This window comes from Schistosoma haematobium, chromosome 1, assembly GCF_000699445.3.
Source record: "Schistosoma haematobium chromosome 1, whole genome shotgun sequence".
NCBI lineage: Eukaryota > Metazoa > Platyhelminthes > Trematoda > Strigeidida > Schistosomatidae > Schistosoma > Schistosoma haematobium.
Window position 1 is genome coordinate 38378005 of NC_067196.1, and position 144179 is coordinate 38522183.

Sequence of the window (144179 nt, forward strand, 5' to 3'; positions counted from 1 at the left end):
CAGACGTAGCGTCAAGTGCAAGGATACTCCACATTCTCTTCAATAAGATTTGGGATGAGGAAGAAGTACCAACAGACTGGAAAGGACTTCTGGTCGAAATACCGAAGAAAAGCGATCTCAGCAACTGTGATAACTACAGGGGCATCACTCTTCTCTCAATACCGGGAAAAGTCTTCAACAGGGTATTGTTAAACAGGATGAAGGACTCTGTAGACGTCCAACTTCGAGACCAACAGGCTGGATTCCGTAAGGATAGATCGTGTACAGACCAAATCGCAACTCTATGGATCATTGTGTAACAATCAATTGAATGGAATTCATCACTCTACATCAACTTCATTGACTACGAAAAAGCATTTGATATCGTGGATAGGACAACACTATGGAAGCTTCTTCGACGCTACGGCGTGCCTGAGAAGATAGTCAATATCATACGGAATTCCTATGATGGATTAAACTGCAAAATCGTGCATGGAGGACAATTGACAGACTCGTTCGAGGTAAAGACCAGTGTCAGGCAAAGTTGCTTACTCTCACCCTTTCTCGTTCTCCTGGTGATCGACTGGATCATAAAGACGTCAATATCTGAAGGGAAACGCGGGATACAGTGGACATTTAGGATGCAGCTGGACGATCTAGACTTCGCAGATGATCTGGCTCTTCTATCGCACACACAACAACAAATGCAGGAGAAGACGACCAGTGTAGCAGCAGCCTCAGAAGCATTAGGTCTCAATATACACATAGGGAAAAGCAAGATTCTCCGATACAACACAGCATGCATCAATCCAATCACAATTGACGGATAAGATTTGGAAGACGTAAAATCCTTCACATATCTGGACAGCATCAATGATGAACATGATGGATCTGATGCAGATGTGAAGGCGCGGATCGGTAAAGCAAGAGCAGTATATTTACAACTGAAGGACATCTGCAACTAAAAAAAAATGGCAACCAACACCAAGGTCAGAATTCTCAATACAAATGTCAAAACAGTTCTACTGTATGTAGCGCAAACTTGGAGAACTACGAAAGCCATCATCTAGAAGATATAGGTGTTCATTAACAGTTGTCTACGCAAAATACTTCAGATTCGTTGGCTGGACATTAGTAGCAACAACGTACTGTGGGAGAGAACAAACCAGATCGCAGTGGAGGAAGAAATCAGGAAGAAGCACTGGAAGTGGATAGGATACACTTTGAGGAAAGCACTCAACTGAATCACAAGACAAGCCCTCAATTGGTATCCTTGATGTTAAAGGAGGAGAGGAAGACCAGAGAACACATTACACCGGGAAATGGAGATAGACATGAGAAGAGTGGACCAAAATTGGATGGAATTAGAAAAAAAGGCCCAAGACAGAGTGGGTTGGAGAGGGCTGGTTGGCGGTCTATGCTCCATTGGGAGTAACAGGCGTAAGTAAGTAAGTAATAAAACTAAAGGGAATTCAGCGAAGAAAATTTTCAAAGAAAGATGAATAGTGGCTAGCAGTGGAATACAAGACGTGCGTTTCGTCCTATTTGAGACTCGTCAGCTGGATATACATGCATCTCCGAGTTGATGTTCACTCTATAATTCCACTGCTAGCCAATATCCCTCTTTGCTTATAAATCTTATGACTTCAGGCAATATCGAGGCAATCCTCACAGGATGCACATATGCCGACATGAGACTGATCAATTGTAGTCTTAGATAACAATGGGAAGATACAAGTAAATAACACCAAGTGACGAAAATTTTCTTTTCGACGAAATCATTTACTTAAGCTATAGAATCGTAGGTATAGCTATATGGAAAATGTATGTCTATAGACGGATAGAAAAGGTTACATTGTGTTGAGGCTAATGTCCTCAATATCTGACTCCAATAAATAATATCCCGTAACTGAGTATTTTAGGTAGGCTTAATCTCCTAGTAGAATTGCGAATTTACTCGAGATTATTGAGAAGCCTGAACACCAGTTATAGAGATAGTTTATTGTTAATGATTAATAAAAATCCACAAACGTACGGTGAGCAAGCACACGATGAAACAGAGTGAGTGAGAGAGTCTGTTTAAAATCCGTATATATTTTTGAGAGTTAATTGGGTGTGGATAAATTATCGATTATCTGCACATTGAAACCAATAGGAGGATAGCTTAAGAGTTAGTATACAGACATGCATTCGATCATACACACCGAAATTAACATCGTGAATTAAGAGTCTGAGTTACAATGAATAGACAGATGATACAGTGGCCAAATGGGCTTGCCACAATTGTAAATATATTATTATAAAATGAGTTTTTTCTTCACATCTGTTAACTGGACAACTATCTGACCCACAAATCATTTTCTTCCTTACCCCTTGATTAGTACGTAACCTCATTTGATATTTAATTTATAGTCAAGTTATAATGCAACCTTTTCTATCCGTCTATAATCATATATTTTCCATATAACTATATACATGAATATACAGCTTAAGCAAATGATTTCGTCAAGGTACTTTTCTTCACTAAATTCTCTTTTATGTATTTATTAAATAAAACTAACTTTCAAATATTTAACCAAATAAATTCAAATAATCTTGAATAATTGCGATATTCAGCGAGTTAGTTTTCTATGGAATGGGATCGATAACCCCATGCCCAACCATCCTCCTTGGGACCGGTGGTAGCCCCGGAGGGGTTCCAGGGGGAGTTTTAAATGATTTGAATAATTTTTTCTGATTAGCGTTAAATAGATAAATAAATAAGAACAAAATTAGATATAAATTTATTTTTGTTACCATCTTAATCATGTACTCGTACATTATTAATCAAAATAGGAAAAATTAATATTTATTACTGATTAATAGGAATCAAATCAATAAAATTCTAATCATCATATTTCATTTAACCTAATCATATTTACTCTAATTCATTATAAAATAATAATCTATAATTTGACTAGAAAATAATTAAATTATGAATCTAAAAAATGTACATTTAGTAGTCTACATGTACATTAAATTATAGATATTACTTGTATGTTTTTAAGTAATGGATTTTTATTCAATCTGACCAATCTGACCAGTTATTAGCACACATAGAGTTGTAATAATAGTAAGAATTTTACTAATAAAAGCGATTATTTGGCACTAACGAATATATTCACTAATACTAATGATTATACATATTAATTATAGAAATCATGAGTCAACTGAAGCTAGACCACCATGGAAAACCTGGAAGCATTGGACGGCCGTTTCGTCCTAGTATGGGACTCGTGGGGTGCGGGATCGTGGATGAGCACTGCTGAGGAGTCCCATACTAGGACGAAACGGCCGTCCAGTGCTTCCAGGTTTTCCATGGTGGTCTAGTTTCAATTGACTCATGATTTCAGTCTGTGAAATTTCTAAAATCTCGACAAACCCCTTCTGATATTAATAATAATTTATGTATGTAAATACAAATTGTGAAAGTATAACAGAAGAATATACACCACTATTGGAAGATGACTGACAAAAAATAAAGACAATCATATATGAGTTGAACAGATATATTCTGATAGAAGATTTATAAAAGACGTTTTGTCATTTGATACAAGATGGTAGTTGGAGGTAGTCAACAGGAAACTCTGAACCTAGGTTTCATGGAACTTGGCACTTATCAGCAAGTTGTACCTGTAATCTTGAGGGAACTGATACTCCTTGACGAATTCGATTCCTTATCATCCAGCTTCACAGTCAGAGACATTATCACTGAGCTACCCGAGTCGCGATTGACTTCCTGTAGGAATGAAATGTGTTTACAATCGATTGATTACTAGGTGGTGATCAATTTCATGTATGTCAGGTCCTTTTGAGTGCAGTTCGAATCATATCGATGCATGCAAAATGTATCATCAAAGATAATGTTATTTTAAAAGGTAGTATTATCAGCCTAATACAAATTGTGATAATCATGAATCCTGTAAAAAAGAGTTATTAAGTGTAATGAAAATTGTAATTTACGTAAAATACTCAAGTACTTTAGGAAATTTAGAATGTTGTGAAATGATGTAAATTTTACAATAGATGTAACATATTTCCTGTGGAAGTGGTGTGTTTATATTAAATGACATCTAGCTCACGATGAAAACATTAATTTTAATTCATTTCCAAATATATTTCAATAATAGATGTCTGACATTCATAAAACTAAGACGTTTTAACACATCAAACTTGTGGCATACTACTCGTTTTACTTCTTTCATTGTCATTTGAAAGAATTCGTGCTCACTTTCTGTCTGTTTTAAATAGTCTCCTGATGCGTTTGGTTAACTTCTTTCCTTTAAATTCCACTAAGTGTCTGAATCAAGGTTTTCTATAATATTTGTGCTTGAATTTCGCTTTGAAGTTATGAGATGGTGGCGAAATGGAAACATGTGAAGATTTTGAATAGAGGCAATTCCAAGAACACCAGAGAATTTTTAGAAGCTTGACACTCACGTCAATCAGCAATAAACAAGCACATTGAAATCGATACAATTTATCAACCAACCAGGAAAGTTATGCACACACATAGGAACAGAAATCAAACCTCTGGGAGATAAAATCAAAACAATGATAGGTTTAAGGTCAACAATAACCAATCAAAATCGAGGTCTACAGAACAAGTTGTGAACATGTGGAGAAATTCGAACACTTCACTTCTAACTGAAGTCTGTGTCGAGGACGTCGTTCAGAATAACAATGAAAGGTACACGACCAAACTATCCATCTCAGAAAACAAAACTCCATCAAAAGTTTTGACGTTATCTACTTCAGCGTGATAGGAACGTTCAGAATCGTTGAATTGTGAAACGTAATAGAGAACTTTTTAAGTCAACTCAAAGGCTAACTTTTTCGGTGTAATTTAAGGCTCGTTATTTCTGCTAAAAATGGTGTAATGTACACGCTAACAAATTAAAATATCGAATACCCTTAGGTTGCTTTAGCAGACATAATATACGATTCAATAGACTATTTTTTAGTAAACTTAAATTCCAGACAATCTTATATGAATAATATCATTTAGAAAATCCGAAAGACTTTTATGACCGAAGTTAAGGGCTCAGTCAGAATAAAATTTCAATCCAGAGATATAAAGTTTTTCTCAATCAGTTTATTGTTTAGATGATTCGGAGTGTAACTCGTTCAACTCCGTACCCATCAGTTAGATGTAGGTACACCCTAATATTGATGTACACAGTGTCTCATTAAATCCTAAGTATAAGCAGTCGATAAGTAGATACCCTAAATAATAATTTACAATATAAACCAGATTATAAGTTTAATTAACACTTGACAATGAATTATGTACATAACCTTTCATTACTTCATAAGTAAGAAGAATTAACATTAGGCACATATTCTACAAATTAAACTTTACTCCGAAATTGTTACAATTACAAAGAAGTGGTGTTACACTGAATGATCAACTTCTCTTATCAATAATTTCAACTTTAGAGTCTGAACTTCAGCTACTGATCAAAATAAATTACTTCGATCTTTGAATCATTCTGACAGTTTACACTTTTATTTCACTACAAATTACCAATATAAATAAGCATCACATGAAATCTATCAGAGACATCCATTGATCTCATGTAATACAACATTCATAGAACTTAAGCGTTTGGTCTGCATTATTAACTTCACAAATCATAATCAATTTGATTAAATCTTTCAGCATATTCAAAAATTCCAAACTAGTATACATTTAAAAAGTCTTTGATTATAAAACGATTAAAATTTACTATTTCAGTTTTAGAAACTGTTAATCTGATTTACATATGGTTGTTATGTCAACGATTATCAAAATTTTGCAAAATAGTTTTTCTTATTTCAAAAAACCGAGCCTTTTGCCTAGGGATGAACATGAAGAGAATATTCTGGATAGTGTAAAAGAAAGATGATATACAAATAATAAGGTAACTTTATTAAGTTATCTGTTCTCATAAAAATATAACTTGTTTGAAGCAAGGAAACGTCCGTTTTCTAATCATGGAAATATCACAGGTACACTGTAAATCTAATTGATACAGTTAATCTAGCATCTTAAAAGATAGACAATCATAGTAAATATTGTCATGAAGATAACTGACTGAAGACTATAGAATTTAAATCCATATTCGTAATTAGTCTACCTTCGTGTTGATAGTAACTCTGACCAAGCTTTGAGTGTTGAAAATCTTGAGGAAGTATTTAAATTGAGGAGCATATATATATTTGATACTGGGATCCTAAAATTCCTTATGCAACTGAAAATTTTGTTACTGAAGTTTAGAGACTTAGCAACAGCTTGATACTCGTAACGTAATATCAAGAGGAGCCATGGAATTTTCCTAAAATGTTTTTAAACTTTGAAGGTATTTAAAAGAGTTTCACCTGTAAATAACGACTACATTCTTTGAGAAGACTTCATATTCAGTAGTTTTCCTGTGATGTAATAATCCAATCTCAATAAATGTCGGATCCCACCTATGTAAATGCTCTATACTATTTCATTTACAGATCCGATATTCATGGGGATTTCTGTTTGATGAAGCATAAATCCTCGACAAACCTCCCTTACATTTTAATGACAAGCGACAACAAGTAGTAGAAAATGTCCAGGGAGCCCCACTAAACACGTGCAGAGATACAGTTATGAAATTGGCTTTGATATGTTTCCCGATGGTATAAAGAAAATATTTGAAAATATTGTTTCTTAAAACGAATAAAAGAGTTTGATACAAATATCTATCAATATATATAATATTCTTATATAACAGCAGACAACCAGAAAAGTATATGCTTGTGTTATTTATTATCAGAAAATTCTTGATATGTCAAATATTTCAAAAGAGAAAGAATGTGAAAGGTTGGTAAAAAAATATCTAGAAAAAAATCTGAACTGATTATTTTATCTCTAAGATTTATAACTACTCACCAAAATTGTAGTAGTATATTAACATAATTGTTCAGTGATCACAGAAACATATTTTCATCTCTATATTTGTAATTAAAACAAGAAAAAATCAAAACGCCCACAACTGAAAGAATGGTACAAGGTATAACAGGGAGAGACAGGTAATCCATCATTTTGCGAGTACAAAACCGTAATGAGGAAAAATATTAAGATAACAATTAATTAACGGTCCACCGATAATTGCCTTGATGTTGTATGAGATGAGTTCTCAACTATTCTAGATGTATCTTCACCTGTTCGACTCGTCGTTGATGGCCTTTGCAAACACGTTGACGAATAAGTCGGTGGAGGTGTGGATAAAGGACTAGCAAGTGCTTGGGAACTGCGATTATGAGCAACTAAATCGGGTTGACTGTGGATAGTAAGACGTAAAGCTGATTGACCATTTGAATTAACTGAATAAAAAGAAAGTGGAGTTGGCGGAGGTGGAGCTTCATCATTCGCTGGTGGCCCAGTATTTAAACATTCTTCGTAGTTTGGTAATTTGGGCAAAGCAGATGGTGGGATGAAGTCAAACATTGGCATAGCTATGGAGATAAAGGAGAAAGTAAAAAGCGATTGGATTTTATTTCTCAATTAATAATGATGAACTGATCAAATTTGATATATATATATTACTTAACTATATACGCCTGTTACTCCTAATGGGGCATAGGCCGCCGACCAGCCCTCTCCAACCCACTCTGTCTTGGGCCTTCCTTTCCAGTTCTATCCAATTTTTGTTCATTATTTTCATGTCTGTCTCCATTTCCCGGTGTAATGTGTTCTCTGGTCTTCCTCTTTTCCCTTGGCCTTGAGGATACCAACTGAGGGCTTGTCTTGTGATTCAGTTGGGTGTTTTCCTCAATGTGTGTCCTATCCACTTCTAGTGCTTCTTCCTGATTTCTTCCTCCACTGCGATCTGGTTTGTTCTCTCCCACAGTAGGTTGTTGCTAATAGTGTCTGGCAAACGGATCCGAAGTATTTTGTGTAGACAACTGTTAATAAACACTTGTATCTTCTAGATGATGGCTTTCGCAGTTGTACAAGTTTCCGTTCTATACAGTAGAAGTTTTGACATTTGTATTGAAAATTCTGACTTTGTTGTTGTTTGGCAATTGTCTTCATTTACATATGTTCTCCAATTGTAAATATGTTGCTCTTGCTTTTCCGATCTGCGCCTTCACATCTGCATCAGATCTACTGTGTTCATCAATCATGCTGGCCAGATATTTACAAATTTTCTCCATCAATTTTTATTGGATTGGTGCATGCTGGATTGTATCGGAGAATGTTGCTTTTCCCTTTGTGCATGTTGAAACCTACTGCTTCTGAGGCTGCAGCTACACTGGTCGTCTCCTCCTGCATTTGTTGTTGTTTGTGCGATAGAAGATCCAGATAATCAGTGAAGTCTAGATTGTTCAGCTGCATCCTCTCTGTCCACTGTATACCATACTCCCCGCCCCCATATTTTGACTTCTCCGCCTGGAGCCCCTCTCTGGCTACTACCAGTCCCAAGCCCTGATAAAGGGGGAGGGTTGGGCATGGGGTTATCGACTCTACCCCTTAGAACACTAACTCACTAAAAATACGCTAACCAGAAATATACATATAATTCACTGGTATCTCGTTTCATTATTGAAATGTTTCACTTTATACAGTTACAGTGAATGGACAATTTCTTTTACAGAAGTGTTACATAAATAAATATCTAGGTAACACATGATAACCACTAGAACGCATTTCCATAATGAATAATATCTACTTAAATACCAAGAAAAAAGATTATTGATCAGAAAATTCAGTTTTATATATACTATATTAACATATAATACATAAACATATCCTATACAAACCTATGTAGCGCCTAATGACAACGATTTTAATGTTTGAATAGTATAGCTTGTAAATTCTTTTCGATAAACAAAAAAATATTATGTAACACAATAGTGAATATTTAACTCTTAGCTATTGATATTCATTCATTCATAAAAATGAAATGTTCACCGATTGTGTTTTAACTATATAACTACAGTGTATTAAACAAATAAAAAAAGATAATGAATTTGCCGTAAATTCAACGATTCTTGTAAATCATTATTTTGGATGTATCATGATAGAATCTGATGAAGATCATTTGCACAGTTATGTGAATTTTTAAACTGTTAGAAAAAATAATGGCTATCAAAACATGAGATAGTTGTCTGCGAAGTTACACTCGAAACAAATAAACAAAATTCTGTCGCTTTTTAATGGTATGCTTCATGTAACCTAACTAAAACATCCTTATATACAATCAAAGTCTGCATAATCATTTTTGATTGTGAGTAATCACAGTTCAAGTATAAAAAGTTATTCAATTTACCCAGAAAACTAGTGATACAAAAAGTGATCTATTCTATAATATTTCATTTCAAGAATAATGCAAGTTATTTTTTGATAACATTTGGAATTCAAAGGGTTATTCTTCTGTTTTAATTATCATATTTCATTTCACTCATGTGAATTAACTGTATTTAATCTTCAGTCTTATGCTATCAAATTCTAGCTCCCCTTTATCAGATTGTTTTTATCTTACGCCTATGTTATTATCAAATTTTATCAATTATTTTCATTATGAAACATAAGTGCATAATATATGTGTTTACTTAGTTGTCTTGTCATTTCTCATCCCGTGTTTCTCTTATAAATCCTTTCACACATGCTGCTCCTCATACTTATCCAGCATACAAGATACCTACAAGCTAGATGAAAATCTGTAAAAGATTGAATGTTACAAATTATATGCTAAAATGAAATCCACTGTGATTAACTCTGTTGACTACTCATAAGTAGACAGATTATTTCAACATCATCTGTTAAGAATTATAAGAATAGGGCAACCTCATTTAAACTTAAAAATCGTTTCAAATATTAATATTTCCCAAAATATATGGGACGTAAATGGTCTCTTTCGTACAAGAGATTATTGTTTAATACTATACAATGAAATACAGGATACATGTTCTATAATATTTGAGGCTTGTCAGATAGATTGACTTGGATGAAACAATTGTGAGTGCTCAAATTCATGAATAGTTGCCCCAATTATTCAGTAAAAGACTACTGTTTGCTAATCTAAAGGTTGTGTTCTTCTCTATTAAAGAAAAAGCATAGTTTACCAAAGAATACGGAAAACAACACCTACTGTATGCTAGGGAACAAGAAACTCACGGTACTCTCCAGGCATTCTGGCTGCACGAAATGCATCATCTGACTGTCTGTGAATATTCTCATTTGAACTAAAAAGCCAACAACGACAGCAAGAACAATATCGATCACACTTATGCCATGGAAGACACAAAAGTAATAGGAATAAAACAAGTAATATAGCCAACACACCTAAGGTAGCTCCAGTTGCCCTGAAAAACATGTAAAAAGAAGAAAAATGTAGTAGAAAATGTGTATAAGTTATTTTGCACCGATATTCTTCCCTTAAATATTTCTATCTTCTTTAAAGTATATCAACACCAATTTATAGCTGTACGTTTATTGGCATGAATCTGTAACTAAAAAGTTGTATATTAGGTACGGAATACTCGTGAGTAGTTTGTTGCACATCCACTTCATTATATAGTGAATATATAATAAATTAAACCTTTAATCTCTAAATGAGTAGTAAAAGGTCCTCGTCAGTTCATAACTGTTAGAATAACTGGCTTGATATATATTAGTGCCATTTGTTTCAAGTTAGTTTATTGGAGACAATTGATAAAAGTTTTAGGTACAAGGTTTCATGCCATTCAAGGACTACTAATAAGATATGTGTTCAGTGTTAAAGACGATACTAATTACTAAGCAGTCGAAACCATATCACATAGTACATACTCTGAAGTTTTACTAAAGAATTATTAAATGAATAATCGATTACCTAAAATTTCGTATCGCAACAATTATGTGTTTTATTAAATTAACAAGGAATAGAGAAGAGAACAGAACATCAAATATTTGATTATATTCTTGTTGAAAACAGTAAAACAAAAATGATCACATATGAAGCATGAACTGAAGTACTAGGAAGAATGTGAAAATGTAACGTTGAAAGATAACTAACACTTTAACCAAACATTTACATTATTAGTGAAAATTCACATCCAATAAATCATCTATAAACCTACAATTTCGAATTATTTCACACATACACTAATATTAGACATTGACAGTTTTGTAATTACATTTTTAAATGATTAATTGAAACAATCATTAACTCTGCGAGTAATATAAACAAATTTAAATGAAAGTAATTTTGGAAATTAGCTTGAATATTCACAGTATTTAGAATATCATTTTGATATCAAGATCATTGATAAAATAGATTCCATGTTCATTTCAGTTTATGTTTAAAAAAATCGAGAAGATTTGAGTATTTTCTTCCCCAGTTTATGTAACATACAGATAATATCAATATCGTCTAAAATTGAGCTTCAATTGACTCATGATCTCAACTATAAAAATTACTATAATATCCATAAAACCCTTTCTGATACTAATCAACATATGCTCACTAGTGACTGGCTTCAAGAGGTATTTCATGCAGTTCTAGTGTGAAATAGTGACCAGTGGAGTTCAACCAGGTCTGTTGTGAGATAGCAACTCATTAATGACAATGGTGGACGGTGGCGCAACTTCGTGGACTGGTTGAGGTTAGATATTAACACCGCTGAAGCCGACTCAGTGGTTTGGTGGTTAGGTGATTGTGCGCGAGACTGATAGGTCCTGGTTTCGGATCTCGCGGTGGGCGGGATCGTGGATACGCACTAATGAGGAGTTTCATATTAGGACGAAACGGCTTTCAGGTTTTCCACGGTGGTCTAGCTTCAACTGACTCATGATCTCAACTAATAAAGTTGAAATGTTAAAAGGATATACAGTTATCCTATGTAAAATGATTCTTTTTAGTGTTATAGTGTTTGTAAAGTAGAAAAATTTCATTTCCCAACTGAGGTTACTGTTTCCCATCTACTATATTCTTATAATTCAATTCTAAACTAGTATTTTGATGATAAACACTTAATGTCAGTTTATTGTAAAATAAATCTTAAAATATATAAATATTATCAGTATAGGGTTGTGGAGAATGTTGAGTTTAGATTCATATTATGAATGAATCAATGTTAGACCAACACTGAAAACTTGGAAGCACTGGACGATTGTTTTATCTCAGTATGGGACTCCACAGCAGTGCGCATATAAATATTAATAAATAAAAAAACCAGTTCAACAGAAATGTTTGTTTAATAATAAACGATTAAGTAAGTTCGCTTAATATTTATAAATATGATGAGATTAGTAGTAATAGCTAATTTCGTTCAAAATTTCTTTGAATCCTACTAATGTCAGTACCAGTTTAAAGAAGGAAGAAAAACAAATGTACAAATTTTAACTTGGTAAAAACAGAATACTAACAGCTGTTGAGAAGTAAACGAAATAGAAGGAAAAAAAGTGAAGAGAAATATTTCACGAGAACATGAAATAACGAGTTTAAGTAGCTTATATTGTTGTGAATATTATTATCAGCCTAATTTTAATAATGAAAACATAGAGAATTAGTTTAGTAACACTTATTCCTATGCAAATATCCAGAAACATTAGCCAATTGTTTATTAAGTGTAATAATGATAGTTGGACATAAACTGTTTATTTCCGTAATTCTGACCATCACACATGCAAACATGTGCATGCACCGCATAACTGAAATAAATTAAACATTCAAAACGCAATTGAGACTTTTTTTAAGTGATCTAACCAAGCGTGTATTTAATATGTAAAGACGTTGGTAAGACATAAATACTTTTTAGAATATTTTTTTAAAGAAAGTATTGTTCTAGTTTTTCAATGATGTCTTTCGCTGAGTAGGCGCGACAGTTATGAAAGTTACTATCACTTATGAATTAAATTAGAATTTGAATACTTAAATTTCGTATGAACGGATTAGCGTCTCTGTTACTCTGCCTGTCTCACTTTTCTCCTGGCTTAACTAAAACTATCACCCAATACTTACATTTGACAATAATGAATTTATATAGATCTAAAATTCAACAAAAAGGCTTTAATTACTTACACATATTACGCCTCGAGGCGGAGCACAGGCCGCTCACAAGCATTCTTCGTCCAACTCTGTCCTGGACGATACTTTCCAGTTCTTTCCAGTTACAATTCATCGTTTCGATGTCTGTTTCCAATTCTCGTAGCACCGTGTTCTTTGGCATTCCTCCTTTCTGTTCGGGATCCCAAGTTAGCACCCACTCCGTGATGCGGTTTAATGATTTTTGTAATGCATGTCCTATCCATCTTCAACGTCTTCTCTTAGTTTCCTGGTTTGCTCTCTCCCACAATAGGCTGTTGCTGATGGTATCCGGTCAACGGACATTGAGTATCTTACGTAGAAAATTGTTTCTAAATACTTGTCATATCTTGATGAATGTTGTAGTAGTCCATCAAGTTTCAGCTTCGTTGATCTCAAAGTTGGGCGTCTACTGCGTCTTTCATCCGGTTCAGCAACACTCTATTGAAAACGTTTCCTGGTACCGATAGTAGTGTGATGCCTCTGTAGTTCTCACACTTGCTCAGATCTCCTTTCTTTGGTATCTTGATGAGGCAACCTCCTCTCCAGTTTGTCGGCACTTGTTCATCCTCTCAAATTCTCCAAAATAAAACGTAGATCACGTTTGCACTTCAATGTCTGACTTCAGTGCCTCGGCTGGTATATCGTTAAGTCACGCTGCTTTACCACCGTTGATTTATTTGATAACTGGCCATCCTGATTCCTTCGATCATTGGTGAAGTGACATTTATAGGAAGGTCTGTAGGTGCTGCTTCGATGTCCGGTGGTTCCAGTGTTACTGGTATTTTCAAGAGGTCCTCAAAATGTTCCGCACACATGTTCCTCCTTTCTTTAATCTCAGTGACTGGCTTTCTTTTTTTGTTATTGACCAGTCTCTCTGCTTTACTATATTTCCCCGCTAGTTTCCTGATTATATCACATAGTTGTCTCATATTTCCTTTTGTTTCAGCCTTTTCCGCTGTCGTTATTGGGTCTTCCATATATTTCAGTTTGTCAGATCTAATGCTCTTCTTCAATTACCTGTTTGCTTCTGTGTATTCAGCTTGTGCATTGACTTCCACTGTTCTTGTTCGTCTGTTGTTAACTGCTATCTTCCTGTTCTTCCTTTGTTGAATTCTGTTCAGAGTTTTCATACAAATCCAGTCCTTATAATGATGCTTCATACGTTCTAGAACCTCCTGACACGTCGAAGTTAGGGCCACTTTGATCCCTTTCCACCTGTCCTCCACAGCGGTTTCTTCTTCTTTGAGTAAATACTGTAAGGCTTGGAACGTGTTGCTGAGGGTTACCTTGAGTTCGTTGAGTTTGTCAGTATCTCGAAGGATGGTTGTATTGGAACTTTGTAATGCTATTTCCCCAGTTGTTCAATGATTTTTTTAGCCTCACTTTCATCTTGACAACCACCAGGTAGATGGTCATCTGAAGCTCTGGGAGAGCTACAGGCGGAGTTGCTTTGACTACTGAATACATATGTTATGAAACGTTTCTTATCAAGGTAGAACTTAAGATATATCAAAAAGAAATTTTTATCTGGAAGCATCTGCCTTGTTGACGAAATCTACTTCATTAAAGCAAATGTTACCGGTAATTATTAAAAGAAACGTGTCATTAAACAACAATGTTATATATACTTTTAAACCATGAGATTTCTAATTCAATCGGCTATTTCTTGATATAACTATTATTCAAACAAGTACAATATCTACCGATAATTCCATTTTATTCATCATTCTTACTTTACATAAACGAAATAAATTGCTAATTTTCACTATTAAGTATAAATAATATAAATGTCCTTTATTCACTAAAATGAAATTTTAGAATTATATTTTATGAAAAACCCTATAATACCGTAAAGTACAGCTCACGTGATTGACTGAATTGAAAATTAACAAACAATGTCTCCAGCTTATATGTTATTATTTAAATAGTCTTAAATACATCGCCGTATATGCAGCTTCAAATTCGTAACAATAAGTTATGTAGTATTTCTAAAATCTGTCTTGATTGTTATTTTAGAGCGTTTGACAAAGAAAACATATTGGAAGTTTATTTTCTTGATTTATTCCACTTTATTTAATGCATTTTAAAGTGCTCTTCAGAATAACAACAATAAATGTCCTGTTTCATTTAATTCAAATTGACGTCATGGTCGATGTTCGTAGTCTTTCGTTTATGAATACGGATGCAAAAATAATAATGAGTTCAACATTAATCATTTACTTCAGTTGGTATTTCTTGCGGGGGGAGGATATCAGATAAAGTGATGCAATAAAAATACTAAAAAGTACTTCTCCTTTTTTTCTTTCAATTGAGCTTTTTTATACTTAAAATGGTTTGCCTTCATTAATTGCAGATGGTATTTAGAAATATATTTCACTTTTTCTATACGTAGTTAATCTAAACCTACAGTCAGATTTCTTATCATATAGAATGTTACTTCCTGTTTAATAATTCTCATTCATAATGTTCATTGACAAAGATCTATCTGTATCTATTATGAGGCTATTTATCGGATCGAATTCATTTCGGCAGGACTATATTCGAAATCGCACTTTAGTAGTAATTATGACACTTGACTTTAAACTGTTGGTAAAAAGGTCCCGAACTTGCTTTAAAGACATTAGTTATTCAATCTTGGTAGTAATTCTTGTCATCCTACACAATATGTGACAATATATTGTATTTATGGACCTGTATTTGGTGAATAAATGGCATTAAATTATTTTAACTTTTATACCTCACAAATAAATTTTAGTCATATTAGATTGTTCTTTACTCATATTGACAAAGCATTGAAAGGTGTTAGAAAGAAAAACGATACTGTTAAGTTGCATTATTGCAATATTTGAAACTTTAAAGTATTACATATTATATTCTGATGAATTATATAGATGAAGAAAATACATTATTTACTAATTATTAAAGCTAAAAAATACTGAATACAGATACATGAAACTCTCAGACATTTGTCTGTATTTTTGTCTATTTATCATCAACTTGATCATATTTAATTCTTATTTACTTTTGTAATCACTGGCATTTTTATTTCAAAAATTATTTAACAATAAATTAAGAATTTTGATGGTTAAGATCATGAGTCAGTTGAAGCTAGACAACCATGGAGAATCTGGAAGCACTGAACGGCCGTTTCGTCCTATTGTGGGACTCCTCAGTATTGCGCGTCTACGACCTCGCCACTGCGAGATTCGAACTCAGGACCTACTAGTTTCGCGCGCGAGCACTTAACCACTAGACCACTGAGCCGGTATCCAACGGTGTTAATGTCTAACTTCAACTAATCCACGAAATGGAGAATTAAGAAATGATTTGTAAGACAAAACTCATATATGTATCATGAGTATACAATCTTTAAGAGTTTAAAATTTGAATAAGAAAGTTGTTCAATACTTTGAATATTCTCACTTATTTCCTAATTCATTTTAATTTATAATTAAGGTTACTTTCAATTATAAATATAGAATAGTGATAATGAAAATACTAACCATTAATAATAATTAAAATTAAATTATTGATTTATAAAATAAGTAACAGTTTTGTCCACAATCATAACAAGTAGGAATATTTTTTTTGTAAAATCATGAACGGCATAACAACATAATAAAATAAATAGGTTAATAAAGAAATCAGTAAATCTCTAAATCGTTTTGTTGTTATGATATAAAATTCAGACTAAAATATCAACAAAAATAAGTAGGAAACTTGTTCATTTGTTTTTATTAAAAAACATGTTTAATTCAGTTTTTGCAAGATTGAATTTAAGCCTATTTCCTAAAGTTCAATCGATATAAATTCTAGTAAATGACATTTCCTTTACATTTTTTTTAGTTTACTATTACAAATAATTTTTGTTATGAAGTTATCAGAAATCGCTAGAAATTCAAAAATATTAATGAATGTGTTTAAACTATATTTCTATCAGAGAGGGAGATTACTAAGATGACATTTCTTCACTACCATAACTGAAGTAAACCCTGATATGTTTCATTGATCATTCAACATACCGAAATATTCAGAACACAGTTTTGTTATCTAAGAAATCATGTAACTGGGATGGACGTTCTTTTGTTTTGTTCAGTTTTAAACAATATACCTAAAAGATAGTGAAAAAATAATCATTTCAAGGCATCTCTACCAAATCGTCTTTTTGAACATACATTATTGATTTCTGGCCTAACCTGTAGTAGTAACAATACATCTATTGCTAAGCAACGTAAATTCAAGAAATGCTGAGTCATTTCTGCTGTATATTATAGAAAATTATTAAAAGAGGATAAGTAAAGACTGTTAAGATATTTTAATTAACTATATATAAGATACATTATGAGAATTAGGAGTAATCCAAGCACTTTTTTAAAAACAATTATCCAAATATTATTATGACTCTAAGTAGGTGATCTTTGGGTGAACAAGGTACTTGAATTAATAAATAAATGGTTCAAAACTGAATACATTTGCTTACTTTCTAGTTCGATAAAAAAATATGAATGGGGAAATTTTTATGTTGGATGATGATAAAAATATGCCATAAATTAAACTAAGCACCAACTAACAAGCTTTCAAATGAAATTTATTTTTTTAATTTGAAATAGAAACCCGTTATTCGTGTAGTCAACTAACTAAAAATGTAGTGATATTGGATTGAGTTTAATTTGACTTTACATTTAAGATGTTGCATGTTGTGTTCTAAATTTGTGGCTTAAAAGATTTGCTACGGATGTTGGAAATTACAGGTCCTAGGTTTAATCTCATATGCATTTGTAAGTGCACGCTGAAGGGAATTCTTAGATGTATGACAAGACAACTGTTCAATGTATTACATGTTTGCATTTTTATGAATTGAGTAGAGTGAAAATTAACAAACAAAATAACTGAACAATCATAAAGAGTATATCTTAATTCTTTTACATTGATAAAAACAAATTGTTTAAAATAATCACAAAATCTTGAAAATCTTGGAAGTTGAAGACAAAACACTGAGTTGACAGTGAAATGTAATCAGAATTAGTGTATAAATACCGAAAAATGATCAATCAAATATCACTGTGTCATAATTATATTGACAGCATTAAAGTGATGAGAAAAAGACCTGATATTTTGAAGTGTCAACAACCTACGACATCGATTTTCTTCAGGTTTCTATGATATGTAATGACATTCTGCGAACGTCGTTTATCATTTATGGCTGCTGATTATAGCCATTTAACTTTATGAGACTATATATCTATAATCATATAGTTTATCATTAAAAAGTGTAAAGTCAAATATTACTCAGTTTAATTTATATAAATGTAACTGTTTATTGGTATTGATGTATAACAAATGCGCACTTAAAGTGTTAGTGTTCTTGCTTACCTAGTTAATAATTGAACTAAGAATATTGCATGATCAGAAATAAGTTTTACTCACTCACTTACTAATTTACTTATGCCTGTTACTCCCCCTCGAGGATAAAAAGCCGCACGCCAGCATTCTCCATACAACTCTGTCCTGGACATTCCTTTTCAGTTGCTATTCATCCCTTTCATATCTGCTTCCGATTTCCGACAGAGTGTGTTCTACGGCTTTTCACGTTTTTGTTTCCCTTCAGGATTCCAAGTAACTGCTTGACCCACGATTCAGTTTGATGATTTCCTCAATGTGTGTCCTATCCACTTCCGGCATCTTTTGCTAATTTCCTACTCAGATGGAAGCTGGTTTGTTCTTTCACACAACAGGTTGTTGCTGATGGTATCCAATCAACCGACATTCAGTATCTTACGTAAAAAACTGTTTATAAATACAGTTTTGATGATCACTGCAGTGGTTCTTGGAGTTTCAGCTCTGTACAATAGAACTGTTTCGACGTTCACATTGAAGATTCTGATTTTGATACTGGTTGACAGTTGTTTTGAGTTCTATATGTTCTTCAACTGTAGAAATGGTGTCCTTGCTATATTAATCTTCCTTGTTCATCGATGATGCTGATCAAGTACGTGAACGTTTCCATCTCTTCCACAGTTTCTCCATCAAGTGAGGTTGAGTTGGTATTCTTCGTGTTGTATTTGAGAATGTTGTTTTTCCCCTTGTGTACGTTGAGGCTTACTGATATAGAGGCTTCTGCTACACTGGTTGTCTTAACCTGCATTTGTTGGTAGGTATCATAAAGAAAATCCAGGTCATCTTCGAAGTCCAACTCATCTAGTTGCATCCAAACTGTCCATTGTATTGCGTGTTTCTCCTCAAAGATCGAGGTCTTTTTAATACAGTCAACCATCATAAGGAAGAGAAGGAGGGAGAGTAAAGAGCCTTGTCTGACTCCAGCCCTCACTTGGAATGCGTTTATCAGCTGTCCTCCATGTACCACTTCGCAGTGTAGTCTGTCGTATGAATTCCGTATGATAATGACTATCCTCTCAAGTACATTATAGTGTCAAACAAGATTCCACGATGTCATCCTATCTAAAGTGTCAAACGCGTTCTCATATTCAAGGAAGTTGATGTATAACGTCGAGTTTTATTGAAAGATTGTAACTGAATGGAACTCGTACATACATTTGTATAGTCTATGCATAAGCCATTTAATTTTAATAATCCATGAATTTCACTGGTTATTGTGAATATGATTCATTGGAATAATGACATTATCCTATTAAACAGACATTATTAATCAATGTCAAATTTTATATGTCTAATAGAATGATAGATACTAATTACTTTAATGCTTTACACATGTTTCTTTGATAGTTTTAAAATAGAGAAAATTCAGTTTACTATATACATAATGCATAAAATCTATTATTTCTATTAAATTACGTGTGGTGTATTAACATTATAATTTCAAACATTACTCTTTCATATGTCATATAATTGACTGAAATTAGACGTCAACTGGGAGTAGTTTCAGTTTTACTTTTTACATTAATTCAATACGGGTCATCTATGTCTATCGATCAAATTAACAAACATGTATTTATATATATTTATATGATCTTTCTGAATGAATTAACTTACCTGTATTCTTACATTTATTATTATTATTATTATTATTATTCATTTGATCAGTCTTTTGACCTTAATAATTCAGTATTTCTTTATAAGAATATATTAAGTTGATTTTCATTTAAAACGTATCTAATCAGGACATAGAGGTAAGGTTACATGAATTTTGAAGGAATATTACATGGAACAAATTAAAACATTGGTCAATTGAATGTTCTTTAATATAAATTGATAATTTCATCATTATAATGAATAATATTATTAGTAATAAGAGTAACATTATGAAAGAACACTGGAAAAAAATATTTCATTGTTGTTTTGATCAGTTTCTTAACCATAGTAGTAAATACTGATATTCAATTATGATAGCAATTCGTATTATCTGGGCGGCCTGCATGAATATCTGGGCTACCTGTTTCTGCCATCTTATTATTTCAACAAGTTATCTGGGTTTTTCCGTTTGTTTCAACTTATAATTATGTCCATTAATCGCATAACCTATTCAGGCGCTTTTATGAAAAGCCTACGACCTTTCGCTGCACAAGTTACAAAAAAGTACTATAAAAGACATCGTGGTGGTTGGCAATATGCGTTAAAGAGAATGAATATTAATCGTATGTCGATTCCCGAGCTGCTAAATTCTAACTGCCGATCACTAATCAACAAAGTGGACTATCTGCAGTTCCTACTAAGTCAAAATATGTATCGTAATTGTGGTGTCATCACAATTCAAGAATCTTGGTTAAATGATTTACAGGATGACTGCCTAGTATCACTACGTGATTTCAAAATTTATCATCAGGATCGATCAAACAATAAAAAGAGGTGTGGTGTCGGTGTAGCTACGTTTGTAAACATAAACTGTTGTCGATCTTTGTTTGTGTGTTTTAAGTTTTCAAATGACTTTATCGACTGTCTAACTCTAAGATGTCGTCCAAAACATCTGAATAAATACAAATATGTTTATGTTACCAATATCTACGTAACTCCAGATTGCATATCATCTGCACTATCTGTTTTCGCTGATGAATTCACTGAGTTCGCTGTTACTGCCTTCAGTGATTCACTTTCAAATGTATGTGGTGATTTCAATTCATGTGACTGTAGCTTTCTTACGTCACTAGGTCACCAAAACGTAGTAAATTTTCCTACTCGTTTGGATGCTCATTTAGACTTCGTTTTCATTAATGATGTGGGTATATATGCGACTCGTAAACGTGCCCCATTGTCTAGCTCGGATCACTGTATAATTCGTGTTCTACCTAAAGTATATGGAAAGCATCGGAAGAGTACACGCTTACATCAAACCAAGAAAGTCAAATATAGCAATTACTCAGAAGAAAGTATCCGAAATCTGAAAAACATGTTTCATACGACGAACTGGGAATTATTTACAGATGACTCACTGGAAAACACTACTGATGTAATCACTTGTTACCTTAAATTCTGTTCTGATATTTGTTGTCCCACTGAAATCATTTTTGTAAGTTGTGATCGACTTACTTCTTCACAACTAAAACGACTACGGAGGATGAAAGAAAGAATGTACAAGGAGAAAAACTCTAATGAAGTTCGTAAGCTAAATGGTCTGATAAACTTAGAGGTTAGACGTCTCAACTGTATGTTTACTCAAAAACTCTTAGCTTGCAAAAACTCTCCAAGTATGTGGAAACTCTTTAAAGAACTTACAGGTGACAGACAGTTTAGAAGCGATAACCAGCTGAATGTTTGTGACTTAAATAAGTCTTTTGTATGCCAGTCATCTGGTGTGATGCTCCCTCTATCCACGGGTTTAAATAATAGCTGTGTTCCTACTTTCACTGAGACTAATGTAAGATGTCCCCAGTAGCTTAATTCATCCCGATGTTTGGGACCTGATAGTATCCCAAACATCCTTTTTTAAAAGTGTCCTGACGTCCTATGTTATCCGTTCACAGCTATCTTTAACAGATCCTTCCCATCTCATACCGAAAATGTGGAGAAAGATGAAGATAATTCCTGTACCCAAGAAAGCATCTGGTGATAAGAATGTAAAATTTAGACCTGTTGCAATAACTTCACCCTTCCTCAAAACAATGGAAAAATTAATAATACCTCCACTTCAGCCTGGGATAAAAGAACATACTGACCCATACCAGTTTGCTTACAAACGCAAAAGAAGCACTTTAGATGCTGTTGCTGTTCTGCATCACAACGTAGTGTTCAACTTAGAAAAGGGTAAGAAGTATGTTCGATGTGCTTTTCTGGACTATACTTCAGCTTTTGATTCTATACCAAGACAACGTTTAATTAACAAGTTAATCAGCGTCAACACTGACAGCTGGATAACCAACTGGATATGTTCCCACCTCTCTTGAAGGGAACAGTACACTGTGTTTAGAGGAAAGTGTTCAGAATCTCTCCTGTTTCATGAAGGTGTACCACAAGGAGCTGTTCTTTCACCTCTTCTTTTCTCTTTTTTTCTGCACGATCTGCCATCTTCCACAGAAAACACTTTTTTGAAATATGCGGATGATCTCACTGTATGTATGCCTATCTCTTCCTCTTTACATCCCATAGAAATGAATGAGTTTTTGTCTCGTATTGATTGTTGGTCTGTTGGTCATGGTCTCATACTTAATCCGTCTAAATGTCAAGCTGTTGACTTTAGCATGAGACATGAACGGAATCTAAACACTATTTTGAGATCCCATAATGCTTGTACCATCGGAGACTCTTTGATAAACTCAGTGTCGAAGGTCAATAATCTTGGTGTCACCTTTTCCTCTGATCTGTCTTGGTCTTCCCACGTTTTATTGTTATCAAAGAAGGTTTTCCGTCTGACCTACTACATAAAGAGACTGCATGCTCTTGGGATTATTCGTCATTTACTCTTACAATTTATCAATTCTTGCATATTGCCTATTATTCTTTACTGTTCTGCATTATTCTTTCCCGGGCTTTTGAGAAAAGACTTCGCTGTATTGCGGAAAGTGCTGAAGGCAGTTGGCAAAATGTGTGGTGAATCTTTCGTCATAATTAATATGGTTGTGGATAGACATTTAAAATCATGCAAACTCCTGGCAGGTGTTATTTTATCGGATACTAGCCATCCCCTTCACTCTTATCTTTCTCCTTGTATATCTTCTGGTGGAACGAGACGTAATTACATTAAAATCCATGCACGCAAGGAAAAGTATAAAAGTTCTATAATACCTTACCTAGTAAATATACTCTGTGACGAACAGGTTGTTAGAGTTAACATAGTCAATAACCTGCATTCTTAACATGTCCTTAATTTTAAAAGTTGTACTGGTTTTTTTTCTTTCTTTTTAAAAAAACCTTTTTCATTTTTTTGTATTCGTTACTGTTTTTTTGTTGCGTAAGTAACTTGTTGAAATAACCTGTGCTGAGAAATCTATATTGTACCAAAACTATAATATTGAATAAAGCCATTAATAATAATAATAATAATAATAATAATAATAATAATAATAAGTATCCTCATAGGAAATAAGCGATGATGGAGCGATTTATTATACTTGCTAGATTCAAAATTATGAATATTTTGAATGTTAGACTGATAATTTAAATACCATAGCTTTGCTTCGAAGCATGAGATCTTTTTATCCAACTTCTAACAACGCTTTAAATCTCCAGTATTGAGGGGCTTAATAATGACTGTGTAAGTAATCATAAATCATAATTTGAACTTCAAATTCAATAACTTGCTAAGCATTCAGATGTTTACTACTAGTAAATACAATATTCGTCTTAAAAATAAAGAAAATTGGAAAGGAAATTATGGGTAATAATTCGATCAAAGCTGTTTCCCTTCCGATACTATAAGGTTATGATGTTTGGAAGTAACTTTTGCGAAATAACTGTACATTGAATAAACCATAGGACTAGTAACAGTCACCTTTTCTTGAAAAATTTCGGGATAGAATGATAAACACTTTCACTTTTAAAAACTAATTAGTGGTTTAAATTCACTTGGTATTGTTTGCTTGAATCTCCCAATTGATATTCAGGACTGCAATTGATCAATCTCTTATTGACATATGTGCATAATGTGCATATTGCCTCGATATTGCCTTAATTCGAAAGCATTATAAGCAAGGATGGACTCAGTAGCTAAGTGGATAACGTGATGGCGTTTGAGGCGAACGTACTGAGCTCGAGTCCCAGAGTGAACATCAACTCTGAGATGTAGGTACATTCAACTGACGAGTCCCAAATAAGACGAAACGTGCGTACTGGATTCCACTATTCATCTTTGCTTATAATTAGTGGTTTATTAAGTCGTGTAAACCAGATATTAATGAAATCCGATTCTAAATAATAAAGAACTGTTGACATGATATCAAATCTTCATATTAAGTTTTAACGCATTCAGTTGTTAAATCATTCTATCATCATGTCTTTAATTTTGCATTATTTTTTAAAAATTCATTATTTAAACTCACAACTAATCTAAATGGCATTAACATAGACTGATTATACCCTATCTTTATTAAAAATAGGTTTTCTGATGGATTAGGTATAAATTTTAAAATCGTTCTAATTACGTGGATAATAATCTTTTATTCTATTTTATAAGCACGTCACAACAAATTCACCACTTATATGAAATAAATGTAGAATTATAATTTAATCAAAACGGATAGATTAAGTTCTAATTATTGATGATTTTCAGATTTACGAAGGTTAGTCTTTAAAACGATATAATGGAATATCAGTATAAAACTGAAGATAGAAGGAAGAGTGTTAATAGTATATTCAACTGATCAGAGAGAGATTTCGCGGAGATTGCAGTAATTTAATAATTGAATTCATGAGTCAATTGAAGCTAGACAACTATGGAAAACCTGGAAGCACTGGACGGCCGTTTCGTCCTATTGTGGGGCTCCTCAGCAGTGCGCATTCACGATCCCACATCGCAATATTCGAACACAGGACCTATCAGTCTTGCACGCGAACGCTTAACCACTAGACCACTGAGCCGGCTGGCGTCCAACGGCGTTAATGTCTTACTTCAGACAAGGAATTAAACGACACATCTACCATTATCTTCAGTGAGTTCCTATCTCATAACAGACCCGGTTGAACTCTACTTGCCAATGTTTCTCACTAGAACTCCAGGAAATAACTTATGGATGAAATAAATCATTGATCTGCACTGCTGAGAACTTCGATCCTATGATGGAACGGCTGTCCAGTGCTTACAGATCTTCCATAGTGGTTTAGATTCAATTGACTCATGAATACAATTGTTAAATATTCAAGTGAATGAAGACGATTTTTTTCTGCATTTATCCTATATCAATTGTTTCAGCATTGTGATAAATTTCTAGAAAAACGCTAATAAAGTGAAAGGTAGAGAGTTTAAGGGATTAAAACTTTGTTGAGATAAATAATGAAATAGTTTATTTGAGTGCATTTAGTGTATTGGTATTTGTCATTTGTCTTATAATATATATCCATCTTAAATGATCTGATTGTTGCAAAAATAAATGAGCCATATATATTCTTACTACGTCGCTTTTCGTAACTCATTCAATTAAGTTTCAGATCAATGACCTAGTGACTATTTATTTAAATTTCGAAAATAATCTAATCTGTTATGATAAACTCAATTATCAATACTGTGTATTAATCTATCAATCACAATTAATTTAATCAATAACTATGGTAAGGTTTAGAGAAAAAGTTTTCATTAGTTGCTAACTCTTCACAAAAAACACTTGAATAGATAAAGAGTATAAAATTGGCATAAGATAAGTGAAGTACTGAATAGAACTACTTACAAAGTTTAATTTAAAGATATGTGATTGAAATTTATGATTTTTTTTTCATTAATAAATTCTACAGATTAGAACTGAACAGTACAGTTAGTTATTTGTTAGTTTACAACAATTTGAGTAAATTAATCAAATAGTCTGTTTGGAAATTTTTCTCCAGTAACCATTCGCAGTGCTTATTTCATATTAGGGAGAAGTAACTTTTTTGAATATTATTTATGACTTGTTTTAATTCCGGAGATTTCATGTCATCTAACTTATTCCCCAAAGTAATAAAACCAAATTATTGCATTCATCAACTAGATTTATTGTTCTATGTCATACATACATTTATAGGAATCGATATAGTACATTAAACTCCTATTTTTCAATATAGAGATACATATTTTATTCCTAAGCTTGTTTATTTAAAACAACATTGCTGCTGAATGATTTTTTTAATGAAAGCCATTCCCAGATGTTCTCGCAGAACACTCCCTGGAATTAATTTTTGATTTATTCATAACAAATATCGCACAATGTCGCTTAGTATGTTCTTAAGATTGCTTGCTTATTAATGAATTAAAAAGGTTACTATTATTATTACTATTACCAAATGATTCTAATACTTCAATATATCTGCAAGATTAGATCATGATTGTTTGAACTAATCCGCTATTATACAATACGTCTCATTAATTGAATAAAATATTTATATAATTATCCGTTATTATACAGATATATTATTAAATATATTATGTCAAGAAACTATTCTGAATATGGCGCCAAGTTTGAATACAGTCACACACATAAAGACAAACTTAGTAACAAGAAACTCTACTAATATAAACCATGTTAAATTAAACCTCACAATTAAAAGTTAAATAAATAACTCGTTTTGAAAGAAATAAAAACAATAATATAATCGTTGTCAAACTAATCCATACGTATGTTTCGGAAAAAGAAACCCATTTTCAAAAAGATACTAAGTTTAAGAGATGAAATAGCGATAACTAAAACATATTGATTACCAACGAGGTTTAATAATCACCATCACCAAATTATAAAAAAAAACAATATGAATTGTAATATCACGAAATATCATCAGTTGTTAAAACCTAAAAGAAATATATGAGTATGCGCATTGCTGAGGAGTCACAAAATGGGACGAACCGGCTGTCCAGTTTTTCCAGGTTTTCTGTGGTGGTCTAGCTTCAATTGGCTCATGATCTCAACCATTGAGATTACTATTAAATCCACAAAAACCCTTTTGATTATAGATATACAGTGTTGTGAAGATCTTGGACCACAAGAAACTAGTTGTTTATTAGTATTTGATTTATAATGTTTCTCCAATTGATATCGATTCATTATAATGCGTGATTTTGAATAATAACATTCAGGTTGTAAGAAATAATTTTAAACTAAATCTCATACGTATGCAAAAATGGATAGTGTCTAGCAGTTGAGTCCAGAACACGCGTTTCGTCCGCTGGATGTCCATGAATCTCAGAGTTAATGTTCATCCTGGGGCTCGAACTCAATGCCGTTCGCTTCAAACACCATCGCGTTATCTACTTGGCTAATGAATCCTGATAGCCATTTACTTGTGCGATGTGGTGAAGTTTAATTTCACTTGGTATTGTTGGTACTGGGTTCGAGTCCCAGACTGAACATCAACTCCGAGATGCAGGTACCTCCAGCTGACGAGTCCCAACTAAGACAAAACGTGCGTCCTGGATTCTATTGCTATCCAGCATACATCTTTGCATATAATGCTTCTGAATTAAGGTTATATCGAGGCATTACAGACATATGCCAATAAGTGACTGATCAATAGCAATCTTGAATATCGATGAGAAGATCCAAACAAACAAAACCAAGTGAATTTAAATTTCATACAGTTTACTTTTTATTCTCTAATAATTTCATTTGATCAAATTTGTTTATCAGAACTCACAAATTGAAATAAATAATTATTTTATTAATAACCTGTTCTTTCTATTTAACTGATTTAATAAACTGTGAATAAATAACTAAAACAAAAATGATAGAAGCAACACCCAAATCGATCAGCTGATCAACTAGTTTAATGATCATAACTTTATTACCTATTGCAATTATTATCAATATTACTATTATTTATATTCACATAATAGTAGTATCTATTATATCAGCACTAATTTTACCACAACAAAACAACATTGATCAACAAATATAGTTTGCATTAAAAATTTAGTTATAATAACACATTTCCATATAATTTCTAAACTCACGAGTATATAATGTAAGCAACTATTTATGAAATAAGATTTTTTTAATTTGATAATAAACTAGTCATCTGATTAGTTGTAATTCATACAAACATACATATGTAAGTAGTAAATAAACAAAATGTGTTCGTTTGATGAAAGTAAATAGATCAGTTATTGTTTGTTTGTTTTTTGAAAAAAAATATATTTTGTAAGCACAATAGATCTTATTGTAAGTAGAACACATTGTTACTGATCCGTTGTTTTAGTTATTCATATGAATGAACGTGTTAACTAATCATCATTTATTATATCTTTTTTTCTAATTTCCATAGAAAGATAAAAAGTGAAAAGACGTGAATAAACTAAGTATAGAAATATTATTCTATGTGATACTTGATAATCATTTTGATAATCACTTCGTAATAATAACTAGTCGTTTTTTAATAGTTGAGATCATGAATTCATTGAAGCTAGACAGTTATGGAAAACCTGGAACCACTGGAAGATCATTTTGTCCTATTTTTGGGATTTCTCATCATTACGCATCCACGACTTCGCCTCGCGGGATTTAAACTAATTATTGTTGAAAAATTAATCATACTCTTTAATAGACTGATGTTTAAAAAAGGAATATTTTATTCAATTTCTACTTTAAATTATTGTTTGAAATTCTAACTGAAAGTAAATTAAAAATACAATTTCCCATGTAAATGTCATCATTATGTCAAAAAAAAGATTAATGATCCTATAATATAAATTGATTGTTACGTTATATGGATCATGACTATTTCTAGTCACTTATATTTTGTTTGAATTTAAAGTATATATATATATATATATATATATCCTCATTACTAAGGCTTAATGTTTAATTTATAACCAGAATTATATAAAGGGTAAGATGGACCAACTTATTTTTATCTTATTGGTTAGTATTATGTAACTTACATCAGAATTTAATTATGTTTCAAATCGGAATTAGTACACTATCTTGAACATTCAGTGATTTAGAAATTAGTATAAAAATAAATTCATGAAAACTGGCTTGCTCTAAGTCTGTTCAGAGTGAAGTGAATAGAAAACGTTATGTATATACTGTCAAGCAACTTATCGTTCAATAGACTGACTCAACTCGAAAATTTGCTTAACTGTGGAAAATTATATATTTGAAGTGTATATAACTGTAAAAAAATCCTCATTGTGCTACTTGTAATAAATGTTATTAATATCTAACGACATAAAGTCATATGTGACAAATCATTAAATGATAAAGATATATCGATTGTCAGTTTCTCTTCCAATCGGTAATGATATTATATTATGTACGTTTTATTGTTTGGTCAACATACGTTTGATTTCCTCTATTTCTTTGTTATAATTCATGATACTACTCATGAAATTAGTTTCTGACTCTTTTTAAATTTATTGCTTACTTACGGCTGTTACTTCTTCTGAAAGAGCATAGGCCGCTCACCAGCATTCTCCATCCAACACTGTCCTTAGCAATCCTTTCTAGCTCTTCCAAGTTCTTATTCATCCTTTTCATATCTCATTCTATTTCCAGACAGAATGTGTTCTTTGGCCTTCCTCTTTTAAGCTTCCCTTCAGGATTCCAAGTTAGGGGTTGCCTCGTGTTGCAGTTTGATGATTTGCCGAATGTATGTCCTATCCATTTCCATCGTCTTTTCCTAATTTCCTCTCCAGCTGGAAGCTGGTTTATTCTCTCCCACAGTAAACTGTTGCTGATGGTATCCGGCCAATGGATGTTGAGTATCTTGCGTAGACAACTATTTATAAATACTTGTACCTTCTTGATGATGGTTGTAGAAGTTTTCCAAGTATCAGCTCAGTACAGTAGAACTGTCTTGATGTTCGTATTGAAGATTCTCACTTTGATATTAGTTTAAAGTCGTTCTGAGTTGCATATGTTCTTCAATTGCAGGAATGTGCCCCTTGATTTACCAATCCTCGCTTTTACGTCTACATCTGAACCTCCTTGTTCATCGATGATGCTTCTCAGGTACGTGAAGGATTCTAAATCTTCCAGAGTTTCGCCATCAAGTGTGATTGGGTTGGTATTCTCTATGTTTTAAATTTATTGACTAAGTATTTAACTAAATTTTCAATCTGAACTTAAGCATATTAATATTAAGTTTTAAATAGAATACGTCTGTTTATTTCAATAATAAAAATGAATAAGACATAGTCATATCCCTAGTAGATTCTTATAAGTTGAATCTATTTATAAAAATCTCTTAATAAAACCTGCTGTTTCCGACTATCCTCCAGTCAGAATATTTAACAGAATACTTTACATTTATAAAAGTCAAAATTAGTTCCTTATCCCATTTAACAATCAAAACATTTATTTTGTTAACCATAAATTGTTCTGGAAAACAATAATTAGTTATATCAAACATTTGATTTAGAACAGTCCTTTAAAACCGTCTACTGAACAATTAAAAGAAGTTTTTAAACAAATCTAGACTAAGATAATGAGCACTCATAGTAAATATATGCTTATTTCATAAGACGAATAAAAACTCTGTCAGCACGTATCCCAAAACGAAGTAGTCATACAATAATACATATTTCCAATGGACAAAGTTTAATCCACTATACTGTTTTAACATAACATTAAGTAAATCGTATTCATTTAAGGAAACCCACTGAGTTATTAAATAAAGATATTTTAGAGAAAAAAGTTTTCTTACAGAAGTTCTCATTTACTAGAATTATACAATTAAAACCAGTTATGTTTCTTACATAGGAGTCTATAATAAAAATAAAGTTATTGCATCATTAGATAGAATATCTATTTACAAAGAAATGCCATCATACAATTAAGAATGAAACAAACATAATCAGAAAGACTAAAACGTAATCTTTAAACCTAAATCAGTCGTTTATTAGAAACTAGCGCAAGACGGTTTAAAGGTAAAAAAAAACTGATATCGATGTAAACATCTTGCGTAGACATTCAGGAATCTTCTACTACGAATAATTTACTCAAGCAGGGTTTTCTAGACTATCCACCTTCGTTTTATTTAACAGAAAAAACTATACACCTATAAGAACATTTCTGAAATAAAAATTACTTTAGAATATCATATAACAAGCATTTGATAGCTTTATCATTTGATAAGATGACAAGCATTAAATACAGAACTTTCCATATAATACATACAATCCAATATGAAATTCAAAACACAGCTACTTGAAAATGTTTTATCAGTGACTTATTTCCAATTGTTCATTTAATGTCATACATTTCTCTGTTTTAGATTTATTTATTTAACTAAAACATTCTCTAATCACGTTTACGTATAAATTTTTACAATTTAACGTGTTCTTTATAACTTTAGTTACGGTAGTTCGCAGATTTTCTCTTCCTCATGCAATAAACATTAGTTTATGTAAAATGATGTCATCAGACGAAAGATAGTCGTACACATTTACAGATGGATTTAAATTAAAGTCAATCAGCGTTCACAGTTTTTGTATATATCTTCCTGAATATCAACAAATCAAGCAATTATAAAAGGAGAATTTTGCAGAAAACTGGCATAGTTTCTACTGAGATGCTTATGTTTTAATCAAGCACATGTTACTGAATAAAGTGAAGATTCATATTACTATCATTATAACGTTTTTTTTCTAATATTCTAGAATATAACGGCACATCAGGTTTCTGGATTGTAGTTCTTCTATAACATCAATATATCATTTTGCTTAATAAATGATACATCTCTAAAAGTAAGTAAAAATAAATAACAGTCTTCATTTAAGTCAATCAAAATATATTTTTGACTTTCTCATATTATACATTTGACTTAAAGTCTACGATAAAATATTTGCTGAACTATTGTACTGTTAGGCTTGTGTTTGCTTGTCATAATTAGGACTATATACATACAGTCAGAATGTCCGATGAAAATATATAAATATGCCAGTGATGTTTAACCAGGTCTGTTGTGAGATAGTAACTCACAGAAGACGACGGTGAATGTGTCGCTTAATGTCGTGGATTAGCTGAAGTTAGACATTAACATCACTGAATGCCGGCTCAGTGGTCTAGTGGTTAAGTGCTCGCGCGCGAAACCAGTAAGTCTTGGGTTCGAATCTCTCAGGGGGCGAGGTCATGGATGAGCACTGCTGAGAAGTCCCATACTTGGACGAAACAGCCGTTCAGTGCTTCCAGGTTTTCCATGGTTGTCTAGCTTCAACTGACTCATGATATTAACCATTGATATAAATATGCACCTACCAATCAAATATAGCGTGTAACAAACAAATTTAAACACGATAGCACATCATTTATATATAACAAAAAAACACAACTAATAATATCACTAGTAATATAAACAAACATTCTAGATATTAGATGAATACATACCAGTAAGTGAACATGAGAACTAATCATATGATACACAATTTCACCGTTTCTTTATAATGAGCTTCCTTGACAATATTTTAAAAATATCTTGAATGTTTCCAAATGTAATATATAGGTAATTCAATTAATGATGTGATCAATTATGTAATCAAAAAAAAAATCCATTTTATTTCATAATTGATTTCAAAAATGTGTACATTTAATGTTTATATACCATGTAATTATATGTACTTTATGAATAATCAGTAGTATATACAAGTAATACACAACATAAATAATAATTCATTCATAAATTCAATAATATTAGTAATATATGAAATGGATCAAATAAATTACGAAAATTTTCATAATTCTATTTATTCTAATGAGTCTTTTATATGTGATTTGTTTTGTTTAGAAAAACCAAAAAACAAACTATAACCAATCAGATTAAACTGTAAAGCTAATTGACAATCATCAGAACAAATAAATAAGTATAGTATGATACTATATAAATCATTTAAAAGTTGCTTATTATTATCTTATATAAAATAAGTATACTGATAATAAGTAGTATTATATCTGTATTTTACATTTATGTATATAATCAAATGATGATAAGTTTATAAATCTAATAAGATAATTGTTTTCATGATTTAATAAGTAGTATAAAAGTAGTGATTTTCTTATACACCAAATTATGAATTATGACAAGTAGATAGATATTTTTTGTTTATTTTCCATAGTAAATCTATTATAACTTCAAATGAAAAAGAATGTGTACAATTTATATTATAACAATTGTTATTTACGTGAAAATTTAATTCAAGTCATTTACCAAGAATGGGTTTATGTAATACACTTCTAGTGACATTGTTTGCATAATAGTGAATTCTTATTACATAACATGTAGAGCATAACAAGTTTTCTTTTCTTATAGATATATATCTACACAGTGATTATAAGATGATATTTATTTTCATTAGAAATAGTATACGACAGGGTTTGATTTTATAAAGTTTAATTTCATTGAATAATATACATTTATCTCAAAAGGGTTTTGTGGATATTATAGTTATTTCACTGGTTGAGATCATTAGTTAGTTGAGGCTAGACCACAATGGAAAACCTGGAGCACTGGACGGCCGTTTCGTCCTACTGCGAGACTGGTTGAAGTTAGACATTAACGCCGTTGGATGTCGATTCAGTGGTCTAGTGTTTAGGCGCTTGCGCGCGAGAGTGACATGTCCTGAGTTCGAATCTCGCTAGGCGAGGTCATGGATGCGCATTGCTGAAGAGTTCCACAATAAAACGAAACGGCCGTCCAATGTTTCCAGGTTTTCCATGGTTGTTTGGCTTCAATTGACTCATGATCTCAACCATTTTTAACGTATTTAACTCTTGCCTTTTTTAAAAAGGTAGACATAAAGGAAAAACGGTTCCATGATGGTTTTTGAAATTTTCATCATTTAGTTTTACTAAGATGTGTAAATCTTTTGTGAATCAATGTGACTATTTATTAAATTTATCATATGCAAATTCTTCAGTTAAAATAAACCAGGAGTGATCTTTTCATTGAAATATTTAATGTATTTAGAGCATAAGTAGTGAAGTGATTCAAGAGGAATTCTTGTATATAGTCATTATCGAATACAATAAAGTACATAAAACCCAGCCTCAAAAGATAATCAAACATAAACCATATATTTCTATAGAAATGAATGAAATATTTGTTTCAAGCTCGAAGAAAAAGTAACTGGAGACAAAATATGGATAATAAAATAGTTAGTATGTTCAAATCTTAACAGATCAATGAGAGTAAGTTTGGAAAATCTGAAAAGTCGGGGAAAATTTTGCAACCGCAACATTTCTATGGGCTTAGTCTTAAAACTATGGTGTTTAAAAAGAAATAGCTTTCTGTTCTAACAGGTATGGACTACCGGGTTAGAGTCCTCATGATTATCATAACCAATAATTGGAAACTTTGAATGACATGGCTCAAAATCGTTTGGAATGACACAGGTGCATTTACTCTCTATATTTACTTAGATTCTAAGTTCATAGATTATTCAGAATGTTTTATATATAAGTTATTCATATTTACTCTGTCTTCTCTCAGCTCTTAAGTTAATAAATTACTCATAATCCTCCTAACTAATGTATATTTTCTTGAGTCATATCTTACATACCTAATCATTTTTACAATTTCTAGTATTGTTACTAACTCTACGACTCTGAAGTTCTCCTTAACTGTTTCATCTTGCTGTGGTAATAGAGTATGGGAACTTCATCCGATGTATACACGTACCAGATCATACATTCCATTTGACTGAATTAGAGTATTAATATGTTTATTAATAACTTTCGGGTTAATGCTACTAAACCTTCTATTCAGTCAGATGCATAAAATACAATATACAGTTTAAAAGTCATTGTAAACTGGTAGTGATTTTCCTTTCATTTAGATAGTACTCGGCTATGTTTATGCAACCACGGCGCTTTAGGGTCTATTAAGTATTATTAAATACGAAATATGGAAAGTAATATAATATATGGTAACATTTAAGAGCAGTTGGCTGCTAGCTACAATTCACATAACTGGTAATCAACAATATCTGAAATGAAAAATTAAGAATATAAGATCAAAAATTTCTGAAGCTTCGATAACTTTAGTTACATAAAACACGAACTTAAGACTGTTCACTTTCAAAATCCGTTCAAAGGAACTGTTCACGATTTTTGCTTGCTTACATTTTTAACCAATATAAAAGACTGTATATTATCCTCTCCGAACATTTTAAATGAAATGTTATTCAATTAACTAAGAAAGCACAAAAATGATCATACAAATAAATACTGAAAAATCCATAGTCGTTTATAGCTTTAGGAAACAAATTGGATACGAGAAGTAACTTCTCAATGCAATAACAGAAAAATCATGTCTTTACCATTAGCTAGTTTTTAACCACAGTTTTAGAAAATGTAGATAGTTTGCATTTTTCTAAACGTAATGTTATTATTGCGTGTCTTAACCATCTCATTTACACAATTTGTTTCATTAGTTTATATAAAGAGATGTGATAGTCTAAGGGATCAATATGTTGATAGAATTATCTTGCTCAAATTTCATCATTCTAATCCACCCATCGTCTAAATGAAGCTTCCAAATTATTGATATAAAAAAGTCCATCATAAAATGTTTGGCTTTATTCTGCTATGAAGTATTGTTATTGAAAGAGTGGAAATCCACTTCTTTTTAAATATCACTACAATATATATCTAGACTTATAGTTATACATTGCCTCTATTACTCTAATGGTATTAAATAAAAAGGAATATTCCAAAGAACTATGTTTTGAACCTACATTAACTGGAATGATTTGGACACGAATCAAATATTCTTAAATATATATCCTTCATCAACTTACCATTTTAATATTAATTTAATTAAATACGCTTCACGATTATCAAACCAAGACATTTTATCAATAAACGAAGTCTTGGACTAGTCGTATGAAAGATTAAATCTTTCAGATTAAAGTCCTGTAAACAGATAAAATCAGTAATTTCAAGATTTAAATAAAATATTAGAAAGTTAATCGCAATAGCGCAGAAGAATTCGCTAATCGTCTTTCCTTATTTATTGAATATCATAGTGTTTCAATCGAAGTTTTTTTTTAATTTTTGAACAGAAACATATTACATCCACAAATTAACAGGGACACAATCACGTAACATCTCTAATAACTCGTAATAAAAGAAAAGTTAAGAAGACTGATGGTTTATTAGATTGTTTCCTAAAAATCATTATAGATGTGATGGAAATCTGTGAGTAGTCTTTAGTCAAACAGTACTGTAACAAGGGAGATAATTTAAATATATAAGAAAATGAACAGATAGTTATTTATGTCAACTATTGGGTTACAACCCATTGGTTTTCAGATATTATGGTTTACAAATAACCTATGCAAATTGATATAATTTATGTGTAACAGAATTATTGTACATTTTTGATAAATTATAACATTGGACGAAATAGATGACCATCACTGTAGGATTGAGTTTTGATCGTTCAGTTTATGATAATCTGAAACTAATACTATGGTTGTATTGAACGAATCTTCACATCATATATCTAACATTTTTTTATACAAATGTTAGATAGTTGAAGATAATCAGTATAAAGCGGTGGATTTAGATTTTGCGCTGATTAGCCTATGTTAAAAAATTGTAATTAGATGTTTTTGAGAAAATTAATATGAGAGAATGCTACCAAACGCCCTGGTACGACCGAGGGTGAGGAGGGTTCACTCTCCCTCTCGATATGCTCTCACATGACCACGCGTATACAGTCACTGCCAGGAAAGTCCTACTCACTGCCTTCTCGAGGCGGGGATGTTGTTTACGAAATTGAGAGAACGAAAAGAGAATGTTCAGTGCTTTAAACGGGTTAGTGGACACAGAGGATTCACTTAGGGGAGTTAGGAAACCCTGATTCCAAACCAATGATGCACATTGGCTCCAGTATCCTGAGGGTACAAGTGGCGTATGAACCAATTATTGGTCACCGGATACCATGAGACTGTATCTCCTGACGCTGCTTTTCTACCTTGTGGATCAGACTTTTAGATCAAAGGCTCTAGATGTGGCCTCTTGAGAAAACCACTTGCTTCGGTCTGGGTACTCGAGCAGTATCACAGCCTACACACAAATCAAATGACTTTTATGGCGCATATATATTCGGTGCCCTTTGGTACCGATATTTATGTGTTCAAATTAATAAATAAACATATGAAAATACCCAATCTGTTTTCAGTCTCGGTAGACCTACATAATAACAAAACAAATTTCGTAAAAAAATGAGAAGACAAATGGAAATCAAGAGACATATGGCCTTGTGCTTTAATGTTACATTTAAAAAAGATCTTCCTTTATAATAAGGGATATTTAAAACATTTTTAGAGAACAATTAAAACGTCAATTGAATACTGTCCAGCATTATATTCAAATATGTATATGGCATTATCATATTAAAAAAGTAGGTGATTTTTATACACAAAATTTTATTCTTACATTAAAGATAAAGAATACTGACGCAATATCATCGATACTTCAAATTAGACTAATTCCTACGAATATTACACTGAAGTAAGTGGATGTCCTTTTTATCTATACAAATTAACAGTAAAACGACACTATCTGTATTATTAATATGACTTCAGACAGATAACTACAGACACAAATTTGAATGCCAATGCATTTAAAAGTGTCGATCGAGGAAACTGAAAGAATGACTGATACTTGCTAAAAGCATAGCATCTGTGTAAATCTTCAGCAAGTAGATATATCAATACGGGTTCTATACGGAAAACGTTGAACAATCAGAGACCAAATGAACCAAAAATTCAAAAGTAATAAAAAAGAGAGCTGGCTGAATCCTCAAAAAAGCGCATTCACAGACTAAGTCAAAGGAGCTTGTGTAGTAGTTAACTAGATCAAATCTACGTGAAGTAAGTGATGATGTAGTTTAAGAAGCCGATTTCAAGAAAAACCACAGAGAACACAATCATGTATTTATATCATTAACATTCTGTTTAGTGAATATAGACGAAAGTAAGCATTACCGTCCAAATCAGTCAAATTTTATAAATTTATAGACGTCATAGACTAATTCAGCATTAATTAATAATAAGACTGTATAAGAATCTGTAAATTATGACTGTTTGAATGATACACTCAATCAAGCATTCTTAGAGTGGAACCTTACAAATATCTACATCAGCTCAAGTGAACGCATCAACCAATCACACCGAGAGGCCAGAGTAATGTAAGTAGTAACATTATTAACGATCAAATAAAGAGATATGATGCGAGAGTAAAATATGAATTGGTGAAGTAAAATGTTTTTTAAGATAAGTATGAAACTTAAGATCTAAGAGAATGGACGCGCGCCACGGTATAGGATTCTAATCCGTAGTATCTAAAGTTTTTAACTATTGGTTATGATAAGATAGTCTACTCTTCCTTAAATTATTGGGATTAATAAAATGATTTCGACATTTTGTTGTAAAAGCCAGTAGCTTTCTTCCAAGGTATTCCAACACCAGCTTTACAAGATAGTTGACTGTGATGATAGAAAAAAAGACTGATACTCGAAGTAATAATTTCCCGTAGAACTTCCTAGTTTTTGTGAATTCACTTAACAATTTTTCTTGTGAATGGCGTATTTTCAAATGGTGATTTCCATATTCACTTCAGAATAACTGGAATATATTTGGCAGCTGTAACTAAATAAATCAGTCATTGAAGCAAAATCTTATATTCAATGATTTTAGTAATTTTTTCAGTGTTAAATTTGTTTTTATTACGTTGACTGGTCACGTAAGTATTTGCGAAATACAATTCATTTTGTCAATTTGAATATAAATGTCAAATAATCTGACTGATTGTACTTCAATTATTAATAATTACTATACATTTAAGATGATTTCAAGGTGCAACCATTGTAAAGTACTATACAGATCATAATGTTATTCGATAAATGTCGAAGTGATCAAAATTCATGATGTGTAAAATTTAATCGGTTAATCAGTCATGCTGTTTCATAACTAAATGATTTTATCAAGCTTATTTTCTCATTTCAAGGAATAAACGGCTGATGAATTACACTTAAAAATACTAATTACTAGTTCTCATTACCAAAGTTAAACTTGATAGTTCCAAATAAATTTGGCATTGGGTAGATAGTTAATAATAAACAGATTTTCCTCTATATCCCAGTGAGTAGATAAATTGTATATCTGACATTTCGTAACCTAGTGTAAGCCACTTCTTCAGAGTAAATAAATAACCGACATTACATTAACACAAGATAATACAAAGGGAACAATGCAAAATGTTTCTTCTGAAGAAGTGGCTTTCGTTAAGTCACGAAACGTCAGAAATACATTTTTTCTACTCATTGGATTATGATTTTAAAAAATGTATTTATTATTGTTATTTACGGTTATTTAACTAAAATAGGTTAATTGGTTGAAGAAACAACTGATTCAAGCTCAGAGGTTTAGAGGTTAAGCATCTCCGCACGAGACAAATGGCCCCAGATTTGATTCCCGAGTGCGGGGATGTTGATATGGACTACTGGGGATCCCCACACTAGAAAAATCCGGGGGTTCAGTGTTTTCAGATTTTTACTAGTGTTCAAGAGAAGACCTGTTCATGATTCAAACTGTGTAAAGAATTCAGTTATCAGGATTTAAATTCAGTTAAATTTGTTTTCTTTTATGTCTAGCTTGAGTTTGTTGCAATTCTGTATTGTAATATCCTCATTCTTTAAAAACATAATCTTAAGTGAGTTGGCTAATTCTGTACCTTAAGAAATGTTATAATAAGATTTGTTTACAGACCTCTTGCTTATAATTAAAAAGAACTATTTTTTTATCACTCAAGCTTGTGAACAATTATGGAGTCACTAACTAGACATTTCATTACTTATTTAATTGTTGTAGACTTCCTACTTTAAAAAAAGTATTTCTGTATTGAAAATTGTACTGGGGATGGTGCAGAAGATTAGTAGCTCAGGTGGCTGATTTTGATGGAGTTTTGTTCTCTGGACTGGATGGTTTGGTCCTTCAGCTCAGAGAACAAAACTTCATCAAAAACAATTTTACTAAGATCTTTTATATCCACGTTTGTTTTGAATAAAATTTAACCACAACCTTATTTCATTTGTCTTTAATGATTTGCTAAATCAATGTTATTCGTTTTCTGTTTGTAACTTTTTTGACAAAATGTTAATACAACTAAAAATAAATTTCTTATTGAAATATCAAATTGTTTTTACACACATGACATAATAAGTAGTATAGTAAGTGACTGTACTGAATAAACGAAAGAATAGAGAAAAGAACTTTTAGTACATCAATTAGATTTGTATTATTTATAATAAGATTATTAAGATTTATCTAACATATTCATTCGATCTTGCTAAATAATAAACAATACAGAAAGTTGTAATTACTTAGACACGACCAGTTCGTGCAGAAAATGATAGAAAAAGAATTAAATGAATATTAAGTATTATAGTATATTTTAAGTGGAAACAAAACTGGAACTTAGACTGTGATCACAAAATGAGAACATTAATTTGCAATGATACTTATTATAGTAATTAAAACGTTGTAATTGATAATGATAGTTATGTGTTCAAAAATTATAATAACATGACAATCATTCCCAAATTGTAATGAGAAAACCTTATCACTATCGTGACACTCTAATATAACCCAAATTATCTTCTATAGGTCATAATAAATTCAAAGGAATAGCTTGAAGTCATTTCTTTGCCAAGCTGATATATATATATATATATATATATATATATATATATATATATATATATATATAATCCATCTTGGAAAATCGATCAGAATACAGAGGTTACTTATATTAAACTAATTAATGATATCAATAGTTGAAATTATGAGTCATTTGATCACCATGGAAAACCTGAAAGCACTGGACAGCCGTTCCATCTAAGTATGGGACTCCTCAGCAGTGTGTATCCACGGTTCCGCCCACCACGAGATTTGAACCCAAGACCTACTGGTTTCGCGCGCGAGCACTTAACCGTTAGACCACTGAGCCGGTGTCCAACGGTGTTAATGTCCAACTTCAACCAATCCACGAAATTGCTCCACCGTCCACCAATGTCTTCAGTGAGCTGATATCTGACAACAGATCTGGTTGAACTCCACTGGTCACTGTTTCTCACTAGAACTTCAGGAAATGCCTCTTGAAGTCAGTCACTAGTAAGCAGATGATTATTATCAGAAGGGGTTTTGTGGAGATTTTAGTAATTTCAACAGCTGAAATCATGAATTATTGAAGGATGGAACGGCTGTCCAGTGCTTCCACGTTTTCCATGATGGTCTAGCTTCAACTGACTCATGATTTCCATCAGTGAAATTTCTAAAATCTCCACAAAACCCCTTCTGATATTAATTAATGATAATTTACATATTTACTAATAATAGAAAAAAATTTTAAGTATCGTATTTAAAAAAAATACTATTAATTACTTCCAGATTAAACACAATACATCCTGATCACATGAAACTTAAGCGTGTATGTCATTTTAATTCAATAAACCTATTTAAATCATTTGAAATGAATGCTCTTTTACGTTAAGCATATATTGCTAAGAAATATTAGGATGTTTTTCTTACAAAAAGAAAATTAAAGGTTCCAATGTGAACTATATTGATTGGATGGTTATCACGTAATCTAGAAAGCCTATTCATTCAGAGGAGAACTATAAACATTTAAGTGAATTGTTTTATCGAAGTACAACATATTGTTAGATACTATCATATTCAAGTCAATACTAAAATATGCAATATGTATATATATTAGGGTCCTGTGAGATTAGTTAAAAGTTACCTAATCACTAAGCTCTTTTAATCATCTATCAGCTCAAATTTTGTCAAGTTACAATAAGAAAAAAAACAGTAATAATGGTAAATATACTTTACTATACTTTAATACCCACATAGGTTATTCTAACCTCTGGACAGATCAATCTGTTCATTCCTCTCAAACCATATTTTTACCCTGTCAACTATTCGTTTATTAATCATAACTGTTTTTTATATGAACGTATATATGCGAATTACTAGTCTTACTCATCACATTTCTGTAAATGATTTTTAGTCTGACTATAAATATCGATTCACGCTTGGCTAAATGGAGTTTGCTTGTATGCCTTCTCCACCGCACGTCATTTTGTTTTGTTTCTTTGATCGTCTTTCTGTATCAGTGATTATACAAAATATACGTATTTGAAATTCGTCCTTTTATTTCACTTATTTAATTCCGTTATTCACCAACGCGTATTAAGTCGGTAATAATATATGAGAATTGACAATATGTATATTTCAACGGCAATCATTCGATAACATTCAGAAATGATCTAAATGGAGTCCGATTTACGGCTATTAAATATTCAAATATGTATGAAATTGATTAACTTTGTAAAGTTAACCACATAATTAAGCTGAATTATTCTGTTTTATAATTGACCAGCAAAATGTTAATTTAATCACTTGGGTGATACAGTTCATATTCAGTAGATTGATATGCAATAAAATGTCTTGTGCATTTGTCTCAACTTTTTCTTAACACATGAATAGTTCCTTATCCAGAAATATTGAAAAATAATTACAAAAAGTATGCAATTTCAAAATTTATTTAAAGTTTCGTAGAATTCCAACTACCTTGACTAACAATTTAAATGGGCAACATAAACCAATCATGTTTTATTATAGGTGTATAATGTATGGAAACGGAAACCAAGACGTGTGTTTCACCCAATTACAATCGTAGTCAAAAATGGTGTTATCATTTGTAAAAGTATGATAGTTACACTAGTTCATCACTATAATATACCAATAAGCTTCAAATAATGAACTTCTAAATATAAACATTAAAGTATCTAGTCATTTAGTCAAGTGAATACATTTCCAATTTATTGATTGAATTCGATTAATACAAACAATCTAACTAAATAGCATTGTTTACTACTCAATGACAATGAATATGTACCTCAAACCTAATTAATACTATATAAAATCATTCGTTTAAGTCATATGTTTCCCAATAAGCACAAGAAGTAATTACAAATTATTGATATTTTTCTCATAATTTACCAGTTTATAGTATAGATTATTTATTAAGAATCAAAATACCTTTGTTATTAAATCAAGTAATTGTAGGGTAAATATTACTTATTATTGAATAAGTAACTTATGTAGTTCTAAAAAACCAAATGTTAAATCTCAATTACATTCATGTAGTCATTTTAAATGTTAGAAATCTATGACTTCTTCTGAATCTACTATCTCTTTGTTAATTACTTTCTTTATCAAATAAAAAATCTCATTTATTGTGGCTATTTAATCAGTTTGTCAATCGGTGAAGTATATGAAACGAGAAAAATTGATTTTTTCAATGCTATATGACTAGTTAAGTACGAAATATTCAGTATATGAGTTTGTCATACCCTTTTAATTATGAATATCACTGTCAATAATATGATCGTAATATTAAGACAGATAGTTTTAAATATCTTGAATGTAATGCTATTTTCCTGATCTAATAAGATGCCAGAATGACAATCTATTGCTCCTGGCTTTTTTATATTCTGATAAACTTAGGAAATTCATCCAAGCAGTAAGAGTAACGAAGAAAGAACAAGTGAAAATAATGATTAGATAAAACCATAAATAATTACGAAGGATAATGGATATATATCATGAAAACATTGAAGTATTATACTATATTTTAACAGTACAACACTTACGGAGCCCAATACAATTCTTCAATTTTAAATAATGTTTCCCTATTTGGTTCATCAGAATCCATTGATATGTTTGTTCAGAAATAATGATGTGTTGCAATGCAAACTTTCTTTCATGTCAGCTTAGCATATTAAAGATGACAGAAATAAGTAAAATGATTGGGTCATTTATATTATTACTGTTATTACTAATACTATGTATTTATGTGTGTATTCACATAGTCTTCCAAATCTATGTATGTGTGTGTGTCTACATGAACTAAATGTTTAAGTACAGATAACGTTATGTTACTATTTAATCACTTACCTACATAATGCTGATTAACTGAGCAGATCAAGTGACTCCATGGTACAAGTTCCGAAACAACTATTAAATTATTTCAGTTACATAAAATTGAGTTATAATCAGCACATTTTCACTGTAACTAACACGTGTTTCAGTGTACAATATACACACATCCATATTTTTGTATGATATTTACTATAGTTTACAAAACATTCAGTATTCTGAGTAGTAAAGGTATATGATCGTTAGATATGAAAACATGAAATATCTAAATTCAGTCAGTTAAGAAAATCTATTTGTGTATATAAGAACATAGAATGATACAAATGACTAGCACTGAGAAAAAAATGAATCATTATTATAATCTACACTGAATAATAGACTGTAAAACACTTATGAAAGTTTACTCTTATTCATGTGTTCTACTAATGAAGTGTGAAAAAAAAATCCGCATTTAACCTGTAACATCTAAAGTAGTAGGTATCATCCTAAATTTTAAAACCTAATTACGTGACATTAAAATTTTTATAAAGTTTACACTTTTTACAAATACACTTTCTAATGAACGTTTTCAATAAGAAATGAATAAGACATCTGTATGTTATGAGGGTAAATAATATTAATCCTCTCTCATACTTAACACTCTAGTATAATAATCTGATTGATGGTTCCTGTTAATTTCATGATTGCTTAATTCAATATATTTTAGTTACATAATCTAGAAAATAAAAACCATAGAAATTTTCATAAGTACAACCTATTAATAATTCTAAGAGCTAGATATTATCGATCATGCTCTTATGATGATAGAAACAGGTACTGATTCATTTATAAAATGAATATCATTATATTCAAATGAATAGGTTACCTTACAATTATTCCATAATCAATCATGTAATTACATTGAATTTCCCATCAAATTTATAATCAATAAATCACTATAAGTATAAATATTGTACATATTTATAACTCAATAGTAAAACCTATAATCTTCCCTTTTAAAACTTTATCACGATTCATGTCGTACCATTAAACCAGATCCACGAATTGCATATATTAATCTATGATAAATCCCATTACATCTGATCATTTCTATATGTTTGTTTACTAAAACGTCGTATTTCAAGAAATACATAAAGTTGATTTTTGTGCATAAACAAGTTGCATAAAAACTATCAATAATGAAATCATATGTTTTTTTGACAATTCCTTTCGATCAACCAGAATTAATTATATTCATTTTTAACCAAGGAACTTATTTTCTCCCTTAACTGGGACTCGATAAGTAGATAATTTGATGATCACTAATAACCACATCCAATTATTGACCATGTTAAAAAGGACTGATTTGTGAAGATTATCGGATATTTCTTTGTAATAATAGTAATTTCTTGTGTTTCAGTGTGCATCACATTTTCTCAGTTTAAATCACTAACACATTTAAGCAAGACTACTATTGAACACTTGAAGGCAATGGATGCCCATTTCATCCTAGTACTAAACTCCTCAGTAGTGCATGCACTCAGGAATCAAATCTAAGTCCTTTGGTCCCATGTGCGAATGTTTAGCCTCTAGGCCAGAAAGCCAGCATCAAACGATGCTAACGTCTAACTTTGAATAATCCATGATCTTACGCAACCCTTCATCTATTACTTTGGTGGATAACTGTCTCACACCCAATACATTTTCCTGAAAACTGATATTGTAAAGTTGAATACATTAAAGAAAAGAATTTTATCTAGATTTTAATGTCATATCGTTTATCTAGCCTGCTTATAATAACAAATCAACCAGTCATTTTAAAACAAAAGATAAAAACTTCAGGCACTCGATTAGTATATCGTTCCCTGATATCTAAGTTTAGAACTCATTGACTAATATTTGTTCGATTTTAGTAAATTTGTATCACTTTACAATGGTTCATCATGTATTTTAAATAATCTTAGTACAGGTACAAAACACGAACCAAATTTTCATCTCAGAAACTATAGGCAATATCACTGGCTGAAAATCCATTAATCTGCTTTAATTAGAAAATGAATAGACTGTTATGTCTTCTATCTATTTATATTAAGGTACTTTGAATTTAGCCTAAGAAACCCATGTAAAAACACTTTTAAAATCACTGACAAAAGACATTTGTCATGTTAAATATTTAGTTTACATTATTATTTATTTCGAATGATAAGTTTCAAAAGCTAAGTAAATTTTAGCGAATATCGTACTTCCTGACTTGAAATTGTTTTCTGTTTTAAAATGAATGTCCAAAGAGGTCAAAAAAGTGATTGTCTGACAATTCTGTGAACAGATTTGAAACTAAAGATCATGAACCATTGCGTTATCTATCAATCATAGGTTAATAGTAAATCCTATTTGATCTGGGACGGAAGTTGGTCATTTAATAAAACGTCTAAACCGAAGACTAAATACCTGTTCAATATTCTTTTATTTTAAAAAAATTTTTGTTCAAGATTTACTTGGTATAGTTTGCTTGGATCTTCCCATTGTTGTATAGGACTGCAGTTGATCAGCCTCTTATTTGAATATGTGTATCCTCTGAGGATTGCATCGATGTTGTCACAGACATTATAAGCAAAAATGGATCCGCACAGGATACAATATGCCAACAAGAGACTGATGATTTTGAATCTTAAACACCAATGGGAAAGTCGAAGCAAATAATACCAGATGAATTTAAAATTCACCACATTGCACAAGCAAGTGACTATCAGGACTCAGTAGTTAAATGGGTAACGCGATGGCGTTTGAAGCGAATGATACTGAGAGTGAACATCAACAAATCTAGAATGCAGGTACACCCAGCTGACGAGTCCCAAGTAGGACGAAAAACGCGTCTTAGATCCAACTTCAAGCCACCATCCATCTTTGCTTATAATATTTGCCGAACGCCAATTACCTGACAGGAAGACGTTCGCCACTTTATGTCAGTAAGTATATTTCATTAGTTGATGTTAAAGATAATTTGTTTAGGCTTTTCCTAAGATTTTCGTTTATCAGTAAAATTTACTTGTAGATCAAAATTATTCATTTGAATACACCGAATCGTATTCAATACTAATAGTTCAATGTTACAATTGATTTTATAGGTTTTATTTTATTTATTCAAGTCAAAGAAAATAAAGTAAACCTGTCCACATTAACATGAGGTCATCTACTCTACAATCAATTCTCATATATATGTATCTATTAGCTGTAAGTTTGCGAAAATTATTTAAAAATTGAATTCATGGGTCAATTGAAGCTAGACCACAATGGAAAACCTGGAAACACTGGATAGCCGTTTCATCCTAGTATGAGACTTCTCAGTAGTGCTCATCCACAATCTCGCCTTGCAAGATCCAAACCCAGGACTTGTCGGTCTTGCGTGCTAACGCTTAACCTCTAGACCGCTGAGCCGGCATTCACTAACAGACATTAACACCGTTGAACTGGCAAGTCCTGGGTTCGAATCTCGCAAGGCGGGATCATGGATGCATACTGCTGAGAAGTCTCATACTAAGATGAACTAGTTCGAATATGTTTTTTAATGAAAATTTACTAAACAAATAAATGATAATATTTTTATGCAGTTATATTTCTAACTTATCTTTTATATCTACCATAAAATGGCAAATACCAACCAGTGTGTTACTCAACTTTCTTTAAAAATATCTTGGTTATTAACGTGCTGAAATGTTTTAAATAGTGGCAATAAATTTTACATAAATAACCATACAATTATAAGTCATAATGATAATAATAATAATGAGTACTTATGACCAATCAGCTGACTTTCTAACGTTTTAATAAGTGACTTGGATAGTTGACAATCCTATTGTCTATTGATCAGGTGACAAGTGTACTAACAAAGTTCATCGTTTGATTGTTAACGAGAGAAAAAAAACCAACAACATAAAGATCCTTTGGTTTCTATTCGAAAACTATTTCTGTTTCAACAATGTTTGCTGATTTCTTGTTTCCCATTTAGTTAACATAATGAATTATTGAAAACAACAATAAGAATAATTTACCTGTGATTAACTAAAACTGATCACAATTAAGAAAACAAATCATACTTTACCTCATTAATATAAGGTTACATGTATTATAATCCAAACACAACATTTACACAATACGTGATTCAGTTAAATTAGTTAAATAATTTCTTTTTAAAGTAACTTAATACCAATAATAATGTCAAGAATCATAACAATATCAATAAAATAAAATTTAAGGACAATAGTTCAATCGGTTACCAATCGATATTGACAATATAACTATTTGCTTCAGACTATTAACATAAAGAATTTTATAATGTAATAACTTAGTACGGTATTTAACTATATCATTCAACTGTATCCATTAGATACGATCGTATTTTCATAATCTGAATAGATTATGTCATAAAGAAGTTAAATAAACAATAGAAATAGATACAAAAGGAAATAAACATTAGAGAAGTATAAGAATCAACTAAGTTTATTTTTGATTACAGTGAGTGAGGTCTACTATAGCGTGATATACTACGACAAAAACAACTGTCTAATACTAACTGTCTCATTAAATGACAAGAAACTTTCTTTGAAGGTACTAAACTGATTGTAAATCAAATTCTTATTCTTTTTTGTTGGAATCCATAACGAAGAAACGATCTACCAGATAAACATTTAAAGAATTTTAAAATAATGAATTTCTATCGTATTCAATTAAGCTACCATTAAAATTAATTCTATCATAAATAATCGGACGAAACGCGCGTCATGGAGTCCACTGCTAGCCACTATCCACCCTTGCTTATAATGCTTGTGAAATAAGGCAATATCAAGGCAATACGCACAGTATGCACATATGCCAATAACAGACTGATGAATTGCAGTCTTAAACCCCAATTTAGAAGATTCAAGCAAAACAATACTAAATGAATTTAAATTCGTCCCATTGCACAAGCAAGTGACTATCAGGACTCAGTAGTTAAATGGATAACGCGATGGCGTTTGAAGCGAATGGTACTGAGTTCGAGTCTCAGAGTAAACATCAACAAGTCTTGGATGCAGGTACATCCAGCTGATGAGCCCCAAATAGGACGCTTCCTGGACTCCACTACTAGCCAATATCCACCTTTGCTTATAATGCTTTGATAAGATAGTATTCTTCAATAACATTACCTAGTTCAGAAAGCAACTAACATACAATGAAAATGATACTTCACAATTGTGCTTAGATTTGATTGGTAATTAAACCAACTGTTTATAATGAAAAGATATTAATTATTTGATATTTATTTAATATCACCAAGCAAAAAATGATATAAACTATGTATTAACAATTAAGAATCAATAACGATTGAAATAAGTTTGAGTAAATTACTCATTAGATAACAATTCATTGTATTAAAATGGAACTCGAGCTCAATTGTGATATATTGCTAACATGAACTAAACCATTTACCTGATCTTTTTCTTTTTAATACAACGAAACCATTAAGCACTACAGATTGGTACATTTATATTATCATCACTAACTACCAATATGGATTGGTGGTATGTATTGCACAGCATTTATACTGTTCAACTTTAAATTCCACTCTAAATGTATTTAATAAAATGACATAAGAATTTGGAAAAAATAAGGAACATGAAAGATACTGACTTGGATTATAATTTTTAATAAAAAAACCATATCTTACTGATCTAATTGTACCTCCGAATTACCAGACATCACTTTTATATGCTTAATCCAAATAATTGATCATGATTAAGTTTTAATACATATTATGATTTTTATATATGATCAATTAATCTTTCACCAATAAGAAAGCATCTAGATGAATGATGTGTCTAACTGTGCATTCATTGTAAGTTGATATAGACAAAATATAAAGATCTCTTTGTCAAGAAATTATATAAACTGATGAATTTTGATTCTGGAAGCGCTGTCAATAGAAAGATGAGAACCAAGTGATAAACACATCGCTGTGACGCTAAATTTAACAGGATAGTGTGAATAGCATATTTTTCATTTGCTTATAAATTGGAAATAAAATAAATGAATTCAGGAACCAGTAACACAACTGTCTGTCTGTTATAATCAACGTAAGAACTAGGACAAATCTGTATTACCTCAAATTCTCGCAATATTTTAGTATATCAAGATCAGAAACAGAATTGTTTAAGTTACTAATATTAATAAATGCTAAAGGTTATTGAATATAACTTGGAAAAAAAGAATAGATTTGAGGAATAAAATAACGAAAAAGTACTGAAGCTCAAGACCTAAAGATAGAAAAGAACAAATTTATTTGTTCTACTTCACCTACAGCCTTAAGCTGGTATATACATATATCAGATGGATACCACCCGGGTAGTCAACATTTCATTGCACGGTTCGGTTAGTAAAGTTTGCATATATCATGGTTTGAATCCCACTAGCTATCTGTTGTAAAACATTTATCTCAACTAGTACTGCCTATCTGGATAGGTTGTGGCTAGAAGTGGGGAAACACATCTCTCAAACCTTTCGATCTAAGAAATTTTACTACTTGACCAATCTACAAACTGTGTTTTACCAAGCAGCAACTTATTCTATTATTCCACATCACACAAAACAAATGTTGCCAAGGCAACAATGGTTAATTACTGACACCCTACTCATTCTCTATATTTTCAATGATAGTGCTTAAGAAACACAAAAATACTAGACAACTACCTATTATAAAGTGATCAAGTCACTAAATCCTCTCAGTTCCATTTATTCCTAAACTTTTTTTACATCACTATAGTTATACTATAGTTATACACTTCATTTCAAAAGTATATTCGATTTCATATCCAAAAGATTGAGAACTGTTTACTTAACGACAATCTTTAACTCGTCATTTATTTCCCTTTTTTAAACATCAGAACAAAAACTAGGACTCTGTAAAGAAGAATCGCTTCAAAAAGGAAATCGGATTATACTGAATTTTCCACTATGGCCATGATTTTTTCAATAATAAGTACTATGTTAAATAAAAACAAAAAAAGAACAAATAAAAGGACAAAGTAAAGTCATATGATTTAATGAATGATAAAAATTGAATAATGTGATTTATAATTAGGTAATTAATTGTTGACTAGGGGAACATTTAATTATATTATAGCAATTTCAATGGTTGAGATCATGAGTCAACTGTAGCTAGACAACCATGAAATATCTGAAAACACTGGACGATCGTTTCATTCTAATACTGAAGTCCCTATTGAGGAGCCCAACAATAGAATGAAACAGCTGTCCAGTGTATCCAGGTTTTCCATGGTTATCTAGCCTCAATTGACTCATGATCTCAACCATTGAAATTATTGGATTTTGTTTTAAACGATGATCAAAATATCCATATGATTTAAAACGACAATCATAACGATGATTTATATGTGATGAAACATTATTGTATTGGATTTTCGGGTTAGAATAATAATAATAAAGGAACTTTCATAGATAATTAATACATAATATTGACATTTATATTATTCCTTTAATTTTATTACATTATTTAATTGTATTTGAAAATTTTCTTACATAAAAGGTTATTTCTATGATTATGATAACAACTCCTTTTAATGTATAAAATCAATTTGTTTAACATTACTGTTGAACATTGAATACATGATAAACTATTTGACATTAAATGAACAGATAACTGGATAATTAGAGAGTGATCAGTAAAGTAACACCCTTAGCGTATACATATTATTAAGTAAATAGATGAAATATTATTAGGTCTTTTCCATACCATAGTAATTATCTTAAAGATAAGTGCTGAATTCTTTCTTAACTATGTTTGTTTTGTTTTCATACAACTTTTGCAGTTATTTCTGGGATATTCCATTATTTAGATGATGTTTTCACTACAGTCCGAAAATGCAGATAAACCTCAGCGTTAGTGTAAAATTATGAAAATGAGGTGTTTAGTGATTATCCAAAACAAAGAATCTCCTAACAAGTATCTTGAAGTGCATATCTCTTAGTAGCAGAATTCAAGTGTTATTTTTTTCACGATTAAGAAAATGATCTACCTTGATCATTGTACGGTATTCTCTTAATTACATATTGTATGATTGTATACTTTTTTGCTACTTATTTCTATATTCAGTAGTATATAACTCATTCAGCCTAATAAACTGTACTTTATCGTAATTATAATCATTTCTTAGCAAGATCAACAAAAATTCTCAGAAACTAAAATTTAATAAATTTCTTAGACTTAAAGACTCAAACAATCCTGTTATTATGGCAGACATGTTTTATGTTAATTTGATATTGTTTGAATAAGAATAGAAAAACTTAATCAAGAAAACGATACCGTTGTAACTAAAACATTTTGAAAAGTAAAAAATTTACTAACTCTTTGATTAGTCCAGAGATTCAAAGGTTCGATTTCGTAAATCGATCTTGATGTAGAACTTCAAGACTCAACAAATTACACAATACTCCTTGCTAAAAAAGAATATCCACTGAAACGTTAATCGAATATTTATATATTTATAATTATATTTATTTTTATTTTTATTCATATTTATATTTATATAATCAGTCACACTTGTATTTTTTATCCGTGTGACATATATAGAAACACTAGCGAACTTATAAACATGTTTATCTATGCTTATTGGTCATATAGTTACAAATAAAAAATGATGTTCATTGACAGGTATAAATGTTAAAAAAGCAAAGAATTTGAACTTACTTGACCTTAAACATCTATCGACTTTGTAAATATTGTCAACTAGAAATAAATTTACTCGTTCCAGATGAATGAGTTTTAACTGACTATTCAATTTCATTTCTAGTTATCTATGACTGTAGTCTTGGTTTTAATCAACTTGTATTCATTAAATTGAACATTTTAGATTATAACTACTTAAATTCGTGTTTAGTAGCATCAGAATTTATTACAAATATTTTTTGTGTGAAGAAATTAAAAGTAATGCAAATCCGAATATTGGTTGTAAATTTTAAACGCACTATCTATGTATAATACGCTAAAATTAGTTATCCGGAGAATCGGAAAAAAACATTTCGCTATATATTAATTGTAATGAAAATGACGAATAATTTGAAGAGTATCAGAAATGGTTTTGTGAAGGTTGTATTAATTTCAACAGTTGAGATCATGAGTCAATTGAAGCTAGACAACCATGGAAAACGAAACGGCCATCCAGTGCTTCCAGGCTTTCCATGGTGATCTAGCTTCATGATCTCAACTGTTGAAAGTTTTAAGAGTGTAAACAATTTACATAATAATGAGTGTACTCTATGACTATCTTTCACGATCAGTAAACTGATAACTTTATTTTGTTGAGTTTGTAGGATTATTTAAGGCGACCTAACACTCACAGATCTTTGAAACATTTAGAGAACATAATGAAGATTTAGAATAAAAAGGACAGAGACTAGTAAATTACAATCATTGAACGTTAACAACAAGGAAGTCATTTATTGATATGTAAACAACATTATAAAAAATATACTACATCAAACTAGGATTAACACTATGCTTACTAATTATAATGATTGCTGGAGAAATTTATACATCATACAAATTCAAGAAATCATTTGTTCGTCTCATTCCGTGTTATAATCTCATTAATTTAGAATTTGTGAATCAGTTGTTGAAGTATAAAAGCATTATGAAACCACTATAACTATTTCATAAAATAAATCTACAATAATGCTAATGATTTTTGTTATTGACCGGGTATTTCTGTTTCCTATCTATGATACTTGAATTAAATGTACCTATTCTACATTTTCTAAAATAAAACATAAAATTTCCGGAAATTATGTTATTTTCAAAAGATAAGTAGATATTTAAGAAATGTTACCCCATTGAATTTGTCAGCTTATTTCATTATTGTATTTGCACATAGTCTCGATCACTTCTACATGAGACAGGAAGTTCCTCAGTCTAAACTAGGATTCATGATCTTACTTTCCCGAACTATTCGTTCTGTTATCGAGCCAATAGCATAGACTATTTGATTATTTTTACATTGTAGTTGAGATTCCCCAAAACAATAACACTTTTCAAAATATTATCCTTACTCAATCACAGACAGAGATTCTATCCATTGATATCATGTGGCTCAGAAATATATGGGATTCCGAAGGTAGCAATAATATTAGCTAATTAGGATTGATTCAGCAAAGAATTCTCTTTTCGAAGAATTTATTTTCAAAGCTGTACAATCGTAAAGATATATGCATATTTTCCAGGATCATAATAATTACAATAATAGTAATAATAGAATTCTGTTAAACATGGTAACAGTGAGGTAGAATAAACAAAGGTATTAAAAAAATATTATTTTTATCAGGGAAACAAACAATAGTTTTATAAGAACTTTCGTCTAAATTTGACCTAATAGTTTCACTGTATTTGGGCGTCAAGTTGATGTTGTTAAGGGCCTAAATATTCATCATGAAGATAAATAGAGAAGTTATAATTCAGAAAGGATGGCTCGACATAGTAAGATAAAATGTTGAAAATGAGATGAAATATAAGCAGGTAGATCGTAGAAACAGAAATAAACCGGTTGAGGGTAGAATGTCTATGGAGAAGATGGAACGGGAAGTAGATGGCTGTGAATGGAGAAACGTATGAAGAAAAAAGAAAATTAGGAGACATTAAGACAATGGTAGAAGAAGGGGTTGTACCAATTTTTTCTGAACACACAATTCCGGTTTTCCCAAAGGTATATTAACTACTTTGGTAATGTGAAAAAGATGCAATAAAGCTGCCTTTGGCAGCCTTTTATATTATTGTCAATAAATATCGAAGGATACCCGTTTTTGAAGATAGTTTCCTTTAAAAACCCCAGTTCGTCATCTATAACCTCAGGACAATAAATTCGCGTATTAAGTGAAATTATTAAGTTTTGCTTCCAACTAATGAGGACCTAGCTGTGGAAACTTGATAGTTGGCCGCTTCATAAAGGTTTCATTTAGATAGATCTTCATTGAGTTCCGTCGTGTACTTTTGTTATTTCCACACCAAGAAAGCGAATATTTTATTTGTTTTTAATTTCACGTGTGGAATTTATTGCTGGGTGACAGATATTAGATGCCTTCAGAAGGGGACTCAAATCATATTTGTTGTTAAAAATGGTAAAAATATCATCCACGTACCTTCTATACAAGTCAGAGTTGTGGACAGTAGATTAAGTTGGTTGTTTTCTAAACCGTCCACGGAGCAATCAGCTAATAATGGACCAAGAGGGAAGCCCAGTGCTATGTCATCTTCTTGCCTATGTATTACGTCGTTAAATGTTAATCATGTATTAAAAGTGCATCATAATCGTAGTTGCTTTAAATGAGCTTCCGCCATTCCGATATTCATGTCACTATTATTTATGTTTTTGCAGATAAAACTGATAGTGAGGAGAACAGTGAATGGTGATTCGACATCCAGAGATAGTACATTTTTGTCATTTACGTCTGGATTCAATGAATTCAAAAGTATCATTTAAGAAATATATGCAAACGTGTTTTCTTATGGATTCTAGGAGATCTGCCAGTCAATTTGCTGTAGAGTGGTAGGGGGATCCAGACATATCAGGCATTGGTCGGAAAGGTAGGCCAAGTTTGTGTATTTTAGGTAAACTATGTAGTCGTGGTATAATTGTTCCTGTTGATTTCATGCGCTCGTAGATATCTTTGTTAATTACCTGATCATCTTTCATTCTCTTGAGAACTTCATTCAGTTGCTTTTCGAACATTTAAGTTTAGTTCTTCTCATTGACTGATTCAGAGAATTTGTCGTCATCTGATGATAATAACTTTGTCATTTTGTCGAGATCGAGGTCAACAGAGCAAGCTCTGAGACATATGTTTCAGAAATTCGAACATTTCACTTCTACTTGACGTTTGTGCTGAAGAACAATGAAAGCCCAAAGACCAAACCATCCATCTCAAAGAACAAAACCACCAAAATCTTCCGGTCTAACAGCAATAAACTTGCACCATTATGTGACCGTGTTATAATCAACTCTTATTTGTTTCTATGTAATTTAAGTTTATTTCTATGCTCTCTAGTTACTTTTGTGCTAATATTCTGGTTGAAGCTGTCGAGAATGGTAGATTTGTAGCGTTGGAATTCTTGATCAGAGACTGGACTAAGATCCTTTGTTTATTTAATTAAATTTTCAAATTAAACATATGTGTAAATTTTGCTCATTTCTTCATTTTGTGTCACAGAAATTTTTCCTCAAAGATAAGGCTTCTGGTTGTACATTTCTTAATGATACTGAAGAATGATTAAACACATATCTCTCATGATTGATCGGAAATTAATGTTGTGTTTCTGTGGCTTTTAAATTTCAAAATATATATATATATATATATATATATATATATATATATATATATATATATATATATATATATATATGCTATGTACAGCTTTAAAAATGAATTTACGGAGAAGAAAACACTTCGTTGAACCAATTTTTTCTGATTTTATATCTCAATGGGTATTTACCGTTCATTATATGATATTATTTCTCGATTCATCTTACTTATAGCATTATAATCCGCTTAGTCGTAGAATTCTTATTAGGTTAATGAATTTAGGTCATTAATGAACATTAGACACTAACATGAACCTGTAGTCTGATGAACTGTATTTGTTAATAATCCATTCTAATTCATGTTCAATATTAATCCTATTAATTTTCAATTAATCATTCTAACTGTAACCGTAAACAATAAAGATTTGAAACTTGAATAACTTATGTTTTGTTTAATAGACAAACATATTGAATTATTCAATGTTCTAATAACTATTCCCTTAATATATCTTATGTAAAACATTCTACAACAATGATTGTGACAGCATTTCAAAGGGCTAGATACAAGTGATTACATAATGAGTAAACATTGATAGGTATATACTGAGTAGAGGTCAGTTGATAAAATAAGATTATTAATTTGGATGAGAGTTGAAATAAAACTCAATGATGTAATAAACGCAAAAAAGTGTTTGAAGAAAAATAAAAAAAATTTTAAGATGCAGCGACGGAATATTTGTCACCAAGGCAAAAAATATTCCTTCACTACATCTTAAATTTTTTTTCCTTTTTCTTCAAACTCTTTCTTGTGTTTATTACATCATTGAGTTTTATTTCAACTCGCATCCACATTAATAATCTTATTTTATCAACTGACCTCTACTCAGTATATACCTATCAATGTTTACTCATTATATATTCCTTTAATGTTTGATTCTTAATAATAATCATATTGCAAAAACATTTTATTTTATACTTTGAGAAAAATTAAAATGTAAATTTTGATTAACATAATTCACTTGATATTGTTTGTTTAAATTTTCTCATAGGTGTTTAGGAATGTCATTGATCAGTCTCTTATTGACATACTATATATACTATGCATACTGATCAACATAATTTTTGACATTTTGACACTAAGATCATGAAACTTTCTAAAGTCTAAGAAAAAAAACTTTCAACTTACACTAAAGCAAAACAATCAAATGGCCATGAAATATCAACTTTTCTTTCCATAGATTGTTCTTCTTTTTTCTTTTTTTTGTGATTTATTATTATTGTATTTTCTGACAAAAGTTGAGAGAAATGAACTTTCAACGGACAATATTAATTTCCATGTTATGTGAATTATATTCGTTAGAATTCTATTTAGGAAACAAAATTATTTAAAAATAATAATAATAATAATAATGATAATGAAATTTTGATGATGCAATGAGAAGACGAAGTTTGTCAGAATTATGTCATATATTTGTGCAATACCTTTCGAACAATCCAATCACATAATATCCTTGTTAAGAACATTATTAAATGAAAATTAATAAAGGTCAACTAGACAGATTAAAGGTAAGCCGTAACAAAGAAAACAATAATAAAGTACACAAAAATGATGTGATAATCATTCTGGATAATAAATCAATATAACCAAGGTAGGATTAAGGGTAAGGAAAAAATTGCTTTTGAATTCGTAAAAGAGGGTTTCAGTTTTCGTATAGCCAATGCTTCAATAAATCTAAGCATTATTGAAATTTATCAAAGGGACTAATTGTTTTAAATAATGAAATTCACAGTTTAATAATAATTTAACAGGACAAACTGATACAGATTTTTATTATCAGAATTGGTTTTGTGGGTTCGAATCTCGCGGGGGGGGCGCGATCGTGAATGCGCACTGCCATGGAGGAGTTCCATACTAGGACGAAACGGTCATCCAGTGCTTCCAGGTTTTCCATGGTGGGCTAGCTTCAATTGACTCATGATTTCAACCAGTGATACAGATTTATAATGTTTAAAAGAATAATTAATTTTTGAGTATTTTAACAGAATAAAATCTTCACACAAAATTCATTCAATAAATAGCATGAATATTAGGATCTTTTTTGAATGATCTTTAAAAATCCACCAATTCACGACATTTCATTTTCAAAGTTAGCGATTTATCATTTGAATTGATTAGTTAATTTGATTGAAAATTTATAATGATTAGCACAGTTTCTGACATAAAAAAATTTATCACAGATTGTCATCCGTCTAGAAAGCTTCTAAAAATTAATAAATCCTTGACAATTATATCATTCTGAATAGAAACTTCTAAAAAGTAGAGAACCACACTTTTATTAAGAATCAAAATTTATGATATTTAGGCTGTGATCTACAAAAATAGAATGATCACACGTTTTTAGTACTCTAGTTGATTGAATGAAATTCTCCCTAAATTAAACTTTATTTTATTTAACAACCGGATAAATTATTTCAGTACATGAAAGGACTTATTCATAGGGCTTTATATTGTAGATGGACTATCATAAAAATATATAATTTTACAATTAAAAGTATAACTTTAAACGTTTTCCATATTTAAAAAAGAATCTGTAGAACTCACCATGGATGGTAAAATATTACAATATAAAATTTGTGATAAAATCTTAGGAATACTTGTAGTGGCTGTGTTTCGTTAACCAATCACCCTCGTAACCGTTATCATATAATCCTCAACGGTGTTTGAAATCAGAAGGCAAAGAGAAGCAGCGACTACAGTTTCGTTAGCAGATAAATCAGGCCACAGAGCAGAGAGGCAAATGAATGAGTCAGCGAACCGAGAGTGTAGAGAGTGTGTAGAGTGTAAATGTACATGTATATATTATTATTATTATTATCAGCTTTATTCGATATTGTATTTTTGGCACAATATAGAATTCTCAGCGCAAAGTATTTCAACAAGTTTCCGTTTCTTTCTTCTTGGTCGGTCCTGATGATAAATATCGAATGATCGCCAGTTAGATGTTAGCAGTTCACTAAATGAACATCTGAATAATGTGCATTCTTTTCGTTGTATATTGCCAGCAACCACATTGTCTCTTATTGAGTTTTTTGTAACTTTGACAACGAAAGGTTGTACACCTTTCAGAAACGCAGCAGAATAGGTTATGCGATTAATAAACATAATGATATATTAAAACAAAGAAAAATGGATAACTTTTTGAAATATCTAGATGGCAGGAACAGGTAGCCCAGATGCTCAAGCAGGCCACCCTTTAGATATGAAATGAATCGATTATTGAATTAATCAGGCAGCTAATAATAGAGCTAGCAGAATGAATATATGCGTAGGGGGTAAGCAACGTCCAAGCATACATATTTCATACAAGCGCAACAATAATAAAGGCACAATAAATTGTTACAGTACGAATGACTTTGTCCGCTAAATAAGTTAACAAAAGGGTTTAACTGAATTAAATGAGAAGAAGCTCAATTACACGTGACTTGCTATATACTTTAAAGATATTTTTGAATTTACAATATTTAATAAAACAAGGAATAAACTGAAGGATTATAAAGGAAAATAAGATTTCAATGTATTTTGTTGTTTTTATTAAGCTTAACTAGATAGTAAGGAGTTTATACTTGTAACATTGACATAATTCGAATGAAATTAGAAAATACAACTGTAAGATAGAACATGATAGATTTGTCATAAAGCAAATTATGACAGAAATTATGACTGTATGTTTATATATTTCCGTTGCTATAACATTTTATCGGATTAGTACTGAAATCATGGACGTATACTGAATCTTATTGGTAACTCACCAGATAGGTATATCTGGATCAAAGTATTAATTTTCACATCGACACTCGAACCTAATACTATTATACTATAAACGCACAACATACTATCTACTGGACTTACGAATTCAGATAGCCAATAACTTGCTAGAAAAGGTATGAACGTTTTAATAAGTAAAACAGGAAATTTCAGTAGTTGAGATCATGAGTCAATTGAAGCTAGACCACCATGAAAAACCCTGGAAGCTCAGTGGTTTAGTGGTTAAGCACTCTCACGCGAGACTGATAGATCCTAGGTTCAAATCCCGCGAAGCGGGGTCGAGGATGCGCACTGCTGAGGAGTCCCATACTTTGATGGAACGGCCGTCTAGCGCTTCCAGAATTTCCATAGTGTTCTAGCTACAATTCACTCATGATCTCGACTATTCAAATTACTATAATCTCCAGAAAATCCCCTCTGATACTAAAACAGGAACTCAAAAAATTCGTTCACAGATTATACCACAGTTAGTAACTAATTAATCAATTTTTTTATCCAATAAACTAAAAGCACCGAAAGAATGAACAGAACTTCTGGGTAAATAGACATGTGATATTTGTCTGAGAATAAACATCATATGTGAAAAAAAATTCAAAGTCAATCAGATAAATTAAAAGGTAAGGAGAAACAGAAATAATAAAATACACAAAATTGAAACTACTATGGATAATAAATCTGTATCACCAGAGTAGGTAAGTAGTAAAAACGAATTGTTTTTGAACACATAAAGTGAGTTACAGTATTCTTACGACTCAGGCTTCAACAAACTGTAGTATAAGCCCTTGCAAACTTTTCTAAGAAACTACAAAGGTTAACTTGATATTAACCTTATAACCGACCTCATCAAAATGTTTCTCAATGGAGAAAGATATTTGTCCATCCTGTGGTGTTATTCAACCATTGGAGTTCATCTGTTCTTGTATCCATTTAGGTATTTGTTCAGCCACAGTTGTATTGAAATACAAGGTTTATTGTTTAAAAATCTATTATAACCGAAAATTTATTTTAACATAATGATATTGACAAAACAAATGAAATTTTTTTCTTTTAAATGTTAAATCAAAGTTAGTCTTTCAGCCTTTTTGATATTTTTCAAGTAATGATATTTGGTCATAAAACATTAATTAAAATATACCTAGAAGACAATAAATGTTATTCTACTGTTGAAAAAGTAATCCATTTTAAAGATAAACCTGCGTTTATGACGCAATATTGCAAAATATCCAGAAACATGATTACCATTCAAAGTGAGTGGTAGGCTTTCAGTAACTGATGTGTCGTGGATGAGAAATCAAGCAACATGTATTTATGATAAATTCAACAGCAGAAGCGGTTAAGTGTAGTAAACTCATTCATGGTAAATACAAATTCTTTAAGTCTGCCAAATTCTAAATTATTGAACGTAAGATGGATCTCCAGATGTATGTGATTCGCTTCTCGATTAGTTACATTTTAACGTGGTGACTACAGGAAACGTTTATTCAATTTTAATAGAAATACATATTTGCTTGAAGTTAATCGAAAAAATGGGGTGCTCTACCCAAATTTTGTCATAAATTAACAATATTTGTTTTTCATACATGTTAGTGCAATAAACTAAAATATTTCCGTACTTAGATGACTATATTGCAATTCAAGGGTATTCGATAATGTAGTTACCTATATCGTAAAACTCTGACAGGATATTCACAAATAACGCTTATCATATGTTATCAAAACCAATCTTTCATTGTATATAACCATTTCACATTATCACAGTTTGCTTACTGGAATCATGAAGTTCATTGATTTGCAATAGTCTTCAAAACAATCAGTCATCTCTTTCTTTTCATCCAAAATATTTATTCATAAAGTCAGTCGATTAACAGAGCTTTATTAAAAATAAATAAATATTGAAAAAATCGTTTAGTAATATAACACTGTTATAAAACGGATGAAGAATTTGATTCATTTAATCTGTTATTTTGATTGGTTGTGATAAATCACTAGTATGATACTTATATATTGATTCTATACAACGAATTATTGATTAGTCAATAGTGAGTACTATTGAGTTAAATCAATGTAAGTAAATTAGCAGCTATAAACTTAATTTATTCAAGATACACTTTTCAATCTATACTTAGCGTCAAAATAAATCTACAGTTACTAATCTTTTTCTTCTTCGCTCATTTCGTATCAATCAGATCATATCATTGATCAGTGTTAAGACAGTCATGTAAAAAATATTGAAGAAACTTTCCAAAATCAGTCGGTTAATACTTTCCTCCGCTGATTTTTGGAATGGTACGATTCTATTTCGTTTTTTATAATTTACTTACTGATACATTAACTATATTATTTTTATGATGATAGATTATAAAACTCCATACATCACTGTTAAGTATACGGGTGTATAGGATCCTTATATAAAATGATTATCATAACAAGGATAGTAACATTCATAAATACAAATGACAAACTATTTTTTAATAGTAATTTCAATAGTTGAGATTATGGACCAATTAAAGCTGAACCATCATGGAAAACCTGGAAGCACTGGACGTCTGCTTCGTCCTAGTACGGGACTCCTCAGCAATGCGCACCCACGATCCCGCCTAGTGAGATTCGAACCCAGGACATATCGCTCACGCGCGCGAATTCTTAAACACTAGATCACTGAGTCGGCATCCAATATTGTTAACGTCTAACTTCAACTAATCTACGAAATTGAGCGACATATCCACCATTATCTTCAGTGAGTTATTATCTCACAACAGGCTTGATTGAACTCTACTGGTCACGGCTTCTCATTAGAACCCCAAGAAATACCACTTGAATCCAGTCACTACTGAGTATATGTTGATTAATATCAGAAGGAGTTCTTTTTATAAATGAACAATTGAAATATTATTTAAACACAATAAATATTACACTTTTCATTACCGATAATAAATTCCTAATGAAGTTACAGTTCATTATTCATTTTCATTTATGTAATTCCAATACGAGTTTATTTTATTTCTCTTAAAAAGATAAGATTATATAAGAAACAGGTATCCAATTAAATTCATTCATTTCAATTTAAACAATCGATTAAAAGATCAAATGATCTTTGTGTTTAACTAAATGTAGATAAGTTCACTTTAAGCAAACAGTATTACATCTTAAATCATTGTTTACTAATAAACAAAGATTCTAGTTTTATTTTATTTTAGAATAACTATAATGAAAAATAAATTAATTTGATAATGTGGTATGTGTTACTGATGTCGACAGATCTAAATAGTATGTATCATGAATTGAATCATGAAATGTCTGGTGGCAGAAAGTTAAGAAGATCAAAGAATTGTGGACGAGACCAAAGAATGGTTGGTGTAGAAACGAAAAAACAATGATGTCTGCAACGATTGATTAAGATTTTGCAAATGAAGCATTTACTGTATGAATAAATTAATAGATTTGTAATATCCCAATGAGTATAAAAACCAGATTTTTTTGATGCTTCGTGACTCATTGTAAGCCAGGGACCAAAATAATCAAATGGATTTGGCTCACACTGAGTCACGAAACGTCAGGAAATCTCATTTTTCTACTCATTGAGATATTACAAATATATTAATTTATTTATAACGATCTATCAAATGCTCAATTTATTCAAAATTATCAAGTTAAACCCCGGTAATGATATCTATATTTACTGTATGGTTCTCAGATTTTACTAAAAGATTCTATAATTTTGTATTGAAATACATTTGACTATTCTTATTTCTGTTTCCATTCAATACAATAACCAATGATTTAAAACAAAATTATACATTTATTTTTGTTTATAATAGGTAATATAATGTAGATGAATGAAACATTGAAAAAAGGGCGATCTAATCTAATTTCTATTAGTCAAAGTTAAATATTTCTTTTTTAACATTGTCAATATGATACTGTACTCATCATTTTAAAACTGTTTTAAAGGTGATAAACAATTACCCCCCCCCCAAAAAAATGTATAATACAATAAATTGAATATTTTATTAAATATAATATAATTATTCATAAAAATGAAACCAAACTCTTAGAAACTTATGTTTATTTACAAGTGTAATTTGAGTTTGAATTATTTGTAAGAGTTTAAAGTAATACACTGATCAGACTATATTCTGTAACGAGAAAGAAATATTTGAATACCACGTTATCTAATTGTTTTCGTATAGAACAATCTGTTGAATAATACTCATAAGTAATATATGGTAGGTCCTGGGTTCGAATCTCGCGGGGGGGCGCGATCATGGATGCGCACTGCCGAGGAGGAGTCCCATACTAGGACGAAACGGCCGTCCAATGCATCCAAGGTTTCCATGATTGTCTAGCTTCAACTGACTCATGATTTCAACTATTGAAATTTCTAAAAATTCTCCACAAAATCCCTTTCTGATAATATGTATTAGTTAACAAGTGTTAACAACTAACAATATACAACAAAGTAAACATACATAGTGATTTTTGAAGATTATAATTGATTATTGTTTTTCTTGCCATCTTCTTGAATGGATGTTTTTTTCTTCATTAGTAATGCGTTTTTTGTAAAGAATATCTATGATGTTAGATTTATTTTTGCTTCTCAAGAGAATGGAAAAAGATGTTATTATTTAAGAATTTAGTCGTTTATTGGACGTGTTATGTTACTCATATTTAGTTTACTCAATGCACAAATTTTTTATTGTTTTACGTTGGATATTGTTAGAGGTGTTAGATTTCCAGAACTCATTTGGTAAATGTATTAATTTTGTTACTCTATTTTACAAATTTTGGATTTGTTGTTTTCATGCTAAAAGCTCTCATTTTTACCTTCATGTCGTATTTCCCTATTGGGAGTATTTTAAACGCTATTAGTTTGTTGTATCTTTTAGCATGCTATTTTGTAACGCTTCCTAAGGACATTCTTATGCTATATATATATATATATATATATATATATATATATATATATATATGCTTGAATTGTGCTTGTTGTTGTTATTCGTACTTTAGGTTGCTCGTGAACTAAACTTGGATTTTTCTCTCTAATTAGCGGAGATGGGACGCATCAGAATAGCTGGCTAATTGGTTATTGGGTCACAGAGGCTTCGTTCCGTTCTCAGATTAGATGAACTCATAATCCCTTCAAACACAGAAGTATTACTTACTTACTTACTTACTTACTTACTTACTTACTTACTTACGCCTGTTACTCTCAATGGAGCATAGGCCGCTAACCAGCATTCTCCAACCCACTCTGCCCTGGGCCTTCTTTTCTAGTTCCATCCAATTCTTGTTCATTTTTCTCATATCTGTCTCCATTTCTCGGCATAATGTGTTATTTAGTCTTCCTCTTCTCCTTTGGCCTTCAGGATTCCATGTGAGGGCTTGTCTTGTGACGCAGTTGGGTGCTTTCCTCAATGTGTGTCCTATCCACTTCCAGCGCTTCTTCCTGATTTCTTCCTCCGCTGGGATCTGGTTTGTCCTCTCCCACAGTACGTTGTTGCTAATAGTGTCCGGCCAATGGATCTGAAGTATTTTGCGTAGACAATTGTTAATAAACACCTGTATTTTCTGGATGATGAAACATAGAAGTATAGATTTTAAATAAGTATACAAAATATAACTGGTCATTATCAACGTATCGTTTATTATTTATAGTTTCAATAATGATAAATAAGCCTTTAACTTCATTATAATGATAGGAATATTTAGACTTTGATTGATAACTAAACATTTAGAGGTGATGCATTATCTTAAAATTATGTAAGACTAATATGATATTCTAAAATTAACTGTTTGTTACTTATTATGGAAACAACAATAGATATTTCGTTTTATTTTAATCATTTGCGATAAACAGTGGGTTTTTCTTCATTTGTTAAATGAAATTTTGTAGAATCAGATTACATTTGAAATATCTTACTTGTAATGTATGTTATAAAGTGAGAATTCTTTGTTTATAATTCGAACAAGAATGTTTAGGTATTTCAATGTATTCATCTTTCACAATATAATAAGATAACCAAATAACCAATTATTGCATAACAGCATGGAGTATTTGATCAATTAAAAATCGGCTGATCTTTACTTAATAGGCAGATTCTATAAAACCAAAAACAATGTAGAATATTACAGTGTGCTTTTATTTGTGTATTCATTATTGTGTTTACAAGAACAATACTAACTGGGCTAGTCTGACTCTATTTGAATTGAACAAGTAATTGTAAGTTTTCATCGAAATTATAAACTATCTAGGATATTGTTAAAAATCAGGAAGCACTGAATAGGTGTTTTATATTGATATAAAACTTTTCATTAAACTCATATCCAGGATACACCTAAATGTCGACATCACGACGTTCCAGTCTCAATGAAAGAGTTTAACATTTATATCACTTAGCTGGAGTTCAGTGATTTATATTTCCAATCCAAGTAACTCAATGATACAGCTCGATGAGTATGTCACCGGTAAATACTGTCTCACTTTCAGCATAGATGAATTCCATCAAATAAGTATTCCCATTAACGCTAATATTATTTGGTGTAGAAAACCGTTCTCAAATTAAAGTAATTTGCAGGTAACCTCTTAACAAACATTTGTTTACTAGTTTGAAGAATCAAGCTGGTATACAATCGGCTATAGTTTTTCTTGATGTCTGAACTTTTAAATGAATTGTCATGAAATTCACTGTTTATGGCTGTTTCTTTTGTCTTTTATAGAACAATTACATGCAAATAAATTTAAGCTATCAGTTTAAAACTATTTATTAAGACAAAACTTTATTTTAAATAAAGATTTGATGCTGTTTGTTGATGATGACAAAAAAGCAGAACCCAATCACAATTAAGGTCCATAAAGAATAATGGAATATTTCATTTGCTAAAGAGTAAAATTCAGCAACAATCATTATCAGATTATCAACGTTTACAATATGAATAAGAATATCATTACGCGTAGCTTCAACCTACACTAAACACTGGATGAAAGTCAACTCTTGTAAATTCGATATTTATACTCACATTTTATCAAAGTATAAGTTGTTCAGTGTAAGCTTATCTGCCTGTATTATTGACTAAACAGACTACATTTTCTTCTGTATCGTTAACATAAATCATTGATAAAGTATAACAAGCAATAAACTTAATTAAATCATTTCCTAACAAAGACTTCAAAAAAAACTTCCACAAATGATCATCTTAAGATTCATCACTCTGTTTTATAATGAAAATGATATTTTATATATGTGAAATACAATATCAGAAAACTAGAAAACGTTTTCTTTGTTTTGACGTTAATCATTTATACAATTATAAATTCATTCATTTTAAATGGTTTTGTACACAATAAGCAATGATTAAAACAATTTTTTCGATCAAATAATATTTCAATAGTTAAGATCATGAGTCAATCGTTGCTAGACCAGGATAGAAAACCTGGAAGCACTGAACAGCCGTTACGTCCTTTCATGGGACTCCTCAGCAGTACGCATTCTCACTAGACCTCCAGGAAATACATCTTGAAGCCAATCACTAGTGAGTATATGATGATTAGTATTAGAAGGGTTTTTTGTTAGATCAGTGGTATGATCGAGTGAATCAACATAGCAATATTAAACAGTCTAAACTAAATAACATGAATTAACAACGGAGATGAAAGCTTATCCCCAATACCCTAAATCTTACCAAGTCATGGAAATATCAAAAGAATACGATTCTCCTTTCATTTAGAAAAAATATTATTATCTAGTTAAAATACACTTTGTATATGTACACTTTTGATTTACTGAAAAGTAAGGTGGTAGTGTGTCAAAATGGTTTAAGTTGATTGATTCAGTAAATTGAGTAGATTAACATAATAAGTTAATTCAGTTGTCATGTCATTGAAAATCAAAATATAAAGTAGATAAACATCTCTCATTTCCAAATAATAACGAATATATATATAAAGAATAAACAACTATCATCCAAATAGGAAATAGTTTGCATTAATTTACCTATTTATTTTATGCATGAATATAAAAAGGCTGATCTTATATAATTGAAAGGAATCTATATAAAAATGTATTTCATAAATTCTAGTACCAATCATGCATAGCATCAATCAATAATGTTTAATTAACATTTGAACATGGTATTGGTCATTTTCCAATGAATATTGAGTTGTACATTGTATGCATCGATGCAGGTACATGCCGATATATATATTTACACAAGTTAAACTAAATATTAGCAAAATAATGACCTAAATGGCTTCGAAACAAAGACAAAAAATCAAGTATTTTAAATACATAGAATCTTTCAGAAAGCATTAATCATGAATAATAAAATTGAAGTAACTTGGATAATAAATTTTTATTTCAATTTCATTTTGTTTGAAACAAATCTTATCTTTAAGGAATTATTTTATTGAATTAAAAGAACTCAATGTCTGAGGATTGATTGCTAATTCGTCTATCCATTAAAACAAATGTCAAGGTCGAATGTTTAATTAGATTTATTAATTTAACTGTTAAACTAACCGTTTTTCAATCAAAAGATTTCAATTTTGAACCTTTGTCAATCTACTTAGATTTAAGTAGCTTCAATAGAATAAATAAACCTATACTTGATTAATAAATTATATTCATTCACCTGTTGTAACATAGGCAGCTTACTTTAACACCTATTGAACTTGGTCAATACCAATTGTACATTTAATATTCAAAAGAAAACTTTATGCATATACATAAGAACAATAGAAATAAACTATCTTTTCTCTAAACTAAACTGTAGATTCATTTTAATAAACTGCTTTTATAAAACAAAACAATAGATATATAGCAATATACATAGCTAAATAGTAGTCACTTTTTAATACCAAATAGTATAAAAGATAACATCACTTATCAACTGTCTTCTTTTCTCTCTTTAAATATGAAGTTGAAATCTATATCTTCTTAATGACTACTTCTAATCATCCATTTGTGATACAAGACAAAAGAGTTACGAAAATATTCCCTAATATTTATTATCCATAGTTTATTAACAGCAGATTCTAGATAAATATAATTATGATATTCGTAAGTAAATGACTAACAAACTTCTTTTTTATAATTTGACCATTTATACAGAAAGGAAATATTGAGTAATAATGGTATATTCTGTCGTAAATTATAAACATATACTAATTCACAACAGAATGGATCTTTAGCTAGATCCAATTAGAAAAGAGTATCAAAATGAATTAATGGCTAGTGAAAATATTCTCTTTTTTATTTATAAAAATGAAAATGTAGTACTGCGCAATCAATAATTTTAACTGTCTCATTCTTTCTTACATTACCAATTTTTTTAATCTAATCTTCAGTATAATTAAAGTACACTTGTTATCAATATTACGATTGTATCATGCAATGAATGGGTTATTCATATATTTTAACTGATTGATACAATTTGACAAATATTGATTTTAGATTGATATCATGAATGAATCAATGTTAGACTACTATTGAAAACCTAGAAGCACTGGATGACCGTTTTATCTTGATATGAAACTCCTAAGCAGTATACATCCACGATCTTGCACACTGATCCATTCATGATATCAATCTAAACTTCATAATCTCCACAACCTTATAATGATAAATATTGATTTAATTAATATAATATCTTATGATTATACATGATAGCTGAATATCAGTTAGTTTGGCCAATGTTACTGATTGAAATACAGTTAACAATATTAAGATGCGATAATTTCCGTTTGTTTAGTTACATACCCTTTTTGTTTGTAAATTCTTATATTTGTTTAATTGTTTAAATCAAACTAATCCTGTTATTTCGATGGAATTACTTACTGAATCACTATATCTAATCAATAAAAATAGGTAGGTTAAACTATATAATGGAATACAGAAACATTGATTTGACTGAGTGAATTCATTTCACAATGATTGAAATTTTACACTTATTTTACCATCTCAAATAATATCCACAACTTTATAACAGAAAACATTCAACGATTCACTATTAAGATAATGCAATAAAACAAAAAAAACTTTATTCTAACTCTTTATTATATCCATTAGTGTTAAATAACCATAAAACATTGAACACTATGAAATTGGGGTAAAGTTCGTAATTTCAAGTTCTTTTTGTGTCAACAATTGAAATAAATTCTGTGTGACTGAAAGCTTCATTGAAAAATAGCATGAATCTTTAATTTATAGTTATTAGCTATGTGTTTAAATAGAAGATTATGCAATATGTTCTCACCTTATGAAAACAGATATTCATCATCATTTGATTTATTATAGATTATAAATTAAAAACTAGGATATTCTACTAATCATAAACGTTACATAACAACAAAAACTAAGCCACAAAATTTAATAGGTTATTGATTCTGTTGTATATATCAACTTATGGATTATAATAAATGTTTAGAAATAATACTGATCATTATTTGAAGCTAAAATGTGCACATAATTCAGATATACTGATAACGAACCAACACCTTAACAATTCTACGTTTAATTATTTGAAATCGATTGATTAAAATTGAGCATAATGTGAATACATTTTGTGATGAAAAACTAATCTTTATGACAAACAATAAACTGAATAAAATCTAGATTCCTGTTTTGTTTTTCTTTAATCTACTCACATAATTGTGTTTATGTTCGAGAAATATTCACATTAGAAAGAAAAACCGTGCCTTTAAACTTTTGTTCTGTTTAGAGAACACTCTATATCACAAATATCCTCTTGAATAAATACTTCTATTAATCCTTGATTGTTGTTGAAATTTTATGTCTGTTTCTGTCGGGTAGTAACCATGGCAATTTAAGTGCTTTCAAACAAATAATCATGACTGTTGATATAAAAGCATAATTAATCAAATTTAAAATACTTTTTTTTAAAAAAAGATTTTTGTAGTGTTGATTTATCCTACATTCTTTGTACATACGTATAAATACAACTAACGATCCAACATTGTTAAATTATAACTTTGCATCATATAAGGCAATGATCACTGAACATTACATCGACTATTTCTTTCACAAAAATATATTGAGGCAGTGGAAAGCAATTTAATTAAAGGATATTTTGTACACTTTTAATTTGACCATAAATATCAATCTACATTTTAAAATTACAAGATATATATATAATATATATCCATATATATACATTCATCTTGTCTAGAACCCTATGCTTGACATCAACATGATAGATAGGATAATTTTCTAAGCATTATTTTAGAGTTACCCACCAGATTTGCGTTCCGTTTTCCACAGGCTTCATATTCAAAAAGATTCGTAGTGATACTGGTTACGTATCCATGGTAGAAAGAGCAATGAATTGATTGATCGAAGGTCTGCATTGTAGTATAAATAAATGCCTATATGAATACAGATTGTGGAATGTTTTTTTCTCTTCCTCTCTGCATATTTATTCTAGTTAGATATAGGTTTAGATCCGGATAGTGACTGCTGGGTGTTGTGATGGTCATGAAAAAATCGAAGTATTAGACGTTGAATTGTCGTGTTTGGTATACAAGTACGTACTATTGTGTATTTTCCCAGGAACGTATGTGATATGTCACAAAATTTTATGTGTAAGAATACTGCAAATGATAGTGTGGTTTTTAGGGCAATGGTTGTCTCAGTGTTTATTTCTCGCTTTAGAAGAATGCGAATTCTGTTATAGACGCTCATATAAGGTAGAAGAATAACCTAGATGGGACCCATTGGATTTCGAAATGAAGTTGGAATTGGTGATCCGAGTGTTGTTATAGCGTGCAGTTAGCAAGTAGCGATGTTTGTTGTCATAATGTTAGTGGCAGTCTGGGATAATTGAGTGACAGGTTAGGATATTGCTGTTGATTGTAAGCTAAGCAAATGTCTGGTTATTCGTTTACTGTTATTGTGTTACATGACAGTAAGAGTTCTTCAACATAGGTGATCCTGAAAGGAGCATCCACAGAATCACATGCCTATCTGATGACCAGGAAAATGCACAATCTCTTTGTACCTAAGGAGTAAGTGTTTTGGTCAGTGTATCGGTTGATCACCATACAAGCTTTTTAGCATTTTAATCCTCTGATAAGAGATAATTTCTGTGGGTTTGCGTGTGATATGTAGCGTCAGTGAGAAGTGTTTTTCAAAGAATTAACACTTATTGGTCATTATTAAAGACTTATACTCCGATCAAAATAAATTGATAAAATATGACCGATATTTTCAATTCATAAAGGTGTGATATCGCGAACGATTTGTTAGTAAAAACATACACTACTTACTAAAAATTAGTAGAGGAAAGTATTCTGATAAAGAATTTACGCTTCATTTATACAAATAACTATATTTCTATACCAACAAAGATGGAGAACTGTGGACTTGTAACTAACGTGAATGTTTACATAAACTAAAATGCTGTTAGCAGTAAAATACATTTATCAACAAATACCACAAATAATTATCAAACCATGAAATGAGTGGTTCCAATCTAACCAGATCTCAGAATTACCTGACTGATAGTATAAACCCATTATTCGACATTTTTTATGTTGCTTGATTTATGTTACGGTGATGACTAACTGTGATTGGCTGAAATCAATGTTTTTCTAGTTGGCCTAAACGACCAGAAAGTAGGACAAAACGAAATCACTCTACAAGTACACTTCGCAGCCGGCTTCATTTGCTGAATCGTTTTTCCAAACATGCGTTTATTGACAAAAATATTTGTTTTAATAAACTTGCGAACCAACTGTGCCTATGCACTTTCAAAAATTAAAAAAAAAAACAGTATCACAAATGTAACCACATACATGCCCAAGTAATAAGTCCCAGATTATCCATAGTTTCCTCATTCTCTGTTATTTGAAGAAACGAGGGGAATGTACGCAGAATCCATAGATCAAGCACATTAGGCAGTGAAAATTGACGTCATGGAAGCAAGATAAATCGTCAATACCTGCAGACGAATATAAATTGCGGCTAACCACTGTTCGAAACTTTTTGTAAATTTTTCCTCAATATTCAAGTTAGATGCTTACAAGACAAGAGTTTTGTGCTGAGAATTCTTTACTGCATTCAAATAAACGGTACTGAATAAAGTGAGCATTGTTGCTAGCTTCATCTCTGTTATAAACTGATTATAATATAGGCGTAATTACAGGAATCAGACCATCCTTTTATCTATCCCAAAAAGCATGGACACTGATTAAGTTAGAGAAAGTAGGATCAGAAACTGATCTTAGACTTTTTCAAAAGTTAGTGAATAATATTGTAAAAAGTTGTGTAAATGTTTATTTCATTGCCTATTCTTATTATCAATAGACAAACTGATTGAGACACTAAATCCGTCATTGAATGATTTACGTTGGGACTTTGAACAGAAAATTATATTCATCCAAAATAATAACTAGAATTCTCGTATCTCAGTTTCTCAAAGATGGAAATCAGACAGACAACAAAACGAAAAGTCAAAGTCTTTAGAGTAGAGACTTCATTGTATTAATTGTGACGTTTCGTAAGGAAACAAAATCACTCATTACGTAAAACAAGTATAAAACACTGACCGAATTCACCTTTTAAGTTATTATCTTGAATATTAACAGATAACTGATACATTCAAGGTATGTTCAATTTGAATTAGATTACTGCCTTTAAATATCTGATGGATGTGAAAGCTTATATCATTCCACTCAGTTAAGTTAGAGTAAAATAATCACCTGATATCTTCACGATTCATTCCATCTAGAGTCTTGGAAATATAACATTCTAACGAATACGTTAGAATTAATCCGCAGTGTGTAAAACCTAATACCCATTTAACTAATGAAGTACAATATCGTAAATTAAACAACCTTTTGTAGTTTTTAATTGTAAACACTTTGTGCCGTTGATTGTCACTCGCCTTTTGACAAAACCAGTCATTTTTTTCTAGGAACTCATTAAATTAGTGTGTTTATAAGTAAAATTACTAATTTTTTTCTTTAAAATAAAGAAAACAAAGAATTTCATTTTGTTTGTTACATCGTACCAAATCTATTATTTTTACTCCATCTTCTAAGATCAATTGATGACCAGGATAAAACTGATTTATTATTCATATGGTTTTGAGTTCTCTTGTTGATATTCAGAACCGAATTTTGACCAGTATTAATTAACATATATACATTCTATGAGGATTGTCTTGATAAAGTCATCGTATTTCAAGTGACTAACAACATATGGATTAGGGTTAGCAGTGGAATCCAGGGCGCACAAGAATCAGTAGAAATTTAATCTTGAATATCAGCAATGGGATAACCCTCACCTATATTGATAATGATACAAACATCACGCAAGTTGAACGGATTACTGGGTGTCTGGATTCAGCAGCTCAATGGATAATGGGTTCCAGTCCCAGTGTGAACACCAAAAAGAATGGAAGTAAGCCCAGCTGACAAATCTCAAATAGCACGAAACCCGTGTAATGGATTGCATGAAAATAAAGTAGTTTTCGAGACGATAACCCTGATTGCTAAGAGAGTGACTAATGTCATGCTTTTCTAGTCCTCATTGCTGACTGGATTCTGGTGATTAAGTTATAATGTATTACCAGCTTAAAAAATATCGACATTCCTCAACCTGAACATCCAAATTATTAAATCTCTGTGACATTATCAGACCCTGGTTCGAATACCATGGCGGACAATAGTTTGCTGAATATTACAGACACAAATTGCTGACGACCGATAACTGGTAATAAACTTAAAACAAGAGCTTCTTTATGGCTGACTACAACCCCTTAAACATTCTACGAAAAAAAACAACTCACAACTCTCCAGTATCGAGAAACAACATTCTATACATTTACACTAACATTTTCTTTTCAACAGACACCTAGAATAGTTTTGTTTTGTTAATAATTGAAATTGTCAATCACATAAATCTGTAAGAAGCTAATAAAATTCATTAATTCTTTATATTCTATATTTAAACGTGTTATTCACATTGCCAAAAAGGATAATACAATGCATTGTTTTCATATTTCCACAATTTAACTATTCAATAGAAACCAATCGATTGTTGTTGTTGTTTATTTTTACAAATAACAGTTTCATTTAGAATGTTTAAAATAAATTAACACAGAAATTAATAAACAGTATTTAGTGTTATTTGAAGCATTTTTCGATTCTGTATTAAGAACGAATTACTTAGATCAACTTTATTTTTTAGGAAAAAAAGGTGTATACACTATTTCAATTTGTGATGTTCTTTCATATAAATGAGTATATTAACTTGGGAATTGGTCATTTCTCCAATACAAAACACAAAAATTATTTGCTTATTTTAAACCGGACAACCAAAATCTCTCAGTCAAAAATAAAGAGAGAAGATAAAGTGTAAACGAAATGTTTAAATGTTGAAAACTATTTTCATTCTATGTAAGACATTCATTCAACATAAGAAATAATATCATTAATAAGATAAAAGCTAATGAGTTTCACGACGACAAATGAACATGAAAATTATAGAGAGTTAATCATTTGTTTCATAGCAACCTCATAAACTGTACTATCATCTTCATCACTATCCTCATCTGAATGATTACCACTAATTGTATCACTACTACTGCTATCATCAGAAGGATTAGGAATATTGTATAAAAATGAATCTTCATTGACATTAACACTACTCAAGCATTCATCAATACCAGGTAAATGAATTGAACTAGAATCTTCATCAAGAAAATGAAATCGTCCTGACTGAACAGATGATAATGAAGATGATTCATGTTGTATAGAATCTTTATTTGGTAAAGATACAGGTGGAAGAACATAATCATTAGAATTAGTATCAGGACAACAATCAGAAGATATCATTAAAATTTCTCGAAGACCAGCATTTTCAGATCTTAATCGGTGTAATTCTTCTTCTAATTCTGCAGCATATGCATCACCACGGTCAGTAACGTCACGGACAATAGAAGCTACCGTAGTAAATTGTTCAGTTAATGATTGGGTTATATTATCTGTTATCTCGTCAACTTTACCGGAATTTGATTTTTGTGATACAGATTGTGAATCAATGGAATTAGTTGAACGTGTATTAACTAATTTTGGATCCGGGTATGAAGATTTTATACACCGATTTTCGCTGTTATCGGGATTTATAACTGATTGAACAAGATGTTCAACTTGATAGGTTCTCATTAGTTTAGAAATCTGGAAAGATTAAATGCAACAAATAAGTGATTTATGTGACAGATAAAATGAAGCAATGAATATTACAGATTACTTTCCAAACAACTCTAGTCTTAAGGAGAAGTACATAAAATATCAATGTGAAAGTACGAAATGTTGTTACACTGAACTAAACGAGAAACTAAATAGCTGTTTCATGATTATTATGCAAAACATTCAAAGATATACAGCATGGAATATGGAAACTTCAAGAGCATTACAATCTTATAAATACAACTAACTTGTCCACGATATTTAGTCATAATCATATCTAAAGCAGTTTGATGTTCATCAAGAGAATTTCTTAATGTTTTATTTTCAATTTTCAACTGTTCTAGTTGTTTGTTCTCAGCTGCAAGACAGATAATCAGTGGACCTTTTGGTTGATTAGAGACCCGTTTAGAGAATTCATCAAACTCAAGAATTGTTTCTTGACACTAAAGAAAAGAGAAATAATATAACAAAAATAATGATGATAACGATTAAAAAAAGTCGTTTTTTGTCACAGAAAACGATTACACAAAGTGTAGTATTCAGTGGAAAAATAGTGACAATGTCTTCCAATGATATACTGATTGATATTTCGGAAGGTATAACTAAGGAATATCACACTTCAATTTCAACAGATATTTAATCATCATGAGCTATAAAACCTCTTAATACTTGCAAAGTCTGAGTCATAGAGAGCTTATATGACCAACTATAACCACGATCATGATCCGTACGCCTCTGCCGAAAATAACAAATCCTAAGAAAAGAGTCAGGCATCAGAGACCTAGAAGAAATCAAAACGGCATTGGATAGTAAAGTACAGTTTCTCCAACTCTTCAAGTTACTTTAAAAGTAAATAATATAATAGCAAAAATAGGGTAAATATGATGATACGTACAAACTTTTAACCAATAATATGAGAAGTTGAATACCACTTACAAAATAGTGTTTAAAATTATACTTTTACTTAGGAATTAATAACAATACATATCAACTATACAAACCTTTTCTCATTGCTTTGATTGGACACAACAATACATTTTGACATAACAATAATATTAAATAAACTCATTTTAAATCAATAAATCCGTTAATCACCTGTCGCATACTCAGTAACTGTGCTTGTAATTTACATAGCTGTTGTCTTAATAAATCGACCGACTCTTCACGTGCACGCAATCGAGATACAAGTAGTTGAACATCATCCATAACTTTATCGAAGCTGTACTTTAACATGAAATCAGAAGTCTAAAACAATAATAATAATAATAATAATAATAATAATAATAATAATAGCAATTGGCAAATTAAGTAATAAATATTTGCTTTAATAAAATGAATAAAGTAGTTATTTAATTGGTTCGAAAAAATTTCCATCCCAAAGAATACAACCGTGAAAAATAACAGTTCAGATGGTGGTTGGAGGAAGTCGACAGGAAACCCTGGACCCGGGTTTCGTGCTACTTAGCACTCGTCAGCAAGGTGTACCTGTAGTCTTGAGGGAACTGGTGCTCCCTGGAGGATTCGATCTCGTGTCACCCAGCTTCACAGTCAGAGACGTTACCACTGAGATGTAATCACAATTGATTGATCACTGGGTGGTGATCAATAGCAGTTCATTTAACAAATTAAAGTGAATAGAATTACTTGACAACTAAAAATTAAAATTACAATGTTAATTCAATTTCATAATATACCATAATATTGATGGTTTGGTAAATACGAACCCATACCTTAACTAATCAGTTTTATTCTCAGAACGTTCCATATTATTTTCCTTTGACGAATGTTTAGAATAATGTATATGGTATGAATTATGTACTTAAAAACTAACTATTAAATGACTGAAATGATTTGCATACTGTACAATTTAGAGACAGTTAGCTTGAGACAAGTAAAATCTATGAAAGAGTGATAGACTTAAAATATCAATAGACAACAGTAAATTATCATATATATTTAACAGATTATTAATTATTTCTCTTATAAAGCTTTTCAAAATCAAAACTGATATTCACTAGAAATAATGAGGATACATATCGGGAATATAAGTAGGATTCGTTTATAATGCTAATTTTGTCTCCTCTATAATTTGTATTTTAAGATTCATAATATAATTATACAAGCTGTTAACAATGAATGATTGACGCAGATTCAATAAATACAACAGATTTGTATACAGTATTGATTATGATATATAACAATAGAGTGAATTATGAAGCAGAGATAATGAATTAAACTTACTCATTTTCAAAAGAATAAATTAGGTTATGGAAAAAAATAGACGGACATTGTAAAATGGGATAACAATTTTAATCTAGTCAGTTACCTCTTCAATATTCGACATCAATCTTTTTATGAACATTTAAGCTTATATTTCCAAACTGAATGAAGTAATCAAATTTTTATTATCAAACTCTCTGTCTAAAACAAATCTCTACCTATTTCAGGAAGTAAACGGTATTTCTAACCCTTACATAATTAAAGTATAAATCAAACATCAGTGATTATTATATTTTTAAGCCTTAATAAGTACGTGATGAGAATATCAGTCCCTGCTAACTTTTATTGAAACCTTGAGTTGTAATTGTGTATTGCAAACAAACAAACAGGCAGTAAGTCCCTTATAAAATAAACACTAACAATCTATGAGCATATCATACGTAAACATGACTTTCAAAGCAAAAAAGACCGATATATATATGAAGTAAAACATAAATACGACAACGAGTAAGAAGATAGTTGATTATCAAAATATTAAATTTATTTAACAAATTACACGTAAATCCATGTAATATGTATAATTATGTACAGAATGCTTTTTTCAGATTTACATATCATATTATATGTAAAAGAATATTGTTGACATTCTTTTCTTGAAATTTTCATCATAGAATAGCAAATTGTTGATAGAGAATTCGTCGAACTTCAAAGTATGTACCACATAATAAACCTTCTAGTAATAATTTACCCGCTTCAGATCGTTTAATTGCAACACAATTATCTACTACTAATATACCACTGACAAATTCTGCCATTAAACCTTGAGATAATAAAAGTTGTTTTAACTAGAAATGAAAATAGGAAAAAACTAAAGTAAATACAAAGTAACTAGTACGTATAAATTTTTTTATTGAATTACCATTAATTAAAAGTTCATTACTCAGTAGCCATAAAAATATTTTGTACTACATAGTTACGTCTATTCATTCAATGAACGAACAGATGAACAATCATAACATGTAAATTTACAGTTGCTCACATAACTCAAACAGGAGATGAAGTCAATAAATTCATTAATGAATGCTCATTATTATCATCAAATTAATTTACAAGTGTATTTGTTTCGGTTAACCTTTATTACTGCATGAACCAATCCCAAATTTCAAGATATTTAGCTTTTTTTTAGAAATCTTGACCATTCTAGATAAATTATAGACCAGTACAATCGTTTATGAAACTTTTTTAGAGGACAACATCTTGAAAATAACAGAGTCCAATTATAAGTAAAGAATGTATCTTTTTTAGTGTTTGGGCTGGATAGTTTAATTGTTATTCGACGCAACATTTGCAAAACTTTAAACAGTGATGGAAATTTTGGTTTCGCTACAAATGCATAATCACTTCATTCTGACAAGTGTTGTTGATTGGTTCTCTTCAGGAACTGTCATGTTTATAAGCATTAGCATACCCATCGACTGTTACTTTAGATTGATTACTGACTAGATGACTGATTGACTTTTACCATATATCCCTATAAGTTCCCTAGAATTTACTCCTGAAGTTCATGATTGGATAGATGTACACAAAATTTAATCAGTATACGTTAAATCGGTGAAAAAAAATACTAGTTCATAAATCAGAAATTTACAGAAATCACTCATTGAAATATCACAGTACATCATAAAAAACAATATGATTACGAAACTAATGAAATAATACATTACACATACATCGGATAACTTCGGTTCATTTACAAAAACCGTTTTATGTTGTCCAATAGGGCCAGTAGGAAGACTGAGAACTGGTAACTGATCAGCAGCTAATGGCGTTCGACTTCTCAATTCTAAATTATTCCCAGTGGACATTTCCACATCATCATTATCATCATTACCATTATTTTCAGCATTATTATTGTTTTTTTCTTTAATATGATAATCAGATTTATCATCGAGCGATACAGTTGCTTCAACCCAAGCTAATTCATAATCACGTATTTTTGTGAATTTTAAACTAGAAACTAAACTGTCTTTCATTCTTGCCTATGAAATACCGATAATAGATGTGTGCAGAAAGAAAAATCAAGATTGAATAAAATTCAATATGAAAAGAAGTTATCTTCAGTCAAACTGAAATTATGATAAATTTGCGAAGTTGTTTAATTTATTCCACACAAAAACTAATACCATGAATAGATTTGAGTAAAATGTTATCGTTTTGGGGATGTTAAATACCCATAGTACGATTTAGGAAGAATAAATCAAGTGAAAGAATTTGTATTGATTTAGGTTTTTTTTATTCAGTAGTTTTTTGTATTGAATCAGTGTGATTTCTATTTACTTAACTTCTGAATTAATTCAACATAATTTTCGCTCAGTATAACATTAACTTGTACTAATTAGTCCCATGTAATTTCTCATCGAACGAACTTTTATTCAGTATTAATTCTGTCAGTCAGTCATTCACAACATAGGACCAGGCACATAGATACAACTGTCCAAGTTACCATACCTCATTATCATAAGATGAACACCGAATTCATAGGGATAGTCACTTCAATGGTAGTGACATATAAAGAAAGATTGCATGTAAGGATATAATAAAGGGAAAAAAATTAGTTCGTAGAAAGAAATGTATAAAATAATTTTAATCTCACGGTTCAAGGGAAGACAGAGAGTGTATACACCTACGCCATTGTGACCGATTCTGAACAAAGTCACCATTGGTTACGATAGTCACGCGGACCCCAACCAAGTAGTCTGCATCTACCACCATGGTTCAGGCCACAAATTAATGACGTTATGGACTGATGCCACTTTTTGGTTCAGTGATAATTCTTTAGTTTGACGATTTCATTAATCACTAGTCACTGCATGTAATCTGCGTATAATGCAACAAATTCGAATGTTGATCAATCTTCCAGGACTTCTGTCTGTAGTTATTGGATAGGGAAGTAGAGAACGGGGTACAGTTCAACCCGCTATCACTGAAGTTGGAGTTAGAAATTACTTACAATACATAAGCATAATTTCAGGGATTTATATCAGCAAAGGTGGGTTAAAAACTATGGAATACATAACAGATGCTTCAGTCTAATTCAAAACACCTTAGCGCACTCACAACCTCACTACTTCGAATCGAACTTAGTACGTTTATGTCTCACAAAAATATCCAATGGTTCATATGGTACCACTACTATTCGGTGCCTCATTCTTGAAATGGCAGGCTTCATTAGTGTAGTTAGTATTTGGTAACCACTATCACATACGGATATGGTTACTACTAGTAACCTCTGATTATACACATAAACGTACTATAAATATAGCCACTGAAAATAAACGATAAAATAATGAAGATATTTAGTTGTTGCTGTTTTCAAATTATCTCTCGCAACCAGTTACGATATCTGAAGTTTTAAAATACGTGAATTATCAACTTGTATTATTAGACTGAATTAAGAAAAATAGTTAGGATATCTGACAGACGAGAAGTCGTTTCTATAAATAACATTAAAAAATGACGAGTCTGGATGAAATAGACCTTGGGTGATTTAGATTAAAACATGACATTGATATTCATGATGTTAATAATTGTTAATTTGATTCATATGAGAGAATTCCAGTCTAAAAAACGCTAAACATTGATGTTTGAGAACTTTTATCGACAAGGACTAAAATAGATTACCCAAGGGGTTCAAACGGATTTACACTTTATCGTTTCATTTGAAATATTGAACATTTTCTTATTTCATGTGTCTCATTTGTACGTTTGTTTTGTGAAATCTTGTGCATAGGCCCGTGTTCTACTAAAACTATAAGGACTATTTACATTTTATATCACATATCAATGATAACACAGAACCATAAAATATATCACTTAGCGCACCTGATAAATATCTCCTTCTTTTGTGCAATTCACAATTTCTCGTGGATGAGGGATATGTATATAGTTGGGATCTAACAGCATGACACCACGACAATAATTTGCTAAATGATCAATGGCCGGTGCATTGTTACCAACTAAAATTATTTCCTGTGGTCTCAGACCAATTAGAATACGTTTCATAGCTTCCCCATCTGATCGACCCTTAAAAAAAAACAAAGAAAAAAGTGGTAAATATTAAAAATAATTTTAAAATACTACTAACAATATCATAAAAGGTTTATTTGGCATTACTTTATCTTTTCTTTAATATAAATACAGACTGAACTAGTATATTTTTAAACACAAATCTTGGCATGTATATAAATTGGATAGAAATATTATTTAATATTCCGTTGATGATAAGAGTTTAAGTGATTCAGTAGACAAAATAAAGTTATGGTAAAATAAAGTAAAGAATATAATTCATTTCTCACCTTAAATTAATAATGATTAAATATACTTTTCTTAAAAATTAAAATTACAAAATCCTTGAAGTCATAAACTTAATTCTTTCACCTATCCTGAAAAGATCCTGAAAAATAGGAATCTTTCATAGTTCCGTATCAACAAACATAAGTAAACTGAACTACTCCAATCGATCTTAAACAAACTATGGAGAATAATAGCCAATCGAGTCACTGACCATGAAGGAAAAAGTGAAAACTCATAAATTACGATATGGAGGAATTAATCACAATTGTATCAGAATTTCAGGTGAAATTGTTTTAAACTAAGTTGCATTCGAGAATTTGTTGCTCAATGTTATTTAACAAAATGTAGTTGCCTGTTAAAAAATTGGTTTGTCTCTTAATCCCTGCTTCGGTTTGGGCACCCGGGCAGTATCACAGCCCTCACACAAATCAAATGAGATCTGTGTGGCGCATATGTGTTTGGGGCCTCCTTGTACCAATATTTATGTGTTACAATAAATAAATGTCTCTTAATCACTCGGTAAGAGACTCAAGTATTCTATACACTTGTCGGAAGTGAACAGGTATTGTTAAAACTAATACAATAGGTTCACACTAAAACAGGCATTTAACTATTCGTTAGGTTGAGTCGTTTTCATAGTATTTTTGACTGAAATAAACTATATATATACTTTCATATAGACAAAACACACACAAAAAGTAACGTGAACTGACTTCTTGTCAACTATTTAAAAAAATACAATCTAATGTCTAGCCAATGTCAAATAAACAGTGATGGTAATAACTGATGAATTTGAAGTCTATACGAACAACCTTAAATGATAACTCGTACTGTAAAAAAAACAATGGGCAATTTCGATTTTTGTTGTTGTTGTTGTTGTTGAAAATCACAATCAGAAATATAAGAACATGAATAGATAAAGTCATCAACTAACGACAAAACTTTCAGTATATTTCCAATAAATTCTTAATAATATACAGAAAATTTTTCTTGTCAGTGTAAGTTAATTTTGACCTAAGAACTATAAATCAAATGTTTACCAAATACTACATATATCACATAACAAATAAATAAATAGATTAAGAAAGATAAATAAATTTCGAATTCAAATTGGCATAGTAAGATAATTAACTGATTAGGTGAAAAATAAGATAAGGAAATGTAAAATGCTCATCGGTATAATAAATATTCATTAGGAACACTTCAATAGAACGCGAATGCAATTATTAAGACTGATGTAATTATGAGCTAAATCACCTGAACTTTCTAAATAAACGTATCCGATATATAAATACTCGTTTGACATTTCTTTACATTATAATGAATATATAGCTTTCGTATTTAGACCGTCATGAAGGATTCAACTAAGCAATTAGTTTAGCAATCTCTTCTAGATGGTTTAGATATACTAACTGACTGATTAACTTAATTTTCTAAATCTGCCAAAAATACATAGAACATATTAATGTGTAAACAATATCAACCCTCCATTTTATGAAAGTCTTACAGTTACGAAGGGCAAATATGCTCTACATAATTGATTATTAATAAGCATGAAGATGTGTCACATCTAGGCACAATACTTAAAGGATATTTCATCAATCGTCAAACTACTAAGATCAATGAAATCAACAAGAGATATAAAGCGATAAGCAAATTGGATATTCAACTAGCTTGAGTCAAAATAAATTAGATACATAAGGAATAGTAAGTACGCATTTGCAGATGACAATCTAGTACATAACAGTAATGATTGGAGTAAGTGTACTCAGTAAACATGTGGTAAACACTAAAACAAGATCTTTTAACTATTAAAATCAAACACTACTTGTGGGTTAGAGAGTATACTTTAATATAAGGCCTCTTCAAAGCACTTTAGAAAACAGACTAACTTCATAATCCAAAAATACAACTTCACACCGTAGAGGTATTTCCAAATGATGGGTTACACAACGAGTATTAGAATCCAGAACGTCAAAAGTTGGAGTTCTTGCAACCAAATAATCCAGTATTGACGTAGATGAAAAACCCGATGAGACAATATCTGAATTAGGTTTTGTGTCTAAAAGTGATAAAGAGAATTATATTTAACAACAAAAAAGAAATAATCTGAAAATGCCTATTATATTTGATTAAATTGTAATGAAGAAACCCGGTACATTATCTTGTGATTTCAGAATATAAGAACTCAGTATTTCTTGAGAAATATGATTACCATTAAATTTCTAGGTCTCCCTTCTGTAGGAGTCGAAGACAATTATATTGAACTTAGTTAAGATGACTTAAGAAATGGTACAACATACGGGCACTACCAAGAAAATAACAGATTAAACACTTTGATATAATGTTACGGACTACTCAAGTTGAAAAGATGGATTGGCTTAGCCGATCTGTTTTTTATTCTGGTTAGTTATGTGCCTCACTGATAGACGCTGACAAACATGAAATCGACGTCCAGAGCTTTCCATTATTTGACAACAGATATTTAATACAACAGTGCGCCGGTATGTTGAGTTATCAACTTTACAAGTCATAAAACAAGCTGTACCGATAGAATCAAATCATCACCAAGAAAAGATCAATGTGAATATGTACGTAGTGGGATCAAAATACTTTTAAGCAATAAACTGTATGCCTGAAACTGATTCCAAAATAATCAAAGATAAATAAAAGAGTCTATGATCAACAGATGAGCACTAACATTACGCTAAAAAAACTATCAAAGTGAAAAATGAAAATATAGCAACGTTAATCGAAATAGCAATTTACGGAATCAGTTAATGGTTAGTTTTAATCTTATAAAGAAAAACAAACCTTTACTTTTGATATCCCAATTCGGCAATGCTGCCTGACTAGAAACTGGTTCTGTTGAAGTGAACAACTCTGGATCAAGATGTGCTCCATACTCATCCCAGTGAATCTATTAATAAAATACAGTTACTTCCTTTTAGAAACCAGACAATAATATCTCAAAAATTGAGATAATTTTAGTTCTATGAACTGGTCAAGCAAACATTTAATCACCCAATTCGATGGCTTTCAATCACAAAAACTAGTTTCAAACTTGCCGCCAGATATATTCGCATGTGTTTGATGCCACCTCAATCTCGTTTGCATAAATTATGCAGAGCAGCATATTTAAGAAACTAACATTATGATCCGTGATGTTATGGAGTATTAGGGACATCATAAAAATGAAAGCTCCGTTTTGTACTCAGGAAGTGAACTATGGGTCTGTGATCATATAATTTACCAAATTTAATCATGTGTAAACAATAGTACACAACTTTCCGAACAGATTCTACTAATTTTTACATGGAGCCACCAAGCCCTGTAATTTTGAGTTTTTTTTCAAGGAACAAGACACAGTTAGATTATAATGACCGATAAAAACTCAAAAATTGAAGCTTCAAATCTATTCACCACCTCCAATAGTCGGAAATAAGTTTCATAAATACACCTTGTGTATACGTAAACTTCAACAAAAACCGAATTATGAATACTCGATCTAATAATTTAGTAAAAGACGATTTTAGAAGAAACCTACAAAATAACGCAACACTGATGGCACACCAAATAAATACATAACATTATAATTCACTGTTTCATAAGAAAATGAAATTTCTCAGTTAACTGACAACGACAACTAACTGATTGTTTTAGGCATTTAATTGGTTATTGTAAATAACGTTCATAAGTTTGAATCAGATATTTAATGATATCATCTACAAACAGTATTGGGGTTTGTGGAGATGGCTGAATGTTGAGGTCACGAACAGGCCTAAATTAGATAACCTCTGAAAACCTGGAATCACCGTACAGTTATTTTGTCTTAGTATGACACTCCTCAGTAATGTGCGTCCACAAATCCACCAAGGATCTAACTTAGCTCAGTTGGTGATCTCAGTAACATGCAATAACCTTCATAAGCCGCATATTATTGATCATCATGTGGTTACTGTTAGCCAACTTTGCGAATAAATCTCTGGAATTATATTGGGAAGCCATGATCAGTGAAGTTCAACCATATAGAGTATGAGGCACGTACTCACTGAACACTAAGATGGCCACACTATTTTGGGTATTGACTAGATTTAGGTATATAGACAACGAGATTCCGGTCCAGTAATTTAGAGGTTACGCATTTACGTGAGAGATCTTAGGTGCTGAGTTCGATCCCCGGTCGGGTTGTGAGTGCATACCCCCTATACTAGAACGAAACAGTTGTTCAGTACCTACAGGTCTTTGGTGATTGTCTAACATAGGTCGATTCGTGATCTCAATAATATTAATGATAACAACCAGTTAGACAGAAATTTGAGTGGTAGTCAAGTAGGTGATATCTTGCGAAACGATTTTATCCGAATTGACGATAACTTACCTTCTTTTCATTTTGAGGAAACAGCAACTGAGTCCGTTTAGCCACACGGAAAAACTGTCCTCCAGCTTGGTTATGAAGCCCTGGATATATGTCATATCCAGCTTGATGCCGTCCAGAAGTTAAGTGAAGATTTGTAACTCCAAATTGTTCCATATTTAAAGGTAAAGAAGTCTTAGGAAATAACCTAGTTGTATTGCTCGGAACAATTGTTTTCTTCGAATGATCTCTTGGTACGGACAACGTAAGAGAGAGTGATTTTGATTTTTCTACGTGCGTACCTTCCTCTGAACCATACGGGCGATTCGAACAACATGTTGATTCATTTTCCAATTCAGAATCACAAGATGGTTGTTTCTCAAGGATTCCTTCAGTAATTTGTGGCGAAACATCACTATGAGTAATATCACCTGCTGATGGTATCGGGATGTCTGAAATTTGACACATTGTTATATGAAACAATTAATGGATCTTACATGCTATTGAGTACAAAAAATGACGCTTATTTAGTAAAAAAACGGGTTAAGATTCGAAAATTCAAGTGATTTACCTAATGCAACAAAAGTTATAATCTATTAAAAGTGGTTTGTATATAAGTGTTAAGATATTTCAGTATGATGGTTGGATTTAACTTTCATTTCTGCTTTATTTATCAATATCGCTCGTTATTTTTATCATTGCAAAATGTATTGAGAGAAATCTATTTGAATTTTAGTGTGTTAGAAATCATATTGTTTTTCATCATACTTGGTGTATCTCCAATCTTCGTATAATCTGATACTCCCAAAACTCAACCGAGATCAATCATAGTGAGAACGATGTGCAACTTCATAAAAAAGGATATTTTACTCCAAATGGAAAAATATTAATTTGGGCCTCTCACTAACCCTAATAGGTTGATGGCTACCGAAATTCCGAGACAAATATCTGAATCTCGCTTGGTCTTAATTCCCGTGCCACCCGACTGAGGTGGTTATTGTGATACCGTTCACTCTGTATTACCGTACGGATATGAAACATAACTTATGTATGCGTGTATTCCTGTGGGACATTGATTCAGTACAAGTCAACAATCAATGGGGAAATGTCAAAGTTAAGCGAAGGGTACTAAGTGAAAACAAAACGCCGATTGATAAGGCTATAAGCCATCAATTAAGGGCAAAAGTAAATGTCACACAACAGACCACTTCCTACACCCAAAAACAATGCTGGCTGATACAGACGTTGGATAAAACTAGTGTGGATAAGTCAAAATATCTCATCACACTTAGTCACTGACAGGTGATTTGAGTCATGCAGGTAGATTCAGACGTCCTGGTTGGGTCTTATTTAATACTCATAATAGTCAATCAGTCAGTCAGTCAGTAACAACGTAGAACTTCGTACGTACGTACGTACATCAGTTCGAGTTGCCACACCACCTTAGCACAGAGATGCAGTTGTCGATTCAAATCCCGTAGTGGTAGAGGTAGCAAGAGTATAAGCAGTAATCAGGAAAATTAGTGTTTGGAGATATTATCCAAAGAGCATAATCCAGTGAAATAAATTTGGAAAGAGAAAAAAGGGACACGAAGAATTCAGAAGATTAGAATTTGGCAGAACACAAATAGTGAATGCACCTGTGCCATTGCAAACGATTTTGAGTCATGTCATTCAGGGTCTCTAACCATCGGTTGCTATCATCTCGCGGTCCCCAACCAGGTTGTCTACACCTATCAACATGACTCGGTCCACTTGTCAGTGACTTCATGGACTTGTGCCATGTTTTGGTTTGGCCGCCTCTATGCTCCTTCACGAGGAGTAACAGGTGTAAGTAAAAGTAAAGTAGCTTTCTTCCAAACTACTCCTATACCAATGAACATAGAACGTCGAGGTAGTCGGTCGTTGGGCATACGTAACACGTGTCCCAGCCATCTCAACTGATGAAGTTTCACTACGTCATCAATTGATTTGCCATCCTTACCTAGTACCCGTTTCCTAACAACTGTGTTACTTACTCGATGGTCCCAGGATATTCGAGCAATGTTTCGAAGACACCTGTGATCGAATACTAGTAACCTACGAATATCCTCTACTCTCACCGGCCATTTTTCACTGCCATAAAGTAGGACGGGACGAACTGCTGCGCAGTAAACATGTCCTTTGGTTGTGTTAGCGGGACATAGACTAGATTAAAGCATGCTCAATGCATGATTGCTTTGGTGCACGCTGATTGGCTGATTCTTATCCAATCAGCACTAGTCGATAGTTGGAGAATACTCTGGAATCTTCTTATGTAAAAACTATAAATATACTGACGTTTTCCCTATTGTGCTTCTGGCTTGCATCTTGCCTCCATCTAACCTTGTTATTTGGAATATAATCTCTTCCCTGTTCAACCTTGTTCTGATTTGGGGTCTTGTCGAGTGAATCGGTGTCCAAGAATACTAAGCAATAGGAATAGCTCGGTCATAACCGTAAGAAGAAAGAGATTATAACAGGTTGATAGACGGATATCTCGCCTACGCCATAAATGACGCAAGTTGGCAAAAGCTAGTCGAACATTCTGTATCCGTGCTCAGATTTCGTCACACACCAGACCACAAGGGCTGATGAAACTTGCAAGATACGTGAAGCGATCGACACGCTCAATTACTTCACTCCCTATCATTAGTTCGGGTGTCAATGCAACCAAATCCTGAAGAAACATTTTGCATTTCAAAAGGGAGAATCACATCCCGAATATGCCTGCATTGTTGCTTAGAGTGGTCAGAAGACTGCATTTTGTCAGCGTCTCCACTAAATAAAACTATGTCATCAGCATATTCTAAGTCAACAAGTGAACCTTCCGGTAGAAGTTCAACCCCTGTAAATTTAGATGAGGAAAGTGTTGTCTCTAAAAGTACGTCGACGACAAAGTTGAACAAGAATGGAGAGAGTGGACAGCCCTGACGAACACCACTTGAGATAATCAATTCTGATGACAGTTCGCCATAAGCTCTCACTCTACCAGTTGTGTTCGAGTAGAGAGCCTTTATAAGGCTAATGTACTTCTTTGGTACTCCTTTCAGTGACAAACACTGCCATAGAACCTTACGATCAACAGAGTCGAATGCCGCCTTAAGGTCGAGAAATACTACCATTATGGGGCGTCTGAATGTGTGTCTGTGTTCTAGAACCTGACGTAGTGTGAATATGTGGTCTATACAACCACGTCCAGGTCGAAAACCAGCCTGATTTTCTTTAGTCTGTTCTTCACGAGCTTTGATTAGGCGTCGAAGTATTGTTGAAGCTAATATTTTAGACACTATATTAGTCAAACTGGTTCCTCTATGATTGTCACAAGAGGACTTTTGTCCTTTCTTATAGACTGACACAATCAGTGGTTGAGACCAGTCAGATGGGATTACGTCCAGTTCCCAAATTCTACCTAAGACCTCAGTCAATCTCACTGCTAATACTGGACCACCATCCTTAAAAATTTCAGGAGTAAACCTGTCAGGGCCTGCTGCTCTCCCTCGCTTCACATTTCCTATAGCTTTTTCAACTTCGTAAAGAGTCGGAGGACCTACGTTAACTTGCCATTCAGGTTGACTGGAGATCGTGGGAAACTGAAGTGTGGCTGTAGGCCAGTTGAACTGATCCCTAAAGTGTTCTGCCCATCCATCCAATCTCCTGGATTGAGAATGAATAATATGTCCATCTTTCTCTGAGATTGTTTCGCTAACAGTCGGGTTCCTAATTCCGCTTTCCTTAACAAGTCTGAACAATTGTCTGCTGTTATCTATTGCCGTTGCCTTTTCCACCTCTCTTGCTTTCGCTACCCACCACTGTTCGCGATCATTGCGTAGGCTTTATATCATTCAGTGCTTAAGCTGACTCCGCTCTTCGTTATGTTCGGAGCCAGATGGAATGAGTTCTCGAGCATCTATCAGTGCGATAGATGCTGCTGAGATCCAGTGTTGCTCCCTAACCTTCTGGTTTACCTTACTAGCAGATATCACTGCTGTTTCCACAGCTTTTCGGATATCATTCCATGCTGCCTCGGGGTGGGCATCACATACATGGCTGCCTGTTTTCCTAGTTGTTCCTGAAATATGCTCTTAGCTTGACTATCATTAAGAAGGACCCTAAGAGGTTAACTCGCAGCGTCTTTCCTACGTCCAGTAAGACGCAGACAGATACGCGCTCGTACTAGAGCATGATCTGAATCTAAGCATGTGCTCCAGAATGAGCGACAGTCTTCTGTCGAGCCCCTCCATCGGTGACTGATAGCGATGTGATCTATTTGGGTCAAACGTTGAGACGAATTAGGGGGTCGCCATGTCAAAAGATGTTTTTCCTTATGCTTAAAGTTAGTATTTGTAAGGAACAGGCGGTTATCTGAGCATAGCTGCAACAGACGGTCGCCATTATCTGTTCTTTGAGCCACGATGCTATAAGATCCACCCAGGTGTCTTTCCCTTTCACTTAGTTTACCTACTTGAGCATTAAAGTCACCGGCCATTATTACTACATCAGAGCGCCTAGCTTTTCGGAGGTCGGAGGGCTTTCTGTAAAACTCATCTTTTACATCATCTGAGCTGCAGTCAATGGGAGAGTAGGTAGAGACGACGAAGAGGCAACGACGAGTGTCCCTATCTTTCCGGATCCCTACTGTTCCGTTTAGTCGGACAGCGCACAAACGACTGTCTACTGGGATCCACTCTAAGAGGGCTAGTTCTGCCCTAGGACTCAATCCTATACTTACACCGGCGAGGCCACGGGAAGCAGAATCAGGGCTTCCAGATACACGAAGTGTGAATCGAGTCGGTTCTTTATTTTGGCATGGTGAGGTCAAGTGAGTGACGCTACTTGGATCCTATATGCGCGTTTCGGAGACGCAGCACACATCGATGGCGCGGGATTCTAAAGTCCTAGCTAAGGAAGCCTGCTGTCCTATTTGGAACAGTGTTCGGACGTTAAAAGCTCCTACGTGTAGTTTAGAGCGTGGTTTCAGGAGACCAGGAATAACGTTCCGCGTGCTCGAATCGTCTGCCCTAGCGGTGAGAAGTGATAAAGAGATGTGAGGAGGGTTAGTCATAGAGATAAGAGAGGTATTAGGAGGTGTAGGAAGGATTTGAATGTGACCAACTCGGTCTCGTGTGCTGTTACGGGTATGAGGGCTGGTGTCACTTCCCGGCTGCCCACACCGTGGAAGGGTATTTCTTGAGGAACCTGAAAAGGAAATTGGATTAGTATTGGTCTTGACGACCTAGGAGCGTGACCGCAGAGCCCAAGGGACAACTGCTTGAGGCCGGTTGCACACGGCCTTTTCGTGGAAGGTTTTTAATGTGTTAGCTCCGTTCTTCAAAGGGCCTTACCGCCGGAGAAGGAAATCCGTGAGGTAAGGTGAGGTGTAACATTTTTAGGGTCGACCTTTTCTAACCCCACCCCTCCTTGTGGGAAGGCAGCATCGCTGCAGATGCTGGTTGTCTGAGGGAAACACCTTACTGCTATCACACCTCTGTACAGTCAGCAGTACGACTTCGCCCTCAGACCTTGAGTTGCTGCTTTTAGTCTTTCCGTTCTCCAATCGACCTGCCTGGCATGGTAGAACCTACAGGAACATATGTCCCAGTCAATATAGCTCGGTTGGGTCAACACGATAGGCAAGCCCGACCACCGCGTCAAGGTAGCAGCTTCGGTCGGGAATACTCATAATAATAGGTGACACGAGTCAAAATCGATCATAGTAAGGTAGACGAATTCATCCCATATTTCCCTCTACATCCTGACTTAAACATGAATCTTTTATCTTATTTTCACCCTTTGAATGGTATCTCTAACAGTGCAGTTGAAAATGATTCTTCTGATTTCTTTATTCGATGTACGACGCTGTAACGTGGACTAATCTACAGTCATGTCTTTTGTTGATGATGACTGAATAACGGCTTATGCCAATCTGGGCCACCTTTGGTGCCTTCGTGATGTCAATCTGGCTGAAAAACATCGGATCTACAACGCGTCAGTGAGAGCAGTTTTCCTTTATACTTGTGAAACCTGGCCTCTCCGAGTCGAGGATGTTAGACGACTCTCTGTTTGATCATCGTTGTCTCCGAAGGATTGCCGACATCCAGTGGCAACACCATTTTTAGTAGAGCAGAGGTTTGCCATAGTGTGTTCGGCGACAATCCAATTGGTGTCACCATCTTGAAACACCGACTTCGGTGGCTTAGACATATTCTACGAATGTCGTCCCACAGAATTCCAGGTCGTGCATTATTTGCTGACTCTGAGACTGGTTGGAAAAAGCGGAGAGGTGGTCAGTGTATGACATGCTGTCGTGGCATGAAAGACAGCTGCAAAGGACTGGCTTGTGTTGGTCCTTCACGACTCCCTGGCTGGGGTTCGAGAGATGGTGCAACACAGTAGCTAGAGACGTCATCAGATATGGCTCAGAATGAAAGCCAGTGGCAATCCTGCTGTAACTTCTTTTACTTTCTCCATAAAAAAGTGGTTGTATCTTCCCTAACCGAAAAAATTCTTCTGGTTGTACCTTTCCGTTTCCCCTATTATTATTATTATTATTATTATTATTATTATTACACTACCATACACTAAGTTGTGGTCGTTATTGTTCTTTTTTTCTTTCCTATACGCACCTTACCTTCTTTTTCTCTTCCCATTCTCATTGTTTTGTGTGGCGAATATATATCTGGTGCCCCCTTGTACCAATATTTATGTTTAAATAAATAAATACTGAATAATAAACTAAGCATTTACAATCTAACAGCCCCGATGTAGAATGGTCCTGTAGTCCCAGTTTTCTTTTGCAGCTTTAAGACGAGTATCAACCATCCTTAGACTATCATTCGAGAGTTTAGAAGAATGAACTCTGTTAAAATCATAACAAAACTGAGTCGCTTGTACGCTATGTCTATCGAAAGCTAGTGAAAATTTAATCACTGTAATTACCGATTTCATGTGACAAACATTAAAACAGGAAATAACTAATAGTCAAGGTAAAAAATTGTTCTAAAAGCAACTATGAAGTACTTACACATGGTCGTATACGCGATGATCCATGTCAGTGAAGTCTTAGTGACTGATTTCATGTAACAAACATAGTACTACTGTTTATGTGAAAAAATGTGGCAAGACTTGCAGTGACTTTGGTTGAGTTATACCTGATGTAGTTTTAACCCACTAAGTTGTAAGAACCCAAAAACAGTGTAACGTTGCATTCGGTAGTCTCTTGGCACTTGATGAAAGTACTTTGACATATAATATTTATTTTATGGATTGCTTTTCAGAGTAAGGGATTTATTAACTAGAAAATGTATAGAAAACATACCTGTATAGCTGTTTCCAGGTTCTGTTTCAGAATTGAGCTCGTCGCATGCATCACTAATCGCTGAGTTTGTGTTCTGAGAGAAAGAAAACCCTTTAGCTGAGTTTTTTAAATGTGGAATATCGGACCCAGATTGGTCTGCTTGTGAACACGATACTCGTTGTGATAATGTTAGAGGAAGGATTGAAGTCCCAGTTGAACTCGTAGGCAGATCTTTTCGCGCATCATTATCTTTTCTTGCTAACCCGATAAGTCGAGATATTAAACTTTGACTGGACGACTCACCAACTCCGGTGATAACAGATTCCTGGGAAGTTAGAATTACTGTATTTAAGTCGTTGTCGGCCCACTCAGCGAACAACTGGCGAGAAAATCCACAACTAAGATCGGAAAGTGATGAAAGAACAACCTGAAATAACAAGTAAAAATGAATAGCTTACTTTAGGCTCTGAAACAGCATCTAACTGTTCTAACGTGTGACACAACTGCATATGTCGGAAATGAAACGGATTACTTCGTTGATCCTCAAAAGATCGCATTACTTTTTCGGACATCCACTCAACCATTGACTTTGCAAAGTCCACAACATTTAAAGCCACATAATTTAGCATCGCCAATCCATAAGCCATTAGACCAGATTCCTAGCCAAAAAAAAAAAGAATGAATTAAGCAGTATAATAACAATAATAATTCATCCGATGAAAATTCAGAATCTCGTACAAACAGCAACACTTGCTTTAATAAATTAATAGGCATAGCGATAGAAAACGTATTAGTAAAACCACAAGTTTCATGATTAGTGACTAAAACCATTAGTTTAAGCTCCAAAACCGACGAGCTGACGTGAATCAAATTAGCACGAAAATGGTTTGAACTAAACGATAAATCAGTGTACTTCTATTCAGGCCACACAAAGACACAAACCAAATTCTATGGGTTTCGAAGCTATTTTAAACCAGTCAATCTGTTGCGGTGAAAACGCTATTGACGGAAACTAATGCTTGGTCAGACACTACCTAAAGCAAACGGATGCAACCAAATGAAAACAAAACGATCAATTGCAAGCTGTGATACGAAACAAGGCAGACTTAAAATGTATGCATCACACAAGCACTGTACTTAGGGATAACTCACAACACTAATAAAGTGTGCTCTGCACACACAGTTTGTGTAGGAGGAAAGATGTAGCGAAATTAAACACAGTAGTTTATTAATCCGCAAGTGTAACGTGGTAGCAGTACAGATACTAGTCACTTTTAACATCAAAATGCGGAAAATAAATTATTTTGGCATACGATCAAGACAACCAGGTCAGAAACAAAATATGTGATAGCCCCTAAAACTAGAACTAACCTGGTTTAACCAACATTGTTCTAAAAAATGGGCTACTTCAAGACACCTTCCAGCAGTATCCACGGCAATAAGTACATTCCCACCACGCCTTAAACTCTTCAAAATTGTCTGACGTAGATTTTCATCACGATCTTTTCTCCTAGGCTAAAAAACTAATCGAGAGTGAGAAAACATACTTGTGTATATAAGGTGTTCGAACCATCTATAATTAGTAAGTGTGGTCGTATGCAAGCATCAAAGGTAGCTCCATTTAAGTGTCTCTCCTTCTTATGGTTAAAATCCAAAGCATAAACGATACTTGTGTCTTCCTTAACTAGTTTCCAAATTGTTCCTCCAAGTGTGTGACCTGTCAGAAAATAGTTTTTGTACAAGTAACATACCAGAAGGAAGTGGGGTTATACATAAACCATGGCCACGACCATGAAGACTGATTGTTTGCTGATACTTAACTTGATGCACATGATCGAATGCTAGATCAACATCATCTAACGTGTAGTGACTAAAGTTTTCAGAAGCATGTCTTGACTGGAAAAAGTCATACAAAAACATTTGCCCCATTTTGTAAACAGGAGTCGTGGCATACACCGGGCAGTTAAGTCCACATGTCCCAACAAGATATGGAAGCAACCCAAGGTGTCGTAAACTTTGATGGCTAAGAAGCACTGCATCAACATGTTTGGCCCACTTTGAAACCTCTTTCACATAGTCACTATCCAGTTTCTCACACCAACCACAGTCAAGAAGGCAGTGAAACTCATCTACCTGGAAAACATATATCATTTGTTGTATTAATTCACCTGAAGTAAATAACAAGGTGAACCATTATCACCAGTCCCCGAAAGCGTGTGCAACTTGATTATAGAAGTTGCCATCCTAAAGGAAAAACGACCTTGAGTTCATATGCATCGGTCCTAAGCATATTCAGTACCTAATCATTCAAATAAGTTTAAATGAACGATCCACTGTGTCTAATGAGAATGAATCGGCGGTATCTCCAGACAAGAACCAAAATACATACAATGAACAGGTATAAAAATGTTCTAAATAGGCATGAAATTCCGTCCCGTGTTCTTAAAGTTATATCGAGTTTAATCGTGAAAAACTTGTGGTAAAAATAAATCCTCGAAATCAGTGAATCTGTGATTCTTCTACATTTGATGCATTATTTTCGCCAGACATACTTAGGTGAAGGTGCTCGGGTATGCTGTGCTAAACAATCCTGGCAACAGCTAACGAGCTTAAATAAGTGCTTCTCGACATATCGACAACCTTCCAAATATACCATCGAATTCTTACACTCCTGATTTCTAATTTTACTAGGTTGGTATAATTTGATTATAAAGGTGTCACGTGTAGCTTCTTGTAACTCCCGGATTGCCAAGATTATTTGACGACCACTAGAACTTAGGAAAAAAGCTTACAGTCCAGTTTGTCACACTCTTCCGCGGTTTGCATAGAAAATCACATTCTGATGCCAGAGTCCTCTCAAAGGCTTGGGCTCATCAAAAAAGTAATGTTTCACAAGATATTTTCTGAAGAGCATCTATACAAAGTATATAAGACAGAATCCTTATGAATCTTTAATGGTATTTACTTGAAGCCGGACATATAACTACTGAGATTTACGTTTAGATAGTAAAACTTGAAGTCCGAAAATGGTGAACGCGGGAACAATTGAACGGTATGGTTTTGGCTCAGTCTTTCAGGCACGGTCATTCTGTGTAGCTTATCCCTAAACATATTAAATAATCACTCTGCATCCGACACAAATCCGTTCTTAAGAAGCGCTAAACATCGTATTGCCGACTGTCACGTAGGATGATTCAGAGCAGAGAATGGTATGAATTGCATGTGATATTTTGCAGTCACGTCATGACAAGTCTACAATTTTGGGATCAGGTCTCTTATTATAGTAACAAAGATAAATGTACTAATACCAAATTAGACCATATTTATACAAATCCATGCAATGGAATTTGTAAATTTCAGATAGTCGCATGTGTCATCATCATTATTTGAAGGTTGTCAGGAATAATTTACTGGTCTGCAATTTTAATTGTCAAACTCTCTTGAAGATGTGAGTAGTGCATATCAACTTCTCTGTGCCAAACACCACTCCTTGTATTACGGTATGCGAGAACAATGCACTAAGGAACGTTGCGAGAAGTGAAGAAGTTTCTGGAGATTGCACAGGTATTCAGTGTTTGACAACGCTTTTACCAGTAACACCTTCTAATATAACTCGTACCCACCAACAGAAATAAACGACAGAATCGGGATCAGAAGTTGTATTTGACGATGGTCAATATATCGGATCCGTCTGGTCTAGTCTGGCTAGCGATTGCATTAGATATTGAGCACGGAGTTCCCACATGTGATCTGTGCGGAGGCATGACCGAGCGCCTTCACTTAGGTGAGTTGGCCAAAACATCTGGTCAGCATCCAATGTCGAAAACCTACAGAGCTATTTATGTTGGGGATTTATTTACCACCACACTTCTTTCAGTACATCGGAGTGAATCTCACTGGAGCCAGATGTAACCCTATAGTGCAGAAATGTTATGCAGTGCAACAATTCAGTGCCCCGATAGGCAAGACTAAAAATTATGAATTACCGTTAAGCGACGCTGGAGTGACCCTGAGAAAATTTCCCTACCTCTGGACTCAGTAGCTAAGTGGATAATTCTTCACTTTCCAAGGAGCGAGTAGACGATTTGAGCATGGACTCACAAAACCAAAAATAGTAAGTCCAGGATATCGAAAGGAAATTCATTCATCTATACGAATAATTAGGATTTTGGATTTATAGCTGATATCAGTTAGTGAGGGAAACCATTTATCATAGTTTTCAACCTTAACTTCTAACCTCACTTGGTATCGTTTACTTGAAACTTCCCATTGGTATTTGATCAGTCATTACACAGGTAGTACGCACGATACGATACGACGATTACCTGTTACTCCTCGTGAAGGAGCATAGGTCGCTCACCAGCATTCTCCATCCAACCCTGTCCTGGGCAATCCTTTCCAGCTCCTTCCAGTTGCAATTCATCCTTTTCATATCTGCTTCTATTATCCGACGTAATGTGTTCTTTGGCCTTCCTCTTTTCCGCTTCCCTTCAGGATTCCAAGTTAGAGCTTGCCTCGTGATTCAGTTTGACGATTTGCGTAATGTGTGTCCTATCCATTTCCATCGTCTTTTCCTAATTTCCTCTTCAGCTGGAAGTTGGTTTGTTCTCTCCCACACAAGGCTATTGCTGATGGTATCCGGCCAATGGATGTTGAGTATCTTGCGTAGACAGCTATTTATAAATACTTGTACTTTCTTGATTGTGGTTGTTGTAGTTCTCCAAGTTTCAGCTCCATACAGTAGAATTGCCCTGACGTTCGTATTGAAGATTCTCACTTTGATATTGGTTGAAAGTTGTTTTGAGTTCCATATGTTCTTCAATTGTAGGAATGAGACCCTTGCTTTGATGATTCTGGATCCGTGGGATTCCCATCCTACAAGTGCATTTCGTGCTACTTTGGACAGCATTAGAGCAACTCCCTGTGTGTGTGGAGCATTTTCCTCTTCGTGACCGGAGTATAGCAGCATCTCTCCCGTAGCTAGCCTTTTCTGTCCAGCTTGAGTCCAGTGGGTTTCGCTGATTCCCAGTACTGCCAAGTTGTATCTCCTCATTTCCGTTGCTATTTGACTGGTCTTCCCGGTTTCCCACATTGTTCGAACGTTCCATGTACCTATAAAAATTTTTGCTCTGGTTGTTAGAAGGGGCATCGGCCTCGTGGCTTCCGAAGGAATTCGGCTTTCACCATGAAGCGTCATAATTCTTCTAAATGAAGACCTTCTAACTCTCAGGGCAGAGTTAAAATGGTTTGAATTATTTTTTCTGGTAAGCGTTTTTTTAGCGAGTTAGTTTTCTACGGGATGGGGACGCTAACCCCATGCCCAACCCTCCTCCTTTACCCGGGCTTGGGACCGGCAATAACTCTAGAAGAGCTACAGGCGGAGTTAGGTAGTACGCACAGTATGCACATATCCCAATAACATTGGTGATCTTCACAACGGTGATACTGGTTAAGTCATTTCACAGAATGCTGTTGGCTTTTTAACTAAAATGGTCTAGAAAGTGTTTATCATCAAAATATGAATTCTTATCCTCATATTTTTAAAATTTATTTAAGATGGCTGTAGCGGTATACAAATACCTTAAATCAGTATTTCTGTGAGTCTTTGGCATTTAATGCAAACTGCACTAGTTTTACTGAAATGACCTAGATGAATGTGACTGGTCACGTAAACGCACCAGATCACCAGTAAGCACGCTACACAACACATACTTTTCAACGACAAGCCAGCTCAGACCGAATCTGCAATTATAAATTTGAAACTATCAAGAGAATAATTCATGAAATAATAAAAAATAAGCAGATATGTGTTATCCTGACACTTTGCATAGCCATTGCATTATAGAGGGGGAATGACAAACAGGGCGCTCTTTATAAGTAGTGCGCAACGTACATAATGGACATCTGCGAAACCAATCAGCTGTAGGTTTTTAGAATTCGTAACTGTAAGTTCGAATGTTACTCAGTCACATTTGAGGCTTACTTATTTGTTGCATAACACTTATTTCCCAGGAGTTTGTGTTCTACAGACCAAATGGTTATTAACTTGGTAGTGCACAAATTACCGACCTTTTTAGATTTTTATCATCTCATACTATTTGTGAAATATACGTAGAATAAGCTTCACATGCAAAGCTTGGTCAGGATGGCTTATGACCATTCTCTTTACACAGTTATATATATATATGTTTCTTAAAGATCCTGTAGCCGGCAAAAGGTGTCCAGTCATGGAACTACTTGTTCTGAAGAAGCAATAGGTATAAATATTGAACGGCTTCAACATAGATAATACATCGATGCATTTAAATTGATATGGGTTCCATCACTAAATGGAGTCCAAGAGCTGTTGTCTTTTATCTCATTTGTTCGCCCGTAAATTATAGTCTCACCTCAAAATTTTATAAATATCTTTTCGAAAATTTACATAAAAGATGAATTTCACACTTGATATAAATAAAGCTAATAATCACTCACTTCATTAGGCGGAATGGACAGTTTATTTGACCCATTCCACGTCAGCACAATATAAAGTGAAATCATAATTCTGTGAGCAAGTGGAATAAATAATCACATATTCAATTAATGAATGAGGAGGTACAGTGTTCACTAAAATATAAGCAAATAAAGAAAGCACACTACAATAGATCTTGTTGGTTTAAAACAGTGCGCTTTGCTTTTTTTTGAAGAATTTCATGTAAAACCCAACAGAATCGTCACTAACATCCGTTTCTCAAACCATATCGGACAACGTTTGAAGTCAGTGAGTTGCATGACATGTATACACACTCTTAGGGAATGTCTTATACATAAACGTCTTCAATCTCTCGCAATCAATTTCGACGGCTTACAGCAAAAATTGAGTTAAAGTATGGGATCCTACCCGTCTCGAAAAAATACTTCTAAGTTTAAAAATGCTGACAAATAAACGGACGTCAGCGTAGAGCATGAAACATGTGCGTTAACTCAAGTTTCCATACCACATTAGCACGAAGAAATTTTCCTAGATAAGTTGCAGAGGTCAAAATGATGCACTACCTATGATAATAAAAAAACACTAAACATTTAGAGTATGCTTCGTAAGGACATGCACGAATACAAGAATGTAAGGTGGAAAGACTAAGAGAGAATGCGTCTGTGCCGTTTTCAATGATTCCAAGCCCCATCACCTGAAATCTCCAATCACTGATCGCGGTTATCACTTGGAACTCAACCGTACAGTCTGTGTCTGCCAACAGCTCATGACCTTATGCAGTGATCCCATGTCTTGGTTCGGTTCTCCCCGGCTGTTTCCAAGATACTACACCAACAGACACCATCCACCAAGATAGGTGATAGTTTGGCGTACATAGTACATACTAACTATCTCAATTGATGAAGATTTACAACCTCCAATTGGTTTTCTACTTGAAAAACACATTTCCTACTTATAGGTACTAATTTCTGACTAATTAAGTGCAATTTGGGCTGTCTGTCACTGTATAGTAGGACAATATCCTCCAAAAACCCGTCGGGAACTCTAGCGACGATCAGCCATTTAGGAGGAATGCAAAAAGGTAAATAACGCCCGCTTCAAGGATCCTTCCATTTACACTACCCTTTTCGCAATTATTTTCTTGGATGTGTTAAATTAGCTGTCATTAGCTATCTGATTCGACTTCTGATCTGTGGCAACAAGGTCCGATAGTTCTTGTACAAGATTTGTAAGATTCTGTGTAGCGTCTCTATTTATTTATTTATTATTTATTTGAACACATGGATATTGGTACAAGGGGGCACCAGATACATATGCGCCACATTAGATTTGTGTGAGGCCTGTGATACTGCCCGGGTGCCAAAACCGAAGCAGGTGGTTTTCTTAGGGGGCCACACCCGGAACCTTCGACCTTAAGGTTTGATCCACAAGTCAAAAGAGCAACGTTAGTAGATGCAGTCCCATGGTAGCCGGTGACCAATAATTGGTTCACACGCCATTTGTCCCCTCAGTATACTGGAGCCAATGTGCACCGTTGGCTTGGAATCAAGGTTTCCCAACTCCCCTGAATGAATCCCCCGTGTCCACAAACCCAGTTAAAGCATCGAACGTTCGCTTTTCGTCCTCTCGATTCTGTAAACAACACCCCCGCCACGAGAAGGCAGTGAGTCGAACTTCCCTGGCAGAGGCTATACACACGTAGCCATGTGAGAGCATTTCGAGAGGGAGAGCGGACTCTCGGCCATACCAGGGCATTTGAGGCTGTGTGGCGTCTTACTTGGGATCCACCAGGGTAGACTGACACACATCAAAAATTCGTTGGCAGCTTGGTAAATCCAATGTTTAAAGGCAGGTAAAACTCATAAATGGTTTGCCTCGTCATATTTGTGTTGTGTTGTAAGTACAATCAATGTTCATGTACATCTCTCAGTGAACTACAGTTAACTTGTAAACAATCTCGACTTGATACTTTTTTCCAGTGATAGATACATCTGGTTTGCTGATGTTGATCCGTTTATGATGATGAGTGTATTAACCAGTAAAGTTCAAGATGAGCGTAGCATATACCTATGTATAATCAGTAGTCAAAAAGGTGCTTCGAAAGAATGACAGCCTTGTTCACGTCCGCGTCATTAATAGTCAATAAAAATATTATTGTGAATTCAGTCTTACGTTACAGAAAGAAGACTATAGGAATCTCATTGGTGATAGCTGTTTTGAAAGTTGTTAATCATCAGAAATAGGTTGTAATCTGCAATAGACAGTCCCTTTCATTCCATCTGCTACCAACAAGTCCTCACTGAATACCCAAACAAGTTCCCAAACAGCACCACAATATCTGTCAAATGTGCTGTTCGTAAACAGTCGTTCAACTGGTTGTTAAATTAATCATTTTATATCTAGGCTTCAATCCGTCAACGTGTGTGAAGAGAGTAAAGAAATAGATTTTTCTCGAGCGAGTTTCCTAGTTGAAAAAGGGAAAATGGAAGCAATTCACTTAGCTGAAATAAAATTTTCCCGTTTGCATTGTTAACTGAACTATATCTCCTATTACGTTCTGATCTTGTTCAATTATTTCCTTAACCTGCTTCTCATCGAGTGTACTATTTCCTCCTCACAGTGTTATCCCCATATTTTGTGTGACTCATTCTATTTTAAGTGCCTAGTTGTCCGAAATATTATGCGTTTGAATGCTAATACTAATACTAATAATATTAGTTGAACCTTTTAGGCTAAAAGCACATAAACGACTGGTAAAATGCATCTAATCGATTTGTTCTGCATTAACCTTATTTTGTGGAGTTAATTTATTTTGCTTTAATAATATGGTCAGGAAAACCAGTTATATCCAACACTTAAAAATAATGATTACTTGTTATTTTCAAGTTATAGATTTCATCCTTCATCTTAACCAAAGCATTTCCAACTACTGGTTGATTATCTTCGTTGTTGTCTACATTTGTGTGCCTTCATATACAATGGATGAAGATGTATGTTCCAGTAAAAGCGAAGTAGATATGACGTGTAGTGCAGAGTCTGATGCGGAACCGTTTATTGATAATGATGCACTTATGACCACTGGAGCAGTTGATCGTATACTGAAAGAATCCGAATCACTGAAATCAACTCAACTTAAAGTAGTTAAGTTTTCTGTAAAGCATTAGCGTAGGTTGTTGAAAATGTTGCGCAATCATCAGAAAGTCTACTTAGTGAGGATAGCAGCAATACAAAATCTTCAACTAAGCAGGCTACTTGTTCAACTCCGGAAGATCCTTGCTGGACAAATGACTTGCTGCACGTTTTTGTTCTTAGCGAGGCTGGAAAACCCATATATTCACGGTATGGAAATGAAAGTGATCTGTCCTCCGTAATGAGCGTCATGCAAGCTCTTGTTTCCTTCGTTGCGAATTCTGGAGATGAGCTTCAGTTAATCAATACAACTGACAAAAAGTTCTTGTTCGTTTCTCGGTCGCATCTTATATTAGTGGCATTTAGTCCAGTTTCTGAACCCACTCCACATCTGCTAACCTGCCTCGAATATGTATATAACCAGGTTTGTTATGTTGCCTTTTATTTTGCACTAATTTTTCACTTCATAAAAGTCCCACTTGTTAAAAATGTTGTACTTGTGGAGTAGATTTTAAAATATAACCAATTTCGACCATTCGCACTGGATCTTATCTGAGGAGAAAACTCCTAGTTCTAATCATCGGGTGATATTTTGCGGTTTAGATGTGGTCACCACTTATTTGGATAGCTGGACAAAATAATTTAATCAAGACCCTTAATCGGTCGTGCTATATGTCAAATAAAGATTTACCCCAGTGTCTATTTGGAAAAGATCTTAGGTACAACTCAACTATTTCTGTGTTAGTCAGTCACTCAGTAACAACGTAGAACTTCGTACGTACGTACGTACGTACATCAGTTCGAGTTGCCACACCACCTTAGCACAGAGATGCAGTTGTCGATTCAAATCCCGTAGTGGTAGAGGTAGCAAGAGTATAAGCAGTAATCAGGAAAATTAGTGTTTGGAGATATTATCCAAAGAGTATAATCCAGTGAAATAAATTTGGAAAGAGAAAAAAGGGACACGAAGAATTCAGAAGATTAGAATTTGGCAGAACACAAATAGTGAATGCACCTGTGCCATTGCAAACGATTTTGAGTCATGTCATTCAGGGTCTCTAACCATCGGTTGCTATCATCTCGCGGTCCCCAACCAGGTTGTCTACACCTATCAACATGACTCGGTCCACTTGTCAGTGACTTCATGGACTTGTGCCATGTTTTGGTTTGGCCGCCTCTATGCTCCTTCACGAGGAGTAACAGGTGTAAGTAAAAGTAAAGTAGCTTTCTTCCAAACTACTCCTATACCAATGAACATAGAACGTCGAGGTAGTCGGTCGTTGGGCATACGTAACACGTGTCCCAGCCATCTCAACTGATGAAGTTTCACTACGTCATCAATTGATTTGCCATCCTTACCTAGTACCCGTTTCCTAACAACTGTGTTACTTACTCGATGGTCCCAGGATATTCGAGCAATGTTTCGAAGACACCTGTGATCGAATACTAGTAACCTACGAATATCCTCTACTCTCACCGGCCATTTTTCACTGCCATAAAGTAGGACGGAACGAACTGCTGCGCAGAAAACATGTCCTTTGGTTGATAGACGGATATCTCGCCTACGCCATAAATGACGCAAGTTGGCAAAAGCTAGTCGAACATTCTGTATCCGTGCTCAGATTTCGTCACACACCAGACCACAAGGGCTGATGAAACTTGCAAGATACGTGAAGCGATCGACACGCTCAATTACTTCACTCCCTATCATTAGTTCGGGTGTCAATGCAACCAAATCCTGAAGAAACATTTTGCATTTCAAGAGGGAGAATCACATCCCGAATATGCCTGCATTGTTGCTTAGAGTGGTCAGAAGACTGCATTTTGTCAGCGTCTCCACTAAATAAAACTATGTCATCAGCATATTCTAAGTCAACAAGTGAACCTCCCGGTAGAAGTTCAACCCCTGTAAATTTAGATGAGGAAAGTGTTGTCTCTAAAAGTACGTCGACGACAAAGTTGAACAAGAATGGAGAGAGTGGACAGCCCTGACGAACACCACTTGAGATAATCAATTCTGATGACAGTTCGCCATAAGCTCTCACTCTACCAGTTGTGTTCGAGTAGAGAGCCTTTATAAGGCTAATGTACATCTTTGGTACTCCTTTCAGTGACAAACACTGCCATAGAACCTTACGATCAACAGAGTCGAATGCCGCCTTAAGGTCGAGAAATACTACCATTATGGGGCGTCTGAATGTGTGTCTGTGTTCTAGAACCTGACGTAGTGTGAATATGTGGTCTATACAACCACGTCCAGGTCGAAAACCAGCCTGATTTTCTTTAGTCTGTTCTTCACGAGCTTTGATTAGGCGTCGAAGTATTGTTGAAGCTAATATTTTAGACACTATATTAGTCAAACTGGTTCCTCTATGATTGTCACAAGAGGACTTTTGTCCTTTCTTATAGACTGACACAATCAGTGGTTGAGACCAGTCAGATGGGATTACGTCCAGTTCCCAAATTCTACCTAAGACCTCAGTCAATCTCACTGCTAATACTGGACCACCATCCTTAAAAATTTCAGGAGTAAACCTGTCAGGGCCTGCTGCTCTCCCTCGCTTCACATTTCCTATAGCTTTTTCAACTTCGTAAAGAGTCGGAGGGCCTACGTTAACTTGCCATTCAGGTTGACTGGAGATCGTGGGAAACTGAAGTGTGGCTGTAGGCCAGTTGAACTGATCCCTAAAGTGTTCTGCCCATCCATCCAATCTCCTGGATTGAGAATGAATAATATGTCCATCTTTCACTGAGATTGTTTCGCTAACGGTTAGGTTCCTAATTTCTAATAAGCTAACTGAATGAAGATGGGATTTAAGATTTTAGAAATCGCGATCATATCTGGATATAAGGTTGGAAAGTTCATGACACACATCGTCTAGGATTCTTCGTTGGTCACAAAAACTCTAATAACTTAGCAGACATGGAAAAAGTACTTTTTGAAGTTTTTTCACCCTATAGATGACTTCGAACTGAAGGATCGTCGCCATTGAATAAACGTTTTTAGTATAGTGCTTTACCGTAAAGGATCTATAATTCATTCATTACTATCTAATTCCAATTATGTCGTATGCTTTTGGACTGTTTTAGATATAATGCCCGTCAAATACAAGTATATTCCTATCAATATCTGTTATTATAAATATCTGTACCTTATTTATTGTAGTTAACAATGTAAGCTGACTAGGGAATGTATCCTCTTTTGGGAAGAGTAAGATATTAGTTTTAGTCTGAAATCTATGCCCGTAAGGGTTTAAAGGATAACACAGCATTGTATAAAATGATAGAATCACTTAATCCTAGGTTAAGATCTATCAAGTTATGTGAATAGCTTCAATTTGAATATCATCATAAAAAGGAAGTTGTCTTCAAAACCTATAAAGTGTGTTTGGTTTATATTAATTTTTGTAGAGCAATTACACACCATCAATCGATAAAGTCGGTATCTGAATGCTATTATATGGTTTTGTCAAAATTCTAGATAATAAGCTCATTAACTTTGCAAAGAGTGGAGAAACAATTTACAAGGCATGCTAATTTGGATTTACGCAAACTCCTTGTTGGGGATAATCGACTTTTATCCTCTATCATAAATCGCGTAGAAGAGACTTTTGGGGTATTTTTGAATGCAATCAGCTGTACACCACTTCCAGAAAATAGCAGAGCTGCAATATCACAGATTATTTGTCAAAATGCCAAATTACGTGTGAGTTAGTTTTGTTAAATATATACTTTGCTGATTTTTCAAGCAAGTTTTATTTATTATCTAAACATGAATATTGGTACAAAGATGCCCTAAAGTAAATACACACCACACAATGAGAAAACTAGATTGTAAAGAGTTAGAAAAACTGAAATGAGTATGGTAAAAAACAACAACTGAATACGAGTAATAATAGAAACAGCCTGATTAGAAAAACGCAATCAAAAAGAATTCTTGAGGATAAAAATGTTCCTCTCACCTTTTACGAAGAAAGTAAAAGGAAATCATAGCTGGATGGTCAATGGCTTCTGTTGTGAGCCATGTCTGACAACCTCCTAAGCCACGGTTGCTCCATCTCCAGCACATCAATCAGAGCTGTGAAGGACTGAGAGATGCTAGTCGTGTACGGTCCCTTTCGTACCACGGGAATGTGTCATGAGACGAACACCACTGTTTTCAACTAGTCTTGGCGTCAGCAAATAATCAACAATGTTGAATTGTCTGGGACGACATTCGTAAGATATGTTTGAGCCACCGGTGTTTTAAGATAGTAACACCAAGTAAATTATCGTCGTTGTGCCCGAACGTGCGTCGCTGAACCCTCTTATTACCAACATGGTGTTGGCACCGGATGTTAGCAATACTTCGAAGACAACGACAATCGAACACAGAGAGCCACTTGACACCCTCATAGAGCATAGAACGAAACTGCTCTCAACTTCGTATTATATATCCGACCTTCTACATTCAGATTAACATCACAAGGGTGCTAAGATGGCCCAGATTGGCATAGGCCTCTATGGCTTTCACTACATATGAATTAATCTCATCTTTCTCGCTACTCCTTGCATTTGCACAGCGACCGGAATATTAGAACTTTTGAACCACTTCTGACTACTTGCTACCACGAGTGATTACAGTCTTGTAAAAGTACTTTGCAATTAGAATGTACAAGGCACATGTCATACCTACTGGCACTGATCATTATGTTCTGTTAGTCTGGGTCGAGTTTTCTTGTTTGGGTGACTGAAACACTGTCACAGGAATTCAGCATAAACCAGCTGTAAAATACTCTTATTTGCTGTGGAGTCAGTCACATAACGGAGGATTAGTAACTCATACTTCATATTGTCTAATTGATGTAGGTACTGATCAGATACTTTTGTTCTGCGTATTAAGATCCACCCGTAATATAACCAATAATATCAAACAATGAAGACAGAAACTATAGTAAAATACTAACGTTCTTCTCTACAAAATCGTTGTTAGTTCGAGTAAAAGAGACTAAAGTTACTAAAAATATTGTAAGTTGCGAATTTTTAAGACAAACTTTTATGTGTTATTCTTTTTCCCATGGTATGCTACTGTAATACGATAGCTTTCTCCAGTTCACATTGAAACTGGAAGTTCAACTTATCAACTATTGAAGGGAAATTAATTTTTGTTAGTTCACCTACCAGAGCCCCTAAAATGAATATTTTAAGTCTGTTAGTTTAAATCCTGTCGTTAATTGAGTTCAATTTCACGCATTACTTCTGCATAATTTCGGAGTTTCTAAGCTAAAAATCATTCTAGATAGCCTGATTGTAAATAAATATTTCAGAAAGTTTAATATGGGAAGTCAAGCATACATTATTCTCTCTTATCATAAAAGGGTCATTCGACGTTAATTTATTTGACTTTGTTATCATGATCTAAACTTTAGGGTTTGGTGTTCGGTATATTATTTCACAAAGACGATATTGTTAGCATTGTACGCATGAAGAACCAACAACTTTCCCCATCAGATATTCATTTACTTCTAAATCTAATTGGAAGTTCACAGTCTTTCAAATCGGCACGGTCTCATTGGTTACCGATCTGTCTGCCTAAATTCGATGCTAAGTAAGTATAAAAATCATGATACAGTTATGAAAGTAGTCAGAGGGAATTAGTCGATATTCTGTTTTCAATTTATGAAATCAAAATTTATCTAGTTTTTGGTTTTCTTTGAATGATCTTTTGCTTGAAGGCTTTTAGTATTCCTGTATTTCCGTTGGATTCACTATGATCACAAAGTAAACAATGTTGAAGTTAAGTACAAAGTTCTAGACATTTACGGCAAATTAACTGATGTTTTGAAACTGTACTGACTGAATTGTCCCAGTTATGTGTTTTGCATGGTATGGCATATTCTATTTCAACCTATAATATTGGTTGAAATAGGGTTAAGTTGGAAAGTAGCTGAAGATAAGCCATATTTACGTATGGTATCATCCCATGTTATCACTGAATATAGGGATTTTTGAAGAGTAATGGTGATGCAACCATTCGGAATTCCGGGTATATTCGTAGAAATGCCACAAAACAGTGTTTGGATACACTTAGTAACATTTTGCAAGTCTGTCAGATAGATGTTTTGTGTATACCGTTCTGAATCTCAAAGTTTCTTTTATTATCTATCGCCCGTTTTACCTTTATAACCGTTATTGCTTTTATGGATTTATGGATTTATTATTTTTTAAAATCTAAATGTACCAACCTGAACCCATGTGTTTATGCAGAGATGTACATAAATATGTTTATTTTTATCTGTCCGTACTACATTGTATGAAGGGTCCATGGTAATTTATAATATTGTAAAACTATACACAAAATATTCTTACTACTCATTCTCTTCACCTTTTCACATCATGAACCGATATCAGCCGAAAGGTCACTGAAAACCAGGAGGTATAGACACATCATCTTATGTTGGAGCTTCTCAGCAATACTCACTCATGATTCTATAGAAAGTTCAATCCCAAGATCTTTAGGTTGCATGTCGAGGACAATAACTCTAAACTAATGGGTCGGGATACAATAATATGTTACTTCAACCAATACGCGATACAAAATTACTATCTAACTTTTACTGCATTGATTTTAAATTATTGGTACTTTATATAGTTTCTTTCCTTGTGGTTTTTATCTTAACTGTAGCGGGTTTCTATATGCCAGTGTTACCTATCTTAATGATACAACATGTATGGTCTTACTTACTGTTGATAGTGAAAAATTTTATCCACTCAAGTCAATTACCGAAAAAGTATTCACAGTAAGTTTCCTCATGTATGTTAAACTAAGTATAAGAGTAATTTGTTACATAATCCAGTCATGGAGGAGTCCCATACTAGTACGAAACGGCCGTCCTGTGCTTCCAGGTTTCCAAAGGTGGTATAACATCAATCGGTTCATGATCTCAATCAAAATAATAATAATTTTATCAGTTCACCTATATGCTCTGAGATGTTAACATTATTATAAAGATGAATATGTTAAAGCTTATATTTATTTGCCTCTATTTTTAATTAACTTAACGTGATGATAACTTGTAAATGAATTTACTTTTGTGTGCACCTTTTATTGTTTTGATTTCTTCGCTAAATTACAACAGCTTTTTACTTTCTTCGTAATCATATCATAGTAGCAAATGTTTAGTGGGATTACCTATCGTAAATAAATCAAAACTACTGTGAATAATATTGGTAACACACCCTTCTCTTTCTGTATATTTCATTCTTGAAAACCCACTACATGAGTAATAATACAGTTTTCCGACCGTAGTTGCTACCTTGACTTAGTGGTGGAGCTTACCTATCGTGATGATTCAACCAAGCTATACTGGCTGGAACACATATCCCCTAGGTTCTATCATACTAGGCGTGTAGGTTGGAGAGAAGTAACACTGAAAGCAGCAACTCAAAGTCCGAAAGCGTAGTCGTACTGTTGACTGTAATGGGTTGTGACAGCAGTAAGGTATTTCCCTCGACTACAAAAGGAAGGGGCCAGAAAAGATCGACCCCGATATGTCACTCGTGACCTTAACCCTCGGATTTCCGTCTTCGATGGAAGACTTTTGAAATGAGGAGCTAATATATCAAAAACCTACCATAAAATGGCCATGTGCTACCGATCTCAAGCAGTTGTTCCTTGATCCCTGTGTTTACACTCCCAGGTCGCTAAGATGAGTTTATTTTTCAGGTATTTCTAGAAGAAGCAATCTGGAAGTGACAACCACCCTCATCCCTCTCTCAGGACCTCAGGTCATCTTGCTGACTATCGAGTCCCTCCCTCTCCTCTTAATAATTCTACCATCCCCACTACTAGCTCTTCTAATTTATTTTTATCATCACGCGCCACCAATGCTAATTATTTGAGTCCACGAAATGTTATTACTGGTCCCCTGAAACCATGCTCTAGACTACATGAGGAAATTTTCAGTGTTCGAACCTTGTGTCAGATAAGAACACAAGCTTGTTAAGCTGGGGTTCTAAAAGCTCGCACCATAGTTGTATTCTGTGAAACGCGCATATACGGTCCAAGTACAGTCATTCATTTGACATCATCTTGTCAGTATAAAGAACCGTCGCGATTTACCGTTTGGGTATCTGAAGACCCCACTGCTACTCCGGTGACCTCGCTGGTCCAGGTATAGCATTAAGTTCTCAAGCAAAACAGGCTATCAGACTGGATTCCAATAGACAGTCGCTTGTGTGCTGTCCGACTAAACGGAACAGTAAGAATTCGAAAGGACAGGACAACAATCCTCTTGTGATAATCACAGAGGAATCAGTTTCACTGATATAGTATAGAATATTAGCCTCAATAATAAGTCGACTTCTAACTAGAGCGCGTGAAGAGTGAACCCGAGAAAACAAGACTGGTTTCAGACCCGGACATGAATTTATTGACCAAATATTCATCCTTCGGCAAATTCTGGAACAGAAATAATTTTCGACGTCCAACTATAGTTGTATTTCTTGACCATAAGGTGACGTTCCATTCCGTTAATCGTGAGGTCCTGTGGCAATGTCTGTTGTTGAAAAGCGTACCAAACAAGTACATTCACCTTGTACAGGCTTTCTACTGGAACACTACTGGTCTAGTCAGAGCTTATGGCATGTGAAACATGGCGATTAAGAATGGAGGATATCTGTAGGTTGCTGATATTCAATCATAAGTGTCTATAAAGCAATGCCTCGGTTAGGAATAAAGTATTAGGTGAAGATGGGAAGTCCATTGATGACATAGTGAATCCTCATCAACGGATGTGTTTGGGACATGTGTTACGTATGCCCAACCACCGCCTACCTCGACGGGCGATGTTTTCTGGTGCCGGAGTAGGCTGGAAAGAAGCTAGGGATGGCCAAACCAAAACATGGCATCAATCAATGAAGTTACTGACAATTGGACTTAGCCCTGTTATTAGGTCCTAACTTCCTGGTTGGATATGGCAACTTGGATTTATTTATTATTTATTTGAACACATAGATATTGGTACAAGGAGGCACCAAAGACATATGCGCCACATAAATCTCATTTGATATGTGTGAGGGCTGTCATACTGCCCGGCTGTCCAAACCGAAGCAGGTGGTTTTCTTCGGGGGCCACACCCGGAACCTTCGACTTGAAGGTCTGATCCACAAGGCAGTGGAGCATCATGAGGAGAAGCAGTCCCATGGTAGCCGGTGACCAACGATCGGTTCATACGCCATTTGTTCCTTCAGGATACTGGAGCCCATGTGCACCATTGGTTTGGAATCAGGGTTTTCCAACTCCCCTAGGTGGACTCTCCATGTCCACCAACCCGGTTAAAGCGCCGGACGTTCGCTTCTCGTCTTCTCAATTTTGTAACCAACACCCCCGCCACGAGAAGGCAGTGAGTCGGACTTCCCTGGCAGAGGCTATATACGCGTGGCCATGTGAGAACATTTCGAGAGGGAGAGCGGACTCTCCCCACTCTCGGCCGTACCATTTGGGGGCAACTTGAATTTATATACATACGTACAGGTTCTACGTTGTAACTGACTGCATACAGATTTCAATGAAACCGTAATCGGGAGTAGCAGCTTATAAAAATGTTTGTTGTTAAGTTGTCTTTAGTTTATTCTCAATCCTTGGTGGTTAGTATTAAACTAAAGCTGAATTGAAAGTTACTCTATTTAGGGAGTATTTTGATTTAGTTGCATTGAAACACCATCCACCTAGCTCATAATGACAGTGTTTTGTTTTCTGGAAATGACCATAATATATTACCGTTCTAATTGAATTTTCCTGACTCTTTTTAATATATAAATTCAGCTAAAAAGGAATAATAATTGCTTCGGAAACTTTAGTGTCAAGTCTATATTCAGAGTAATCATCTTTACTCAACCATCTCTCACAAAGTAGCTTTGGTTTGCCGTTTTCCAATTCATAAACACGTACATAGCTATCCAGTCCTTTATTTTTCTGTCACTATGTATATACTGCTCCCTCATAACTCTACCTGTAGCCCTTCTAGGGTTATTGTCGGTCTCGAACTCGGGTTGAGGAAAAGTGCTGGGCATAGGATCAACAACCATGACCCGTAAAAAACAACTTTCTTAAAGGGGTGCTCACCAGATAAAACAAATTCAATCATTTAGACTCTGCCCTCCGAGTTAAAGGATCTTCATTTAAGAGAAATATGACTCATGGTGGAAGCTGAGATTCTTCTGAAGTCACGAGGCCGATGCCTCTTCTAACAACCAGATCAACAATTAATATAGGTACATGGAATGTCCGGACAATGCGAGAAGTCAGGAAGACCAATCAACTAGCTGCGGAAACTAGAAGATACAACCTGTCGGTTATCGGAATAAGTGAAACCCATTAAGAGCAGTGGAGATTACAAGGATCAGTTTTATGAGGCTGTGACCAAAGAAAGGACCTAACCATCTTGATGGAAGATCCAAACTCCAAAGTCTGAGTGGGCAACACTGGGTATGAATATATCATGGGACAACATGAACTGGCACAAGGGAACGAAAATGGTGACAGATTTTCGAATTTACGTGCACTGAACAAAATGGTTATAAGCAGCATAATATTCCCTCACAAACACATACAAAGGTTACATGGGTCTCACTAGATCACACCAGATAGGTCATATTCGCGTCAGTAAAAATTCAGAAGGTCAGTGGAAGACTTAAGAACCAGGAGAGGAGCTGACGTAACTTCAGATCACCACCTGATACTTGATTAGATGTAACTGAAGCAAAAGAAGCGCTGGACATACAGCATTACAAAGATTCAATACAGCCTTCCTTCAACATAATGACAAACTCAACGAATTCAAGTTAGCTTTCAACAACAGGTTCCAAGTCCTACATGATCTACTCAAAAAGAAACTACTATGGAGTACAACTGAAAAGGTATCAAAGAAGCAATAACTTCAACGTGTCAGGAGGTTCTGGGCCGCGAGAAACATTATCATAATGAATGAGTATACACTGCAAAGTGGTACATGGAGGACAGTTGACACACGTATTCCAAGTGAGGACCGGAGTCAGACAAGTCTGTCTTCTCTCTTCCTTCTAGTGGTCGACTGGATTATCAAAACCTCCACTTCTTGGAATACAGTGGACAGCTTTTATGCGGCTAGACGATTTGGATTTCACAGATGACCTAGTTCTTCTATCACATGCACACGAACAAATGCAGGTGAAGACAACCAGTGTAGCAGCAGCCTCTGCATCAGTAGGCCTCAACATACACAATGTAAAAAGCAAGATCCTCAACTACAACACGGGGAACACCAACCTAATCACACTTGATGGAGAAACGTTGAAAGAGGAGGACACTTTCGCGTACCTGGTCAGCATCATCGATGAACAAGGAAGATCAGATGCAGATATGAAAGTAAGGATTGGCAAAGCAAAGACAACATCCCTACAGTCGAAGAACATATGAAACTCATAACGTTTGTCAACGAACAACAAGACCAGAATCTCGATGATTGGCCTATGCTCCTCTACGAGAGGTGACAGGCGTAAGTAAGTTAGTGTAAATTGACCATTTTATGTTGCTTGTCAAATCAAAAATATCTGATTTTATGTTTATTATTATCGTTTTATTACCAGCTATTAAATACTACAAATAATGGCGACCACTTATCTGCGATTATGTCTTCAAAATTTCCACAAATTTCTGATACTGGCATTAAGAATTTACGGCATTTTGTATATAAATCGATTCCAGTCGGCCAATATATTGCCAGTGAATGGACTGTGCCATATGCTATCGCTTATGAATTATCTAAAGAATCTCCAGTTGGAATGGATCCCGAGAGAAAAACTAAACTTCTTAATGATAATATTGTAAATAAATTACGTCATAATGTTTTGTTATCGTATAAACGCCTTCATATGAGACTACATTCCTCTGCAATACCAACAAGATTCATTTACAGAGTGACAAGTACCGAATTATTTTTTGGCTGGGTTAGTTTAATAGTTTTAGGCTATTTTTGTTTTACACATAGAACTCACAGGATGATGATTTAGTGTCATTGATTGACATTTGATCTACTTTATCCTTTTATTTTGAATAATTACATCCTAATATAATTGTTAATGAAGTGTTAATTTAACGATTTGCAGTGTTATCATTTGTGAATCTATAAAAAGCCTATAAATTTAAATAAATAAGTTATTTAAAAAGAAATTAGGTATAGGAACAAGCTATGTTGACGACTAAATACATTTGTCATATACGTGATATATACACATTCTTTCTATACACATGCCCAGCTAGTCAACAGAAAAACTGGAGAGTGAGAAGATAAGTTTATCTCTCTGAACCAAATAAAGTGTATGTGTTTTACTTACTCAAGAAGCACCATCACAAGGAATGGATAATTGTTGATACACTGGATGACTCAAGACAGGAGGAACAAGAAGGCAGCAATCAATGCCAGCCTAACAAGAGCAGAGAAAGTCAAGGCACAAGCTGAATACACAGAAGCAAACAACCAAGTGAAGAGGAGCACCACAACCGACAAACATAAATATGTGGAGGATTTGGCAATGACGGCGGAAAAGGCTGCAACAGAAGAAAACATGTGACAATTGTATGACACAACAAAGAAAGTCGCTGGAAATTATCGTAAACCAGAACGACCAGTGAAAAGCAAGGAAGGTGAAGTAATCACCAACATTGAAGAACAGCGAAACAGGTGGGTAGAACACTTCAAAAAACTCTTGAACCGACCAGTCTCACTGAACCCACCCAACGTCGAAGTAGCATCCACGGACCGCCCAATCGATGTTGGCCCACCAACAATTGAAGAAATCAGCATGGCCATGAGACAAATCAAGAGTGTCAAAGCAGCAGGACCAGACAACATTACAGCAGAGGCACTGAAGGCAGACGTAGCGTCAAGTGCAAGGATACTCCACATTCTCTTCGATAAGATTTGGGATGAGGAAGAAGTACCAACAGACTGGAAAGAAGGACTTCTGGTCGAAATACCGAAGAAAAGCGATCTCAGCAACTGTGATAACTACAGGGGCATCACTCTTCTCTCAATACCGGGAAAAGTCTTCAACAGGGTATTGTTAAACAGGATGAAGGACTCCGTAGACGTCCAACTTCGAGACCAACAGGCTGGATTCCGTAAGGATAGATCGTGTACAGACCAAAACGCAACTCTATGGATCATTGTGGAACAATCAATTGAATGGAATTCATCACTCTACATCAACTTCATTGACTACGAAAAAGCATTTGATATCGTGGATAGGACAACACTATGGAAGCTTCTTCGACGCTACGGCGTGCCTGAGAAGATAGTCAATATCATACGGAATTCCTATGATGGATTAAACTGCAAAATCGTGCATGGAGGACAATTGACAGACTCGTTCGAGGTAAAGACCAGAGTCAGGCAAAGTTGCTTACTCTCACCCTTTCTCTTTCTCCTGGTGATCGACTGGATCATAAAGACGTCAATATCTGAAGGGAAACGCGGGATACAGTGGACATTTAGGATGCAGCTGGACGATCTAGACTTCGCAGATGATCTGGCTCTTCTATCGCACACACAACAACAAATGCAGTAGAAGACGACCAGTGTAGCAGCAGCCTCAGAAGCACTAGGTCTCAATATACACAAAGGGAAAAGCAAGATTCTCCGTTACAACATAGCATGCACCAATCCAATCACAATTGACGGAGAAGATTTGGAAGATGTAAAAACCACAATTGATTGATCACTGGGTGGTGATCAATGTCATGCTTGTCTAGTCCTTATTAGTGCAGATCGAATGCTATCGATCGTGTTGCAATGTGGCCACCAGTCTAGGTGACTCGGATAGCTCAGTGGTAACGTCTCTGACTGTGAAGCTGGGTGACGCGAGATTGAATCCTCCAGGGAGCACCAGTTCCCTCAAGATTACAGGTACACCTTGCTGACGAGTGCTAAGTAGCACGAAACCCGGGTCCAGGGTTTCCTGTTGACTACCTCCAACCACCATCTAAATCTCGATGTAAAAACCTTTACATATCTGGGCAGCGTCATTGATGAACACGGTGGATCTGATGCAGATGTAAAGGCGCGGATCGGAAAAGCAAGAGCAGCATATCTACAACTAAAGACCATCTGGAACTGAAAATAATTGTCAAACAACACAAAAGTCAGAATTTTCAATACAAATGTCAAGACAGTTCTACTGTTTGGGGTGGAAACCTGGAGAACTACGAAAGCCATCATCCAGAAGATACAGGTGTTTATTAACAGTTGTGTACACAAAATACTTCGGATCTGTTGGCCCGACACTATTAGCACCAACCTACTGTGGGAAAGAACAAACCAGATCCCAGTGAAGGAAGAAATCAGGAAGAAGCGCTGGAAGTGGATAGGACACACATGGAGGAAAGCACCCAACTGTGTCACAAGGCAAGCCCTCACATGGAATCCTCAAGGCCAAAGGAAAAGAGGAAGACCAAAGAACACATTACGCCGGGAAATGAAGATAGACATGAGGAAAATGAACAAGAATTGGATGGAACTAGGAAAGGTCCAGGACAGAGTGGGTTGGAGAATACTGGTCAGCGGCCTATGCTCCATTGAGAGTAACAGGCGTAAGTAAGTAAGTTTTACTTACCATTTTTTTATTTACGCCTGTTACTCGCAATGGAGCATAGGCCGCCAAAACAAACAAAACCTATACTGAATAATTATCAACTTGAATTAAACGGAATTAATGTTAAATAAAAATCCTAATGAATAAATCAATCTAATTTTGACTTTTCATTCCATCATAGCAATTAAATATGACAAATAGCTTCATCTTATTCAAGTTATATTTCTTAGATGTTTGTTGATTAACAAAGTGGTTGAAATAATATGATTTTTTTTAAAAAAAAAACTACGAGGTAGATGGAAGATGCTTAAGATAATTAAAATAAATTGAATAATGTAACTATTGTTAAACAAATCTCAAATTTACACATACTTTTTTTTAAAATTATATTTCTTTTCTATAGAAAACGGTTCATTTCGAATTATATGCCACATTAGAACCAATGATTACAATAACAGAATTAGGTGAAATTCGTAAACAATTATTAAAATGGATTGAATCAAAGAAAACACAATTTTTTATTTTATCATGTCCAACATTTTCATAATTTTTTATTTATTTATCCTATCAATACTACTTATTCATTTTTTACAATCAAAAATGTATCATGATCTAGTTCATTTAATTATAAAATAATGTTATATATTAAATATTTATTTGAAACTAATTTGAAAAGATTACATCATCTGAAAGCACTTAGAAGCTCTACAACATTAATTCTAAGTTGATAAGTTAAATTGAAATATTACACTGAGTAATTAGATTGTTTAGCTTAATATCGATTGACAAATCATTAAGTTTATTTTTTGATTGAGATCATGAACTGATTGGTGTTAGACCACCATTGAAAACTCGGAAGCACTGAACGACCGTTTTGTCCTATTGTGGGACTCCTCAGCAGTGCGCATCCACGATCCCGCTTGTGGGATTCCAACCCAGGGCCTTCAGTCTCGCGCGCGAACGCTTAACCTATTGGACCACTGAGCCGGCATCCAATGGTGTTAATGTCTAACCTCAACCAATCCACTAAACGGCCGTCCAGTGCTTCTAGGTTCTCAATGGTGGTCTAACATTAATCGGTTCATGATCTCAATCAAAAAAAAAACTTAACAATCTCCACAACCCCTTAACTGATATTAAGTTTATATTAAGACTTATCAGTAAACTTTATAATGATCTTAGGATTAAAATATTTTCAAGTTAATTTTAATGTTTTTCACAATCTCTTTAATGAAACTTGTAATAAGATATTTAGATTTCATTCAATTTCAAATACGACATTTCAGCTCTAAAAAGCTAGAAACATTAATCCACACATTAACTTACTGATTACTAAAAACCTAAGTTTTATCTTTGTTTTATTCTATTTAAACACTAATTTAATAGTGAATGTTTACTGAATATTAATGGTGTCGTTAAAACTTCCTAATAATACTTAACAATTATTCTTTTCTTATCTCGAGTAGAAATTAATATCTATAGTCATATGCTTTATATTATCATAACAACAACAGTTTATTTACCTAGTACATATTTTTGTAATCTAATAAATATAGTACTGAATTGATGCAAAAGATTTAATCATCATAGTTTCACAATTTACGAAAACAATTAAATATTATGATACAGTATACAAGTGTGGACTGAGATTAAGGGTTCTGTCAGAAAAAGAACATGTTCTATCATAATTATCACAAAACTTAACAGTACACCAGAAATTTACGTAAAGTTTCATCATAACACTGAACTCTAGAAACTCAGACCATAGGGTAGGCTTAAAATTAATCAGAAACATTCAAAAGATGGTTCGTAACAGATTTCCTTTAAATCCAATAATAATATTAAAAATGTGATGCACTAGCTAACGTGCATTACATCGCCCTGATTCTTTTTAGTACCAACGAGTTAATCAACATCTATGGAAATTTATGCGTTGATATTTGTGTGCCAGCCTATATACTCAACATACTTCATAGGTATATAACCTATCCACACATGTTATTGTGTCTCATCTTAGAGATATATTTTCTGCTTACTATATTTAATTTTCTGCATTAATGTTTTGTTACTTGCTACCTCCCTTAAAACCTTCCATTTAGTAAATCAACTTTCACTATTAAAAAATTATATCTTTTTGTATTACTTCGAATAATAAATAATATCACTTCTAAACTTACAAGATGTACATCTGATCAATATGTCTTACATAAAATTCAAAGTTTTTACTGTCAATCCCATAAAGTGAATAGAAACACAATCGATTTCTTATCAAACTCATAAGATGTTTAACATGAATGTAGTACATAGACAAATCTTGAAGTTCATTTTGTTGCAACACGATTATTAAGGTTGTCTGGAATTAGAATGCTATGATTGTCTGTTTATTACTGTTTTTAAGGATTAGTTTGTGAATTACAAAAACAGGATGAACATTATGCTTCATATTATATTATCTTCACTGTTTTAAAGATTGTAGTCCTAGCTTCGGAAAAGTTACATAATAATAATGCCAACTGTTACAGATACATCAGTACCAAAATATCACAAACATCAATACTCATAATACCATCAAAAAGTTACATTTACTAGTGATAGTTAGCTCATATTCTCGGTAAATTAACAATTTATTCTGATCGATTAAATTCTCTCAATAATGACTTATTACTAGTGGAGAATGTTTCTAAGCTGTATTAGAAAAATAGCAAGTTCTCACTTATACCATTTAATATGTTTACACTTTCGATCGATATATCTTTAAATAGTACTGTGATTTTGTAAGTAACTAAAAATGATAAGCGTGTAGAAGACTGGGATAGTACTATGTGATTGTCACGTTGTTTTGGGAATCGACTGTTGTTGCCAATCAATCCCGACTTGCTAGCTCAATAGCAACTTACAACTCATGATTTCTGATTGTTTGTCCTCATAATTCGTTTATATTTTTGCTTAATAATATCCCTGCGCTGTAATTTTATCCTTACGTAGTCAACTTATAGGGCTTTTGGTGAATGGACGCCTCATTACTAGTATTTGTTAATTCTTCGCCTTCTACAGCTTTTTATAAAAGTTCCGTAATTTCAGAAACATTATGGCTTTCAATTTCGCAATTTTACACGTAGATATATCCTTAGGTAAGAATTCACAAACAGAATATGTAACCAGAAGCATTTACAAGAAAAGTATTCCTTTTGATCTTATTTATTCACTTGGTTTCAACAATAGTTAGTAAATTCAAAAGGCATGTCCCCAAATACTAAAATTTTGCATCATATACCACTGAGTATATGACCTTACTTACTTTTGGTAAAAACACGCTGGGGTGTAATCTGGATACGAAATTAATTAAAGATAACTGAGTTCCTATCTAGTTGACGGTAGAAGTAATTAAACTTCAATAGTTTAATTTCTATTGAAGCAAACAACCATCTCTTACAAAGAACTAACAGTCAAGTGGCCGTTTAGCTGATTGAAAATGGGCTTAAGTAGCAATATACACAGGTTATAAAAGTTGAATACTTGGATTTTTCTGGAGTCTTAGACGTGTAAAAACTTACATCGCCTCATAATGCTCAGAAACAGCTTATACTCTGATGCTAGGTGGTTGTTGATAGTCAATAGGAGGCACTAGACACGAGTCTTGAGATAGCTTGCACCTGTTACAAAAGCGCATCGTAAATCGTATTACTTTATGTGATGTTCGAACATGCGTTACCCAGTTTCAGAGTCTGAGAATTTACCACTGAGCTATTTGAGTGGCAACTAATCTCCTTTAAGGTATTCATTTATATTAATTGATCACCACGCACTAAAGCGCAGTCATGTTTGTCTTTTCCCCGGTTCTGATCGAAGTCAATCGATTAAGTTGTGATTGCGTTTGCCAAACATAGGTTTATGCAAGTCACAAGACATCAGAAATTCGATTTTTTCTGAGTTGAGATATAAACTGTGTCTATTCTTTGTCAACTTCATTGTAGCTGTGAGTTTAACACTGCGTTTTCTTCTAGAACATTGTTTCATGGCCTATTTTGCGAATACAGTACCTCAAGCGACGACCGTTAGCTTCACTAATACAAAGCATATATAGATGGCACTTTCATGACTTGCAATGTTAATAGTGCCCTCAATATCATCCTGAATTAGTTCATTAGTCGTCCTAAATCAATTAAATTTAGATTGGAATCAAGGCTGAATTCAGAATTTTACTTTCTGAAAAAAAACTAGATGGTACAGTACAAAGATAGATATATCGAAAACCAACTTGAAATGAACAATATACAAATTCTCAGAACTTGGTGCCATTAAACAAGGAAAGGAACCTTATTCAATTCTTATTATCAAAGGGTAGGCGAATATGTTCTGAAGATACGATAAATCAGGAACTATCCAAGTCAGTCAGTCAGCTACATCGTAGGACCAGGCACATATGTGCATCGGTCCAGGTTGCCATACCGCATCAGCACAAGATGAACACCGGATTCATAGCAGTGGTTAGGTCAAAGGTAGTAATATATAAGAGAAAGATTGCATATAGAGATATAGTACAAGAAGAAAGAATTGGTTCGTAGAAAGAAAGATATGAAGCGATTTTAATCTCTTAGTTTAAGGGAAGACAGGGAGTGTATACACCGACGCCAAGCTTTAACAAATATTCATAAAAGTCGCCATCCATTGACATTTGTTGAGGGAAACATGTGAAGGTAAACTAAAATCTAAGACCTCCTATAGTTCCTGAGAGAACCCTATTCATGAACATTTAGTTCAAGGGAGATACTACTATAGAGCTTTGGAAAAACCGTCCAACGAAATCTTTGAGAAAAACTTGTATTCTGGTAAGCTTCGCATTGTTTTTTCCACCTATCATATCATTCGTGGATATGTAAAAAGTAAAATACCTTATTGGCCACAATAATATGTATTTATAAGTTTACTTGCTCCTTTGGAGGCGGCTGCACTGAGCTAACAAAACAAACGCTTTCTAAACAAATCTCCAAACATTATCTTGTATGGCTTTCGAAAGACGAGTGTGAAACCATCAATCGTTCAATAACGGAATATCATGCGAACTTTGGTCACATGGCTCTATCCGACAAGTCTTTCGAAATCATCTATAGAGTTAAACGTATTGGCCCGAAAAGAAGGCAAATTAATAACTTGTACACTTTAGAGACATTAGCAATTCATCCAAGCTGAACTCTGTATGTAAAGGAGATACGTGCAAGATTTCATTCTTACATTACCCTAGCAGCTAATTTTCATTCTTCAAATGTTCTAATCTTCTTAGTTTTAATCATTTGTTATATTCTCCAAATTTTTAACTCAGTATTCACCCTTCTCCACGAATACTTTCGTAAATCATTTAATTCTATTTATTATTATTTCCCATACTCTTGGTTCGTTTATTTTCCTTCACCCCCTCCCACCTATTTTTTCCCCAAATATACGCTTCATTGTCCAATTATCTGAACACTTCTTATTAAGTAATCTCATTGTTTTCGTGAATGGTATTTCAGCATCTATATTTTTAAAATCAGTGACCTAATTCCCATTATGAAACATGGATACAAGTCTCTATTATTCTTGTCAAAACTAGTACACTTATAATCATACTACTGATTTGTACTCTTTACTTATTATGTTTGTTTATGTAATCTATTCCACTGTTATCACTGAGTCATAAACTGCCTTGATTGGTTTGATAATTTCCTATATGCTTATAAATATTACTGTATAGTAGATTAAAGCCTGATGAGGATCTAATCGAGAAGTGGACAATTATCTCTCACAGATTTGATTTCATGGTATTATTCTTCCCCAAATCTTTGATCATTGAACACTTTTCTTTGATATGATGTGGTAACCCTTCTGTTTTTCAATAGATTATTTTGTTTTTCACTTAAATTAAAAATAATATTGTACAGCTTTAGTAAATGATGTTGTCGAAGAGAAAATTTTCATCGCTTCATTGTCTCTAATCCTTCTTCAATGACACCACGGGTCACTTTCTTTATTAGTCATGTTTATTTTAACTTTGGAATAAAGAGTCGCGTGGTTAATATTAACTTTCTATTAATATTTTTACTGTGATTGTTTTATCTATCTATATCATATTCGACAAGTTTGTTCGCAATATGGTATGTTAAAGAAATTGTAAATAAATTTCATCAAAAAAGTTTGTTTACTTAAAATAATATAGTAGTTTCTCTAGATATTACTAATCATTATTATGCTTAAACTCTACTCTCCGATTTACTAACATACGGAACACATAAAGATGTAAAACAAGTAAATGAAAGTAATGAGAGATTAAATATTAAGATAAATTGATGATTTACAAGTTATAAGCTATGGTCACAAAATATGGTAAATCGAAGGAGACAAATAAAATAACTGATTTACAGAAATGTTATCTGGTTACTCAATTGTTCTAATTAATTTAGTGTAAGTATTCTAGTATGATTGCATAGAAACTGTAAGAAAAAATAGATTTATACCTTTTGAAATGCATAAATAGAACAGACAGTCTAGTGAAAGTATCCTTATTAAGTAAACACATGGATTCAGTTATAGATACTTAATTTTGGAGTAAGAGATTGATTATCTGTGCTTGTATGATGTGTATTATGGTCTTTGGAATGTAGTACTATACATAATGAAACGCTATTCTAATCATAAGATTTAATGTCTGAAATCGTTATGAATGTTATATGTGAATTAAAGAACAGGTTTAAAGTAGAAATGGAATATCTGATCATGATGAATTGTCTAATATGATCATGTACGGTGAAAACTAAAGGTTATTAAGAAGTCATATTTGGAGTGAAAAGTGTAGAAAAAACAGAATAAGTAAATTGCAAATAAATTTTATTTGAGGAATTGTTTAGTGCTCATAATATAAATTGATACAGTCTCGTTTAGATTAGAAAAAACACACTTTCTAATCCATTTAGATGACCTCGAAGTAATACCTGGTTAATGTATATATGTACCAAATGATAATGTTAGCAATAATAATAGAAATTTAAAGAATTCTAACTTTTTCCCCTGTAACCTGGTCCAAGATTCTGTGGAGATCTTATCGCTGTGGTGGTTTCAACTACAATTCTACCTCTAGTAAATGCACTGAATAGAATGTCAATCCAGTTACTTCTCATAATCCAACTGCTATTTCTTCGGAACCAAGTTAGATAATGTTCTTTAGACATTTACTAAATATAACTTGTATCAAATGATTAGTATAAATGTCACCATCAGAGCAAGTGATCTGTTTTGCATACTATGCAGCAGTTAGATTAGACAGTATATTAGTGAAATTTATAAGAAAATAAATTGTTTGAAAAGAATAGTATCATTGATAACGAGTATTCCCTTTTGTGAAAGGATACACATTTTGTCGTCTAATTCCCATGGTTTAATTAATCTAGTTCTAGCAATAACGGGATTCTGGTTTCATCTGTGACAACTTTGCATTGTAGTTTTATGAACCAATGATACTTGATCCATAGTGCTGAACTTTGAAACTACAATAAAATATTAAGATGACGAATACCAACTAGTTGCGTGGGATTTGCATCTTGATTTCTTTCGATGATAACCTCTGAATTTCGTTTAAATACACGGGAATAAAATGTTGAAGGAACAATATAAACACTTTATATGCTAACTAAAAGCTCATTATTTCAGCCTAGTGGTGAAACCAATAATAATGTCAAAAATATTATAAATTTCCAAGCATGATTACTGAAATGTTTATTATAACTACAGAATTATGTCATTTGAATAAGCTATTCATTAAGACTATTAAACAATAAATAAGAACTTTCGTCTAAATCTGATCGAATGGTTTCACAGTATTTGGGTGCCGAGTTGATATGAGACATTAAAGAGGAAGAATGCATTTGTAAAATCTCAGCGAATGAATTTGAAGTAAATCCAACGTTTCGCCTAGCACTCTGGTCCAAGCTTTTTCACAGAAGTATAATCAAAATTATCGAATATAAATAGGTACATGGTTCTCCGGTCATCCAATCAGCGTTACCAATGTTAAGAAAACATTCAATTTTTATAAATAATATGAGTCAGAAATGTCACAGCATGCATAAAATGACAATAAATAAACAAGATAAAAGAATGATATCAGATAGGTTTTTGTGGAGATTGTAGTAATTTCAATGGTTAAGATCATGAGTCAGTTGAAGCTAGACCACCATGGAAAACCTGGAAGCACTGGACGGCCGCTTCGTCCTATTGTGGGACTCCTCAGCAGTGCGCATCCACGATCTCGCCCCCCTGCGAGATTCGAACCCAGGACCTACCGGTTTCGCGCGCTAGCACTTAACCACTAGACCACTGAACCGTTTTCCATGGTGGTCTAGCTTCAACTGACTCATGATCTTAACCACTGAAATAAAAGAATGAATTCAAAGAGGAAGAATTTATTCGTAATTGAAAATTTGTTATTTTAATGTTCCAGTCAACTGTTTAACATATTCAGATAAGATAACTGATTTGAACCGTTGAAAGTAACATTTGTTAATTAGTTTAATACGATATAGATAGAACGGAAGAAGGAGCTCAGGTTTGCTTATAAATTATTAGTTGCCATGGGACAGCTAGTTGTATTCCATCTCTCCTATTAATACTGTTTGGATTAGCCCATATATGAAGGGCTTCGGCTGTTAGTATTTCTTAGTAAGAATTAAACCCTTACTGAAGGATTCCTGTGCCATTGAAATCAGTTGTGTGACCCGATTCTATCGAGTGTAATGCTATCGCTGATTTGTTATCGAGTTTTCTTACCTCAACTTAAGATTTAGTAATGTGCTTTAAACATAGTTCGGGTTCGTTCACACTCACACTCAATTGCTTTGATGTTTCACCTACATACGTGTGATCTCATAAACACAATTCTGTTGTTCTTCCTTGTGTATTAGCTCTTTGATTCTTACTGGTTTTGATCTTAAAGTATTGTTTGTTCGAAAGAATACTCTTATATTTTGAAGAGTTAGAATCCTTCTGATCTCTTCTGAAAAAACCTATACTCTATGGGATCATTACTGTGTTAATCCATGCTTTTGGCTTAACTCTTTTCTTAATATCTTTTTGTTCTTCATTCTTCATTATTCTTTTAATAAAACCCTTCGGATAATTATTCATCGTTAGAGTGGATATAATTACATTCATTTCCATTTCTATATCATTTGGTTAATTGACAAGTTTTTGAACTCTGGTGATCAAATTTTTGGCTAATATCACTTTAATAGAGTGTAGATACGCTGACTTAAAATCTAAAAAATTTTCCTAAATATGTCAGCTCTCGAAAAATACTAATTTTTAAACAATCATTATATTTCCTTTCAACCAAACAGTCTAGAAAAGATCATTTACGTTCAGAAGATTCCAACTTCTTAATGAACTTGATTTTATTAAACAATGTTGTAAAATTATCTAAGCTAATTGATTACAATAGTTAAAAGAATATATATATATATATATATATATATATATATATATATATATATATATATATATATATATATTAAGGTAATATCGAGGCATACGCATAGTTTGCACATATGCCAATAACAGACTGGTCAATTGCAGTCTTAAACCTCAATGGAAAGATACAAGCCAAACAATACCAAGTGAATTTATATTCTTATTTCTTATAAATAAACTAAAGTTTCTTCAACTTGTTATGTTCATTCAATCATTCTATAATATATTCCATAGTAATACTATATCATGTTTATTACTTTGAATTTATTACTATTTTAAATATATATCTATCCCTATTGTGAAAATAAAAACATTTAAACAAAATGATTTCATAACATGGTATATATTGACTTATTGAAATTATAATTTGATCATAATACTTTATAGCTCTTATTATTGGAAAATAACAAACATAATTTTAGAAATTTATTTTACAACAATAAAGTTTGAAAGTATTATTATTTACATAATTAACAGACATATTACTATTATATACTACTACATGTTTTCTGAAATATCTAATTAAAAAAATAGAATTATTTGAAAGGATAGTACATTTTATTGTATGTGAAAGATTTAAGTGAATTGCGATGACATACAGTGATATTGTATTCGATGCAAAGTATTATATTTCACTGAATACTACTTGTTTGTTCGAAATTCCATGGAATCCTCTTGATATTCTCAGATGAAATTTACTGAATACACGATAAATCACTGAGATTTTAATGACGGTAACCTCATTCTATCAAGTTGAGGCAACAATGACTGAACTATAAGACTATACTCATAGGTGAATTATGATAAAAACGAATAAAAGTAATAATTTATCAATTGTTCTGTGATCTTTACTTTTATCTATGGATGATCAATTATTTCCAGATAAGTTTAATCCCTTATTTGAGTACTTTATTTATAAAAAGTAGTTTTGATTCCCTGTTCTATATTAAATCTAAAGGCCAATAACTGTATAAATACTCATTTGGAATGATGTGATTTATAATGTAAACCACCTTAACTGTTACATTATTTTATCAATCAAATATATCTTCATAACGAATAGAAAACATTTAGTAGAATATAAAGTGATGACTTTGAAGAATTCTAAGTTTGTTTATGAAGTAGCTTTTTAAGAATATTTTTACCGAAGATGATAACTTGAATCATGGTGAATTAGAAAGAACACTGAGAAAGATTGTGCTGTTTTTTCAAAAAACCTTCTCTTGTATTCATTCGAAACATACTGCTTTTTTTTAAAAAATACTTTCAGGTTTCCATTAAATGGAATATTTACTTAAAGAATCAGATTTCAGCAATTACTTCATTTGTGAATACGTTAGATCATTTGACTTATAACCATTTAGTTTTGGAATTAAACACTATCTCAATTAATACAGATTAAATACTTATCTAGTATTACTGTTGTGTGTGCTACTTATATTAACATAAATAGTAGATGATATTAGTCGTGAGCAGAAGGTCTGGCAGCAGAAAGACAAGACAAGGATCGAACAGTAAAGAATGGAAACAGAATGCAATTTGTATGAAAATGCAAGAACAATGAAATCTGAGTCATTTTGAGACAATTGGTGGACATTTTGCAAATTAAGCATTTACATTATGATTGTTAGATTTTATGAATAAGTCCTGTAATTTTGTGTTAAATACATTCGATTGTTCCCACTGGTGTTCTTATTCACTACATTACCAGTACTGATCAAAAAAGTGTAACTCAAAATTTAGTACATAAACCTGTATTTGATTATTTATACACATCAATATTGAATTAATATTCATAGGGGTAAAATTACTTTAAGTCACTTAAGTCCATTTTTATTCAAATGAAGAGAAAATAACAAAATACATTAACTTCATTGTATTCAACAAATTATCTTATTCTTGCTTCATTTAAATTATGGTTAAAACTATGTTGAAATTGAAGTGTCTCATATATCTGCAGTAAATAATCATTATTCCATATATGAACTAATAATAAACAATATATGCCCAACTACATGGGTTTACCCTAATCACCTACTCACTCACTTACTTACTTACACATTCATAATATATATTCAGTAAATCAATTCTATAGTAGGATTTAATTAAATTTAACGACTTTAAAATAAATAACAAAATCGAAAATAATATTATGAAATTAAGTACAACAGAAAATCAATAACAAAAAGAAATTTATTCACTTTATAGTTACAACGTCTATAGGTTCTTTAGGTTCCAGAAAATAATAATCATAATATCAATTATAATCAATACAGTAATAATAACAATATTATTATTATTAACAATTATACTTTTACATAAAAGCATTTAGATATAGTGGATCAACTATACACAAGTACATAACTGTACATAAACAGATGATTCCACAATTTTTATTGACACTATGAGAATATTTCTTTATTGTGTTTAACCCAATGGATATAAATACACACATGTATTTACTAGTATACATATGTAGTAGAAGTATGGGAGTAATAGTGGTAGTTGTGAGTAAGTATTTATTAAAATATCTTGTGAAATGTTTCATGTTGCTTTATTATTATTATTATTATTATTATTGTTAAAGCGTTTTTCAAATAAACAATGAATTACTGATTTTACATAGGATTTCTGGAAAGACTTGGGTTGAAGTCCAATGGATGAGGTGAAATGTCCATGTATGCATGCGTGCGTGCAACATTATTATTGTAAAATCTCAAACAAGCAAATATGTGCATAAGAACACAGACAATAACAAACAAGTATATAAATAGAAAAATGTCAGTAATTCCAAATAGACGACTGATCCAACTTATTTAAAAAAGGTAGATTATTAATTTGGAGAAAACCACAGAAGTTGATCTACATTCTGTTCAACAAACATAAATATCTATACTCATATGATGGAAATCTTATAGAATTTTAATACCTTACTGTGAATATAGTACTATACAGTTTCTTTGACAATGAGCCTAACTCGTATTCAAATATATTTGTACATAAGTTCGTTGTTGATGAAACTGGACAGTTGCACAGTAAAACATCTATTATCCATTAATCAATCAGATGTAAGTTCTCTCTTTTTTTGACTGAACTTCTTAGAATTAACAATTACAATAAACATGAGCATAATAGTTATAAGCTAAATGCTAAATACTTACTATTTCTCAGTTAAACATCGAGTTACTGTATGTAGATAGTCAAGAAACTAAACTTAATGTTTTGTTTATAATAAATGAATTAATAAATCACAAGATTTGTGAATATTATAATACATTTATAAACTCATAATTTTTATTATTAACTTAGATATTTAATTAACTTGCTTAGTGTTATGGTTGAGCTATTTCATATAATGTAAATATCTACATTTTATGTTTATGAATAGGAATAACCTACTATTGAATCCATTTATTTCACTGATGTAGAAATTTTCTCAATGATAATAGATAATGATAGTTTTATATTTACATAACGACACTAAGATATTATGTTTATCATATCATTCAAAGATTTTAAACTTGACCTCTTATGACATTGAAAGTGTGTGTTAATACAGCGCTTGAAATGAGAATTAACTAGTTATTAGGGTATATTTTAAATGATAGAAAACTAATTGGAAACTATATTCTCAATTCAATAAATTATAAAACTTGAAATAACTGTGATTCATTCAGTGACTAGTGACTGATAAAGGCTGTAGAATATACTCTGTACCCGTTCACGGTTTAGACATATTTACTTTATTTATATTACCATAAATAAAAAACAGAATATTTTTTTGTATTTGGTTAACATCTCATTTCCCCACCATTGGAAATAATTTGATGTTTTTGTTAAACATTATGATATAAGACTAAAACTTTACGGATTTTTACTAAGAAATCTACCATTTAATTCGTCGGAAAGTAATAAAGCTAAGTATTCAAGTTAATCAACAAGATATGTTATTTACTTGAAGTTAATCACATAATTCCACTATTCATAATTCACTATTGTATCACTTGAATTATTATGTTAACTATGTGGAAGGAGCTGGAAAGGATTGCCTAAGACACGGTTGGATGGAGAATGCTGGTGAGCGACCTATGCTCCTCCACGAGGAGTAACTGGCGTAAGCCAGTAAGTAAGTATGTATGTGAAAATTTAACAAAATTTACTTCCTAACAGGAAGTAACATATTCCAAATAGTTAATTAATAATTTCTATTTCAATGGTATTCATAATATTACATATATGATAATTGTTGGGATATTTATTCATTTTAGCTATATACAAGCATATAATTAAAAAGATGAATGAAATTATTATGTTCAAAATAAATTAAAGTGATTTAATTAACAGAATAGATAAATAACTATTTAATCATCTCATTGATCATTAGTAAAAAGATATTTGAAAAAAAAAATTTTCTCAAGATTATTTCTGATAAATCTTTTTTTTCTATATTTTCAGTCTGAGATTCAGAAGTTTTGATTGAGATCATGAACCGATTAATGTTAGAACACCATTGAAAACTCGGAAGCACTGAACGGCCGTTTTGTCCTATTGTGCGACTTCTCACCAGTGCGTATCCATAATACGGTTTGCGGGATTCGAACCCAGGGCCTTCAGTCTCGCGCGCGAACACTGAACGTACTGAACCACTGAGCCGTTACACAATGGTGTTAATGTCTAACCTCAACCAATCCACGAAATTGCGGGACCATCTTCCATTGTACTGAATTAGATACCTGTTTCTACCCGACACCGATTAGCTGCACTGGTCACGGCTTCTCACCAGAACTCCGAGAATTTTCTCACGAAGTTAGTCACTAGTGAGAACATGGTAATTATCAGTGTAGGCGTTGTGGGGATGGAAGACGGTCTCGCAATTTCGTGGATTGGTTGAGGTTAGACATTAACACCATTGAGTAACGGCTCAGTGGTTCAGTAGGTTCAGTGTTCGCGCGCGAGACTGAAGGCCCTGGGTTCGAATCCCGCGGGCCGGATCATGGATGCGCACTGTTGAGGAGTCCCACAATAGGACAAAGCGGCCGTTCAGTACTTCCGAGTTTTCAATGGTAGTCTAGCATCAATTGGTTCATGATCTCAATCAAAACTTAACAATCTCCAAAACCCTTACACTGATTCAAGAGTTTGTTTGTTTCTACGAAGAATAGTGATGGTTAATATTTCAAAGTATATATATATATATAACGGAATTAAATAAGTCAAATACAAGAATGAATTTAGAATACATATATTTCATAAAATCTTTGATCTAGACAAAATATAGGAGAAGCGAATGGAATAGAGCGAAGAGAAACGAAGCTCAGTGGAGAAGGTATGTGAGCCAACTTCATTTAGTCAAGCGTCAATCAATTATAATAATTATCATAGATCACTTATAATTGTCAATGGCCGATATTTTAAAAGAATATTTGTTTTGGTTGATTTTGCACAAATTCTTCATATATATTGAATGAGACTTTTTTAAAATCATAGACTGACATCATTTAGAAAACTATTTAGTGGGTTATTTCTCTTCATTTGATACTTATCAATAATATTTAGTGTTTGGTATATACATTTTATGTTTGTTATAAAACAGTTTACTGACAATTATGTTGATTAAATAATATACAAAATTATACAACCTATTTTGCTTAAATCTATAGAAAGTTTACTATTTGTTATAATAACTCATCAATTAAATTGAAACGGAATAAAAAAACAAACAGATTCATATTATCAAAATTAAAACTATTCATAATTAGTGATAAATCATTTTTGTCTATTTATAAACATTCTCACATTTGTAGTGAAGGAGAAGATGGCTTAACGATTAAACAGACTTGGATCCGTATCATTTATTTACATGAATAAGATGTTTATTCTCAATGTATTCGAATTTAATTGCACGAAAAATATCTAACTGCAAATTTATCGAAAATTAATTATTTTATAGTTGAATTTATAAGTCATGAGACAGCTTCAATTGGCTTGTGGATTCAACTATAAAGTTACTAAAATCTCCACAAACTCTCATTCTGATAAGAATCATAGTATGCTCACTAGTGACTGGATTCCAGAGGTGTTTCCTGCAGTTCTAGTGGGAAGTAGTGACCAGTGGAGTTCAACCAGGTTTTTTGTGAGATAGTAACTCACTGAAGACAATGGAGGACGGTGGCTCAATTTCTTGAATTAGTTGAAGTTAGACATTACCACCGTTGGATGTCGGCCGGCTCAGTGGTCTATAAGTTAAGCGTTCGATCGCGAGACCGATATGTTCTGGGTTGGAATCTCGCGAGGCGGGATCGTAGATGCGCACTGCTGAGGAGTCCCATACTAGGACGAAGCCGAAGTCCAGTGCTTCCAGGTTTCCCATGGTGGTCTAGTTTCAATTGATTCATGAATTGAACTATTAAAATTATTTAAATATCCACAAAAGTCTTTCTGATTAATTATTTATTCGACAATCGATTCATCAGTACTGAAATGAAGATGAAAATCTTTGGTTTAGAGATAAGCTCGATCAGATACAAAAAAAACTAACAATGGTAATAATATTGTGTACCAAGTAAAACTTGTTTATTTTATACAATACTGATTAAACTCTCACTTATATTAGTTTGCATAACGCTTTTGAAGTTATCCTAAAATAATAGAAGTATCATGATTATTCAAACGTAGACTTCTGATGACTAAATCAGAAAATAATTGGGAAACCATAACTTCTCCGTGTTTTGATATTCTTTCCAAATTGTTCGCTTAATTCTACTTATTTTAATGAATTATCTTATCATCTACACTCTAAGGTTACATTGACACATATTGAGCAGCATTTATTTACAGGTTGCCATTTCTCGAGAATTAAAGACACACTCAGGAGGTAATATTCACCATTCTCAACTCGACATGCTGTGGGATATGATTGTACTATAACTGTGTAACAATCTTCCGATCTACAATAACAAAGTTACACGCACCATCGTATTTGTATTAGCGCTCTAAAGTTTTAAGACATCAAAAAAAACACGGCTTTAATCTTACTTAAAGAACGCTATCGTCACGGACTAAACTTAGTTGAATAACCTCATCTACATGCTTTATCTGTTAAGATGAGTTAATTTATCCTGTATGTTGCATTATTTTACTTCAAGCTGTACACGTGTAAAGAAAAGTTTTACAAACAAAATGAACTCACCATTTTTTGTGATGTGTTTTTCTTGCTTCATTTTGTCCTTTCACCATGTGAATTATCATCTCAACTCCTATTATAAGAGATCTCATAGCCTACTCATTCGATTAGTCAAACTGATAACTATAAGTTAACTACCTTTGAGTGATTTAATAAGTTTTCAGTAATGGCAGTGTGTTTATGTTTTGGACATAGATAAAAGCTTAAAGTTATGCACATTGCATAAATTCTATGTCAAATACATGTAAGTAAATTAATAACCACAACAATTCTTCTAAGTAAACACTTATGGACTCACAGAAGTTCTAGTAATGTATCAAATAAATATTGATCTTAAAAACGCTGAAATCTTGAAACTCGTGTTTTTTGTTGTTGTTAAAACGGTCATAGAGTTTCATGCAATTGGTTCCCTTTGTGAATTTAAATAAGGGCGGAATGAACATTGATGCAGAATAATATGAATTCACTATATTTCATAGTTCCACACCAGCTGCTTACAACCAAATATGTATTAGAATGTTACATTGAGGTAAGATACAGTGTGGAACAATTGACATAAGTGAATGTAAAGAATCGAAATGACAAAGGTCATCAATAATAACTATATATATATATGCAAGAACAGGTCAGAGGTCATTTGGTGTTAGAACCAAGGAAACATTAGGGATGGGTGATGTAATCGTTGAGTGAAGTTCAGAGACAGATAAGATTAATCATGTGATAATTTTAGAGTTAATGCACCAGCTAGATTGTGGAAAGATATTCAACCTCTAGACCGATTGAACTACTCAGAAATTCCTTTATTTTGTTTCACTCATGCTTACTTTCATGGAAAAAAGCTCTGGATATAAAAACAATCTGAGATATGGTTATGATAAACTATTCTACGTATCCTTTGAAACAGTGGTCAATATCGATTTAATTAGTGTTAACTGTATAGATTGCTTTGACAAACTACAACATCAGAGTAACATATCATATTTCACTTTGGTAATGGCCTTAAACCAGTGAATATTAAAACAAGAGAAAAGGATCCGGTCGCCATCATTTGTCTTTCAGGATTGAAAACTCACATATCGACTACATACTTCACTAGTTACTGCAACCGAGTGCTCTAAAGCCTTTTAAGAAATCACATCTCGCAATTTCTGAAGTGACCATTAAGAGTGACTATCATAGTAACTTGATACGTGACCAGTACTACTTGATAGGAGGGTGAAAGTAGTTAAGCGGCAGCAACCTACAAACCCGCTGATTTTATTTCAACATTCTCGGGGCAGACATAATGTGAAAGAACAAACATCCAATGTATATAATTCAAATACTTCATCATGACAAGAGAGCCATGTTATTGCAGCTAATTAGCTTATATAAGTTAAGGATATGAACAACATTAGTTTATAGACCAATCAAACATTTTTTATCGGAAAATAATTTTAGCTATCTTGAATGTCCTCAATTTCTGTACAGGTGAAAGAATTAGGTCATATCTTATGAACTGGAAAGATGTCATTTCCCAGGTTTGAAGTCAGCTGAAATTGTGCTAGTGTGGTGTGAGCTACTTATATCCAAATGAGTAGTATATAACGGTGGTCAATAATAGAATGCATTTCAGTAGGAGATCGAGAAGGAAAGAACGGGAACGGAAAGCAATTGGTATGAAAATACAGGAACAATGAGATCTAAAACGATGGACTTATATTTGCAAAATAAAAAGTCAAGTTTGAGACAATTGACTGATATTTTGCAAATTAAGTATTTACTGTATGGTTCTCAGATTTTACCAAGTGACTCTGTAATCTCGTGTCTAAACACATTCGATTGTCACCACCCGTATCCTTGTTCACTACACTAGGAAGCTTCTACTCCAAAACCTAAGGTCAACTTATCTTTATGTGCATGAAATTCTCCCTCTATCTCTCAGAGACCAACATGATCGTATGACATAGGAAATAACAGGTTGCTCAACATTTCCTGGATTCAAATTGGTAAAATCTTCAAAAAAATGAATCCAATAGCAAAATTTACTTTTTATAACAAAATATTTTTACAAAGTTAATATTATTTTTTGTTTAAATTATCAAATATAAAACTATTGAAATATTCTCTGATTTTATGAGACAATTGTTTTTTCACGTTTTCAGTGCAAAACGCCATATTCACTGAGTTCATTAAGATTTGAAATAATTGTTCATTATTCAAACAACAACGTTCAACAGACAGTTGAAATTCACCTGATAGCGTACAATTAAATAGGCCTTTATCATCCGTCTATAAGAATAAATAAAAACGGTAAATTATGAAATAACTCCCAGAAATTGTGATCATATACATCAATTATTAACATACTATAACGATATAGCAGCAAATGCTATTAGAGAACAAACATTCTCAATGTCAACTTATGAAAACTAATTGACTAACTATTGCCACTATCCAGACGTTTTATATTCATCAAACAAGACACGGATACTGTAACTCTATAAACTTGCGGATTGTGATATTGTTTGAAACTATATGTTTTAAGTTCGAATAGTGAAGAAAATATTCGCTAAGACCCGATAGCACGCACTATTTAAGTCTGCTGATCTAGTAATTAAAGTATATGACTTTCAACCATTATTGGGTTTTTAGTTCGAACGTCACTCTATTTAATACAGTATAGGTAGCTGAACAGTATCCTTAGCTCTTACAAGACAAATATGGTTCAAAGCCATGCATAAAAACATGTGTTTATTTAGTGATACTCACTATTTGCATATATCTAACAAGCTCCGAATAAGGGACGAGACTTATGCTGTCGGTTATGCTCCTAACCACTCATGAAAATTATTGGGATGATGATGAATTTACTTTACACTGAGAATCCATAAACTCATGCAAAGCGAGTAGCGGTAGAAAAGTCATTATATTTAGGTAACCTTGATGCTTTGCAAGGTTAATCATGTATATATTTTACTAAAATAACAAGATAAAATCCATAAGAGCGAGTAGTATATCTTGGGGTTACTAGACTTAGCGAGGCATATATGATGTGTAATAATAAATTTATTGGCTTAAAATAATAAACCTAATGGAAATCGAAGACCAAATTGAAATTAACGGATGCATCCACTAACAATAATTTCTATAGCAACATCCTTACAATGGGTAATAATCTAAAAACATGCAGACAGTCACATATAAGGTTGCAGGTCATTAAAAACCATCAGTAGGTAGAAATTAAAGTGTTTGAACAAGCTACATTTTACTTTTAATTTAAGTGCCCCCGAATGCCCTGGTACGGCCGAGAGTGGGGTGAGTCCGCTCTCCCTCTCGAAATACTCTCACACGGCCGCGCGTATACAGCCTCTGCCAGGAAGTCCTACTCATTGCCTTCTCGTGGCGGGGGTGTTGTTTACGAAAATGAGAGGACGAAAAGCGAATGTCCGGCGCTTTAACCGGATCACAAACCAATGGTGCACATGGGCTCCAGTATCCTGCGGGAACAAATGGCGTATGAACCAATCTTTGGTCACCGGCTACCATGGGATTGCATCTCCTTACGATGCTCCACTGCCTTGTGGGTTAGACCTTTAGGTCAAAGGCTCGGGGAGTGGCCCCTAAGAAAACCACCTGCTTCGGTTTGGGCACCCGGGCAGTATCACAGCCCACACACAAACGATGAACTCTATGTCTTTGGCAACTACTTTTATCGCTCCGAAAAACAATCAGTCGATTCAAATAATTATCATTACTATTATTGTCATTATTAATACTATTATTATTACTATTATTGTCGTTATTATTATTATTATTATTATTTCCCACATTATTCACCCTCTTTTATACTTATACAGCGGCTCGTCTTTGGTGGAAATCCGACTGTATCTAAACGTTCTCGAGTCACTGTCCGGTTGAAAGTTGTATGTTACCATCGAATACGAGGACTGAAGCAGTTTTTCTGAAACCACGTGCGCCATTCAAACTGGCTGCCTTCAACGTTCGCACATTTATGCAGGTCGGACAACAGATAGGGTTGGCTATGTCTTTGGAAAGTCTTAATATTGATGTTTGTTGTCTATCCGAGACCCGTATTCAAGACTCTAGCGAAGTACTACAAATTCGCTCTACATCTGTCACTTCAAAAGCTTGTTTTACGTGCGCTTATCCGGGGACCCTGTGGCATCTTCGTCTGGTCTTGCTGGCGTTGGTGTCGCACTAAGCGCTAGAGCTGAGGCAGCACTAGTCGATTGGATCCCCATTAACAGTCGGTTATGTGCTGTTAGATTAGAAAGTTCCATCAAAGTGAGAAGAAATCGGCGTGAGAAACGATATCTTTTCGTCATCTCCGCCTATGCCCCGACAGATTGCAGCCCGGATGCAATCAAGGATGAGTTTTACCACCAGTTATCTGTTCTTCTCCAGAAAGTGCGTTCGACAGATATTGTAGTACTAGCCGGAGACTTGAATGCTCAGGTCGGGCGTCTAGGCACAGAAGAGAGTCGTTTAGGTGGCCGATGGGGACTTGTTGGTCGCAGGTCAGATAACGGGGACCGTCTACTGCAACTGTGCACAGACCACAACCTGTTTCTGGCTAGCACTAACTTTCGGCACAGTCATCGCCGATGTGCCACCTGGCGTCCTCCCTCTGCATCCCAAGCCTGGACTCAGATTGATCACATCGCGATCAGCTACCGCTGGCGTGGTTGTGTAAAAGACTGCCGCTCCTTTTGGAGTACCTATCTGGACTCTGACCATGCCTTGGTCTGCGCCAATCTTGCCTTACTTTTCAGTGGCCAACGAAGTGACCACCACCAAAAGATTGATGTTAGCAAGCTGGTTGCAACTTCTGTTGCAAATAAGTATCGAACCGAGCTAGCCTCTAGGCTAGCTACCACCCCACCGAAAAGTATAGATGAGCATTGGTTGCAATTGCATGACGCCATGAAAATGGCGGGAACAGTCAGTTGTGGGTTTGCGAAACGTCCCGCTTTTAAGCACTGGGTTTCTTCTGGTTCCTTACAACTCATTGAAGCCCGTCGGTCTACTCCGGGTGACCGTGAGTTTGACCATAAACGAAGGATGTTACGTAAGGAAATTGGGCAAAGCTTGCGTAAGGACCGAGAAGCCTGGTGGTCGAAGCGTGCTAATGAGCTGGAAGCAGCAGCTGCATCTGGTAATTACCGGAAGCTCTTCCAGCTCATCCGAGCCACTGGCAGCAAGAAGTCTGGTGTGAGTGAAACAATCTGCGAGGATGATGGGATGCCAATCACTAACATCCATCGACGTCTTGGACGGTGGGCAGAATTTTTCGAAGGGCAGTTCAACTGGCCTGCTGCTCCGGCAACATCGGTCAGACTGTCCTGCCCTCCATGGCCGGTGACGACTGATCCACCAAACGAGGAGGAAGTCCGCAAGGAACTCCAACTCTTGAAACGTTACAAATCACCTGGCCCAGATGACTTACCTCCGGCTCTTTTTAAAGATGGTGGTGACTTTTTGACTAAGGAATTGACGACGTTGTTTACAAAGGTTTGGGAACTAGAGAGTGTGCCAACGTCATGGAATGAGTCGATAGTTGTCCCTATCTTTAAAAAGGGTTCACGTCGTTCCTGTAACAACCATCGGGGGATAAGTCTACTTCCGATTGCGTCCAAGCTATTGGCTTCCGTCATACTTCGTAGGTTGTTCAAAACCCGAGAAAGATTGACTCGCGAGGAGCAGGCTGGGTTTCGTTCTGGTCGAGGATGTATTGATCATATCTTCACCCTCCGCCAAATGTTAGAACACCGCCATACTTATCAAAGGCCAACAATCGTAGTGTTTCTTGACATCAGGGCTGCCTTCGATTCGTTGGACAGAACTGTTCTCTGGGATTGTCTATTGAAGAAGGGTGTGCCTGAGAAGTTTATTAACATCCTAAAAGCCCTATATAAAAACACCTCAGGCAGAGTGAGGGCATACAACCACCTTTCTCCATTGTTCCATTCGAGTAGTGGGGTTAGGCAGGGTTGCCCAATCTCACCATTCCTCTTCAACTTTGCCATCGATGACATTCTGGAAACAACTCTGATGAATGTAAGTAATGGTGGTGTGGATCTGTTGCCTGGAGAAAGACTACTTGACCTTGAGTATGCGGACGATATTGTCTTACTGTGCGATAATGCCCAAGGCATGCAATCCGCACTTAATCAGTTGGCAATCAGTGTCCGTAGGTATGGTATGTGCTTTGCACCTTCGAAGTGCAAAGTACTCCTACAAGACTGGCAGGATTCCAATCCTGTACTCACCCTGGATGGTGAGCAGATAGACGTAGTCGAGAAGTTCGTGTATCTGGGTAGCTGCATAAGTGCTGGTGGGGGTGTGAGTGATGAGATCAATGCACGTATAGTGAAAGCCAGAGCGGCTTATGCCAATCTGGGCCATCTATGGCGCCTTCGTGATGTTAGTCTGGCTGTAAAAGGTCGGATCTACAACGCGTCGGTGAGAGCAGTTTTGCTCTATGCTTGTAAAACCTGGTCTCTCCGAGTTGAGGACGTTAGACGACTCTCTGTGTTCGATCATCGCTGTCTCCGAAGGATTGCTGACATTCAGTGGCAACACCATGTCAGTAATGCAGAGGTTCGGCATCGTGTGTTCGGGCACAGAGATGATAATTCAATTGGTGTCACCATCTTGAAACACCGACTTTGGTGGCTTGGACATGTTCTACGAATGTCGTCCCAGAGAATTCCACGCCGTGCATTATTTGCCGACTCTGGGACTGGTTGGAAGAAGCGGAGAGGTGGTCAGTGCATGACATGGTGTCGTGGCATGAAAGAAAGCTGCAAAGGACTGGCTTGTGTTGGTCCTTCACGACTCCCTGGTTGGGGTCTGAGAGATGGTGCAACACAGTGGCTAGAGACGTTATCAGATATGGCTCAGAATAGAAGCCAGTGGCGATCCTGCTGTAACCTTCTTTTACTTTCTTCATAAAAAGTGGTCCTGTCTCCCTTACCTGAAAGATTTCTTCCGATTGTACCTTTGCGTTCCCTGATTACTAGCACATTACCTTACACCAATCTCTTCGTTATTGTTCTCTCTTTTTTTGTTGCGCTCCTTAGCTTTTTTTTTCTTTCTTTGTATTCCTCTCGAATTTTCATTGTTTTGTGTGGCGCATATATATATTGGCGCTCTCTTTAATTTAAGTGTTTCACTGTAAAGTAACACTGAACACGCAGTCTTATAAGACGAAACTTTTAGATAAAAAATAGTTCAAGTATGGATACAATTGCTTATGATCTACAAGACAAAGCAAAAATGACTGAATGAGAAGTTAAACTTTGTGCCTATGTGGTTCTAAAGAATAAAAACTAATTATAAAACAAATTTGGTTTAAAAAACAAATGACTAATTGCTTGAACGAGTACACTGGTTCTGTGATGCCGTTCATAACACAACTATGAATAAATGAAGTTAAACAACCATGATAAACAGGCATATATTCCAGTTGAAAACTAGTTTACACTGAATTGGACTCATTAAATCCATACTTTTCTGAGTTTCCATTTTTGGTAAACAACATTCTTAGGAGAAAATAATTAATGCATATAGAGTGATCATTGAAATATTTCCCTCCATAAGCTTGACCCGTAAGATTGCTTGTTTCTGTTCACGACTAATTATAATTCACTTTTGGAGAAGTATAAAAAGTTGGCTTAGGATAAAAAATATTTGCTCTTACTTAATAAATCGTACTAACCACCCAAAACTGGATAAATACAGATATCACTTAGAATTCATTACTCAACAACACCTAATTGTCAAAGGATATGGTAATTCAATCTGATGGAACTTATATCAATTTTCCCACTTAATCTGTAATGTTTTTAGAGATGCAAACATAAAGCATCTACACTTTAACATCTCAACTAACTTGAGAACTTTTCAGTGATACATTCAACCGGAAAGTATCGTGTCTTCAAAAATGCTTCGTGACAATAGGATGTAAGGGTAACCGTGGATAGTAAACTATTTAATCAATACATATCGTATGTACGTAGGATAAATATGTAAAGTCGATAGGATAAGAATAAGTATAACCAACTTACACAAATGCAAATAGGATGTTTCTTGTCCATCCAATAGTTTAGATGATGAGATTCATAGTTTTCAATAGCTTTCGACTTAACATTTGATGTCAAGCATAATTCTATTTTAAAAGATTTGCATTTATAAAAAAAACTTGATTTGAATGAGGTATAAAGTGACAGATTATTTTATAATATTGATGTACCTATTCAACAAAAATGTTTATGCTCCATTTAAAAAATAGTGATACAACAGGTTAAAATCCAGTACTTTAGGAGTAAGAGTAAAGTAGCTAGATTTATTCTAATAGTATCATTGGTTTTTAAACAATCTGAATTCCATAGAACAACCAATACAAATGAAATGTTTATGAAATATATCCGATGAAAGTTAAACGGAGCTCTCTGTGATATCATATTAACATTATCACTTGTATTTCTAGCTAGGCAATTCAGAATGTCAGAAAAATATATAAACATCTAATTTTACTGATAAACTCGAAATTATTATTATTATTATTATTATTATTATTATTATGATAAAAAAACATTGAATTGA

At 33.3% G+C, this 144179-nt stretch overlaps 4 protein-coding genes across 6 annotated transcripts in view; 1 reads left to right on the top strand and 3 right to left on the bottom strand.

Moving 5' to 3' along the window:
• Positions 1-5943: 5943 nt before the first annotated feature.
• Positions 5944-57798, bottom strand: MS3_00009529 (uncharacterized protein). The gene is made up of 3 exons (XM_012945111.3): positions 57589-57798; positions 10154-10341; positions 5944-7488 (listed from the first exon to the last, which is right to left on the bottom strand). Exons 1-3 carry the CDS (start codon positions 57636-57638, stop codon positions 7124-7126), a joined length of 603 nt encoding a protein of 200 aa, XP_012800565.3. The 5' UTR covers positions 57639-57798; the 3' UTR covers positions 5944-7123.
• Positions 57799-75024: 17226 nt separating this feature from the next.
• On the bottom strand, positions 75025-97079 carry CPSF2_1 (cleavage and polyadenylation specificity factor subunit 2). 2 transcript variants are annotated; one of them, XM_035732054.2, is made up of 14 exons: positions 96849-97079; positions 96432-96813; positions 96228-96397; positions 96052-96195; positions 95139-95339; positions 94702-95107; positions 87390-87817; positions 85823-85928; positions 84901-85070; positions 82538-82738; positions 80386-80694; positions 77531-79500; positions 76684-76878; positions 75025-76423 (listed from the first exon to the last, which is right to left on the bottom strand). In XM_035732054.2, exons 1-12 carry the CDS (start codon positions 96921-96923, stop codon positions 79321-79323), a joined length of 2772 nt encoding a protein of 923 aa, XP_035588857.2. In that variant the 5' UTR covers positions 96924-97079; the 3' UTR covers positions 75025-76423; positions 76684-76878; positions 77531-79320. The 2 variants fall into 2 exon arrangements, with proteins under 2 accessions (XP_035588857.2, XP_051073975.1); XM_051217917.1 differs by lacking the exons at positions 75025-76423; positions 76684-76878 and having other exon boundaries at positions 79179-79500; positions 85829-85928.
• A 3296-nt stretch (positions 97080-100375) lies between these two features.
• Positions 100376-125139, top strand: MON1B_2 (Vacuolar fusion protein mon1b). Of its 2 annotated transcripts, XM_051217925.1 has the most exons (8): positions 100376-100625; positions 104039-104289; positions 104322-104705; positions 107763-107987; positions 109690-109868; positions 110946-111060; positions 115889-116248; positions 119295-125139. In XM_051217925.1, the coding sequence occupies exons 2-8, from the start codon at positions 104131-104133 to the stop codon at positions 119436-119438; spliced, it is 1566 nt and encodes a 521-aa protein (XP_051073977.1). In that variant the 5' UTR covers positions 100376-100625; positions 104039-104130; the 3' UTR covers positions 119439-125139. The 2 variants fall into 2 exon arrangements, with proteins under 2 accessions (XP_051073977.1, XP_051073976.1); XM_051217926.1 differs by lacking the exons at positions 115889-116248; positions 119295-125139 and having other exon boundaries at positions 104045-104289; positions 107693-107987; positions 109690-113653.
• Positions 125140-137579: 12440 nt separating this feature from the next.
• MS3_00009562 (uncharacterized protein) overlaps positions 137580-144179 on the bottom strand; it is a 20969-nt gene continuing 14369 nt past the window's right edge. The window contains exons 7-8 of the mRNA XM_051217936.1: positions 143642-143742; positions 137580-137840 (exon numbers count right to left, since the gene is read on the bottom strand). Coding sequence (XP_051073978.1) covers positions 137631-137840; positions 143642-143742 — 311 coding nt within the window. The 3' untranslated portion in view covers positions 137580-137630. The remainder of the gene's footprint in view (positions 137841-143641; positions 143743-144179) is intronic.

What these genes read in the sequence shown, in the direction of transcription:
- MS3_00009529 (XM_012945111.3), bottom strand. Translation starts at nt 57,638, where the DNA reads ATGGAAAGAAAAGTTGATATTTCATGGCCATTTGATTGTTTTGCTTTA. An exon ending in TTTGATTGTTTTGCTTTAGT is followed by an intron (nt 10,342 to 57,588) that starts GTAAGTTGAAAG and finishes CATGTTTTTCAG; the next exon opens with GGCAACTGGAGCTACCTTAG. An exon ending in CAGAATGCCTGGAGAGTACC is followed by an intron (nt 7,489 to 10,153) that starts GTGAGTTTCTTG and finishes TTATCTCCATAG; the next exon opens with CTATGCCAATGTTTGACTTC.
- CPSF2_1 (XM_035732054.2), bottom strand. Translation starts at nt 96,923, where the DNA reads ATGGCAACTTCTATAATCAAGTTGCACACGCTTTCGGGGACTGGTGAT. An exon ending in CGAACACCTTATATACACAA is followed by an intron (nt 96,196 to 96,227) that starts GTATGTTTTCTC and finishes TTAGTTTTTTAG; the next exon opens with CCTAGGAGAAAAGATCGTGA. An exon ending in AAGAAGGAGATATTTATCAG is followed by an intron (nt 80,695 to 82,537) that starts GTGCGCTAAGTG and finishes GGTATTTCATAG; the next exon opens with GCAAGAATGAAAGACAGTTT.
- MON1B_2 (XM_051217925.1), top strand. Translation starts at nt 104,131, where the DNA reads ATGGATGAAGATGTATGTTCCAGTAAAAGCGAAGTAGATATGACGTGT. An exon ending in TGAAATCAACTCAACTTAAA is followed by an intron (nt 104,290 to 104,321) that starts GTAGTTAAGTTT and finishes GCATTAGCGTAG; the next exon opens with GTTGTTGAAAATGTTGCGCA. An exon ending in TCGAATATGTATATAACCAG is followed by an intron (nt 104,706 to 107,762) that starts GTTTGTTATGTT and finishes TCAAAATTCTAG; the next exon opens with ATAATAAGCTCATTAACTTT.